Here is a 137,201-nt window from a genome sequence, read left to right as displayed (position 1 = left end):
ATGACAGTTTATATACTTTTTTCTACATGTAAAAATGCTATAAAATATTGGGTTGTAATATGTGTATTAATATAATGTAATATTATTTTAACATAATTCTAAAAATTTTTAATGGTCTCATGTTAAATTACATTGAATTCAATGTAAATATACAAAAACTACTATCCTATTGCTGAATGTAAAATGAAGGCATGTTTCAGTCATTTTATAGCAAAACATTACATTTAATGTAAAAAAAAAAAAATTTAAAAACTCGCAGCAAACGTTTCCCAACAGTTATTGTTAAATGAGGATAAAAACCTTTTAGTTATTCTTCCAAGGATAGATTATAGATTATAAATACAGATACAGATATTTACTGTAGTTTTACAGTTAAAATGTTGTAGAATAAAAAAAAACCTGTCATTATAAATCACCTCTAGAATGTTAAAAAATTTATGAACTTGCACAAAAAAATGAAAAATATAGCAAAAATACATTAAAATTACCTAATTTAAATAAAGACTTGTTCTTATTCAGTATTATTTGTAAATTCATAGGATTATCAAATAATTCATGAGAACACCCCATCAAAGTACAGATTTGTGAATGTAAAATCCCCAAAAATTATGTAACATTACATTCAAACTACCCTCTTTTAACACCAATAATGTATTTTGAGAGGTTTGGGCTTTTATTTTATGGGATTATCCATTATTTACAGTAACTTCCTGGTAAATATTGTTTTTTAATTCTATAGTCAAAAATAAGATCATACAATGATTATCTTACAAAAACACTTATCTGATATAAACATTTGACAGCAATTGCAGACTTTTCCCTTGAATGTACTGAATGTGCTGTAGATGATTGTTGAGTTCATCCAACTTTGTGGATCTGTCTGAAGCAGAGAGACTACAGAACGACAGTTTCTCTGGATAAAGTAACACAAGTCGTTTTCCAAGCCTGTGGAGACGAGGGCGACGAATTCCCCTTCCATGTTCTTTATCTGCCACCATTAGACTCGCCTTCACTTGTCTTAGGTTCATCGGCGAGTATTTCTACCATTGATGGGCTGAGTAATGGTGTGTGTAAGAGTGGATGTCACACACACACACACACACACACACACAAGTGACAGCAGCTGCCGTTTAATGCCATACTTTTTTATGAGCTACCATAGTAGCATTTTTTTCACAATCAAATCTTTAGGAAATCCTCTAAACTGAAAAAAAAGAAAATCAATTTCACATTTCATAATAGATCATCGTAATAAAACTCAGGACACAGATTTTAGTTTCAGGATTGGGGATCCCCTTCCTCTGTTTGCAGCTCGAAGCTCTTCATCTTCGCCATCATGAGGCCCCAGCAGAGCGGGGGAGGGGGGGAGCAGTGTTGCCAGATTCAGCGGGTTTCCGACCAATTGGCCTTCTTTTAATTAGTTTAAGGAAAAAGCAATCGGCAGGGGACATGAAAATTGGGTTTTTGAAAATTCAATATTGAAATTTCATTCACACGAGTTCTACCCAGCATTGCTAGTGATAAGAGGGGGCTTGACATGATGGGTTTCTGAGGGCCTGCCTCTGCACATGATGCTATTGTTATGTTTAATTTCAGCACTCTGCTGAAAACTGAAGCATAGCCTTTGCTTTCAAGCTATAGGATAATCCTGATGTAATCCTTATGAATGGGCTTAGTTAGTGTATTTTTCTATGGCTCTTGTGGCTGCCCTGCAGATTTTGTTGTCTGACTGTACTCTTTGTTATTGATGCAGTTAAATGTTAAAACTGCAGTTTTGTAGGCCATTGGCGCATTTCCTGTTACATATGTTATGGTTTTACCCACTTTACAGCCAGGTTAAAAAGTGGGCAGGTTTTTATGGAATTGAGCGGGTTTTAACTTGTGATTGGGCTGGAAGCTATCACGCTTATCTGGCAACACTGAGTGAGAGGAGCTCTGCACATTAGGACTCATAGAGAAGCTGCACTCTCACTCACCGTGGGTGGACATTTGAGTAATTTTCCTCCAAGTCTGACCATAACTGTGAAACTGAAGCATGTCATGCAGTTGGCTGTTTAACAGTGACACACCAACAACCTACTCAGATTCTCATCTCTCCTAAGTCTCAGTCCCTCTGCTGAATGCAGACATGTGGGTGTTTCTGCTTTGCGCTTGGACATTCTGGATTTTAAGTCTTCACAATGCTGCTCAGCATCCTATTCTGCTTGAAGGAGAAGGCGCTCGGGCTGGGGTCATGAGTCCATCAGCCCCCGACACCCACCAGACAGCCATGGTGAGGGAACCTGAGGGAAGATCGGCAGGACGCCATCCAGGTGGCCGCAGGGGAGCAGCCCAGACTGGGTGAGCACCATTATTTGGCTTTGACTCTGCAGCTGTTGCAGTTTTTTGTAACGCTGCACCAGATTTTATGCATATCTCCTCTGATTGAAGTCAAAGAGTGTGTGTTGGTGTGTGTGTTAATTAACCCATTTGAAACTGTTAAGAGAGCTCTGGATCTAAGGCATTCACACCATCATATTTTTCTCATCACCTGTTAAAACAATCTTGTATTTATATAACACACAACTTATTCTTGAGCTACAGTTTGCCTGCTCTTACAGCAAGGTCAAACAACACATTAGCATTGGATGATTCAAAAAGTGCATCAGATTGATAGTCAATGAATTCTTTGTCAAGCATTCTTTAAATATCTTGGTTTGTTTGACCAAAAGTCCAAATGCACAATTAATTTTGGCTCACACAAATAAAAGCAGACCATTTTAGTTTTTTTTTTTTTTTATTCTAGTCTTGATAACAACAACATATGCTGGGAGTTTCTGTTCACAGATTAATCAAACAATCAGTCAGGTTTCAGCCATACATGGAGACTCAGGAACCAGGTTTATTAGCCTAGTCTACAATACTGAAACCATGTGTTCTTAAAGACACCGTTGACAAGTTGATGCTTGGCAGGTCCACAGTCCACATTAAGTGTGTATTCAAATTATGGAAATATCACACAACAGTCTGCAAAGTTACTGAGTAGAGGAACTAAAAGTGGCCATTATAGGCAAATTATTTTCACTTTGATTTTGACAAATCTTTCTTTGTGTGTGTGTGTGTGTGTGTGTGTGTGTGTCAATGTGGTGGATGGATCTAAACCAGCAGTGTCAAGATCAAATTCACAATCAGCCAAAATTAAAAACTGGAATGAAGTCACGGGGCAAACTCAGTATTTATTGAAAGATGGACTGCAACTGTGCATCTTCTCCCTTCTCTGCAGATATGTAATGTTGAACCTTTTCATATGGAAACAATTTTAGTTTTGCGTAAACATAGACTTTAACAGTCCATCCATCAGTGAGACGACTCCTTCATCTTCATCAAAGAGAACAGTTGCTCACATAGACGTGCTGCCGAACACAGAGAGCCTTTGAGCAGCCTGGGCAGAGTTGGGCAGTGTGTCGGGGAGGAGACATGGAAACTGTGCAGCACCTACAGACAGCATGTCACTACAGTAGAGTACAATCAGCTCCATTTGGAGTTTAGCTGGTACACTTTCCATGTCCACCACAAAAGGATTACTGAGCAGTCCAAATCTGTCAGCAAATCGCTGAGGATGCTGATTTTTTTCAGCAAACTGAGCACACAGGCGGGTGAGATAAGTTTGTCCGAGGTGCCTGGTAGAATGGATGCTAACAATTGTCAACAGAAAGGATTAGCAGTCTCAGCTGGCGCGCCAACGCAAAGCATTCTGGGACTTGTAGTATTAGCGGGATGTGCGCTCTATACTGTCGGGCCAGCTCCAATACATATTTGGTATGATTTCGCGGGCCAAATATAATTACATCGAGGGCCCAATTTGGCCCGCGGGCCTGAGTTTGACACCCGTGATCTAAACAGATGCTTATGAAGGTGAATTTGGTGTTTTGATTGGTAGTATCAAATCCCAGCTGACATTGGGTAGAGCTGGGTTTCCCCCCTGGACAGGTCACCAGTCACAGAGGCAACACAAAGACACAGCCAGAAACGAACATACTTACAAGCAATTTAGAGTCACCAACCTAAACATGCATGTCTTTGGACGGCGGGAAGAAACCAACAGTCTCAATTTATTCCTAGATGCTGTGTAGTCAATTATTGTAAACTTATTAAAAAGTCAGAATATTGAAATCATCCACTATAATGATTTTATAATAATAATAATAATAATAATGATAATACTGCATTTTAAACCCATTTTACAAAGCGTTTTTCAAGTTAATACAATCAGAGACTCATCAAAACCACTGGAATACAGACATTAAAATACAGAATAAAACAATACCAAGGAACTCCAGAAACTGTAGGTAGATGAGAACAGAAAATACTAAGTGTTGAAAGCAAAGCGGAACAGGTGAGTTGTAAATAGTGATGTGAATGATATGAGGTCAGTACTGTCTCGGATGTGTTTAGGAGACGGAGAAGGCTCTGTCCCCCCAGGTTCTGTGATTGGTCTTTGGGAAGAGTGGAGGGTATTTTATCTCTGAGAACTAACTCTGATCTAAGATGGCCGACAGAAAAGTTCCAGACAGTCGTTACTTGGCGTGAGTACACTAGGGCAAAGATGATGTTCACAAGTAGTTAATATAATTTGGATTTATTTTGGAAAACATTTTGATCTGTATCCAATTTAGAGCCACGTATTAAAGTGGCCAAAATCCAATTTGGAAAAGATCAGATTCCATTTGATTTGTGCCATTCACGCAGATGTGGGTCACCTAGGGAGGAAAAAAAAGCATTTGGCCACGAGGGCCTGTGAACATAGCCAAATTCATTGTATGCACAAATGGACAAGCTGCGTTGTACACAATGTCTGAGGCACACGCAGATGTGGGGATTTGGTGCTGCTTGACATTTGGTCAAGTCAGCTACATTACATTGCAAGCCACCTGAACACAACACACAAGCTTTGTCACTCCAACACTTTGCTTCACATTCATGCTCCTCTCAGGGATGAACGGTAGTCCTTTGGTTAACATACAGACAGAACTGATTCCCATGAGCTTCAGCTGCACACTGTGTTCACTGGTAATACAGATGAAGCCCTATGTGCTTTTTCATTGAGTGAATTAAATGTAGAAATGGCAGAAATATGGTAGAGAGTCATACAGTATAATAAATAAAGACACAACCAGTGTAACAAGTGAGACCTACCCAGACAGTCTGTGTGTATAAGTTCAATACTGAGTTTGTGTGGAGAAGAATGTCTGAACAGAACCATTTACAAACACTCATATACATACATACATGCATACCAGGAAAGAGAGTTAGTGGGGCCTCCACTGCAGCTACAATACACCCAGTCGACTGTGAATAATGAGTAAATCTTCTCCAGAGTAGCTGGGCCCGCACTGAGCTAGCAGCATCTTGTTCTCTCCACTATTCTGTTTCCAAAACATGACACCAGGGTCTAGCCTTTTGGATCAGTCTGTTCAAATATGTTATGTTAGCTGTGTTGATTTTAAGAAAATGTCTCTCTCCTAAAATTGATTCGTAGGCAACTGGACTTGTATTTGTCTATGAAGACGTTTCGCCTCTTATCCAAGGGGCTTCATCAGTTCATGCTTGTTGGTCTGACCAAGACAGTGGAGAAACCTCTGTGGGTGTGTTCACTAAAGTACCTGTGAAAGTGCTGGTTTCACTTGACCATTGTTGTGGTCTGGTGAAAAAAAAAAAAAGGAAACGCAGAAACTCAGAAGTCAGAATTTAGCCGCTAAACTACAAGTTTTGACTTAAAGCCAGGCTGCTTGCGACCAGAACAAGTTTGGCTGCAAGGCACTCGAGTTACCGTGGTAACCAGGGTCGTTTGTGCTGCACGCGGCCTCAGCCTGTTTTCATCAGAAAAGAAAATAATAATTCGGCTTAATAATAAAGCCAGTCGCACGAAAGACAACAGCTGGTGAAAAGGGACGAGACAAGGCCACAACGAGAATCTCGCGGCTGTCTCTCGTAGGACATCTCCTGCCCTTTTCGTTGCCAGTTGAATCGCCAATACAAAGGAAGGTTGCGTTTATCTGCTCTCCCTATTAGACAATACTGACCCAAATTTTTGTTTTAAGAGCTCTCCTTCTTCAGATAAATCCGTCCTGTATTTGATAAACAACCTTCCGTTCATTAGCCCTTCCCAAGTTAGTCACCAGTCGCCATCTTGGCCATTGCAGACGTCACTCACGTGACTCTCTGACCATCTTTACTGCTCTCACTCACACACACACGTCATTACGATCACTATTTATTAGTGTTGCTGCATATGATATTACTACTGTTACCGCTATAGCTATCACCATCGCTCAGGCTATCCATATTGCTAACCCATTCTTATTAAATATATGTTACCCGTTGTGGTTTAGTAGCTGAGCGATAAAATGATAATTATTGCCATGAATAAATTCTATTATATTTTAAACCATCGTTGTTTGTGATTATTGTGGCTATAATTGTGATAATTGTGACAGTCTGTGCTCAGATTTACTCCTTCTGTTGATATCAATAATCAGTTTCATAATCATTGATATTACAACATTATCATATTGTGTTAGTCCATTTACATGTCCGAGCTAACCTGTTTCACCTAGTTTATGCTTTGATCTGCATCTTTACATAATGAGCACATGTTTTCATTTATCACTTATTAGTTCATAGAAACCTAAAATTCAGCCAATTGCATACTCCTTCCTTCAGTTAATTCTTTAAAGTCAATCCACAGTAAAGAACATCCCTTCCACATTGAGATTTGGTAAGAGGTAATAAATTGCACAATCCTAGGCACAACAAATTTGTGCCCCGTGTGAGGCTATTGTGAGAAACTTTGATTAATTACTGTAAATTGATGGAGTGATGTCTCATGAATGTGCTGCGGTCGCCGCAGCTGAGAGTTGATGTTTTATCCGTAGATATGCACTTCGGTCAGATTTGCTAAATCTGAGTGGAGCATTGATAAGGTAATGTCCAAGCTGTGAAATTAATAATTAATTTGAGTTGCTAGATTCGGGTTCAGACATGAACCGCAATTGTCAGGAATTGTCAGAGTGAACAGTTTATGATGAGTTGAATTAACTTACAATAAGAAAGTATTTTATAATCGTGTGATTAAAAACTGTCTGCTCCGTACCAGGGTTCGATATCTGTGGGATAGGACCAGTTGCGAAGTTCCAATGGCTTCTGGCAGGAACTTTGCTGCTCCCTGTTACCATTCGGGAGGCGGAGCTGAACTGTCCCTTTTTGAGACATCGTGCTACCCCATGTTAGAGGGCGGAGAAATCGCCTCTGCTTTCTATAGCACACCCTGTTGGTTAATTTGGTCAACTTCCTTTGGCCTGTTTGACTATTGCATTTTCTTATCAATGAACTGTGACTAAGGGAATGTTTTAGCTGCATAGCTCTGAATTAAGTGTGTAAATGGGTTAGGGTTAGGCTTAGAGAGGCAAAAAAGGGACCAGCTGGGTGTAGGCTGTCGTTGTCAACGTCACCCTCCTTTTCGTCGTCACTCTCCAACATTTGGAGCACCTACATTGTTGTAAACACCCTCTTCGCCATGTTGGTGGAAAAAAAATGGCAAACCTCCCCACAACAGTAACAAAAACAACTGTAAAATAATTGATTAAAAAACGAGTAAAAGAGAAATCCAGGCTGGCAATGTTGACTGTTTGCATCACTGTGTGTGTACGTGTCTATGTTGTGCGCCTCAACTCAGCTTGACACAAAATAAACTAGTTTACGCTTATTTGGGGTTAAAAGTTTGCCCAATCAGAGATTATTATACATCAGACAATACCTTAGGGCAGTGCTTCTCAAAGTGTGGAGCGTGACCCACGGGTGGGGAACGGAGACATGACAGGTGGGGCATGACAAACGGGAGGAAATTTTCAATGTCATGCCTATCTTACTGTAAACACTTTTCTTTATTGACAATAATAATAATAATAATAATAATTCACTCTAAACAAAAAAACAACATGCAAATAAAGAAATAATTAATTATTAAAATGATTAATGAGCATTAGAAGACCGGGAGAAAAATTTAACCTGGAACTAAAGTGGAAAAACAATGATTGACGATGGGATGATAATTGCAGCAGGCCAATATTTGCAGTGGGACAACAAGTTCCTGAAGCTATGTGTGTATCATTCAAATGATCAGCTCATCAAGCTCAGGATGGCCCCTACCCCCATGTTGGACGCACCAACCTCCATTAGCGGGAGAGATGGGTCAGGGTGGACCAGGACAGGGGCAGAGGTGAACTGGTCCTTGAGCAACTTAAAAGCCCATTCAGCAGCAGGGGTCCAGGCATAAGGCTGGGAACAGGAGGTTAGTGCAGCCAGAGGAGCTGCTATGGTGCTGTAATTACAGATGAACCGGCAGCAGTAATTAGCAAACCCTCAAAAACTGGTTGATGGAACAGGCCACTCCAGGACTGCCTTCACTTTGGCTGGATCCATCTTCACCCTCTTGTCAGAAATGACATAGCCCAGAAATTAAACTTTGGACACATGAAACTCACATTTCTCTGCTTTCACACACAGGTCGTTCTCCAGCAGACTCTGGAAAACCTGGGTGATGTGAGGCACATGCTCCTCCTTTGACTTGTAAACAAACCATAATGTCCTCAAGGTAGACAAACATGAACTGGTTAAGTATGTCCCTCAGCACATCATTCATTAAAGCTTTTAGTTGATAAGGCTAAATGGCATCACCACTGGGAGTGCTAACCACTGGGGTACCTGTTCTTGACAGTGATGTTGTTCAATTTCCAATAGTCGATTGCTGGGGCCTCCTTGGGCACAAAGAAGGATTCGTCCCCCGCAGGAGAGGTGGGCAGCCGGATAGGGCCTACTGCCAGGGACTCTGATATGCATTTCTCCATGTCCAGGCGCTCGGGGTCTGGTGTCTAGTGTGGTCGGTCTGTGTCACTTCCTGTGTTATTTTGAAGTCCTGGTTCTGTCATGTTCCCTGTTACTTTACTTCCTGGTTGTCTCTCCTGTAGATTGCTTTCCCTGCCCTAATGTGGCTCACCTGTGTCTTGTCTAGTCACTGTGTATTTAAGTCCTGTTTTTTGTGTAATCTGGGGGAGATCCTTGTCCCTTTTATTCTTGGTGGTGGTTTGGCCTGCCTTCCCTCCTTCCTGACTTCTGCCTGTTGTTCGTCACTGCCTGTGATCTTCCTGTACCTCTGCCTGCTCACTAGTATTATTTTGTAGTTTTGGTTTTCCTATTAAAAGTATTAAGTTCACCTTCACCCAGTCTGGCTCCTGCATTTGGGTCCTCACTCCAACACCACCACCAGTTAAAAAGTTAGTCTTATACTCTTTAGCTATGCTGCTATAGGCCTAAGCTACTGGAGGAAGGACTGAGGATCCCTCCCCGCATGCGCTGACAATAACCATGCTTCTTAAAAATCCTTGTTTCTCCCAGTTCTAAGCATGTGTACTGCATTTACTAACCATGTTCTGCCAAAGTCTCTGTCTCTCCCAGTTCCTGCTATTGAGGAAAGAAACCTGATGGGTTAGGCTAATACATTTTCAAACCCCAACTAACTGTATTGAATGATCGCATATCAAATGCTATCCTCTTATAATTAAGTCATATCATTATCAAATAATTTTCAATAATTTTTCATGAGCAGGAGTGATTTGTATCACATCGTATTGACAGTAGGTTTCAGTGTATCGCAATTACATCGTATCTGTGGCAGTGTATTGAGATGCACATCGAATCGACCTTAGTGGTGGAGATATACATCCGTAGTCTGTGCCAAGAAATTCTACAGCCTGCAACTACTGGGGGTGCCATCACAGTGACCACAGTGATGGCACAGTGACCCAACCATGCTGTTGAGGTTAGACCTCTGAAACAATGTTGGTAGAACAACTGACCACTGCAGGGCTCCGATTAGAGAGCACACAAGTCTTTAACTTCATTGTTTCGGTTCCAGTCTTATTTCAAATATCTCCTGTGTTTTGAGGATCTGTGCTGGCTCCCCATTCTGTCTCTAATTGGTAGATTCCTCCAGGTGCTGGCTTGTGCTGATTGGGAGTCGTGCAGGGGGCGCTGCCTATAAGACTTCGGAAGCTGTCAAACTCGAGGAGGGTCGTTTGACAGCGGTCACCGTCATCCTTGCTCGCGCCCAACCTACCCGTGCCTTATTGCCTGCGTGTTCTTTTTTGTTTGTTGTTTGATCCTTCTGCCGCCATGTGTTAGTGATAAGCTGCCCCATTCACTCTTGTATATAATCTGCACGATCCATTTTCAATATAGTACTAGCACGAAGCAGTAGGGGTGAGTTGCTTTTGACTGTTTTCTCCTGTTTTTGTTTAGTTTAGGGAGGTAGGTTTATTGATTCCTTGTTGTTTGCTTTTGTTTCACGTAGGGTTTATTTAGTAGGTGCCAGAAAAGATAGTCTTGTGTTTATTATTTTGGCCTGGGTTCACATCTCAGTGCAGAGCCTCAACCCCCCCTTGAGGAAAATACTGGAGCTAAAAGCTAAACCTAGAAACAGTAAAATCTGTAACCTAATAACTCTAAAATCTGAAATTAAGACATCATTGATAACTTATAAAACAAATGTAGGGCCATCTTTCACTTTGCGCTCTTTTCAGGCAAATGGGGAAATTTCACAGTTTTCGTGAATCTATTGTTTTTTTTTTTATTTTATTGTTTATTTGTAAATTAGTTTGTTAGTTGGTTAGTGTCAGTTGTTAGGAACCCATACAATACCACAACAACAGGTTAGAGAGGTCAGTAGAAGTTCAACAGTGCTGTATGTCACCGCTGTTAATGCAGCCATCTTGGAGTTTGAGTCCAGGATTGATGAGAATCTTCTGAATATCTAACATCCACAACTGTGGCCAGTGGACATAATGACTGCAATATTGACTGTTCCAGTTATGTTACTGAAATAATTCTAGCTATCCGTTGGCTATGTGTGCATATGTATGCAATTGTAAATGCAACATAATGGGGACCAAAAGTATTTTCTCAACAAGGGGAGGGCATTGTCTGACTCTCATTCAGGGGACTCGACAAGGGTTACAAGTTGTTTTTAGGGTGTCTGTGATGATGTTCATCACTTATCTCCTTCAAGCTGCGAGAATGAGGAGGAAAAGTCAATAGTGAGTAAAAAGATGAATGAAAGGGTTGACATAGTTCTTGTCATCCAGGTCAAAGTTTTCCAAGAAAGTTGAATCGAAGGCAAACAATGAACAACGTGGGTGCTAATTTCCAGGATGAATATGAATCAACATTTTACTTTGTTGGTGGGACATTTAGTAGTTGGATGATAGTATGACATCATCCAACTGGATTCAGCGCTGGCAATTCAGAGACAGGCTCATGAATCCATTTGAAAAACTTCAACAAGGTCACGTAATGACAAGCTATGCTTTAACTCTTTCTGTCTGTCTCGCTTTCGCTCTGTCTTTGCAGTACTTGTATCTGTGGGGAAGGGTGCTGTGTTGGAGGGACTTTCTCACCTGAGACAAGCAGATGCACCAAACGTGAGTATTGACTGCCAACAGAATTTTTTATAGATAGATGGATTTACTTTATTGATGTCAAACTGTGAAACTGCTATGTTACAGCTGCCAATAATCATTAAAAAATGCAGACTATTCACACAATAGATGCACGCACGTACACACACACACACACACACACTGTAGAATAAAATGTTATACAGGAATACAAGACAAAAAACCTTGAATAAAATCACAGTTCCAGTGCTGGGCAGTCTAAAGGGGCTCACCAGCTGATACACAGCTGCTGGTACATCACTTCAGAGGCTTGCTAGCTGGTTGGCTGGTGTTTTAAAACACTTGCACATTGATAGAAAGGTATCAAATTACAGGTCTGTGCGTCGCCTACCTGGGGAACACATGGCACCAGGGTGCACTATAGGAAGAAAGCAAACCTGCAGAGGCAGTGTGATGTTTGTGGCAGTCTACTGCTAAACCTTGGCTCCTCCATCCATGTGGATGTTACTTTGACATGTTCCACCTAGCGAAGCATTGTTGCAGACCACGTACACCTTTTGATGGAAACAGTATTACCTGAGGGCTGTGGCCTCTTTCAGCAGGGTAATGTGCCACAAAACAAAAATGGTTCAGGAAGGGTTGAGGATCACAACAAATTTGAGCCTTGACTTGGCTTCCAAAATCTCCAGATCTCAGTCCAATTGCACATCTGTGGGATTTGCTGGACAAACAAGTCCGATCCATGGAGGCTCCACCTCAAAACTTCAAGGCTATAAAAAGTTTAAGGTTCAAGGTTATCTTGGTATATCTTGGTACCAGATACCCAAGCGCACCTTCAGGGATCTACTGGATGTCAGGGTCCATTGAGTGTCAAGCTCCTCTTTTACTTTGTTGACCTATCGCTGTGTTCATTTTCAGTTTCCTGTTTTGTTTTGATAGTCTCGTCTTGGTGTTTACTTCCTGCCCCTTGTGTGATTACATGTTCCTCCAGTTGGTTCACAATGCTGCTGTGAGGCTGCTGTTAAGGTCCTTTATATACTGCAAAATAGCCCCTGTCCTGGCTTCCAGCTTCCCTCAGGACAAAGTTCACAATTCTGGTCATCACTTAGAGTACCTTGCACGGTCAGACACCCCTTTGTTTACAGATGTCTTCTGATCATGTTTTTGTTCTTGTTTATTTCATTCTGTGATGATTCAGATTCCAGACTTCATAAAATGCGGTGGATCTAATCTAACAAACCAATGCACAATTTCAAAACCAGTTCCACTAGTGAGGAGTGCCACATCTATTCTGATATTTACTGTTTATTTCAATTTTCATGAGTTTTCAACAAGTTGATTAATTAACTATCTGGTCCTTTCTCTGTCTCCACTTCCAGCCAGATGTTTTCCTCGTTGCCATAACAGAGAGCTTTGCCAACAGTCTAATGACTGTGTTTGCCAACGAGGGTACCACGTTTCTTGCTGTGAGTTTTCCACGCTGATGTTTTCTCTTCCAAGTCAGCCACTGACTTCTATCCATGCCACCATCATCCCACACTGGCCTCTACTCCAGTTCAACCCGCCAGGGCCTACTGTTGCCACCAGACCTACCCAGAGCCCCATACGGCCCGCTGCTACCCTACCTCTGTCCGTCTTCACTGTCTTAAATGTTAGACCAGGAGCTCTCGACCGAAATCCTTCTTCTGTTCTACCAGTAATCCACAACAAAGAGAAGGATGCTAGGATCCCTGACTCTGGTCCTGATAAATATGGACTCAAAATGAAAGAGGTTTACAAAAGGTTTCCAGTCCAGGAGGATTCCCAAGCTTTGCTGAGAAGTGAAGAAGTGAAGATGAAGAGCACAACTGAGGAAGTGCCAACTAAAACTGAACCTAGACCCAAGTCCAACCATCTCCAGCACCGGACAGGAGACACGGAAGAGAAAGATAGTGCAGAGATCACAGGAATACCTTCTCGAGAAGCGGAGAAAACTTTGCACTTGACTTCAGAAACAAGTGTTGCCTCATTAAAAACATCAAATATGGATTCACGGTCTGTGGCAGGATCGAAAATTAAAGCAAGCTTTGTGACTGAAGACAAACGTGTCATCCAACAGCCTGACTCAGCAGATATATCAATCCCTAAGCTGGAGCCAAACCTGAGGCCTAAAGCAGAGAAAGGAGGATCTCTGGAGTCCTCGTCTGATTCTAAAGTAGAGAAAAGGAAAAATGTAAAAGCTAGTTTAAGGTCAGAAGAAAGCAAAGGGAGTTTGAAAACCTCACAAGTAGAGTTGGATTCACATTCCAAAGTAGAAAACCTGAGACCGCTGACCTCAAAGATTCCAGGCCTGCATTCAAATCCAGCTCTGAAGAAGGAAACTGTGGATCCTGGTGACACACAAAAAAAGGAGAAGACTGGAGGGGCAAAGAAGCAGTTGCTGAGGTAAGATGACCCCTCTCTCCTCATGTGCAGTGCTGCAGTGCTACAAAAGCGCCAAATTTCACCTCTTCCCCTACACTTTCTGTTTTCTTTCTCTTCCTCTGTGAGAACAGCCTGTAGTTATGATCAAAAAGTCTAAGTCTCCTTTATTAACCCCTTCCCCATTCCTAACCATCTTTCCTCAACCTTTAATGGAAAATGACACAAGGTTAAATAAGCAGGATGCTTCACTTTTTAGATTCAGAAGTCAGGTAGATTTTTATATGGAAATTATATGGTGCATCAATTTAAATCTTGCTGTGGCAAGGACTTGTGGTAATTCAAGCTTCTTTCTTCAGCTCTTATCTTGGTTCAGATACTCCAGCTAATCTCAGTCAGTAAACTCCCCAAGAGAAATACTTTTCCTTGTGTTGGTGAGTTCAAACTGAGTGTGTGCAGTTCTCTGCTCCGACAGCAGGCGAAGGGTCACCTGTCCATCGCAGGGCCAACATACAGAGACAAACACACTCAGACCTACAGACAATTTAGAGTCACCAGTTAACCAAGACATGCATGTCTTTGGACAGTGGGAGGAAACCTTGCAGGCACAGGGAGAACATGCAAATTCTGCACTGAAAGGCACCCATGACCTTCTTATTGTGGGGCAACAGCGCTAACCACTATTCTGCCATGCTTCCCTACTCTTATTACTGTTAATACTAATTGTATAGAGGGGGTTTGTATTTATTGTTCGTGTAAGTGCACAAGCAAATGGAATAAAAGAAAAACTAACAGAAACAGAGCATTTGTCATGAAGTATTTATGAAAGTGATTCAGCTAAAGGAAAAATCAAAACACTCAAAACCTTCACCCCTGAATCCTGTAATAATTTTTTTTATTAATCATAGTAAATTGAGCAGCAGGTATCCACAGCTGTGAATAAGGGAGTTCTATAAAAGACATACAAGTAGTTTTTGGGTTGAAAAGACCTGAGTAGAGCTATCCAGTCTTATGTTAATGGAAGATTGTCCAGATGAAACGTAATCCAGAGTCTTTTTCAAATTCTGAGAACAGACATAAGCCCTAAAGTTTTGGGAGCACAGACCACAAAAGGGAGTATAAGGCTGAAGAAAGCCAGACAGGTGAGAAAGAACAAGCCTAATAACTAGCTTTATTTGTCAACAGGAGACCTTTAAAGTCTGATCTGATGTGGAGAAGAAGGCAGTGAAGGGAACTAAGACGGGTGTCGTGCTCAAATTTTCTGGACTAAAATTCCACCTGCAGCATATTAACAGTTAGAACATTTTGAATGTGAGCACATGGTAGTGCAGAAAAAGGTTACATGAGTCAAGTTTTGCTGGCACAAAGGCATTCATTAGAATTTTGTTGTTCGTCTCAAACAAAAAACAGATGCATATATTATCCAACATATATTACCTAGGTAAAGAAAGACAATCTTGATATTTTTAATGCACTGAGTTTACTGCATCACTTTTCTTGTCTTTAACTCTGGATATAGTGAATTTGTAAAGCTGAGACATGATAATGTAAAACCACATTTGACCTTCAGCTTGACAGTAAGGTCACTGTTTGATCTCTGAGACAATGTCTGAAATGTCAGAGAAGACTCAGAGAAATCTAGTTTCTCAAACAGGTGCAGGGACAACTTGTAGCGGCTGGTGTGTGTGGACCCAGGAGCAGAAGAGGAAGTGAGGTGGAGGTACAAAGCTCAGAATGCTAAATTGGAATCTTTATTTTCATCATACAAAAGTACAACGGAAATTGTGTGCAATCCCCTTCAAGAAACAGTGCAGAGAAAAAGCAATGTACTAACTACTAAAGGTTTCTATGTACCAGTAAGCAAAGGGATGCTGTTGAATAAACAAAATACATAGTTTTTTACTGATATGTGTATGAAAACTCAAACAAGGAATGTACATTTAGCAGCTGTTTCACATGGGTGTATGTTTCACAACATACAAAAACAAAACATAAGGCTGCATGTGTATTGATGCTAAGATAAACACGTGAGGCTCAATGTGTATGTTCCACAAGTGGACATAATGTCATCAGTGTCTGTTAATTATTGCAACAGCCCTGGGATATGTGCTGTTCTTCAATCTGTTTGTATTTGCTTTTGTTGCCCTGTAGCACCTCCTGGAGGGTAGCAGTTCGAACAGGGGGTGTGCTGGGTGGGATGAGTCCTTCAGGATGCTGCAAGCTTTTCTCTGGCAGCGGCTCCTCTAAGGAAAGGAGAACGCAGCTGATAATCTTTTGTGCTGTGTTAATGACCCCCTGGAGTGCTGACTTTTCCTGAACAGTGCAGCTGACAAACCACACCGGGATGCAGTATGTCAGTTCACTTTCAATGGAGCATCTGTAGAAGGACAATAGAAGCTCCTTGGCCAGGGCATTGTTCTTCGTGACCCTCAGGAAGTAGAGTCACTGCTGTGCCTTCTTGATCAACGTTGTGGTTTTGGTTTTCCAGGTTAGGTCATAATTCAGGTGCAGGCCCAGAAATCTGAAATCTGAGACCCTCTCCACACAGTCACTGTTGCTGTAGATGGGCTGAGGGTCAGATATGTTCCTCCAGAAGTCTGCTATTATTTCTTTTGTTTTTTTGGTGTTGAGAACCTCGTTGTTTTCGTTGCACCGTGCACCAACTTATCCCTGTATGCGGTCTCATCTCCTCCTGTGACGAGCCTGACCACTGTTGTGCCATCTGCGAACTTCATGATGGAGTTGCATGGGTGGGTGGGTGGGGGGGGGCTGTCATGTGTGTAGAGAGTATATATATATATATAGAGGCAGGTGTAATTTGGGAGGCCAAGGTTATTTAGTTTTATTATCAGTCTGTTAGGAATGATAGTATTCAATGCCAAGCTGAAGTCAATGAAGAGAAGCCTGGTGTAGCTGTTCCTTTGTTCCAGATGGGTCAGAGTAATGTGGAGGGCTGTGCGATAGCATCCTCTGTTGAACACTTACTCATATAGGCAAACTGGTGGGGGTCGAATGTGGGTTAAAGTCCTTGAATTATGTGACTTCTGACCAGCTTCTCAAAACACTTCATGATAACTGGAGTGAGAGCACCTGGCCAGTAATAATTGAAACTGTTGATGGTGGAGTTTTTTGGGTAAACTGTGATGGTAACTGTGATGTAGTCGCTTGTGTTTTTTGTTCGAAGCGGGCGAAGAAGCAGTTTAGTTCCTTCACTAGTGCAGCGTCACCATTCACAGTGATGGATCTGGGTTTATAGTTGCTGATATTTTGGACCCCTGCCACACCTGCCTTGAGTTGCTGCTGTGGAGGTGGTCCTCAATTTTATTTTTGTAGTCCAGCTAGGCCTGTCTGATGCCCCTTTTCAGGTTTGCCTTGGCTGCACTGTACACTGTTCATGCGACTCAAAGGTGGTGTTCCTTTCTTCAAGGAGGATCCTGACCTCTCTTGTCATCCAGAGTTTTTGGTTGGCATGCACCCAGATGCGTTTGTCAGTGGTGACAGTATCTATACAGTGCTGGATGTAGGAGAGTACGGATGTAATGTACTCCTCTAGGTCTTGAGATTCAAAGATACTCCAGTCTGTGTTGTCAAAACAGTCCTGCAGCTGTGAGGAGGCACCATCAGGCCATACAAAGCACATTTCACATGCTGATGGAGTTTCGGAAACACTTTTTTTAAGTCCACATAATTGAAGTCTCCTGCTATGATGTGTGTTGCCTCTGGATATTTATTTCGCGGTGTGCTAATGGTGCTATGAAGGAGGCTAGCTTTAGCATCCAGATCTATGTACACTGCTGTGATCAGGACAGCTGATGAGATCTCATGATGGAGAAAAAAACGTTTGCATTTAACTGTTAAGTAGTCTGGAAAGCAGTGGCTGTCTACACTTTTGGTGTTATTAGCCCACTTCCCGTTGATATGAATGCAAAGAACCCAACGTTGTTGTTTCTGTGAGTTCAGGTTACGGTCATGGCGGTGTTGGAAGTGGCCTGTTATCTCCGCAGCTGCGTCGGGTATTCCTGGATGGACCCACGACTGCGAGATAATCAGGGTGCAGCAATCCCTGATGAGCCTGTTGTCTTCCATCTGTAGACTCTGTAGACTGGTGTTAATGAGGAAAAGGCTGGGGAGTGGGGATTTGTGTGGTGTTAGCCTCTTCCATGCGCTGGCTCTGTAGCCCCGTTTCTGCCTTCTGTTCTGATGCTGCCTCCCCCTTTTGTTCTCAGGCAGTATGAACCACAGAGAGCCCGGTGGTCTGGCTATGTCTGCTGGTGTGTTGTGTGAGTGAAGAATCTTTAATCTTTTGTCTAGAATCTTTAGTAAATCTTTAATCCAGGTGGAGGAAGGTGGTCATACACAAAATGGCAAGCAGATACAGTCGAACAAACAAGCAAGGAGCATGTGTAACTGCTGTTAAATCTCCTGGAAACTCTGTCTACATTGTGTTGTGTGAATTATGGGCCGACACGCTCTTCAGCTTTAGACTGGACTTTATTGCCTCTGTGTGCAGCATGAAAACACACTCTCTCTTACTGGCAGTGAACATTAATGAATTATAATAAACGCAACATGTAACGTAACGTAACCAAAATATGTACCTGTGTGCAGCATGAAAACGCACTGGTCAGTCACATAGGCACAGCAATGTGGCACAGTAAATGTAAATGTTAGCTGATGAGCTAAGGAAGCTAACTTTAACACTGACAAAATGTAACCAATTTGGCACATTAAAGTGAGGGCAATGCAGTCGCCACTTTCACACATCTAGTCAGACATAGTATTATGATAGCTGTGCCATTGAATTATGTTATTTTGACAGATTTAATGTAACGCTGTGCGTCGTGTAACCGACCGTGGGAACAATCCTCTCTTACTTGGGGAGGGCTTACATACACAGGGAAACAAGACACAGGTGAAACACACAAGTAATCAGCTAAGGCGGGAAACTTGACAGGAAGATGAGGACACCAGACGTAAAATAAAACAGGAAGTGTTCTAGAAACATACAATGTGGATTCTAACACAACTAAGGTCAGAGGTCATGGATATCAGGGAGCAGAGCCAGGTTCAGGAATATATCATGAATGTAACAATTGCTGCTGATGACCCAAACTTCTGGGTCCAAAAAGTTTTGTTATTTCAAACCATTTGCATAGCTGCAGCAGGTCTGGACTCTTTCTTGTCAGTATGTTTGATGCCAGTTTGACCCCAGCCTTTTGACTGAAAGGCAGACTGTAATCCTCTCTCCTTTACAGATGAACAGAATATTCCCACATGCTTCCTGCCAGTCAGATGTCTTGTTGTGAACTTATGCATTTTACTGCATTTTAGCTTGAATTTCCCCAAAACCCAGTTTCTCTTTTTATGTTGATGGGACAATGATCTTTCTACACATTTGTGAACAGTGCTAACTGTTAGAGTAGACATTTAAGATGTCTTTTTTTATGTACTTTAAATCAGGTCATTTGTTTATTTGTGTCCTTGTCATTTAACCTAGTCATGATCTTGTATTATTTGAACACTGTAGTTAAGGCAAACATATTGTGGAGACTAAACCGACCATGTAAAATGAAGCAGTGGCTCTTTGAATTCACTCAAAGTTTTTCCTCAAATGTAATTTTTATTCTTGAAATAGTTTTGGTTTCCTCTGAGCCTTAGGTACCAACAGCAGCTCCACTGCTACCAGTGAGAGTCAGTGTGCTATGTTCTGTGACGATGATGATGATTGTAGTGGAGAGGAACATGGAGTTAGCAACACCATAGTTGAGTGTATCCTTGGGACAAGAGCAGGCAACGGCAAGTCTTATCTGAATCTGCTGGCTAAGGATAAGCGTAAATATGATAAAGTGATTATTCACTTCGGCAGTAACAACACCCGACTATGCCAGTTAGCGCTGGACACCACAGTTTTCTCTGGACCGCTGCCAAATCTGACCTGTGAAGATATGTAGAGACGCATGTCATCATTTCACTGCGTTTTTTTCTCCAAGGGAAAAGTGTGTGGTTAAACCTTTACAGTCTGTAAAAATAAAGCTGCTGTCTAAGACCACTGAGTTCACTGCTTTCACTGCTTGGTGAATGGGAGTTATGGCCCTGGAGGAGATCTCCCCTGTGCTTGCTGACTATGGTTGGAGAGCCAAGCAGGAATGGTAAACACTAGCGGCCATGAAGAGACTGCAACATTCCAAAAAACAGCAGTACATGTACTTCATGCAGCAACATGTTCCTGCCTACACCCCCCCCCATGCCTATCTCTCTCTCTCTCTCTCTCTCTCTGCCTCTTAAAGGAAGTTTTTCCTTGCCATTGTCACCAAGTGCTTGCTCATCAGAGGATCTGTTGGGTCTCTTTAAATACATTTATAAAAGGTTTGGTCTAGACCTGCTCTATATGTAAAGTGCCTTGATGTAACTTTGTTATGATTTGGCGCTATAAAAAAGATAAAAGAAAAAAAAAAAGTGAAGCTCATTTGGCGGAAGAGTCGGTGAGAACATGGCCCACCATAAGAGACTATAAAATTAAAGGGCTCTTCCACCAAATGTGTCCTGCCCAAGTCATGTGCAAGACAGCCTTCCAGCGCATAGTACCAGCCTTCATCTAAGAGTGAGGATGACTATGATTACAGACAGTTCCCACCTTATGTCCTGGTCCGGACAATGGAACTACTCCATGGAATTCTTGCACAAGTTTGTCAGCTCTGCAAATTTTGGTCCAGCTGATATTTTGCCTGGTGGAAGCTGCAGGCGCCATCATTCACAGGAATCATCTGTCTTCATGGTGGGAATATCGCCACTTGGTGGAGGAGATGGAAACTGCACCTTCTTCAGTATATGCAGCTGCAGTGGCTATTCAACTGAGACAGTGTGACCGCCAAGTGGGCAAGGCCCTTCATGTTTTGAGAGATGACATATATGGTGAAGTGTCCATAGCTTACAGGAACAGAACAGACACTGAGCAAGATGCTATAGGCATTGAAGTTTTTACGAATGCTGTGTGTGCAGCCGCGCACACTAGCCCAAGCCTATGACATTGCCCACCACCATGAGACCACTAAGCGGGCAGAATCATATGCGACCAGCCACATGCACATATGGGCACACAACATGACTGAAAGGAGGCCCCGAGCAGAGAAGGAGTCGAGGCGGAGGAACCAGTGTCTGCCACTGCATCCCCAGTAGCCAGATGGAAGCCTCAGTCTCAGTCACACACCCCTAATCCCACCACATGCAGTGGGATGAGGTATGTTGCCATAACTGCTCGGGCCTGGGCCACATGAAGAGGAACTACCCCTCACCAAAGAAAAGCATCAAAGCCCTGGCTCATCCAGCCAGCCCCAGCCTGAAAGCCCAGAGCCCGCTGTACTGGAAATGAGCATTTATATTCTGTAAATTTACATTTACATGCTTACAGGAGCTGTTTGGGACAGTGGGGCAAGGAGAAGTGTGCTGTCTTTAGCCACGACAATGCAATTCACTCAGATGTCTGCCCTTCTCTTCAACCATCCGTGGCAAAGACTTTGCTTGGTGTTGGTCCTGGTGACATACCTTTTCTTGGTGGAGCTTACATCGGAAAAGCAGAAAAGATCATTGACGCCCCTCTGTCCTCTCTCCAAGTTCTCTACTCTGAGAAGACCAGGAAGAGAGCAGAGAACATCATCAAAGACCCCACTCATCCTGCACACACCCTCTTCAACCTCTTTCCATCTGGCAAGCGCTACAGATCTCTGTGCACCAAGACATCCAGGCACAAGAACAGCTTCTTTCCCACTGCCATCACCCTCTGTTACTGTGATGTAACATAAGCTATGGGATGTCTGATCAGACTGTATACCCATCATTCCTGCATACATCATGTTCCCTTTACTATGTCACTACACTGCACTATTACTTGCACCTTACAGCCATCATCCACCACTGGCCTTATTACTAATGTCTAACTTATGTCTTTAATCTAGGTCTTATTTGTCCATTGTATTATTTGTATATTATGTTGATATGTGCCTTTATGTATATTGGAGCCTTTATTGCACAGTATGTGTATATTATATGTGTACTATTTGTACATAATACTACTGCATGTCTCAAATTCTTTGTATATGTAAATATACTTGGCCAATAAATCTGAAATCTGAATCTGATAACCCCCCCATGGACCCATAATCTGCAGGGAAGACTGGTGGGGACGGGTGACCACCTGAGGAGCTTGGTCATCTGAGAGGAACTCAGAGTAGAGCTGCTGCTCCTCTGCATTGAGAGGAGCTAGTTGAGGTGGGTCGGGCATCTGGTGAGGATGCAATCTGAGTGCCTCCATTGGGAGGTGTTCCAGGCACGTACAGCTGGGAGGAGGACCCCAGGCAGACTGAGGACCAGGTGGAGAGATTACATCTCCACTCTGGCCTGGGAACACTTGGGATCCCCCCAGTCAGAGCTGGTTAGTATAGCCAGGGAAAGGGAAGTCTGGGGCTCCCTGCTGAAGTTGCTACCCCTGCTACACAAACTTGGATAAGCGGGTGAAGATAGATGGATTGATGGACTCTGAAGACCCGTTCCCTCCTAATTCTGGCGTAGTCCTCCAGCAGTGCCATGGTGCAACATTATGCACAGGGCTCACCGCTGTATTTATAGGTTTACAATAATCAGCACGAACTGTATTCAAGATGTTATCAATCAGTCTAACCCCCACCATGAAAAATATTCTGACTGAAGTGTGTGAACATTAAACCTTTCTTTATGCCTGGTTTGTTATGAAAAGCATCAAGTAGAGCTGACGAACTGAAAACAGGAAAGTATAACGACTGTTTAATGGCTTTGTTTTCCACACTTGGGATTTAACTGGCATTTGATGATGTGTTCACAGTATCACAGGAATATATTATGTTATTTACATGTCCTGTCCTCCTCCTGTTCCTGCTGAGTGGACAATATGACGGAGAGACAGTGATTAAATATCGAGAAGGGATTTTGATTTTGAATTTTGAATAAGGAGATGTTTCCGAAACAACTACTCAGTCCAATGCAAAATAAGGCCATTTTTAGAATTCAATAATTCTGATGATATGGCTCCAATACATGACACGGGTTGAAATTAAAACGTGAGAAGGGCAATAATAAAAACACAATCTTTCTTCCCACTCTTCATTTCTTCAATCTGACAATCTGGCACCGTCTGTGTCGCCAATTCCCCTTTTCCTCCAACCTGTGCATGTGCGTGGGTCAAAATTTGTGTAGGGGTGCATACAGTCTGTTCTTTACAGCTCACAGCCTTTGTGTAGAAGTGACGTACGCAGGTTTTAGGCCCTGTATGCAACGTATATAAGTCAGGCCCCTGACCTCTTCTGGAGCTGATGTTCAGTCTGCTCAGTGTGAGCAGTATCATAACTTCTAATTAATATCGTCATCCATGTTGCTTTGACATACAGTGGCACACCCCTTATTATAGGAGGTAAAATTTGGAGGACGCTGGGAAGGTGTAGAGAAGAAAAAGCTTAGTTGGAAAGAGCTGTGGAGTATGGAGGAAAGTAGGATTAGATTTTTGATAGGGGCAACATATGATGTATTGCCAACTCCCCAGAACCTAAAACTCTGGGTAAATGGAGACCCACTATGTTCGTTGTCTTCAGGTACTGCAACTCTAAAGCACATCTTGTCAGGTTGTAAGGTTAGTCTGTCACAAGGCGACATAACCAGGTTTTAAAAAGCTTAGCTGCAGGCATTGAAGATATACAGAGGCAGGTAAATTTAGGAGGGTCTAAGGCAAAGAGAGTGGCAATTCAGTTTGTTCAGGAAGGAGGGAAAGTTAATAAGATAACAAGGAGGCAAGGCAGCTTAGAGGATGCCAGTGACTGGGAGATGCAGGTAGATTTAGGAGGAAAGCTTGTTGTTCCCCAGGAAATAGCCTGTACAAAGCTAAGGCCTGATATAATTTTGTGGTCTACGAGTAGAATGAGAGTATATTTCATATACAGCTGACTGTTCCGTGGGAGGTATGCAGATCTAGGTAAAGATGCTGAGCAGCGAGGATGGAAGGTTAGGATTTGTCCAGTGGAAGTAGGATGTAGAGGGTTTGTAGCCAGATCTGCTGTTGCTTTGTTGAGAGAGTTAGGAGGAAGGAGACAGAGGGTGAGGAAAATAGTGAAGGAAATGTCAGATGAGGCAGTAAGATCCAGTCTGTGGATTTGGGTTAGAAGAAGTAATCGTAGCTGGGGGCCCAGCAGGGGGAGCTCTTAAGATAGACAGACTCTAGGGAGAAGCAGAGGAAGAAATCCAGGAAGAGGAAGTGTATTTCAGTGGAGAGTGCACCTGTTTGAGCCTCTTTGAGTCCACGTCGTTAGTCCGGGTGAGTTGGCCTGTATTGGTTTGATTCGGTTTGAATATAGGACTGTTCAGGTGAGCTTAGTTGTTAAATCTGCTAGTGTAGCTTGTCCTCCACCTTCTGCACCCTCTATACTTTCATGCCCCCTAACCAAACCAAGGTCTGTATCCCCACCCCGCTTTCACTGGTGCAGTTGGTGAGAGGTCAGAGTAGTTGATAGTCGTGCTGTTTGAGATAGTTGTCTTTGTGTGAGGAGCGGTGATGGCTGGCATTAGAGGGTGACTCTGGGACTCATTGTCTACCCTCCTGGAGGTGTTCTAACTAGACGAAAACACACCCACCTGATGACCCCAAAGACATGTTAGCTATCTCTGCTCACTGGCCTAGTTAGATATTATCTGTAGGACAAATAGGGCAGGTGAAAGTTTGTTGGTGGGGAGAAGTAATAGTTTGAAGTTTGTTGTTAGTTTTAGCAAGTTAATCACTGAGTCTGGTCCATTTTTTGTCAATGAGCAAAGCGCCAAAATGGAGTCCATCAGAGAATTTATGTCCCCTACTGCCACTTCCTCTGACAACCATAAACCACACCAAAAGACTTTTAAGCAGTTTTATCCCATTACTTGCTATAGACCAATATCCAAACTATCTTTTATAGCAAAAATCTTGGTGTTAGGCCTCCAACATGAGGTAAGACAAAGAAAGGCCAAACCCTGAGGCCTGACCATGAGGTCGCCTCTGTTCCTTTGTTTCCTGGTAGGAGTCTCGAGTGACGTGTCTTTAGGAGCCAAGATGGTGGTGGAGTGGTGTAGACTAAGCTCTTGCCGGAGCCAAAATGGCGACTCGTTACGAGATGTGGTTGGCGTGAAAAAAGGGAAAGGGGGGAAGGCCCTTGAGCTTTATGTGTCACCAAGGCAACCTCTGGTAACCCAAGATAAAGCAACCACACCTGACGGCAACTTTAATGTCTGTGGGAGGTGTGTAGAGATGTGTGTGTGATTGGTAAGAGAGAGAAAGAAGGAGTCCACAAAAGAACATCAACACAACTGATAATTACAATATCACTATGCAATAGAGGAGCTGGGTATTGGTCCTTTAGTGATGATTGGCTTATCAGCTGATCGACTGACAACAAAGAAAAACAAATCGCAGCATTTACAAATCTGTTCAATTACTGTTACAACGCTGTTCCAGAGGCCCAGCTGAGCACTAAAGGGGAGAGGGCGTTCGCAGTCAGGGCCCCAAGGCCCAAGGTGTCACAGTCTGCCCCTATCTCTCACACTGGACTCAGTACCTTTCCACTACTCACACCACACCTGCTCTCACTCAGCCATCAGCACACCTGCAGCCCATCACCTGCAACCAACCCAGGTATATATTCACCAGCTCCACACTCAGATTGTTCTTTGCCATGCGAGACGTTCCAGCGTTTACCTGTCAGATCTCTGACTGTTCCCCACCTGCTCTCCACGTCTGCTTCCCGGTGAACTGCCTGCCTTTCATCCCCATCCACGAGTTCTGCCTTCTCTCCTGGCTCTGACCTATCTGCCTGCTCCCTGTTGGTACTTCTACCTCCTTGGACTGCTCTCCCGGCTTCGAACACCCCGCCTGTCTCCAACCGCTCCTCTGCTATCTCCTCGTTCAGCATCGGTGATCGGCTCTGCAGATCCTGATCTTTACCTCTCCCTGGCAATAAAAGTCATTACCGACTGTCTACCTCTCTCTTGTGGTCTGCTTTTGGGTCCTAATCACCTACTCAGGTTGGCTGAGTCAGTAAAGTCTTTCTTTAAAATCCCTTCTTAAACCTTTAACTTACATATTTTTGTTTGAGAGCCTTTCCTGATTTTATTTGAGTGGTGTAGCTTTTTATTTTACTTATTAGCGGTTTCTTATTAATGCCTCAGGGCCTGCACCGAGTCACTATTGTTATTTTTAGCGTTTCTTATTCTTATTTTTCTTATTTAGTGCCACGGGCCTGAAACAAGCGAAATTCTGGGGGAATTTTGACTTCTGAACAAACTTCATATTCTCATATCACCCTGGCAACCGCTGGTCCTGAGATGACCTGAGCTCAAACCCACCCCTCTTTGGAGCCACACTACTTTGAACCACGTTTCTGTGACAAAGTATGACAGTTTAATGATAAGTTTAAACGGATCGCACAACAGGCTTTTTGATAGCTACTACAGTTATTACTACAATCGCAGTTCATGTTTTATGAAAATGTCAGCCCTTCTTAGATTTTTGAATAGTATCACAGGGTGTGTGTGTGTGCTTTGTGGGCCTGCCCCTCCCTCCTGTGGTTGGAGTGTACCTGTTGATTGCCTTGTTTAGCTGCACTGTAGTAGCAGCAGTGATTGGCGCTGGTGAGAGTGGGGCTTAGAAACAGCCTTTTTTACTCAGGGCAGCGCCCTGAGTCACTATTGTTATTGCTCGCATTTCTTATTCTTACTTATTACTATTATTCCTCTATTTCTAAAAAGAGGAAAGAGGGCTTTGAATAAACCCACATGGATCTAACCCTAACACAAAACCAATGTACTTTTGAATAGCTGCATCTGAGAAATGTGAAAGTACTGATGAGATATAGGTAACATGGAAAGACACTGAGCCATTTGCCGCCCCCCCGAGCCTGGTTCTGCTAGAGGATTCTGCCTCTTAAAGGAGGTTTTTCCTTGCCACTGTCACCACGTGCTTGCTCATCAAGGGATCTGTTGGGTCTCTTTAAATAATTAGACCAAAAAAGAGTTTGGTCTAGACCTGCTCTATATGTAAAGTGCCTTGATGTAATTTTGTTATGATTTGGCACTATACAAATAAGTCTTATTTGATTTGATATTAAGGTCTTTGGTTTGGCCAATTACACAGTGAAACACAATACTGACTAATTCTCACACTCTCTACTGGTCTTTGCTATCATCACTAAATTGAGACACAGCGATTGTGTATATTTCCTTGTACATTAACTATTTGTGGATGTATTTTTTATTTCTATCTATATGACAGTCTTAGAGAGGCACAAGCAGTGCTGCTGGGGAAGACTCTGTCTCAGGGAGGAAGAGGCAACAAGATGGCTGCCCTGCTAATGAAGCACATTGAGAAGGAAAGGAAGAAACTTCAAATTGTCACCTCCTATTTCAACGCATCATCATCATCATCCACAGAAAAAAACTGTGTGAAGAGTTTTCACACTCAAAAAGGCCAATCCACCATCCGTGTCACTAAAGCCAGAGGTCAGTCACTGTGGATTTCAAATGTTCCCTCTTTTTACAAAAGTCTGTCAACCACTTATCATTTATATTAGGCTTATAAGCTCAATTATTGGTTAATAAAGCAGTTACTAATAGGTAAAGGTCAATGTAACTGCGACATCACAAAATATGTTTGATTATAACTAAAGAAAATGTATGCACATTACTACGACATTTTAGAGAAATGTCTGAGCCAGATATCCACAACGTCAAAGGATGTCATAATGATCTGTGGTACTGTCACCATCATACAGTGCTGTAACTCAGGAAAGGAGACTGTATGGAGGTTAATGGTGTCATACAATCATGAAGTGATCATTTGAGTTTTGCTTATTTATGTTGTAGAAAATTACTTTTGCAGAATTATCTACTCACAGTTTACAGTTTACCCATGAATGTACGTGAGTGATTATATTTTTTTGTCATGTCAACATTTTCATGGTTTTATTATTTGATTTGAATTCCCCCAAGAGTTAGTCTCATTGTGTATCTCAATTTCCTGGTTGACATGTTTTTAAGATAGAAAGTGAACATTTAATCAAACCCCATGATTCAGATTTGTTGACACAAGCTGACCATCTATTTACATAAATATGATAACACATGGGTTATCATTATTCTAAATAATAATCTGTGTGCAGCTGACATGGTGTTGCTGAGAGATAAACTGAACACACAATTCAAGTCGGTCAGATATACAGTACATTTTTAGACTGGGTTTATTTTTTCCAAGCTTAGTTTGATTTAATGGAGCAGGAATGCCTTGTTTTGTATGGGTGTGTGCACACGCTTGTATGTGTGACAGATAAGGCAACTGATAATACAGTCTCACGGTTCAGCCCTTATCACCACAATTAGACTATTAAAACAGTTCCTGTTATTATTCTACTTTGCAGAGAAGTGACTGGAGAACAGAGAACAATCAACATCAGGGAAAATTTATATAAGAATGAATAATAAATGACAATACATGATTAATAGACAACTTACAACTCGGTTATTGTTATGATCACTGCAGTTATTGACATCGTGACTAGTCATCTTCATCATCATGAAATCAAATCAAATTTATTTATATAGTGCCAAATCATAGCAAAGTTACATCAATGCATTTTGCACATGGAGTAGATCTAGACCAAACTCTTTATGCAGTTGTCAAAAAAAACCCGGACATATCCCTCTAAGAGCAAGCACTTTAAGAGGCAGAAATCTTGGGCAGAGCCAGGTTCAGGGAGGGCAACCAGAGGGAGAGATGGGGGGTGGGAACAGAGGCAGTGAGAGAGACGTGGGGGACTCGTTAGAGGGCTGGAGAGAGAATAATAGGAGAATAGAAGATGTCATGGAAAATACAAACAAAACATACAGAGAACATACTTCAACCTGGTAGTTCTAAATGTGCACTAGTAAATCTTTGTAGTAGGGACAAAGAAGAGCTTACAATGGGAAGTTTGTAGGAGTGTGTAGTGATAACTAAAGGTAACTCTTGCAGCAGTAGGAACTGAGTGAGTGATGATTCAGCACCTGGAGGATGAGGACAGGAAGAGAGAGAACAGGAGGGACAAAACAAAGACTACAGGAGGAAACAAAGTTGGAGTCATGTAAGGTTGTAATGTACATGCATGGGGGAAGAGAGAGAGAGCCACAGATTTTTAAAACAACAAATAATGCACTGTAATTGAACGAAAGTACATATGATAACATTACATACTGATGATGCTTCGTATGGCATGCGATGTAGGCAGATGTCTGCCGATAGAAACAGACAGCTGATTACTGCTATGTGCTTCTACTTCCAGCAAAACAAATAATGAAATGAATTCGACATAAACCAACTAATGAAACTACAATAACATAACACTCCCTGCCTGCTGGGATTAAACTGCCACTCACAACAGTCCGTAGAAATTAGAATGGCTTCTTCTCAGCTAGGAGCAAGACTGTCTCAGAAACAGGCTGCAGAAATACTTGAGTCTCTCTTTCCTGGAAATTTTGATCTCCACCTTGCATACTCTGCTATCTTTGTTCAGGAACATTTGAACAATCAGTTCCAAAGACCATTCGTTCCTTTTTATTTAGTCATCCTTAAGAGGCACAATGCCTCCAGGCTGCAGGTCAAGCTGGGGAACCTGCCACATCCTACGTCGCTAAGGTGAAGAAAGACATTGCTTTTCCCATCTGTCCCAGAAGGTTGGAGCTAGATGCTGGACATGGCACCAATGGTGTTTGTGGAGGTTTTTGAGGTTTTTGGAGCAGAAGATAGACTCACTTTCTGAGTAAGAAGGGTTGCTGTTTCAGAATGAATGGTTTGTTTGAATCAGTCGACACTGGTTTGAGAGGTCTGGCATTAACGATAGCGGCTACCTCTGCCATCAGTGTGGAGAGTGCCTCGTGAGTCAGCTTTGATGTCCGGAGCTGCAGGAACATTGAGTCCAAGATTTTCCTTGCTATGCCGATCATCCTCTCCCATAAACCACCCATGTGAGAGGCATGGGGAGCATCAAACATCCACTTGCAGCCTTGGTCCAGCAAAAACTTGACGGAAGTATTGTCAATATTGGAAGGAATCTTGAGCTTCTTACATGCACTGGCAAAGTTGGTTCCTCTATTAGAGCGGAAGAGTTTTACTGGGCCCGTGATGGTGAGGAAATGCCTGAGGGATTTAATAAAGCTGGATGTTTCTAGAGACTCGTTGAGTTCTATGTGGATGGCTCTTACACTCATTCAGGTGAATAACACCGCCCACCGTTTGCTCTGAAATTCTCTGCTGCTGGTGAAGAATGATATAAAGACAATTCCTCCCTTTTGATCAATTAATTAATCACCAAGAAGTACAAAAAAGAAACAACAAACAACAAAGAAATCACAACCTATTTATCTGATAGATTAATTCACACAGATTTTAAAATACATCATTATGGCAGCTGTTTTTGAAGAAAAAAAAAAGGATAAAAGAAAAATAAAAGAATAAAACAGAAACAAAAAAAAAACATTATTTACAACATTTCATCATCACAGTCAGAATCTGAGTTGTGGTAATGATTGGTGTACATTAGGTGACACACGGTGTAGTCTGGTGGGAAAAAGGTTTTGTGTTGTCAGTCCTGCACTTCTAGCTGGTGTCTGTTGAATTCACTGAGTTTTGTTTGCTTTTGTTGTTCTTGCGTTGGTACCTTCCTGCAGTGGTTGACATGAATCCACGTTGCTCTCTCAGCGATCCTCACAGCAATATGCATTGTCAGGAGCACCTGGAATGGACCTTGTTCGGACCTTGTTCGGAGTGCCAGTGCTTCCTTCTTAGGTCCTTTACCACCACCCAGTCACGGAGCAGTGTGGAAGCTGGTGGTGGCAGGGCTGAATTTATCTGCTGAGAGATGAGAGAAAGAGTGAAAGATACGTTTTTGCAGTATTGTAGCATGTCATCTTCACATTGGTCAGTGGCCTGGTTACAGGTTTCACTCAGAGGGATGGAGGTCTTTTAAAAATAATTTCAAAGGGAGTCATATTCATTCTGAACCTTTTTCTCATTCGCATTAGAACAATGGGCAGCGCTTTTGTCCAAGGAAGTCCTCCTCACAACATTTTGCCCATTTTGATTTGACAGTGCCATTTTCTCATTCAACAGCACCTCCACTGGCAGGGTAGTATGCACAATGTTGTTTGAGGTCAATGGCAATAAATTCACTGCTTTGGGTTATTGCAGAATTTACAAAGTGATTGTGTGTGATTGTTTTGGTTTTACCTGTGTTATGTGTTGCACAAACCATACTTGATCAACAAAAATTCTGCACATGGACTGAAAAACCTTTGGTTAACCATGTTGAGTTATGGCGTCCCACATCCCCCCTTTTAACACATGGACCATTGGACCATGTGTTAATTTTGCAAAGTGAGGAAAGAAAAGTTTAGGCAGGCAAGCTTTGTTATCAGGTCCCCGCCACACTGCATCTTTATGGGTGGCACCACAGGGTCTAGTGGTGTAGCAAAGGACTGTACTGCTGTAAGAGACCTGGGAATAGAGACTTGAGTTGAAACAAACAACAATTCACTTTGGAAACAAAATGGCATCTAGAAGAGCTGTGACCTTGTCATGATGGAGAATAAATTTTAAGAATTGCCTGTGTTTCCACTGAGTGCCGAAATCATGCACAACACCAAAGTTTAGAGTCAGTATAGATAGTTACAGTCTTGCTGCTCACCAGTTTGCATGCCTCTACCAATGCTGTCAGTTCTGCCACTTGTGCAGAATAGAGGGGAGTGAACCAGAGACAAGAGTTTCATTATTAGTGACAACAGCAAATCCAACTCTGTTGCGAACAGTTTGTGGGTCACTTGAGCAGATCCACCTACAAAAACAACAAAATCAGGGTGAGTCAATGGTGTTTCTTGTAGATCCAGTCTTGGGGAGCAAACCTGTTGGACAGCAGCACAGCCATCGTGCTGTGGAGAGATGAGACGTTTTTTGTACAAGTAAAATCATGGACACAGCACGTGGAACCAGTAGGGTTACATAAGAGTAGCCTACTATGTCTCTGGAGGCCACAACTACCTTTTCAGCAACAGACACAGCTTGGGAGACCTGCAGCCACGGGATCCAGTTGAAGAGAAATAAGCTACAGGGCGTAGTTTATTTCCATGATCCTGCAACAAAACAGAAGTCATACAACAATTTTTCTCATCTACAGTTTGAGTGAATGGCCTTGTATGATCAGGTAGTGTCAGGGTCAGTCAAGTTAGTTAGTTTCTGTCGACTTAATTTTAGTTTGTTCATCACTTCCTGTTTTATTTTGAAAGTCTTGTCTTCCCTCAGGTTACTTCCCTTCTGTGTTCTGCTTTCCACCTCAGCTGGTTGATTGCCTTCCCTGTGTTCCACCTGCGTCTTGTGAAGTTCAGTTTGTATTTAAGTCTTGGTTTCTGTCTAATCCGTGTCGGATCCCATTGTCCTCTGTCTTGTTAGCCTCCGTTCCCTGAGAATCTTGCCTTTTTTTTTTTTTTGAACTAGCTCCAGTTTAGTCATCCTTTTTTCAGTAGGAGTATGTGAGTATGTTTATGTCTGTTCCAAGTCTTGGTTTTCGTTTATTAAATATATATATTACCACCACCTGCTTCCGCTTGCTCCTGCACTTGGGTCCTCACCCCAGCACACTCAACCGTGACAGGTAGACCCAAAGTTGGAGCAGTCTGTAAGGCAAGTTTTTGTTCATTGAAAGATTGTTCAGCGTCAAGAGTCCATGTGATCTTGTCTTTTGATTGTAGACCTTTGCCATGAATGAGGGAGGTGAGTGGAGCTTGAAGAATGGCATAGCTTGAAATGAATTGTCTACAGTAAGAGCACATGCCATGAAACAACATCATTTGTATTTTTGTGATGGAAGATTCTGAATTGCATCCTCTCTTTTTGGTGAAAGAGTTTGTCCACCTAAGAAAATAACTTTTTCAAGGACAAATTGAAGTTCGGACAAGCTGGCTTTGTTACCACAATCACTCAGATGCTTCAAGAGTTTCACTGTGTTGGCTTCATACTGCAGATCATAAGGTCATCAACATACTGTAACAAAATAGTGTCTGGAGAGAAAACAAGAGACTTTGTCTGAGAGGAACATGTGGGGCTCTGGGTTGGACTGCTGCATTTACTGATTGCAGATCCTGAACAAAATGCCAAATGAGTATCTCTTATTTTGTTAAGAGGGAACAAAGGTTTACTCCTGCTGTTTTAAGAGACTCAAAAACTGGTGTTATGAAAAAAAAACGGTGCTTCTTGTTTGACTGGAGTCTTGCAAGGTCTAAAGGTCTTTTTCTTCTGACGAAAAAGAAAAGTTTGGAAGTGCTTTTTGGAGTGTGCACATCAGATGTTAGACTCTTAGAGTAGCACTGCAGTGTTGGCGAAAATAGATCGATCAGATATTTGCATCTTTAACAAGCTCAGAAGAGACTCAATGGCTACAATTTCCCTTGATATGCATACTGCAGGTTTGGGGTGTGAGAAATTTGGTTCGAGGTCAGATAATCTGTAAACTTTGACACCTTCTGGGGTTGAGATCAGACAAAGGCCTGATTTGCACATCAAGTCTCTGTCCATCAGGTTAATGGGGCAGACTTTAGAAAGCAATAATGCATGTTTGTGGCATGTTGCAGAGTACGTACAATCTCTGCTTAGTTTTGGTTTGGTAGTTGACTCTTTTATTACAGAATCTGTGACCCTGAGTCAACTAAGAATACATCATTTTGTTCTCTAATGTTCAATGTATGTTCTGGAAACATCTTGAAATTATTAGATGTGTACTGCACAAATGTTAGAGCAATTGCATATCTATTATCTGATCACTCAATATGTGAGTGTGGTGCAGTACCTTTTTCTGAATTCACAAGTTGGTTTAGCTCAGTGGTTCTCAAACTTTTTTGGTCATTCCCCACTTTGAACAAGTAGGGATTATAAGAGCTCCACTTGACCCCATCACCCCAGCAAAAATTTTGACCAATTACATTACATTTTATTGAACTTACTAACACCAAGTATATCATCATCCTCTCAAAATGGGGTTGCAGGCATGACTTGCAATTTTGTATTTAGTATTTTTTGTATTTTTGTATTTTGTTTTCAGAGAAATAACAGTCTGCCGAGATGGTGTGATGGTGCTTCTTTTGTGGTCTGCATCACAAATTTATCCATGTTGCTCACGGCTACCTGCTACCTTGTTGTCCCACTGCAAATATTGGCCCGCTGCAATTATCATCCCGTCGTCAATCATTGTTTTTCCACTTTAGTTCCAGGTTACATTTTTCTCCTGGTCTTCTAATGCTCATTAATCATTTTAGCCATTAATTATTTCTTTGTTTGCATATGGGTGTTTTGCTTAGAGTGAATTATTATTATTGTCAATAAAGAAAAGCATGTCTCCGTTCCCCACCTGTCGCTCCCCACACTTTGAGAAGCACTGCTTTAGCTTGTTAGCAGGAGTCCATCCCTCTCTGAGGGTTAGTGCTTTTGCTTCCCCTTTCCACCTTTGTAAACATTCTTTCTGACCTTCTATAATTTCACATTTTTATAGAACATGTCTTTTTCTTTCTCATTTCTTCTTTTTCTTTAAGTTTTACTTCAACCATCCAAACTCAACTGTCCAGAGATTTAAATATTCCAGACTTTTATCCCCATATTTCCTTCCCATGATATCCACAATTTCACCCTCTGGAGGTTCAATCAACAGAGCCTTTACGTGGACGTCATACACAACAATTACAATACAGACGTTCTTGTAAGGACTGCTTCATTCTATGCTACAAGCCATACACTTTCCACTTGACTCAGACACAATTGTGGATAAAATGAAAATATTTAGCCAAATTAAAATCCCAGATTTAAAGAAAAAGAATTGAAATTCCAGTGGTAACGATCTACGGACAGTTCTCCCTTCTCTGAAGATATTTTCTTCCAGGATGGCCTGTCACTGTCCTTGTCCTAGATGATCACTCAAGGGATCCCACTTCAGACACCAAGTTGTTGTGGAAATTCTCTGCTGCTGGTGAAGAATGAAATGGAGACTTCTGGCGGAAGATCCGTGCTCCTTCAAGCAGGGATGTTGCTCTGCTCATGACTGTGCCACCACCGATCTCTGGGCATCATTTGGATAAGCTGTGCAGGAAAACATGGCCTCCGCCAGGTACTCCAGGATGTCTGATTTGACACAGGGTGATGTCGCTGTGGTGCCATCTGTTAAATAAATCTAATTTCCTTGTTTCAAAGCCTGTTCAGTGTTGTGTGAGAAAATTGGAATAGGAAACACAGCAGCTATGGGCTCTGCCTTACAGAGGGAGAGGGACCAAGAATCACAGCATCTAGTGAGTCCCCCGAGAGACTCACAGATTGACATAAAGAGCTGACATCAGAAGCATCGGGGTGCTTTCCTGGGGAACAAGTGTCAGCGTTAACTGTAGGGGTACATACGGATCTTTCAGTTCATTTGCAGATATCAAGATGATTTCATCAAATTCTTCATTTTGTACTGAAGACTCTGTGATGAGCTGCCACCAACTCATCCACAGCTGAAGGTATTCAACTACTGAGAGTGAGTTTCTTGACTTCATGATCAATGAGGACCCAGAATCTCACAGTTTGCTCCATTTCTAGGAAGACAGAAGACAGACAAGTTTCATACGATACCCAACACTGGAGATAGATGTGGTTCTTCAATGTCACCATTGGCTTAGGCTTTGCTGCACAACAACAGTTATCTGGGTTGTCTTCTCCAGACAATATCCACAATAGTGCTCATCATACCAGGCTTTCTAAATGTACTCTTCCCCCAACAAATGCAATTCGAAGAATCTCTGAAAAATCAGGAAGGCATGCAGAAGAACCATAGGCCACAATCATGCCTTTTGAGTACCTCATTCCCTGACAGGTGACTGTGTCAGCCACCTGAACTTGAGACTGAGAAGGAGATAAATGCCTATTTGACTTCTGAATATCTACATGCAGGACATCCACTGGAACACTGAAAGCAGACAAAACTGTTGTGGCAGTGGTGGCTCATCATAAGCTGATGCTTCATAGCCAGGGACATGAGTATGTTCTTAAAGTTGCCAGTGTGCCTCACATTCCTTTTGCACTCGCTATGTTTTGCTTCATACTGCATCGTCCAGGAAGCATTTACAGGTCCAAAAGCTTTTATCAATTCAGGATAGTGTTCTAAAGGTGGTGCTTCAGGATTAACTCTTCATTAGGTGATACTTCCTGGAATGTGTTCAGGAATTTTTGAGTTAAGATATGCAATCCTTTTCCTCATTATGGACTGGAGCACCAACTAGCTCAGTAAGGTCTTTTACAGATATGAGCAGAAGCCAGGCTGGATCATTCAAAGGTATTGTGTCCAATAATGAATGGTAACAGTTGTATGAGGGCCCAATTTTCATGCTTGTTACCTCTGATCCTTTTTCGTGAGCAGAGGGTTGCAGGCACTGGCTGAGGACATTTAGATTTGTCAGCCCATTGATATGGAAACTGTGAGATAGCACTTTTAAGTTCACTAAATGAGAAATATTTCTTAGAAATGAAAACACTGAAGCACAGACTCAGTTCCAAGGAAACCATCCCTTCAAAAATTTTGTCAAAAATGCCAGGTGGGTAGCCAGTGACACAGAGGAAATAGCTCAGATTTTCAGTCAATGGACAAGCCTTTTTTTAAACCAAAACAGTGGGTCAAAGCAGGGTTTTATTTTGACAATCAATACATAAGCGGGATGTGCTTCCTGGGTGCGAGCAGGAAATGTACCAGACTCATCTCCTTTCTTTGAAATTCTGATCATTGTCCAAAATCTGCAAAAGAATGGTCCAGAAAAATTTTCCACCGGTCCACAAATTGAGTGTGCCCCAAGATTGTCCGCAGCTACACCAAACAAACTTCTTTTGACATTTTGCCCAGCAGGGGAAATGTAGATGCCATCATGCTCCAAGACAGCAATGACTTTTAACAAAGGAGCAAGCCTTTCATCATAGCCAAATCTTTTGATCAACTGCTTTACATAAAGAATACAGAGAGTGGATCAAGATGAGTGTGGAATGGTGCCAAACACCTAATATAAAGCGGTAATCTTGTGCTTCTTTCTTGATGTTCTGAGCGGATTGCAAATTTTGAAATCAATGTACAGTACAAGTATAATTCTTAGTTCATCAGAATAAAAAGAATTATCTTTATAGATTGTACCATCTCAATATGATTCATATTTAGAAGATGACTTGTTCTGTTTTTTACTGAGAACTTTTCTCCATCCAAAATCTGAATCAAAGACTGAAGAATTGGGATACATTGGAAGTTTCTCTTCTCCTGACTCAACATGGGGTTAGGGTTAGGGTCAACAACTTCAAAGTTTTCTTTATAATACTTCCGTCTGCCGTTGAATGATGAGGACAGACAGAGGACCAACACTATTCAGTACTGCACTTAGGGGACTGGATTTGCCCAATTCTTCCACCAAAGATGTAACAAAATTGTCATCAGTGGTTCAGTTATTTTTCTTAAAATGTTGCTATAAAACTTGCTATAAAGTGAAGATTGACCAATTCATCAAAGCACCAAACTGAAACATTATAAACACTTTCTAATTTGAACAAGAGGGATGCTATATACTCAAACACAGAGCTTATTTTCTAAGTCAATATCCAAAACAACATGTAAAAACCCAAATTTTGACACTCTGTCAAAAGGAACCTGGGTGATACTACAAATATTATCATACAGCCCTAACCCAGCCTGTACAGGCAGACTAATATAAAATATGTGACACAGAGCGATGGACAGATACTGTTGAATATCCATAGCAAAGCTTCTTGTTACAACAAAAACATGTGAAGCTTGCTGGGTGAGCTCTAGTTTCTAAGCTGTGACAGACCAGGTAAGACTGTGTCTGCACCTGGAGCACCGCCGCTGAGGCGTTACTGCAGGCGGTGTGTCTACTGGTCTGGCTCTAAAGGCCTCTGCCTCACGTTTGGGAATGTTGTTCTTGAGCATTTAATTTGCATGCAACAATGTAAGTAACTGTTTGTAAAAACTGGGGTTGAGGCGGATACTCGGCTGTATCCGATACAGCAATTTTGATGAATATGGGTACTATACGAGTAGGCTGAAGGAAAATCCTCATTGTAGCGTCATACTCCGAAAGCCACGCCCACTGGAGGGGAAATAATCTGCGGCACAATTTAAAAAACACTGTCCAGTTGTTCACATAAAACATTATTTCAACATGTCCGATGAGTATTGTAACACGCTAGCTGTACCGGAGAAAAACACACACATGTGGGTCTTTCTCATTGTCCCTTCTGTTTGCCTTCATTGCATGGAGAAATGATCCCACTGAACAGCCGGAGGTGGCATACATCGATATTTACAACTGTCCCCCAGTAAGATCATCATTTAACCTAATAGAGATAAAAAGTTAGGCTACATCCACATTACTACATCATAATTTTAAAAAAGCTTTTTATACCCCAACCGTTTCAAATCTGCCCCACTTTATTGGGTTATGGGGTAAAAACGTAATTCATAACAGAAGTGGTGCTGCCTGCTGCTCATTCTCACTGTTTCTTCTTCCGGTCGGCTCACTCTTCTTACCTTGGTGTGATACAAATTAAGCTGTAAGTAAAAATATATTGAAGTCACAGTTGTGTGCAGGGATGAGGACCCAAGTGCAAGAGCAGGGGGAAGCGGGTTGAATGTGGTAGCAAAAACATTTAATGAAAAAAAACAATGACGTGGAACAGACACGAACAGGACTCAAAACAGGAAGGACTACACTGGAACAAATACAAAAAGACATGGCAAAGCTCTCAAAAATGAAGAACAGGACAACAGGGAAGACAAGAGCCCAAAGAGAACAAAGGGTACAAGGATAACAAAGGATCCAACGAGAACTGGGCAGAAACCAAGACTTAAATACAAACTGAACTTGACGAGACAACCAGGGGCAGGCAGGGAGCGGATAGGTGCAGCAGACAAAAGACGAGGGAGACAAAACACAGGTGAAACACATTAGAGTAGGGCAGGAAATCCACCGGTGGGAACTTGACAGGACAAAATAGAGCTTTGTACGTAAGGAGGAGGATTTTAAATCCTATTCAGAATTTTACTGGAGGTGAATGAAGAGAAGCTAGCACAGGAGAAATGTGATCTCTTTTTCTAGTTTCTGTTAATATTCATGCAGCTGCATTCTGAATCAACTGAAGGCTTTTCAGAGAACTGTTGGGACATCTTGATAGTAATGAGTTACAGTAGTCTGTAGAGTTCATCACAGCACAGATGTAAAATGTGGCTGACGTTTTCACCGATATCCAGTCTGGTTTTTTTTTTAGGTTTTCTTTATTTCAAAATGTTTTTTTCTTTTCCCTTTTCCTTCCTCTTTTGCTTTTTAACACCACCTTTACAAGTAGAATGAGTCAGAAGTGGTCACTGCCACCTGCTTCAGTGTTTGACCAACATTAAAACTGAAGACTTCAGAAAGCAGCAAGATTTTCTCCCCTCATTTAGACAATGAAAGAAAGAGAGTAAGTGAAAGCACCCATGTTTTACCTTTACTTGATATTTGATTAATTTATTGACATTGCATTATTATTTTTTACATGGGGTTCTTGTTGTGACTCCATCCACCTTCATTTTCACAAAAACATGCAGTTGTGAAAATCCATCCATCTATTATCTATTCTGTTCATCCTTTTAGTGTGCAAGGGCTGGAGCAATCCCACCTGACACAGGACAGGGTCCACTCTGAACCGAAACATGCATGTCTTTTGATTGTGGGAGGAAACTGGGGTACCTATAGGGAACCAACACAGACAGGGAGGACATACACTATGCCACCCAGTGAAAATGAAAATGGTTTTAGAAAATTATGATTTGATTGTGATTTGGTGGTCACTCCCTTGTCTTTGTATTTTCCAATCCTCTTCACAGATGAACACATTGACTGAATTAACTAGTCTCTTGCCTGTTACATCAGCAGGATTAATGTATGGATTAAGTGGTCTGAAGTTTTGAAGATGGTGCAGGTGGATGTCAAATTCCCACTTGGAATTTTGGTTCATTCAGCCCCTGCAGGTATCCTTGATTTGCTAGTTGTTTCTCTGGATACTAGCCACCAATTTCTCAGTAAACAAATGTATGCTCATGCAGTAACTGAGCATGGCTGCACCCATTGGTATGTGAGCTGGTTTGAAGCCTCGAGTTTGTAATTTGCCTATCAGCTGACTTGGTTTTTAGAAACCATATTTGGAAGGAGCTGAGGAGGAGTGAGGGGTGGAGCTGACCTGCTCTGTATTCTATCATTATTGGGTGCCAGTCACACAATAGCCACACCTCCTAATCCATCCCCTGCTTTATGGGCTATTTTTCTCTAGATGGGATCATCATTTAAAAAATGATACAATTGGTACAAACTTTTACTTGGACTAATGAATGACCTGATTAGACTTTTTAAACTTTTTAAAATAGAAAAACAAAGAAACAGACCTTTCTCAGCTTTTAACTAAAACCCAGACCAGGGTTGCATCATCAGTCTGACACCCTATAATGTCCTGGAGCCTCAGAAGAAACTGTGAGCAATCATCTCTGTTCATACCAGAAAATGGCTGTTAAAAGAATAGTGGAGGAGTGAAAGATTTACACATTAATACTGCCTCTCTCTTTTTCTCTCCCCTCGTTGACTGGTGGACCAGGTCCCTGCTAAACATTTAGCTTGGAACTGAGCCCATTTGTGCACACTGCTTTCAATTATCTCTCTCTCTCTCTCAGGCACAGTGGCTTGCTCACTTGCTCACATTCAGGACTGTTTAAGGCAAAACAGAGAATACATAGAAAGGGGAAGCGCCTGGCTGTTTTTTCTTCCTTCCCCCCTTTTTTCCTACAACACTCGTTCTCATTCGACCACAGAGAAAGAGGGAGAGAGAGTGACGTAGAGTTAAAGGGGAGAGGTTTAGGAGTTTGGACAATGCAACACACTCAGAAACTCTGACTACACCACTCAACATGCTGCTGCGTAGACTCTACTCTTTTCTCTTTTTTACCTTCTTTATCGCTCCTTTGCCAGCTGATGGAGCAACTGCCACAGGGGGAGGAGAGCAAAGAGGAGGTGGTGGGAGGTTGGAGAGGATCCAGGTGATGTTCACACCAACTATCTGCAAGGTGCGCTGCAGCCAGGACCGATGTGTCAACTACTGTGAGAGAGGCAACATGACCACGCTTTACAGCAGCAACAGTGAAGGGGGAGGACGAGGAGGAGGAGGAAGAGACAGCTCTCAAGGACCAGGCTTCAGAGTCTGTAAGTGCAAATTTTACCTTTTACTTTGTCCTGTCTACTTTTTGTGTGTCACATACACATGGGACTAACCCTAACCTGACTTAAACCTACTTGTAGGCAGGTCGAGCTGATACAGCACAGCCGCATAATGTTAGGGGTTCCTTTGATTAATTTCATGTTCAAGTCTCTGTAATAGAAAATTATGGTCAGTTATATCAAATGTGGCACTAATATAACAGGACAAGAATGTAGGTCAATCTCTCATCTGAAGCCATTAGAATGCCATTGGTGACTTTTACTAGCACTGTTTCTGTCCTGTGATGTAAATCCTTAGTGAAGCTATTCACGAACAAGCCATTCCTATGTAGATGTTCACAAAATTGGTTTGCAACTGCTTTTTCAAGAATTTTAGAAATTCAGGGTTAAATATGGGCCTATTAGCATCTGGGTCCAGATTAGGGCTTTTGAGTTGTGGTTTATTCACTGCAATCTTTGAAAGTATATAACATACAGATAATTTCATATTGATAGAGTCAGATCCACGACTGGGGGGCTTAAGATCGGCTCGGACTCTTCAAAAAGAGAGTATGAGGCTCTGTTCATACTAATGCAGTTTTGTTTTCAAACATTATTTTAAAATGATAAACCAATGAATAGGTTCAGACAAGAGTTTATATATCTGAAATCATCGCTATCCATACCTGGCTGAAAATATTTATCACATGACAGATCCTTCACACTGGCCATGTCCAGATCGGTGAAAACAGCAGGCGGATTTTCTTCTCTGCAGAAGAACTATGAATTCTATGAATTCATGGCAGTTAAGTACAGTGAAGAACAGTCATTGTCTTCTGGGAAAGTGCCAACTAATTAGAGCAAGACTAATTATCCTGAATGGAGGGCAAAGTTAATTGGAAAAGCACCACCATTAAAATAATCAATAAAGTGAAATGACTTACTACTTTAGCCAGAGAAACACTTTGAACCACAAACCTGCAATTTTCACCATAAACACCTTATCCTTTCCTCAAGTTCAGCTAAAATTCTGACTAGGGTACTAAATGTTCACAACAATGCTGTGACAGTTTGTGACTTAACTCAATGAGAACCAGTTCTTGGGTTGTGTAGTGCAAATGACTTTCAATTATATTCTGATCAATTGTGCAGCCTCAATCTCCATTGCAGGTAGACTATGATCATGATCAATATAATATGGAGAAACAAAGCTAAGATTGTTGCACCACAGTGCAACTCACTAAGTTCATGGCAACATTAGTGTATACTTTACACACCCCTGAGCATAATGGGCAGCATAGCTCCATTGCTTCCAGGATCATGAGAAAAAAAAAACCTGTTGATTAAACACTACACTGTTATACACTACACCTCATGTGAAAGCTAGTAATCTCGCTGTAGTCCAGCCTAGCATCTGCAGCATGTCTGAATAATACATGAAAGCACTCAAAGGCATGTAAATTAAACACAGAAAGAAAAAAATATGTCATCCCTTGCGCTCTCTTCATCTTTAATGATTTAATGGACCCAATTTAGAATATTCACATTACAGTAGTAGATATAAGCAAAGGAAACACTGCATTCATGTCCAGTCTCTGAATATTTGTGCCATTCTTTGTATTGAGAGAAAGAGTGAGAGAGGAACAAGAGGGGGCCAGAGGGGGGAGAAACACCAATGACATATGGCTTTCATTTATTATTGACTTAACACACACACACACACTCCCACAGACAAGGCAGATGAGGAGGGAGGAGGTGATTGCATCATGGTGTCAAAAGGTCAATCCCCTTGTCTAAACAGCTGCTTCACTTTGTTTTTGCTTTTCTTTCTCAGAATTAACTTTATCTGCACAAATGTCCGATGTAACTTTCAACTGCTGCATCTGTGTGCCTGTGTGTTAGAAACACAGAAAAGCTCTGGAATGTTTGAACTGCTGTAACTGAACCCAGAAGCAGGTAGAGGCTAGATGACCATTACCTCAGTCTAACAGGACCTATGGACCTCTTGTCTTGTTCTTTTCTGCTCTACCTTCTTTCATCACGGCCAGTATCTCCCACTTTGCTTGTTATTAATGACTTTCTTTCTGTTTTCATTCTCTATGCTTTTCATTTTCCAACAATGACAAGAAAAATTTAGTATTTACTGATGGCCAACTATGTGGCCCAAAGACGTGAACAATGCAGCTGTGTGTGATGGCTCATAGTTGGACACATTAAGTTCCAACCAAATCCTGGGCTTTATCCATAGAAATGTCTCAACAATTATTGAATTCACTGAGATGAAACCTGGTCCAGAGAGCTCTCTCTCCCTTAGGATGATTTGTAATAACTTTGCTGACCCTCCTCGTTGTCAATATTACAATGCAGGTGGGTGGACTCAAGAACACAGAGCCAGGGAGGGATAAGGCAACGAGGAATCGCTTTCAGAAAATAACGCTGGAACACTGATGAATGGGCCTGTATCACAAAGATGGATTAACATGCCTGGGATCTTTTTTCATTATCTGGCTGCACTTACCCAAATATCCGCAATCTGAATAAGCGGTGTCACGAAGCTAAGGTTATCAACTCACTTATTGAACCCAGTGCTTTACCGTGTAGATCAATTCGTGTTCACATAAAAGGGCGGGGTTTGCTCTATCTGACCAATCAGACCCTGGAGATGACGTAAAGAGCAGCGTATTTTCACGATGGAGGAGCAAACTGTAATATTCCAAAAAAATAAGGAGTGCAAATGTATTATTCAAGCAAAGAGTAACACAGTTGCAGCAGCAAGAATAAGCCAAGAATGCAGGGAAAAAAATCACCCACTCTGTCAATTCATAAATTACAGGCATGGATATTGTTGCAACCCTGGTGGAGAAAAAAGGACTTGGGAGCAAATGAAAAACACATAGTTTAAAATGGTCAGTAGGTCTATTTTATAGACTGTATGTGTCCCTGCTGTGGGATATAACCATCATGTATAAAGCTGTGCTGTTTTTATAGTGTCTCTTTGGTAATCAAATCAAATCAATCAAAGGAGAGAGAGAGAGAGACATGGGGAGGGGAGTTGGGTAGAGTAGGCAGAGAATGAGAGCAGGAGGAGGGGATTCAAAACAGGTGTAGGCAGGATGCTGCATGAAGTTCATGGAGTTGAGCTGTAGTACAGAATTCATGAAATATGGGAGCAGCAGGTGTTGCAGGAACATGGGATGGCGATGTGTCACCACCTGCAGGATGAGGACAGGGAGAGAGAGGAGAGGAACTGGGAGAGGCAGAGACTTTGGCAGAACATGGTTAGTGAATTGTTACACATAGAAAGAGAGGTGCTCAGTCCTTCCCCCAGCAGCCTAGGCCTATAGCAGCATAGCTAAAGAGTAGAGGACTTTCACTTTTTAACTATAAACTCTGTCATACAGAAAAGTTTTAAGCCTGGTCTTGAAAATTGCTAAAGAGTCCACCCCCCGGACCGATGCTGGAAGTTGGTTCCATAGAAGAGGAGCCTGATAACTGAACGATCTGCCTCCAGATTTACTCTTGGAGACTCTAGGAACCACAAGTAAACCTCCATCTAGAGAGCGGAGTGGCCTGCTAGGACAGTAAGGAACTATGAGCTCTCTGAGATACGATGGAGCTTGGCCATTAAGAGCTTTATATGTTAAAAGAAGGATTTTGAATTCTACTCTATATTTTACTGGCAGCCAATGAAGAGCAGCTAACACAGGAGAGATGTGATCTCTTTTCCTAGTTCCTGTTAATATTCATGCAGCAGCGTTCTGAATCAACTGAAGGCCTTACAAACTGAAGTTACAAATGCATGGAGCAGTTTTTCTGCATCCTCTTGAGGAGAGAGGATAACACAAAATGTGAGGGATTTTGGTAAAATTTATAATAATAATAATAATGATAATAATAATAATAATAATAATAATAGGGAAAACAGCAAAGTAATCAATCTGTTACACACAGTAACTACTTTTCACAATTTAAATAGGCAGAATTTTCACTCCTCTTACTCCAGTCCAACATTTTCAAAAAACCCACACAGTCCTGTTTTTAAAGTTGGTGGTTTCCTTCCTGCTTCCTGCTTGTTGAAATGGTGGTGACAATACCCCAACTTCCTGCCAAACTAGTTTGTGCAGGAAGAAGGAAGTGGCTGGCTGATTGTATTGGCCCCTGTTCACTTTCAACTCCATCCCATCAGAGCAGCAGCTTTGTTTTATATCCACATATCATTTGACCTTACACAAGACAAAGTGTTATTGTACAGTTTCTACAATGGCCATTAACATGATGGACATGTATAGGGGGGCTGTGGAAAATTTGCTCTTACTTTATCATATGATCTAGTTTCAAGAAATTTCTGTTAAATGTGAGCAAGTCAAATGTTATTTTCAAGTCTGAATTGTTTCCAAACGCTAATTCAGTCCCATGAAGTTAATAAACCAGGCACTAATGACATGAAACAAATTATTTTTGCTTGAATCATTACAACAACAGATGAAACACAGTTGTATAAAGAACATGGTTCTTTAATGCTTCTATTTAATGACTTTAATTTCATGACTCTCAAAACAGGATGAAGTTCATAATCACTTAACAGAAAGAGGCAACTTTGTGAAGGGATAGTTCAGGTTGTTTGACATGAGGTTATGATCAGTAATCTGTTTGACTTAAATGGGACCAGTAGGAGCACTGGCACTGCTGGTGTTGACAGTGCATATCCTTGCTATAGAAGTGCTAAAAAATTATGGAGATAAATGTGATTTTATTTCATTTCATTTAGTTCACTTGTGAATTTCCTAATGACTTTTATTGAAAAGTGCTCTAAAAATAAATGATTATTATGGTATTTACTATAAGTAGTTCACAGCTTTTGATTATAGTGATGTCAAAACAAAAAAATGGCTTAAGTCCCATTGGTATTTTGAGGTCTTCTGTTCCCCTGGTCATTGGATCCAATGTTTGTTGTTTCTCCTGCAGTCCTCTGCCCTTTGCTCTGTAAGAACGGGGGAATCTGTCTGCAGAAGGATCGATGTCTCTGTCCACCAGCCTTCACTGGAAAGTTCTGCCAGATTCCTTTTGCCCCCACCTCTGCTTCAGTTGCTCATGCCGCATCTTCACCATCCTCTAGTAATGAGATTGTCAAACCAGCACTCTTCCCCATTGCAGCCAGTCAGGAGCTGACCCAGTCAGAGTTCCTCCTACCACTGGGACAGAACCAGGAAGCATTGAGATATGGAGGTGAGTCTCCATGTGAGCCTCTTTTAATGCATCATTTTGCTTTTTGTGAAGAAGGTCTGCTGGCAAATGATTTGTCGCACCTCAGTTTCTGTTCAAAATCCAGTGCAGCTGCGCACCATTTGCGCAATACCTACAAAAATAAAGATTCAACAGTTCAGACTTTTGTCATATCTTCTGCTACAGCGACTGTCACAACACAGCATTACACAGATGACAAAATAGATAACACACAAAGAGCAAAACATACACAATATACAGTACTGCGCCGAAGTTTTATGCAAGTGTGTAGAACTGTCCTGTCTTCACTTACCCACCCTCTTGAGATGCCACGTATTAGAATTACATAGATAATGTACTAGGGTAACAGATTTATCCATGGACAGACAGGTTGACTGTTGTAATACTGTGCATTTATTTATGTGTGTGTTGCATGTATTTGTGCATGTTTGCAGTTCCGGGTTCATCCATGGTGAAGGTCAGAGTTCAGCACCCTCCTGAGGCCAGCGTGAAGATCCACCAGGTGGTGAAGGTGAGACCATTAAAGCATGTTGTTGGTGTTGAGCTGATCACCCCAGCTGAGACTATGAATTTCTTGTGTCCATATAAAGCACCAAAAGGTTTGTAGAGATTTCTCTACTCTCCAACTGAGAGGACCTGCAGCAGAGGCTGTCACATGCAGTTCATGAAGGAGATCAAAGAACGTCCACTCAGTTTTTGAAAACCTTTTGTATCAAAAGTTGCAGTCTTAATGCCATAATAGTTCAGAAATCTGCAACCTAGAAGAAAATGCAGGTGTCAGGAATAAATCAAAGGCATTGTTGTGGCTCAAAGGAGATGTGAAGATTTAGCTTAGGGAGCTTAAGTTTGGGTTTGTGAATTGCAGAAAAGAGAAAGCTGAGGAGCAGGGAGCCTTAGAGGCTCAGATCAAATGATGCAAACAGAGGGGTGTCTTGACATAGATGTAGATGCTAGGTGTACCTGAGGCACAGCTAGAGAGCAGCACCAGCCTCATCAAGTGACAAATTCAGCCATTTTCCCATATACACTACCAGTCAAAAGTTTGGACACACTCTCCTATTCATTTGAATGAGAAATTGTGTCCAAACTTTTGGCTCGTAGTGTAATTCAATACGATTTGAATTCTTTTTCAGTGGAGTCGCCTCCTGATGGTTGTTGGATGCTTCACAAGTTTAACCTCCTATATTGTGCCATAATAACTTCATTGCAGGTGACTGGATTCAGCCCCACCCTGCGGACACTCACCTCCCCCTCCCTGTCCTCTGGGTCGGCAGGAGCTCCGGCTCCAGCAGGCAGCTCAGTCCAGGCCCAAACAGTGAGAAGAGATAGCACCTACAACCAGCACTCAGTGTTCAAGTACTGCTTCAGAAAGGTCAAGGATGGACAGGTGAGGAACTGGTTTTAGTCTGGAGGAACTAGTTTGAAGAAACCAGGCAACCCAGAGTAAACCCACAGGGAACGGCCCCTCGGCATGGGAAAAGAATTGACAACCTTCTTTCTATGACACAACAGCACTAACTGCTGTACTCCACTTATACAAACCTTATGTTGACAAATATAGAAATTTAGTTTGTGTGTCTGAATATTAATAACAGGAAATGTGTGTGTGTGTGTGTTTGTGTGCACGCACAGTGCAGCTTTCCTCTGCCTGGACTGAGGAGCAAGGAAATGTGCTGCAGAGGCTTTGGGAAGGGCTGGGGAATCACAGACTGTGTCCTCTGTCCAGATCATGCAGGTACACACATGTGCACTGACACACACATACACAGGATTGGACTCGCTTGAGGAAGCTATGACTGACTTTTACATAAATTACAGTGCTGTGAAAAAGTATTTGCGCCCTTCCTGATTTCTTACATTTTGCACGTGTGTCACACTCAACTGTTTCAGATCATCAAACTAATTTAAATATTAAATGAAGATAACCCAAGTAAACATAAAATGCTCTGTTTCACAGAATGTTTTTCTGTGATAATTTTATTTCTTAAGAGAAAAATACTGTCCAAACCCACATGATCATGTGTGAAAAAGTAATTGCCCCCCTTATTAAATGATGAGGTAATTGTGATTTAATCATATTATTGTGGAAAGCTGAGTTTAATTTTATAGCCACACCCAGACATGATTGCTGCCAGACCTTTCAAATCAAGAGATCACTTAAATAGAATCTGTCTGACAAGGTGAAGTAAGCCATATTGAACCCAAGACATCATGCTGTGATCCAAAGAAATTCAGGAGCAGATAAGAAGAAAAGTAATTGACATGTCTCAGTCTGGAAAAGGTTACAAAGCAATTTCTAAATCTTTGGGACACCAGTGACCCATGCTGAGAGCCATTATCCACAAATGGAGAAAGCATGGTACAGTGGTGAACCTTCCCAGGAGTGGTCGGCCTACAAAAATGACCCCAAGAGCACAGCAACGACTGATCCAAGAGGTCACAAAGGAACCCAGAACAACATCTAAACAACTGCAGGCCTCACTTGCCTCAGTAAAGGTCAGTGTTCATGAGTCAACCACAAGAAAGGCAAGGCAAAAATGGCATGCATGGCAGAGTTCCAAGGGGAAATGGCCAAGAGTGACAAAGGTGCAAAAAAATTAAGAAATCGGGAAGGGGTGTACTTGTTCACAGCACTGTATTCATTTAAGTAATAATCAACAGATCAGTTCATGGAACTAATTGTTATCAGCACTGTTGTGTTTTGTGACAGTGGTATCTTGCCATTTTTGCATTCTCCACAGAGTTCCTTCATTACTTATTTGTATTGCGGGTGAGAATGGGATTGGTAGTCACATGTTTTACTGTCATTTGAATCCCTCGAAAACTGACTTCTTCATAAATTCCCTTTCAATTATTGCTGGGCAATGTGGCTCAAAATTGCTCTAGATAGATTTTTTTTCTGTCTTGAAAACAAACTGCAAATGACAAAGAAATTATGAAGAACAAGCTTTGTTTTTATTTTGTTTTAATATTCTCCCCTGAAATTTTAATACAATTTCCCTGTGGGGTGAAGTGTCAAAAGTTATTCTTACTTAATTCTTATTTTGCATTTTCTTGCAAATTGCAATCAAGTTGCAAGATAGCAATCCCGACTGTGTATGTGTGACTCATATTGGGTAATCACAAACCCAGCTGAATTTGGACTACATGGGAGTGCCAAGGAGGAGATTAAAGAAATAAAACATCATAAAAAACTACAATTTGTAAATCATCTCCTGAATATAATTATATCTTAACCCTACTTTCAATCTTCAATTTTAAAGCCTTAAGTGTCAGCCTTAAACGGAGTGTCCTCAATCTCCTTCTGCTCACCCTGCTGAAAAGAAGTGGCTATGAAATGTAACACTGACCTCATACAGATAACACAAACAAAATAACTGAAAAAAATCTATATATTCAAATCCCAAGAACAATAGTTTGTCACGATGTGACAACAATCAGCCCCAAAGAGAATGGGTTATTTTGCTAACTATAATACTGAACATCAACATGGTATAGCGTAGAAAAAAAATAAACCAACTCTGTCATTTCAAACTTTCTTAACTTAACAACTGTTTTGTTGTTAGTAAAAAAATATATGTGAAATGAGTGTTTAATATTTAAAAGTCCTGTTTATCCCAACATTTTTTGTAGCACCCTGTAGTGAGTGAGTGCTGCCGCCTATGTTCCCCCCACAGCATAAACCAAAGCCCATCTGAACTGAAGCATCAGGACCATTGACAATTGATGCTTTTGTTGCAAATTATCCCAGTCCAAATGAGGCTTTACTAGCAGTGATTACTAATTTTCACTGTGCCCAGTGGACAGATATTGTATTCTTCATCCAGAAACTCTTAAAGGAGCCAGGAGCTCGCTGAGTACCTGCAATGTTTGTTACTGAGGCGTTTATAGATGACCTTTATCTCAGCTCATTTAGGAACATGATAGTGTTCCTAAATGAGCTAATAAGATTACTAATAAGATAGTAAGATCTTTTAAGCCCCTACTCCACAACTATATCCTATATACTTTAAGCCTGACCGTTGTAACCGACTGTTTCCAAAATACTCCTGTCATACTGATGTGAACAGATTTGACCTAACATGTTTCTTCTCCTAACTCCTAACTTTCCACAAACACACACAGACACATAGAAATGACTTTCTGTCTCAGTTTTTTGTGAAACTCTGATACTTAATGACATGAGTGAAATATTTTGGAAATATTTTATCACAGGATGTTTATATAACAATCCCACAATATGTCACACACACACATGCAAACACACAAACAGTAATGACGCTTCAATGTTTGTGTAGTGAACTGACTAACATTAAAGGAATGCAGCTCTGTGGGACTCAAGGCCTTCAATACACTCACACATGCATGCACGCACACACAGATCCATGCACATTGAATATCTGCACGAGTGTACAGATATGTGTTAGCAGTGTTAGCACATTCGCTGGTATCCAGCTTCACTTCAGTCTTTCAAATCAGAGAGAATGAAGAAATGCAACTTTAAAAGGCGAATATCCTATTTAACCAGGTGGAAAACTCATTGAAATAAATAAGCTCTTTTCCAGTGAGATGACCTAAATGCCAGTCAATCATGCCTAGTCAATCACACACTGCAGGAAAACAATGGTAAGAATTGCACCAGGCAATCACAGGCACTAAGAGAGCTAATTTCTCTGGCCTTTGACATTGACTCGAATTATAAGTACTGACAGCTTCAAGTCTTGCTGCATATCGTTCCAGGTAGCAGCAGCAGAAAATCTAAAGGCCTCTTTGCCTAATTTAGGTTCTGACTCTCGAGACCTGCATCAGAATGACACCCTGAGAGCACAGGCCATAATGGTTGTGTTTTCTACACGTGTGCACAAGTATCTGTGCATAAGCCCAAGAATTGATTTATAACTAAAAATCAGCCAGTGAAAGAGTCAGGTTTTTCCTGATTTGGTGTGTGTAACTAAAAAAAAGTTAGAAAAAAAAAAAGAAACCTAATTTAAGTTTCAATTTAGAAACAAGATATGATATTGAAAGACAGGTTCTAATCAATCAGAATACCTATATTTGTACAATGTGACTATATTAATTTCAACTCCTTGAAGACAACCTGGGAAGAAGAGGTGGAAGCTGCTTGCCATTTGAAAATAGCATGGTCTTTGATTCATCAGCATTTAATATCAGCTTAAGCTGAGCAACACAAGACCTTACAGTATAAAATACAGATTTCAAGAATTCAAATGTTTGTTGGACTGAGGAAGATTGTAACGACGGGCCGCCGTTAAGATCCAGTGTGGGGAAAGACATAACATATGATGCTAATTGTAACTTATTGATGTATGGTAAAGTAAACACACAGATATTTTTAAATCGTTTGATTTATTTGAGTATTTATGTAAATTGAGGTTACCCGTGATGTTCACCTGTGAACACAGAAAGTCAGTGATCAACAAGTTGCTGTCACAGGGTATGAAAGATTGGGATATTGTTGCGAGCATAAAACTTACCTCTCTCGCTGGGGGTCCACGTACCTATTTATTAGTTCTGACTGATTAGAGGGAGGCGCTAAGTGAGAAGTGGACGGAGGAGGGGTTAATTGCTTATTTTAATAGTGTATATATTTGTAAATTATTTATGGTTATTTATGTGGGTGTTTTGCATAGGTGTATATTTATGTATGTGTTTATTAGATGCATATATTAGACAGGTGTGTAGATAAATGTATGGGCCAGGTATTAGGGACTGCCACAGTATAAATAGAGCTCATTTGGTGGAGGTTGGAGAGGTAGAGGTATGTCATGTGTTGCTGAAAAATGAAATAAAGGAAAAAATCCCTGGCCAAGGATCTCGTCTGGGTTGCCTCAGTTTGGCCGCCTCAGCCACACGGACCAGTTAACAAAAATGAACCATAATTTCCTGTATCATAAGAATAAATACTGAACACAGCATCAGACAAGTTCACATAAATTGTGAACCACAGTGGCCCTAATATGGGACCTCGAGGCACTCCCTTTAAAACAGGGAGGAAGGAGAAAGAAGACCCAGCAGTCTGGCAACACTTTGTTCTACCTGACAGATAATTTGCAAAATTGGCTTATCTGACCAGGCTATAAACTGGTTTTCAATCTTTCCACTAAGATTACATGATCCACAGTATCAAATGCCTTTGACCAGTTGACAAACAGAGGGTTAGAGTTAGTCTACAGTAAGTTGGGCCATCTAGTGCTTCTATAATGTTGTTTAACACTTTTATAGCAGCTGTTATTGCACTGTGCTGTTTACAAAAACCTAACTGATGCTATGAAAGGAGGCCATTTGCATCTAAAAACTCTTTAAGCTGTTTGGCAACCAACTTTTTGAGAACTTTGGAAAGCGCACACACTTCGGCCTGTAGTTGTTTCCTACAGAGAGATCAGCGCCTTTCGGCAGAGGAAGCACATGGGCTCACTTCCATATAATTGGAATCTCAGAAAGAGTAAGGTTGAAACTATGATAGAGGTTTTGCTATGAAATCAGCAGCTGACCTTAAAAAGAAGGGTTTGAGTTTGTTACAGTAAAGCCCTATGGACCTCAGCTACATCAAAAGGGTGCAAATTTGCAAATACCATTGCATCAAGAGAGGATTTCTCTGGAAATTTAAGATTTGGGCATGTTGCCTCATGAATTAATTGTGTTAAATTGAAAGTATCAAATACATATTTAAAACTATCAGAGACACAGGATAACCAATCCTAGTTCAAATCTCCTGTGAGAAGAATCTCATTGAAGTCAAAAGTTGAAAGTTGATTGTTTAATGCTGATAAACTCTCACTATTAGCTGAGGGTGGCCTGTAACAACTCACTGTAGTGGCAATTTTCTATTTCCAAGGTGAAAGAATGAACATGTTCATCACAGCCAAGCTTGAAGGATTTAAAATGAACAAACATTAAACAAAATGCAACACAGATTACAACATAAAACAGTTCCAGGCATGCAACAAGTCAGAGTTGTAGCTAACTAGTCAGCTGAGTAAGGACAGAGTTCTTTCTCCCAGGAGGTTTAGAGAAGTGTGACTTGAGTTCAGTTTTATACATGTAACATCTGGGGAGATCAAAGCGAGTCTTTCGTCCATTGTATTCCTGCAGGGGGCGCAGATGAGCCTTCCTGTCCTGTGGTCATGTTCATGAGCTCAGGTGACAAATGCCACTTCCTTGCTGTCTCCACAGAATCTTCACAAATGAGGCCTTCAAAGACCAGGCTAGTCAGTTGGAGGAATAAGTCAGGAGCCACATATAGCTTAAGAAAGCAGGGCATTTAGGTTCTCACATTTCAGATTTCCCCCACATTTTCCCCTTATTGTCAGTTAGACAAACATACACACACGATCTACTGAGGAAGTCAGAACTGTTCAAAGCAGAGCATCAGTGACACAGATTCAAATGATCACATCATAAATTTCTGAAATTATAGAAACTACGCCTAAATCACATGCAGATTCATCATAAGTTTCGAAGTCATTAAGTTCCAACATTTCTTCATCAAAATCTCGATCCTTCCATCTTTGGACAATGGCTCATCTCCAATGTCAAGGCAAACTATCACGCCTGTGGATGACGGTTTTCAATGCTCAGAGTGCAGGCGGAGCCCAATTCGCACTTCCTCCCCTCTCACTGAGATGTTAGTTGCCTAGGTGATGGGATTGATTACTCACTGCTGATGGTGACACAGGCCTACTGCACAGCTGTCACTTGCTGGAGCTTGGCATGCTACCATTTCATCCTTCTGTCTTACCTGGGGACAACATCTGTATTCTCCCTGGTCTCTGGAGTCAGGATCTGATTGCTATGACTCACATGGATCCAAGTTGACCTCCATTCCACTTTCATCACAGTTTCCGTGGTGAGCAAAACCTGGAAAGGGCCTGTGTAGCGTTGCTGTTTCCAGTGTTTCCTCCTGTGATCCTTGATGAGCACCCAGTCTCCTGGCTTTGGGTGATGCTGGACTGAAAGGGCTGGTAATGGTAGTGCAGCTTTCACCTGTGTACGGAGAGCTGAGAGTGCAGATGTTAGGTTAGCACAGTGCTTCTCAATTATTTTCTGTTACGCCCCTCCCCCCAGGAAGAAGAAAATATTTGGTGGTCCCCAGCCCCACACGCTCTGCATGCTCGGTGCATAAAAACCCTACTGATACTCCCTCCTACACTCTGACAATGAGAGTGCCACAGCCATCTACTGTAGGGGTTAATTACACTTTATTCTAGTACGGCAAAAAAAGCATGTTCCACGGGGTCACACACGCCCCCCCAGGGGGGCTGTGAAATACAGTCATTTCACAGTTGTTATTTGTTGTCATTGTTGGTTCCTTTGAGTATGCATTTTCATGGTATGTTTATATATCTAATACAATTTTGACAATTGTAATCATTCTTAGTTGTAATATGTTACACTTGTTAGTTATATGCTGATTATTAATATGCATAAACAGGTCAAACTGAAGAAATTGTGTACATTTCGACTATGCTGTTTCTCACTGGCAACAATTGTTGCGGAGTATATAACCTACATTTTCACTAGCATAACCAACATAAAATAAAAAAAATCATACAAATTATGTACTCGGGAGGTCTAAGGACTGAAATGCATGCACTTATGTAAAGCGCCTTGATGTAACTTTGTTATGATTTGGCGCTATACAAATAAATCTGATTTGATTTGATTTTGATTTGATAAATATCTACTGAAAATATTATTCTTTATTCTTTTTTTTACAAGGATAGCCCCTTGAGATGGTTCATCTCAAATTTCGAGGGGGTCCTTACAAATAATTCAACCAACATCATACAAGAATATTAAATAATAACTCAATTATTCTAACAATTAGACACAAAGACAACATTCATCTACACACACACTACAACAATGCTACCCTAAACCTAGTCATTAAAACAATCAATGAACAACTGCGATTATTCAGAAGCAAGGTAAATACATATAATAATATAATATAATATATATCCACATACGCATACTTAAATCCATACCAATACATGAATGTACAGTAACTGCATCAGGGGGGAAAAATCATCAACCAGAAAGACATAGACATAGAGGTAATGGACCTTAATGAGCAGGGCAGCTCGTTTATATTTCTGGTGGCCTGCAAGAAGTCCATTACCAAGAAACAGCTGAAGAGGGAAACACCTCGTGTAGATGAATGGATTGATATTGTGCACAGCATCTTTGTGATTGTTCGATTGTTTGTTTGTATATATACAAAATCAAAAACCAACGAAAAACAAAACTGCAATGCAGGTCTCACTATTGGGGTGATGCTGATCCAAAATCAGGCCAAAAGTGGTCAAAAAGTACTTTCAGAGAAAAGCAGAATAAATGCTAGTTAGATGCCAACAAATGCGAAAACACAGGAATTGGCATGGTCTGGCTAATCCCCTCATGTTCATTTCATTCCAATGTATCCTGATGAATTGTCCATGCAATCCTTATAGACAAACATGTAACCTGAAACTATGCTTACATGAGATGTCACACTTTATTAATCAGATCGTTCTTTTTCCCCTCCCCCTCTTTTTTGTCTTATATTCCACTGTTAATCAACAGCAGGTGAGAGCAACAGTAGCTGTCCTGCTGGTTTTGAGAGAACCAATGGAACGAAGTGTGTCGGTGAGTTTAATACACACACAGAAAGCACGATGGCTCAGAAATCACAGATGGTTTGGGGTGCAGTAGCTCAGAGGAAAGAGCAGGTAGTAATCATCCAGTTGGTGTTTTGATGTTCGGAGTGCCACACCTTCTGGAATACAGCAGTCTATAAATTCATGTGTACCAATTGCCTCTGGTGTGCTTCCTTTTACCCTGTCCCATCTTAGCAAAAAAAAATTATTTTTCCTACATGCAGATGAAGATATTACTTCATATAACATTATGCTAGTGGTCCCCAACAGTCATGATCTATGACGTAGAGTTATTTAAATATTCATTCAAATAGTTTGAGGGCCAACTTGGTAAGCTTAACTAAAACACTGAGAAAAGCAAAGTAATTTGTGAATCCGATTATCTAGTGACTCTCTTGGTAGGATTTACCCTTTGGCTCGCAACCAATGGACTAAGATACCCTTATGATGTTGTTAAAGAAGTGCCACCAGAAGTACCGTTGACTCAGGGTTAGTGATCTGATCTGAAATGGAGCCAGCTACACAAAGTACGAGTTTTTATACGGGATCATACGGAATCACACTTTGTTGGGTTGTTGCACAGAAACTCTTAAAAAGTTTCCTTGTTAAGGAAAACATGAATGAAAAAAGAGTTTACAAGCAGTAAAATATTTTACATGGAGCAGCCTTGTCAGAACATAGATTTTGGGTTGGCCAACTGATCAAGTCCATATTGCAAAATCACTATGTTGTGGTGGACAGTAAGGGCTGTGCCTCTCACCCAGCAGGGCTGTGAGCGGGGGGGGGGGGGCTGGTTAACGTTCCCGGGCTGTCTGGTGCAAGGTTGTTCCTTATTCTGTTTGGTTTTGGATTCACGTTTGTCTCCTGCATTTTTTCTCATCCTCCCACAACCTCATCATTGTGGTCAGCAATCAGGTTATTCTGGTCACAGAAAAATCATCCTTCTTTTGGTTGGGCTAGTTCTTTTTTTTTTTAATCGCACCTTCGCTGGTTTTAGGTGAAGCTATAGATCCCTTCATTTAATGCAAACATTCCGAGCCTAGTGAGAATGTGCGCACAACTTGAGGCCAGAAAAGCCAGAGCAGGGCATAGAAGAGAGCATGGATGTCGACGATCCTCCACCAAATTATCAGGATTATTTGGAATATGTTGTCCATTACCTGAAATGAAGTGAGCACTACAAACACGAGCCTCTTTGACTGCAGTATCGCACATCAAAATTCAGATTGGATGGAACGTTGATTGAAGACAAGCTTTTCATCAAATATTAGCCCTAGCAACCCGATGTATAAAAATCTCTGACTGGCAAATTTTTCACCCCAAATAACTGCATAACCTAGTTTATTCAGTGTCAAGTGGAGTTTAGGTGCATGAGACACACACGCGCGCATGCAGTGATGCACACAGTGACGCACTAAGTCAATTCTGTCGGCCTGGATGTCCCTTTTACTCAGTTTTTAATCGATTGTTACTGTTGTTTTTGTTATTGTGTTGGGAAGTTTGCCACTTTTTACACCAACATGGCGAATTTGGTGTAAAAAGTGGCAAATGTTGTAAAGTGAGGACGAAAAGTTTTACCTTTCAACCTAAAATTTGGTACACTTGTGGACAGGGAGTGTGTGAACCATAACTTTCATAACAAAGATTTTGAAATATCACTGTTTTCACACAAAGTTTCAAACTTTAATTTTTATTTTTCCCAAAAATGTAGTTTTTTCAATGTCCCTATTTTTTAGGGAATGACTCAATTCAATATTTTATAATAGATGTTTTCTTTCATTCAAGCCATCAGCCATAGTTCTGGGATTAGTACTTCTGTAGTTATAAAGCTTTAATTGCAGTGATTCCAAAAACAGGTGGAAGTTGCCAAAAATTGCCTCTGCATGAACAGGTTAAAAGAAACTTGACAGAAAAGCAACCAAAACAACACAGATCTTTATTATTTATTGTGTGTTTAGTTCAACTAGACCAACGGATGGCCCTGAGGCATTTAGCAGTGTCCCATACACTTTGGGAGAACATCAGTGGTTTTCTGGCCCCAAGCTTCGTGAGCATATTTCTGTGACATTGCACTTGAAGGGGTCTATAGTGGTCAGGCGGAGATTGTTGTGCAGTCAGTTGATATAACGTCCTGTAAAGACAGGTGCGCCCACTTTGTTAAAGACACAATAAAGTGCACCACCTTCCACCCATGATCTTTCCTGCTGCCGCCAAGGAACGCATCACATTGCCCCATCAGAAAAGCGAGGCATGGACTGCTCGACCCCCAGCCATGGAACACGCTGTGGACACCCGAAGCAGATCTCTTTCCATTCTCCCTCAAACTCTGAAGGATCAGGACAACAAGAAGTAGGAGGTTTTTGCCTGGGCAGAGAAAATTTATATAATGTGCAGTAGAATTTGTCATTGAAAGTCGACTTGTAAATGCTGTGATTTGTTTTACTTTGTTGTCAGTTGTCCACCGTGATCAGCTGCAATACCGGCTCTGCTATTGTAATTGTAATTGACCTTTTAGCAAAGCCCACCCCCAAAATGGTCAATGTCCAATCATACATCCTTGCAACTGTTACTATGCAAACAATGTCTGCCAAGCTGTGGACCTGCAGATCTCTGACAAGAAAAATGGTGAAACGATGTGTCTATGGCATATGTAAGTCTGACAGTAGGTATTCCGAGAGTTTGGCTGGTGGAGTCGTGTCCTTTGCCTTCCCAAATCCGAAAACATTACAGGAGTGGTGCCTACAACGGATCAAGCAGCGTGGAAGGCCCCACTCCCAGCTAAATGTCACGAAAATCAACAAGCATATATACATATAAGACTATTAATTACCCAATGAGCCTGTATTTATGCTTTTTAAATACATAAAAAGAACTTTTTTGATTTTGTCCAGTTTAAGGAGTAGACTTGCACTATGGTATACTGTCACTGAGTCCTCTGATTTCTTTGTTAGTCATAATGTCAAAAAATATATGTGACAACCTAGTTTTTTCTAGTAGAGGTCATGAGGTTTCTCTGATTTCCCCATTTACCTGTATGCTTTTGCCTCGACAGTAGTAGAGTCCCCTTCTTTGTGTAGTTTAATATAATATAATGCGAACTACATGTTCGATACCATTGAGGAAGTACACAAGTTATTCTGCAGGATATGCAGCGCATCCTAATTCCCTGGCAGGACCCTAACCTCTCTAGGTAAAGTGGGAAGGGTATGGGGGGAATGGTAGAGTTTAAACGGTGTTTATGTAAGCCATAGAAGGTGTTATATTTGGTTATCATTATCTAATCATACAACTCAACAATTAATTCTCTTTTCGGTTCTCTGATCCACTAAAGGACAGATTACAGATGTTTTCTTTATTAAAGATTTTTCTTGATTAAACAGGTTGCAATACAAGATTGCTGCTTTGGTTTATTTCTCCTTGTTGTCTTGGTTACTCTTAAGGAACGCCCATTTCCTTTCACATATAAAATGAGCTTAGACATAACCCTGACCAAACAGGCTTTGTGAAGGGTTCGATAGATGCAGCTTCAGAGAAACATCCATCAGCAATTTTGTCCTCAGATGCAGAGAAGGCGTGTGGAGTGGAGTTTTTTATTGGCAGAGTTGAAATGCTTTGATTTCGCTCCCTCTTATATTTATATGCATGAGTTCAAACTGGTCACCTGGTGCATGTGACTTCGTTTTAATAAGAGGGACCAGACAGGGCTGTCCACTGTCCCCTGCTTCATTTGTTCTTTCGCTGGAACCATTAGTTCTAGCACTGAGGCAAAACAATGTCACATCAACTTTCAGAATTATGAATACATCCCACTATATTTCTCTGTATGCAGATGACACCCTTCTGCATCTCTTCTCTGGCTACAAAAGCAATTGATCAAAATCCATTTTAATGCCACGCCACCTCACACTTGCAAATGTAAATCTATTAAATTTTCCAGTTTCTATACAACCCCAAGGCTTTACATACTTAGGTATTGCCATAAAGCCAACAATCTCTCAAATAATAAGACAATTTTAACTTTGCTTGAGAAAAAGTAAAGAGAGACTTCAATACTTGGTCTGCCTTGCACTGTGGTCTCTTTGGCTGGAACCCCACCATAAAAATGAATATTTTACCTGGCATTTATTTCTTATTCTCCATGCTTCCTCTTGCTCTACCAACCACTTTTTAAAAGATTTTTTAAAGCGTCCTTACGTAGAAATTTTATTTGGAAGAGGAAACGAGCGAGAATAAGTCTTTCTAATCTTTCTCGTCCCAAGTTACTTGGGTCTTGCCTTACCAAATTTTACATATTATTCCTGAACTTTCCAATTAAAAAAGGCCAGAAAAACTGTGGCCAAAATAATCATGCAAATCACGGAACTGACGTGTTATGGTGACCCCAAATAAGGTAAAAGCTGAAAGAGAGAGAGGAAAAAAAGTACCGTGTTTCTTAATGTGCCTTGCTATTTATTTTTTTTTATGATTGTGAAGTAATTAGAGTATTTGTGAAAGCTCTACACAAGTAAAATATATGATTATGTTCACTAATTCTTTAAATATATGACAATGATAAGGAGAACACAATTTAACAAAGAAAACTTAAGGGTGTTCTGTGCAACAGTTTTTATTCTAAATAAATCCTAATTTGAGGGGTTTTGTGCAACTGACCCCAGGAGCCTGAGGATGATTGATTAAACATCAAACATCAAACCAAATAAATAAATAAACCTTGTCTGTTCAGTGTTAGTCATCAGACTTCAGTGTTAGGAACAGCTACTCGGTTGACATTCTTTATTGCTGGTAGAGATTGATTGATGGATTAATAGTATTTTGATCGCTAGTGTCATCTGGCTGATACAGATAAGCAATGGAGGAAATACACTTTGAGATGTAGCACACCATTGACAATTACATTTGTTGTTTCATGACTGCATAATCTGTTTCCTGCTTTCTGTCAGAGTACTGGGACCACAGTGTGATGCTACAATCAGAATCAGGACACTTGTGCAAGCAAAACCAAATAACTGTGTCCCAGTACAGGGGCCATATCCTTGAGAGCCTACATTTTCAAAATGGCAGCAACTTAACTGTCCACTTTCAAAGGTTTCTTGAAATGTGGCTGTCCTATCCTAGGATTCATTGCAAACTCGCAGCGAAAAAAATATGATAGCAAACGACACCAACAAAGAGCCATTCAACCTTTCAGCTAATGGTTAAAACAAAGGGCTTTAAAACATAAAGTTTTTGTGGGAAGAAAAAAGTTGTCACTGTTGCTCGGCAGCAGGAACCATGCTTGGGGATGAAGTGCAGGAACAGCATGTGGTGCACAGACCACTGAATTTTGCTTTGGCCTTCTTGGTCTACAATGGCCATGACAGACCTGACCTGCCTAGACAACATCCTCTGAAGCATGCGGCCCATGAGTTGGGACACAGCTTCTGTTACAAATTCTGAACTTGATAGAAACCGTAGATGCTTAAGGTGTCTTAATGTTACACTGATGTTGTCAGCGTCTGAGTGTATCTTATTTTCACATATACATCAATGAGCAATTGAATGTCCTCATTTGTTCCCAAATAAGTGATTGAAAAGATTTTCTTACAGAGCAGACACACATAGCAATGTCTCAGTACGTTACACCTCCTGATGTGAAAACACAAAGGACCACACACAAAAAGGTGAATCTTACTTTCTGCTTTTTTGAAATCAGAGGACAGATGGAGTCAATCCCCCTCTACAGATGCTACATGATGGGCACATGCATATATATATATATATATATATATTTATATATAAATATATATATATATATTTTTTTTTTTTAATTCTCCTGTCATTTTCAGAAACTAAACTGCAGTCCTATTTCATTCCTCTTGACCACCAGAGATGGTATGAAAAATGTGGATAAGCATCACACGCATGTACACATCGAGACATAATGCCAACAAAGTCACTTGTCCTGGGTGACACAAGTAACCTAATAAAGGGGGCTGGCACCCAGCGTTCATCTCCTTTTCATCTTCTTGCCTTTGTGCACAGGTTGGTTTTGAGGCTACTGGCGTAGGCCGCAAGCAATGTAAGGACAACCTGTAAAATCACACAACTTTTTTCAGTTGTGGTTAGAGCTATGAATTTCGTCCTCCAGGGCTTGCGCTCATCCCTGCCATGCATACCCGACCAGCTCAGACTGCAACAGGTATGTAGCTTGTTAGTTCTTCGCTGGCTGGCATGCTTCATCCCAAGCCTACGCTCAGCTTGGGTTCATTACTGTTTGACTGCATTTGCTGACTGGCCTTGTGGAGGTGTTTTCACCTCTTACAGCTGTAACAGTAATTAGCTACAAAACACTAACTCACTAGCTTGATTTAATTTGTAACCAAGTGTTTCTCACTCTGTTGCTGCATCTGTAATGTGGTGCACATGCTGGTCTGATGCTCTGTTTCCCGCTCTGTTCCTACATCAAGCTTTACGGTGCTACAGGTGCCTGTTCGATATGATCCGTAGCTGAGGGTTTCCTCGCACTACTGCTACACTGCTGGTGTTTTACTGTAATTGTAGCTGGGGGTTTCTCACCCGCTGCTACATTGCTGGCCTTACATTGCCACTGTTGCTGATTTAATTGGATTCGTTGTCAAGTGTTTTCTCGCTCTCCTGCTACGTAACCTTTCCAGCTGGAGGTAAGTTTCTCTTTCAAATTGTATTGTAACAGACTGTGACTGTCGTCTAAGACCCCCAAAGGTCTTTGGCTCTAAAGTGGGAGATTTCAGTGCTTCTGAAGAAGGGCACCATTGAATGTGTAAAAAGTTCAGACCAATCAAGAGGGTACTATTTGACTTATTTTCTTGTCCCGAAGCTTATCTCTCCAGCAGCGTTCCCTTGGGCTCCCTTCCCTACCACCGGGAGGTGGTGGCGACAGACTCCTCCCTCTTGGGCTGGGGAGCTGTGTGGAACCACAGGACAGTCAGGAGTCTAGAACCTGGAGTCATCAGCAGAAGTCTGAGCACATAAATGCATTAGAGCTGCGTGCAGTGCACTAAGCCCTCAGGCACTTTGTCCCTTTCTTGGAAGGAAGACATGTCCTTGTTCGATCAGACAACACTTTGACAGTTTATCATGTGAAGCATCAAGGAGGGACAAGATTCAGTCACTCCCTATGGGAGGGTCAGCGGCTCCTTCTATGGGCCTCACCTCGCCTCGCAAGTCTCAGGGAAATGCATTTGCCAGGTGCAGAACATGGCTGCACACATGCTTTCTCGTGAAAAGCTCCATCTGGGGGAGTGGAGACTGAACACAGCGGTGGTTCAGATGATTTGGGAGAGGTACGGCAGATGTCGACCTGTTTGCTTCTGAGACGCCTACACGTACCAGCTGTGGTTTTGCCTCTCGGGACCAACTGGGCCGTTGGGGCAGGATGCTCTGGCAAACTCCTGGACAGAGAGGCTTCAGCCTGCCTTTCCTCCATGAAAATCATGTTGACACTTCGCAGGATAGACAGATGCACACACACACAGTCTTGCTGGTGGCTCCCTACTGGCCCAGGAGGATATGGTTTCCCCTAATCCGTCAGCTCCTGAATGGAGTGCCTTGGCCTCTCCCACTGAGACAGGATCTCTTGTCACAGTAGGGGGGAGCATTTGGCCGTTTCAGTTGCATATTTGGCCCCTGAAGGGCCAGGCTCTTGTGATTCTTGTGATCAGGCTGTTGTCCAGGACATAATCAATGCTTGTGCATCCTTGACTAGGATGCTGTACGCTAACAGGTGGAACCTCTGGTTGGTGTGGGGCTCAGAATGTGGACCCAGTGCTTCACTCTGTACCTGTACTGCTCAAATATCTGCAGATGTTATTTGACAAAGGGCTGTCTGTCTCCACCATAAAGGTGTATGTTGCTGCTATCTCAGCTCGACATGCTTTTGTGGACGGTCAAGCTACAGGGTCACATGCTCTGGCGAGCAGTTTTTGAAGGGTGCTCGCCGATTGTGGCCTCTACATGCTGTTCGGGTGCCATCATGGGATTTGCCTGTCATCCAAGAAGCCTTGTGTTCTCCTCCATTTGAGCCCCTGGAATAGGCTGACCTCAGATGGCTGTCTGGTAAGACTGCCTTTCTTCTGGCTGTTGCATCTGCTAAGCAGGTTGGTGAGCTTCAATCCCTATCCATTACCAAAGACCTTTGAAAATCTGACTGCAGTTGAAATCTGATAGGGGGTTACCATGTGGCCCAACCCCTCTTTCCTCCCTAAGAGGATTTCTGCCAGACCGTCTCTGGCGGTCAGGAGGAATAAAATAGACCAAGAGTCATGAATGTAACTAAGGTTCTATGAATTCTGGATGACAGCCAGAGTTCATTGTCATTCCAAATCTTGACAAGAAGATTCTGTAGGAGATCGCTGGGTGCCAGCCCCCTTTATTAGGTTGCTTGCGTCACCCAGGTCAAGTGACTTTGTCGGTGTTATGTATCGATTTGTGCATGCATGTGATGCTTATCCAGGTATTTCATACTGTCTAATTCTAGTTAGTTAGTTAGTTACATTCGTAACTTTAATTTTATTCATGAAGCAGTGCTGTTTGTGAACAAAACATTGAATCAAATAAAAAGTGTGCCTTCATGAAGATTTTTCTTTCATACAGTTGGCGATTGTGTGTGTGTGTAAATGTGTGTAGATGTAAATGAGTGCCTCCAGCTGGAGCTGTGTGAGAATGGGATCTGTGTGAACACCAGGGGGAGCTATAGCTGTGTGTGTAGGGCGGGGTTCATCCTTGACGCATCACATGGGATCTGCATCTGTAAGTAACGTGCACACACACACACAAACACATGCACACACACAAACATGCTTCTGTCTGCTTGGGAATTCAATATGGAATAATGCAGACTCCAGATCAGGACTTGAATCCTTCTGAGCTTATTGTCATTAAGAAAATGAATCCTCTTCACCGACAAAATAGTATTAGTGCAGCATTGTGCACTATACACCTGTACTGTGCAGTCTTATAGTCTTCCTATGTTTTTCCACTGACACCAAGATACCAAGATGTTTGATAGACTTATGTGGAAAAACATGTGGAAGGAAAATAAGGAAACATTCAGTTCTTTCTTTTCAGTTCATGCTCCAACATTTAGAGTGTTTCTAGTGCACAGTCATTAATTCATTCATCAGTCATTAATAATTGTCCATAAAGCAGCTCGACAACACATGGCACCTAAAGTGGATAGGGTGTCAGAGTCAACAGAAGAAGAAATACCCCTCTGCAGAGTTAAATGTAGTGAGTGGGTTCTTTGCTCTGTGAAAAGTCAGTTAAACTCTCTCTGCTCAGATGGTTTCTGCAAAGCCTGACTGCTGATCTGTTTATTCTGACTGGCATTCACTGAGGAGGAGGAGGAGTTGGAGTTGTGGATCTGCTGCAGGATGCTGGTCTGCTTGGTAACCTGAATGAATCAAAGCTTAACACTGGTTTATATAGTCGGATTCACTGCGTTGCTTTCAAAACTAACTGTACTTGCTATGGAGGTGCATGCGCGCCTGTGTGTGTGTGTGTGTGTGTGTGTTTTTCTTACAGACACTATATGAATACTTGCTGCTAGATCTGCCCATTTAGGGTTTTTTTCTAGGTAGTGAAGTGGGATAGTTTTGTGTTGCACAGAAGAACGCAGTGTAAAAATTCTATGTTTTCCAGCTGCTTTTGGTTGCCTGACTTCAACTACCAATAAAACTGTCACACATTTACACTTTGTTTTAAACAAATCAGATGCTAAGTTACGTAAAATTCTTCTTTTCTCAAAGATCAGCTCAGTCAGCAACAGAAGTTAATACGTCAAAGGTCATCTTATGGAATATTATTATTATTAACTGTGATATATTACAGTTTGACTTTTCCTTGGAAACAGATACAGTATTGAGTTGACAACCTTTTTTAAACCTGATGTGACCAGAGTTGTAGATATTGTAGGAACACGCATGATTCTAAATGTGTTTGTTAAACTGCTCCCTCTCTATGTTGTTTAAAGTGTAAGTTATGCAACACTGGGTTTCCATGAAATTGTGTTATGTGTTCCAGGTTAGAAGAATGAAGAGAGGCCTTTTGTGTAAATGAAATAATACCAGATATAAACTAAACAATTGAAACCTGTCTATAAATTGACTTGGGATCAGAAACAGTCCTGGTCACATTCAAATTAAACTTATGTGTCTCCAGTAGTTTTGACTGAGTTTGTCGTCAGCTGTGTTGTCTTTTGTCTCAGTGAATGTGTCTGTCTATCTTGTTTGTTATGTTGAAAAAATTTTTTCAATGTTCGGACTTGAGTGCTTTAACTCCTTGTACTGGAGAGTGTGTGGGTGTACTGTGACATCACTGCTGGGTGTAGTTACACATGAGGACAGTAGGCTGAGATGTCGCTGTTTTTTCTTATGCCCAGTCTCTATTGAAGGTGTTAAGTATTTTTCAGCCTCAGTCACTAACATCACCCTAAGAAAATAGATGAGACCACCACTGAAATGATCAGTTTTTCAAATTTGAATGCAAAATTGTTGCATGTTTAGACACATTACTACAAATTGGATCTGCAGAGTTGATAGGTCCCTGACTCGACTGATTAATGTGGATTTTTCTTTATGTTCATTCCAATCTCTATTTCAATTACAGGATTAATCAAAATTTTCATAGATTTAAAACCAGTCAAAGTATTCAAGCAACTAACTGCAGCAAAACTGCATTTTTAAGTCAGAATGAAGTGAAAGGCATAGCAAGGTGATACACTTTTAGGTTTCTGTAGCTGACCAGTAGCTGATACTCTCGCCCTCTCGCCCTCTTACTTCTACTGTGAATAGATTATGATCTTGGATTAAGAGACGCAAGAGGCCCCCAATCCTATGTGAGAGAAAGGTCCTCAGACTGAATCTTTGTGGGTTGTGTTTGGTCTCTTTGTAGTTGTTTTGAGTCTGCTGATATTGTGTCTTTCTTTCTTTTTTGTATGAGTATGATCATTTTTAGCCTCATTTTGTTGATGTGTTGTTATTTTGTTATGACCTCTTTGTGGTCAGTTTGTGTCTTTCTGGTTGTTTCTTGCCACATTGTGATAATTTTGCATTTCTTTTGGGGTTGTTTTAGTGAAAAAAATTAGGGGCTCCCTGATTTTTCACCAGTATAGTCATTCAGTAATGAGGATCCATGAGTACCACCCCAGATGTTCCTGTTCATCTTGTCAGTTATGGTCATGATGGTTGCAGGTTAGCAAAAGTTCTGTAGTTTCACCAAATCCAATTTTTTTTTTTGTAATGCTTGGTTGAAGATCACATTAAACTCTGAGAAGAGGGTTAAGAGGCACATAACACCTTTAGTGTGTGAAGAGTTAACAAGTCGTATGTGTGTTTTACCCAATTCACTCCACTGGAAATGTCTAAGTTTGCCCGATCTGTGTTGACTGTACTTTGCATCTGTTGTGTTTGTCTCTGATGGTTTCAGCCTGAATGGATCTGAGAACAGCATGTACTTATTTCCATTCCACGCTCTGCTGATCTCTTGGCTCCCAGTTGGTTTGGCTCCCAAGGTTTCTTTTTATCAAGTGTCCTGTCTTCTGTGTGTTCTCCCCAGCCCAGACTGTGATATCAGAGGAGAAGGGTCAGTGTCACCGGGTCCTAGGCTCTGGTCAGGGTCCGTCCTCCTGCTCCTTGCCCATCCTCAGGAACATCACTAAACAGATCTGCTGCTGCAGCCGTGTTGGCAAAGCCTGGGGACCTGATTGCGAGAGGTGTCCTTACTTTGGCTCAGGTTGGTAAACTGGCAATTGACGAATTGTACAACTAATTAATTTATTCTGTAGCAAACTGGTCATTTACTACTGTTTGCAAGAGATAGCAAACCAGGTTGTATCTGTCTCTTTATCTTGGATGATGACTGTATCTGTGTTAAATGAGATGTTTCTTCACTTCTCGTTCTGTTGCCTCCTGCAGTGGCTTTTAAGGAGATCTGTCCAGCTGGTCCTGGCTATCACTACTCCGCCTCAGCCCTGCAGTTCCACCAGAGAGTCAATGACCAGCTGGAGGGGCCGAGGGCCACACTTTTAACTGACAACAGCCAGGCGAACCGGGATAACCAGGGTAGCTACAATAGGCTTGCATGAAACATACAGTTCTTATGACCACATATCTTCGTTTTTTGGTATCACATCTCGCACCAATTTGCACGAAGAACCTTAAGTTATAATTGATAGGTGCTTTCTGTAATTGTTTTGATTTCCTGGAGTTCTTAAGTCTTGTCCTTAAGTTTTCCTTAAAATTTTAACTGAAGTTATTTTCTCATTATTTTAGTCTTGTACGTCACCAGTCACTTAAAGTCAGTGAAGTTGTTGCACAGAAGATGTTGCAACCAAACAAAGGAAAAACTCTAGAGGAACCCCAGATTGTATTTTTACTGTAGTGTGGTGAGTTTATGGTTTTAAATGAGGAGAATGAGCACATAGCACAAGGTGTTTTCTGTGACCTTTAGAGCCCATTGTGGCTCTGGGTTCTAAAACAAAAGCAGGATGAAAGCAGCACATTGGTTTAATGTTTCTACCTACCCACAAGGACATAAGAAGTTCAAAAAAGTATCAAATTTGCAGCTGAAAGCAGGACCTATATTCCAAATGTTAATACCAGCAAACAAATGGTCTTCACAGATTCTGCTGAATTTTACTGCTGTAGATATCTTATCTTTTTTCATAACTCAGGAAACCATAGGATTAAATTCTGGTAGCAACCTTACATGACTCCCTCAGTAGAAACTTTTGATGCTTTCTGCAACTGGCCTCAATGTATATTTGTGTTTTAAAATATACCAGTAACTCAAAAAAGTCAGTGACTATTGAATACAATGCGATCAGTAATGGAGGAATCTGAACCAGATGCTTTATATAAAAGCCCAATGTAGCTGTTGTAAAAAGTGTGTCTTATACACAGGGACCACAAATCAAATCAGATTTATTTGTATCGCGCCAAATCATAACAAAGTTACATCAAGGCACTTTACATATAGAGCAGGTCTAGACCAAACTCTTTATAAATGTATTTAAAGAGACCCAACAGATCCCCCGATGAGCAAGCACTTGGTGACAGTGGCAAGGAAAAGAGGCAGAAACCTCGAGCAGAACCAGGCTCAGGGGGGGTATCTGGGTATCTGTCTGGTGTGACATTTTGATGCCATGACCTTAATCACACATATGTGCACAGATTACCAATCATTGCTTGCACAGGATAGGATCAGGTCTTAATTGGGGTTTTACTGAGAAAATGCTTGACTGTGTTCCTGAGGTCAAATGTAAACTGGTTAGCCAGGATCCCTGCATCAATTCTCTGTCTGTCCAACCCTTCTCAGGTCCTGATTCTGGATGAAGTAGCAGCACAAGTCTTCTTCCTCTGGAAGCAAGTAATTCATATTACTGTATTTCAGGTGTTGGCTCCAGTGCTGGTTCACTTGGTACCAGCAGGTTCCACACCAGACCGATTCCACCTCCGTCCCAGCCACAGAGCCGCCTGGCCTCTGGCTCCCCCTCCACCAGGCCAGTAAAGCCCAACACCGGCAGCACAATCACCCAGAACAAATCCCAGACTACAGGTAGAACTCTGACCCAGCAGAGCCAGCCTGAATCTGCTCCATCCTTCACAACACAACCAAGACCTCAGCCTCCATCCACTGGAAGTGAAGGTAACAGAGGCTCTGAAATCAGCTGTTGTTCTATGTTTCTGTTGTGTGAGTTAAATGTGTGTTTCGTGCTCTCAGCAGGAGGTCGTCCCTCCACTGTGTTTCATCCAGAGCAGCCACCAGTGAAAGGAGACATGCTCCCTGCTCTAGCCCAGCCACAGAATCCTGGGCACACAGACTTACCTCTGCAGAACCGCCTGTCTATGGGCCCAACGAACAAACCCACCAGAGTCCAGAGTGAGTCCTGGCTCTAGTGTGCATGTGTGAGCTGGACCTTGTACGCAGATCTGTTTCATAAAGTGTCTGTGAACTAAAACAACTTCATTTGTGTGTGTGTGTTCATGCAGCAGTTCAAAGTGTGTGTGAAAGCAGAGCAGGTGTGTGTGGTCGTGGCCGCTGTGTGGACCAGCCAGGTGGGAAACACACATGTGTGTGTGAAAAGGGATACCAAGTCAGCTCCCAGCGCACAGAGTGCCAAGGTGATGTACACAAACACACAGTTATAGTTTTCAGACATTTAACTCTTTGGATGTTTCACTGATTTTTTTTATTATTATTATTATATCAATGGATGAACATTTTGGTTCTGGTTCCCAGTTGAATGGCAATTACTTCTGAACACTTCAGGTGTTGAAGTCTAATTTACAAATTCAAAGATGTGAAGGACCAAGATTTTAATTTTCTTTTTTTTTTTTTAAACCTGTTCTGTTCATCAGTAGAACAGTATGAAGTAGTATGAGCAGTATGAATGCTCCAGGTGTCTTGTTGTGCTGAAACAGTTTTACCCTGCAAGGGAGGAGCCTAACTCCCTAACGCTCCCACTGCCGGGTTAACTGCGTTTAATTTTATTGGCAATGGTAATGGTTTATAGGTCGAGCTGAGGTTTAGGAGTGGATAGAAAGAGAGAAAAGAAACAGGATAGGGAAGGGGGGGCGCACAAAAAGAATAACAACAACAGCAACAACAATATCAGAGTAAACAGAAAGAGCTTTGGTGGCAGGGTTTTCCATGCAAATTTCTCATTTTGTTTAATGTTATTTCAATATATATCAGTTGTGCACCTTGTATATGCGAATGTATGTGTGTGTATGCTACGGTTTGTCATTGGATGCTGTGGGTAGCTGACTGTAGCTGATGTGGGGGCCGGATCAACATGCCCACGGCCCGGGATAGCAGGTAGGTAAGGACCAAGCCACCAGGGCACCCAACAACCTCCAGAACAGAGGGAGCCCCAGGCAACATACGGGGAAACACGGGAGCAGCCCACAGAGAGACAGGGGAGACAAAGGACTCCAGGCCTGTTGGCCACACCCCACACAGGCTAAGCCCAGGAGCACGGAGCCCCCCAGCCAATGACCCAGCCAGACCCCCATCACGGGGGCCTGCCACGCACCAGCAAGACTGATGAAACCCACATCCAGACTGGGCAAGGCCCAGCCCACCACTGCGGACCGATCTGCCCCCCAAAATCATCCTGTTCACCACCCCCCCAAAAAAGGGGGTGCCCCCCGCACATCCCAGAGTCCCAGGCCCACCCACAAATGGGGTGAGCCGAAGCCATCTGCGCCCGCCACTCCTAGACCCAGTAAGACCACCAGCCGGGGGCCCACCGCACAATAGCAAGGCTCACAACCAACCCCAGCCCAACCACCATGTCGTGAAGCAGACCAACCTCCTGGATCAAAGCCCCCCCTCGCCAAGCAACAGAGCCCCAGCCCATCCCTGGCACAGTCAGTAACAGGGGCAACAATTCATTCTAAAAACTCCAGCCAGGGTGGATATTTTGGAAAAAAACTGAGAAAAACAATTTTAGGCATCTAAAATTTCATCTAAAATTTCCCATTTTTGGGATTCTGAATGGCTAATGCGGACTTGAGCTTCTCGTTACACTGCCAACTACAGTTTTGGTATGTCTTGATAGAATATATAAACGGCTTAGTGTCAACAAAAAGTTCTCTGAATATGAGCATGTCTGCACAATGATAATTTTGAATGCAGAGACGGTGAAATGTCCATTATGAAATAGCCAGCCAGGGATGTAATTTCGGGGGGGGGGGGGGGGGCAGGAGGAAATATCACACACTTTTGGTCCCCTGTAGTTTTTAGCATCCAAAAACAATGTTAAATGGAGATGGGTCAAGCACTAGAACCAAGCGGAAAATGTACACTGAAGCTGAAGCCTGTTTCTTTTTGAAGCTCATTGATTGGCTGTCCCCACTGTCACTCCATCTGGTTGTAAACAGCACCTGGACTTGCACACGGGTGTTTGTCATGATAGCCAGAAAGAGAAGACTGAAAGAGGGGTAACTCTACCCTGTTTCCCAGAGAGAGGTAACTTAAGCTCTCAGGCAGTTACCGTAGTAACAGACTCTAAGAACCTAACCTGGTCGGGACCAGGTTTTTCTCAGTGAACCTCTAGTTTCTCTCTGTCTCCGCCCTCTTTCCTCTTTTTTTGATTTCCTCATTCATTTAGTCAGCAGGCGAGTTTTGGTGCAGCATAGTTCTGCTGTTTGTTATTAAAAAAATCATTTAAAATAAATCAATCACTAGCCCTATATTAGGAGTCCATTACCCCTTGGTCACACGGGCGACAAAAACACAGGTGTGGCGATGAAGGACAAGTGGAAGTGAGTGGGCCACGCTTCGCAAGGTGGGTGGGGAAAAAAATTGAAAAGCGTTCTATTTTATGCAAATCTTGGGCGACAAAACCAGGTGATTTTTTTAATAATAGCCAATCTGAGTGAAGAAGGCATGGCGATTGCTGTTGTTCATGTAAGAATTCATTGCATGCTGAACATTGGCTTGGACAGTCCTTAAACTCATCTTGCATTTTCGGCCAGTCCAGTGTATCTCTGGCCTGTCTGTAGCATGCTTCACCTCCTACATAACTGGCTTTCCTCCCAGATTGACCAATATTCTCTGATTGCTTCCTCTCTGTGCTGTGGCCACCCCTGTAGCACTACTGTTTTCAGTATCTGGAGGGTCTCGTCACCCTCAGTGTGATTCCTGATATGGGTCACTTGCTGGCTGGTGACATTTAGGTAGTCAGCTTGATTTATCTGGGGTCCGTTTCAAAAAAAGGGTTTAGTAGAAACTCAGTCTGTTAACCCTGAAATGAGGGGAACTCTGAGTTTCCCATTTCACAAAGGGAGGTAACTCAAACCAGAGAAAGAGAGGTAACTCTAGCCCGTTTCCCAGAGAGAGGTAATTTTAGCTTTCGGTTAGTTACCGTAGTAACAGACTCTATGAACCTAACCTGGTCAGATCCAGGTTTTTCTCAATGAACTTTGTAGCATAGTTCTGCTGTCTGTTGTTTAAAAAAAAAAATCAGTCAGTAGGCCTATCAGGTCAGTAGTCTCATAAGCTTGCAGTTACTACACATTGTCAAAATGCAAATCCAATTAATTCTCAGCTTTCTAGTGCATTGGCAGCATCACAGCAAAAGGCAAGGTCATGCCTGATGAAGATCACGAGCTGTGTGTAATTCCTAAGCAGACAAGGCAGAGGAAAAGAAATCTTTCACAGTTATTCAGCTTGAGCTCAGATGATGATCCCATACTGTTTGAGTGGCTTAATTCATGTGCTCATGATTACACAAGCCCCAAAATGACATGTTGAGCATCATGGCAAACTCCATCGTCAGAGATATAGTCACTGTAATCAGATCACAATCAGTGCAATACATCATTATTGATGGAACACAGGACATTACTGTGTCTTAATGTGTCTTCGCTACATTTACCACAACCTCATTCCTTGTGAAGAATTTGTTGGTTTATATGACGTGTCACTCACAACAGGACAAAACCTAGCAAATGTAGCCAAAGATGTGCTGCTTCGTCTGAATTTGTCTCTCAATGGGCTCCAGTGACAGACATATGAGGGAGCAGCAAATATGTCCAGAAAATCAATGGTGCACAGGCCTTCTTACACAAGCACAACCACTGGCAGTGTACGGACACTGTGGTCCTCACTGTATTCATTTGCTAACACAGGCAACTTGTGCAGCCTCACCTGTCGTCTGTGATGCACTGCAGTGGGTCCATGAATTGGGGCATCTGTTTGGACTTTCAGCAAAAGTTCAAGACCATCTTCTGCAACATTGCCAAATCTGAACATGACCACGGTGGACTGTGTGATTTGCAGCAGTCCATTCAGTCCTCAAACAGTATGAGGCAGTGTTATTCAGTTTGGAGGAGATGGCTTCAACTGGTTACGAAGGCATATGGTTTCCTTGACAGATTCCAGAAAGGGAACACAGTGCTGGGACTCCATCTTGCTTTGGAAGTTCTTGAGGAAATGGAATGCAACTAATCTTTGCAAAAGCAAACCATCACAATTGCAGGCATGCAGGCTGCAGTAGATTATGTCAAGACAGAACAGAACAGAAGGGCAGATTCTGACAGATCTTTGACAGTGCCACAGAGCTAGTCACCTTACTAAACATCAACCCAACTGAAATGCCTGATATCCGCTGGCCACCAAAACACCTAGCTGGTGAAGCTGCAGCACATGCCTCAGCAGCTTCTGTTGATTACTTCAGATACTTCACACAGCAGATGTGCAATTCAGAGAGTGGTTTCATCAAACAAGCCTTGAAGTTCTTCAAAAGTTGGAGAATGTGCTTGTAACTGGAAAAAGCGATGCCATTGTGGACCAGTATCCAGAGATTAACAAGAGGATGTTGGATGTGCAGTTAGCCATGTTCAAGTCAAAGAACAACTACATATCAAACACAGAAACTGTAAACATCCTGAGAGGCATGCTGCCTGAAGTCAGAGGTCTTTTCGATCAGGTGGAGGTCCTTGTGAGGCTGTTGTTGGTTGTTCAAACATTGTCTGCTGAAGCTGAGAGCTGAGATGTTAATAGTTCACCCCTCTGTGGTCTTTGTTTCAAATTGACCCTTGTTCACTTTTCTTTTACGTCAAAATATGATTTTCTTCCATATAACTGCCTAAAAATGACATATGGTCCTCTGTTACACTAATTTAAAATAAAAGTAATGATCACTACTTACATAGAATGATGGATATTTTATTCAATTTCTCTCCTCGTGTGATATTCCCAGGTCAATTTGACCCACCTACCACTGGGTGGTGGTCCAAACATTTGGAATGATTTCATTTCATTTTCACATATACCTGTCTGTGATAATCCATCCATTTATATGCCTCTGAGTTTTACTATTGTCAAAATAATTCAGAATATTTACTCAAAAATTAGGTATAATTTTATGTAAAGGAGGTCTATTGACCATACATTCCAAAAATGAAGTGTAAAATTGGTGGTAATGCGTTGGAGTAAAGTTGACTAACAAGGCGAAACACAGAATTGGGTGATAATTTTACAACAACAATTTTATGCTACATGCTTTACAACCAGTCAAAGCATTAAGGAAACACTGAACTTAAAAGTAAGAATAGGAAACTACAAGAACAGTGAACTGACAAAGTTTGAGTTTTATTAAAAGTTTATTTTTTGCATACTTGTTTCTGTTTATGACAACTTTGTATTTAAAGCCTCTAGGCTGTAGTTTTATACATATTTTGAACTTCATATTGCTTTGAGGTTAGGGTAGATATCAGGGCACTGTTCAGCCAGTCCAAGCCCCGCCTCACCTCTGATATCAAAATGTCGTCCCTGTGTACAGATGTGAATGAGTGTGTGCAGTCGCCAGGTGTGTGTTCAGTGGGGAAGTGTGAGAACACCATAGGAAGCTACAGATGTGTGTGTCCACCTGGATACAGGAGCAGCAGCCAGCAGACGGATTGTCAAGGTGATGTTGGTTTCCTTTTGGTTAGTCATGTGGCCACATTTGTTGTTTGATGTGGTAAATACATATCATCTCTTTCTCTCTCTCTTCCTCAGACATTGATGAATGTCAGCTGAAACCCTGCAGGTATGGTCATTGTGAAAACACGCCGGGCAGCTACGCATGTGTTTGTCACCTTGGTTACAAACTCACAGGCAACAAATGCACAGGTAATTGTGCATTGGTGGCACTCAAGTCAGCACAGAATGAGGAGAGAAGGAATTGCACATCAACGTTTTATTACATTAATTTATATTTCTATTTGATAAAAGTAGCATTGCCACGCTGCAGAAATACATGGTGCATGATGAAATATGTTGTAATACATCATTTTATGAAAACATTTTGTGTAATGTAAAGTAATATAACAATATGTCATGTGTAATCCAATTATAATTTATTTAGTGTAATGTATTTGAATATTTAAAATAATGTAAAATAATTTAATTATTAATAAATAATTTAATGTAATCTGTAAGAAATTTAAAAAACTAAATTGAGCACTGAAAGCACCAAAAATGATACATACGTTTTCCCCACAATAAGAAGGTTGAGTTTGCACGTTCTCCCCGTGTCTGCATGGGTTTCCTTGGGTACTCCCATCTTCCAAAAAACATGGTGGTTCTAAATTTCCTGTAGTTATTAGTGAGTGTGAATGGTAGTTCGTCTCAGTTTGTGTCTTTGTGTTGGCCCTGCGATGCATTGGCGACTGTCCAGGATGTGCCAAATTTGAGTTTGGTGTTGTGGTTCCCAAATGCCCAGTGGAGATCTGGCAGTGGTGCCCAACGTAGCCTTCCAATCCCCAAAATCAAATGCAGTGTACTTCCAACATTTCAGGAGAAAAAACATCTCAGAGTCTTCAGAGTCTTATGAGGTTGCACTTTAATCAAAATACAGCAAGTATTTGAACAAACAGCTGAGTGGTTCGGACCCTGGGGTCTGAAAAAGCACACTGAATAGTATCTCGTCAGTAATTTACTTATATACCCCTTGGATCCCTCCTTCTCAATTATCTCAACACAGGCCACAACCCATTCTCTTAAAAAATGCCATCTCAATGAGAGTTGCCTTCTTGTTGGTCCGTTTGTCTCCTGATTTAATCTGCCACCAATAGAGCCAGTCTCCTGCAACTCTTTTTTACCCATGGCAAATTTCTGTTGGCTATGATTTTTTTAAAAAGGGTTCCTGTTCCCCCGTTTACATAAACTGACGTTTCAACGACGTCCCCTGGTCACTGGTGGGTCAAATTAGCCGTTCTTAGGTTTCTTATTTTGCTTGGCTTTGACGCCTCACCCCCTTTTAATGGTCATTGATAGGGCAAGCCCCTGTGCTGGCTCCCCACACCTTCTTCTGTTTTTGCTGATTGGGTTACATGGTAGTGGCCTCCTTTATTTGCCTCTTATCCTCGGTGCATGTTACATGTTTTGAGTATGCTTTTGGGTATTATATGTTTTCAGTTGTTTGTTTCTATGACGTGCTACAGCTCACATGTTTTCCAGTGACATAATGATGAAACCTGTTACATAATGCTTTAGGTTCACATTTTAAATGTTTGTGTGTTTTACGTAATGCTCAAGAATTTCCTTCAACTTTGGATTGGCTCCAGCACCATCCACGACCCGTAAATGAATGAATGTATGTTAAACCTTTTCCTGCAGATGCAGCCAGACCTAAGTCTGGCTCACAGGGGAGCCTTTGGGTCTGCTCCAGGGGCCAAAGTTACTCTTCCTCTGGGGTTTAACTCCCTCAACTTTAAGCAGCAGGCGGTGACCCACACACTGACACATCCTTAGAGCTTACTGTATTTATTTCCAACAACCGTGATAACAACAGCACCATAACTGGATAAACGCTAAGCTCTCTCTCCTGGCCGCATCTGTGTACACCTTCTACCACCCCGCTCTCTCTCTTTCTCACTCCCATGCCAGCCCTCACACTCCAGCCACACCCCCACTCTACCCCACACACATGCACACACCACGTACTTTTGCAACACTACCCCAAGTCTGGATGGCAATCGCAAATGTAATTCCAATCCAGCACAATGACATACATCACACTTTTTTTCATAAAAGTCCATTTTGAAAGGACCCAATGTACCCAGCATATTCACAGTCCATAATGAGTGCATAATGGACAAACTTGTGTTTCTCTGTGCAAGAACGAACATGTAGCAGTCCTTCCTTTTGGGTGTACACATGAATGCAGAGCATTACAAACATGAAAAAAAAACATTAATAATAATAACAAACAGTAACTAAGCAACCAGGAGCATACTGTAACTAACGGCTCTATGTTAAAGGTCTGTCTCAAAATTGATTCGTAGGCATCATTTTACACATCCATGTAAAAGTGGAAAAACCATCCCTTTACAGGGGAGGGTGTCTGCGACACCACCTATCCCCCATTTATAATATTGCGCTTTCATCTGTACCCAGGAGAATTTTACAACTTAACCTCAGATGACTCTCAACGGTCGTCATTCACCAGGGTACACCTGACCCCAACAACTGTCATTCACATGTGACCACAACAATGGCCAATTGAATACTTTCACAGGTACTTTTTGGCACACACCCACTGAGGCTAAATATCTGGGTCCTTTTCTACTGCCTTGGTCAGACTAGTGCGGATAGTAGACCAACCAACATGAACTGATGAAGCCCCTTGGATAAGAGACGAAGCGTCTTAATGTCTTCTTAGACAAATACGTGTCCAGTTGGCTACGAGTCAATTTTGAGACAGAGATCTATGACTTGGATGAATGAGAATCTTCATAGACATTAAAAGTCTGTTTTTTTTTTTGTTTTTTTGACGACACTAATGCATTCACAAAGCATAAAATACTCTTTTTTTTAAATAAACAATATTAACAATGTGCTGAATAGCAGCAAATACTACCAAACAACTTTCTTCTTGGAACACTACAAATCTGTCCTTTAAGCTGGAAACAGTCAATGAATTTGGAGTTTTGGAGCCACCCAACCATCATACTTGGCTGGAGGCCTCCGCCGGCGGTGGCCTCTCCTTTAAGTGCGACGACCATGACGAAGTGGCTGCACCACACCACCCCTGACTTCCCTGAATGTTCAGTTGGTGTCCAGCCTTGAGCCTGCCCCACAGCCCAGGTGTTGTCCAGTGGCTCGCGGCTGCAATATGGCTTCAGCCGATCATGGCAAACTATTTTCACTTTGGTCCTAGGGCCTTTCTGGATGTGAAACACAAGATCATCCAAAGAATGGACACCCATGTGATGGAAGGAATTTCCTGACGTTTCCTTGACGTTCCGAGTGCCTTTAATGAGGTACCACACAGCATATCTGACTTTATACTGTGTACGGCAGCAGTTCTTGTCATATTTTGTCTTTGCATTTTCACAGAATCAGAAAGCGCTTCTCTGGCGGTCTGATGTGCCAGCTCACGGAGGTCTTGGACATACTCCAGAGCAGAAAGAGCTGTATCGGGGTGAAGGGGCAAACTGGTTACCAAGTCACTCACTTTTTGGCTGAACATCATGAAGTTGGGAGTGAAACCAGTGACACTATGTTTCGCTGCCCTGTATGCCATGACAGCGTAGGGGATCATGGTGTCCCTCTCCCAGTGACATCTTTAGCTGTTGTAGCCAGAATATTTTGTAGGGTGGCGTTGAAACTCTCTACTTGGCCATCAGACTGTGGCCTAAAGGGTGTGGTGCGTGTTTTGTGGGTACCAAACAGTGTGTACATTTCTACAACACTTCAGATTCAAAGTTCCAGCCTTGGTCACTGTGCAATGTCTGTGGTGCACCATAATGGCACACCCACTCTGAGGGCAGCACTTCAGCCACAGTCACTGCCTTGTCATCTGGTCATCTAGGGAAAAAGCTTCCACCCACTTTGTGAAGTAGTCCTGTATTACAAGCGCTTAACAGTTTTTGTGCTCTGTCTCATTCAGTGGCCCGATAATATCCAAGGCAACACACTCCAGGGGGGCTCCGACTCTGACAGTTCCCATTGGGGCCTGCGCAATGTCTGGCTCAGCATCCTGAGCCTGTTTCAGCTCCTCCGGAGACCAGCGAGAAAACAGTATCACTTTGCTGGATCTAGTCAAGAAGAGCGTCTGTGTCTATATTCAGGTCTCCACTTACCCCCACTGGACTCTGTGTTGCCTAGTTGACAATTGAGTCCAGCTCACACTGTATAGTTTGATGGTTAGTGTTACCTGGTTGAGAGACTGGATTTGGTAGCTTAAATGGGCAGGACTGGGGACAAGGCTTCCTGGAGAGCCTGTCTGCATTGATGTGCAGCTGTCTAGGGCAGTGGACGATCTCAAAGTCATATTCCCTCAGTCTCTCAAGACATGTGACAAGCTGTCCTTCAGGCTCCTTTATCTTTGTTAGCCACCAGAGGCTACTGTGGTCAGTGCACACTGTGAAAGGATGCCCCAGGAGGTACTGCTGGAAATGTGACGTGGTGCAGTCGTTCTGTTCTGTTTTGGACAGCTTGCAGCCTTGCTGAACCTGCAACAGCACTCCACCAATACCAGCATCACTTGCATTAGTGCCCAGTATCATGTTTCCCTGGTCTAGTGGGTAGCCCAGGACTGGTGCGGTGGTCAGCAGTTGCTTGAGGTTGTTGAATGCCATCTGGTAGTCTGTAGTCCACTGGAAACGGGCATATTTTCTTGGTCAGTGCATGGAGGGGCTTAGCTACAGAAGCAAAGTCTTTTATGAACATTCGACAATAAGAGGCTAGGCCAATGAACTGGCGGACCACTTAGACTGATGTAGTTGTTGACCATTCCTGCACCTTTTGCACTTTAATGAGGTCTTTGATCACACTATCCTATGAAACAACGTGGCCCAGATAGCCTACCTGGCAGCGGTACAGGCAACACTTGGTTGGCCTGAACTTCAGGTTAGCTTGGCACAGCCTGTTGAAAACCTGGTCAAGTCACTGCAACATTTCAGACACATTTCTGCCCAGCACGATGATGTCATCCAAGTAGACAAGGCAGGTCTCCCATTGCAAGCCAGCTAAGATCAGCAGGCGTTGGAACATTGGAGCGTTGCACAACCCAACTGGCATGACATTCCATTCAAACAGTCAAATCAAATCAGATTTATTTGTATAGGCCAAATCATACCAAAGTTACATCAAGGCACTTTGCATATAGAGCAGGTCTAGACCAAACTCTTTATAAAATGATTTAAAGAGACCCAACAGATCCCCTGATGAGAAAGCACTTGGCGACAATGGCAAGGAAAAACTTCATTTAAGAGGCAGAAACCTCGGGCAGAACCAGGCTCGGGGGGGCGGCCATCCGCCTCGACTGGTTGGGGTGAAAGTGGTAGGAGAGAAAGAGAGAGAGAGGGAGAGAGGCAACAGGGGGGGTGTAGTGTAGGGTGAGAATGAGAGCAGGAGAGGGTGATATTCAGAACAGGTGTAGGCAGGAACATGATGCTGCATGAAGTTAATGGAGATGAGCTGTAGTACGGAATTCATGAAGATATGGGAGCAGCAGGTGTTGCAGGAACATGGGATGGTGATGAGTCACCTGCAGGATGAGGACAGGGAGAGAGAGGAGACGAACTGGGAGACGCAGACTTCAGGAACACATGGTTGGTAAATGCAGTACACATGCGAATAATCACATAGATGATTAAGTGATCGAAAGTTTGTAATAGATAAAGAAGAAATTCCATTAATTAGGGAAAAACCAGTAAGGAGCCTAAGAAGGTGGTACAAGGCAGATTTGCATGACAGAGAACAGGGAACAGTGCAGTTCCGGAAGGATGTTGCTGATGGACTGGATAGAATAGATAAGTCAGGACAGAAATCAGGAAAGTTGAAGTTGTGGTGTTTGCAGTTTGGATTATTTCCCAGGTTGATGTGGCCACTATCATATATGAGATTCCAATATCTGCTGCAGAGAAAATGGAAAGACTAGTAAGCTTTTACATTAGGAAGTGGCTCGGTGCTCCGAGATGTTTAAGCACTGTGGCACTGTATGGGAATGGCATACTTCAGCTCCCAGTATCTAGTCTAGTGGAGGAGTTTAAATGTACTAAGGTTAGGACAGAGCTCCTGTTATCTGGGAGTAAAGATGTGGTAGTTAGTAAGGTGGTTCCAAACCCAACCAAGGGGAGAAAATGGAATCCAAGAATGGCAGGGCAGGAAGCAAAAGCAGCTCTTAGGCATACAGAGATTGTGGGTAATGTACAGATAGGCCGGGGAGGCTTGGGGCTTGGCCCAGGCAAACCGGTGTGGAGTAGAGCAGGTCCCAAAGAGAAGAGGAAGCTAGTTGTGGAGCAGGCTCGTCGACAGGAGGAAATATTAAGAGGTGCGAGGGCAGTGGCTCAGGCTAAGCAGGGAAAGTGGTTGAACTGGGAAGGTGTAGAGAAGAAAAAGCTTAGTTGGAAAGAGCTGTGGAGTATGGAGGAAAGTAGTATTAGATTTTTGATAGGGGCAACATATGATGTATTGCCAACTCCCCAGAACCTAAAACTCTGGGTAGATGGAGACCCACTATGTTCGTTGTGTTCAGGTACTGCAACTCTAAAGCACATCTTGTCAGGTTGTAAGGTTAGTCTGTCACAAGGCCAATATACGTGGCGACATAACCAGGTTTTAAAAAGCTTAGCTGCAGGCATTGAAGATATACAGAGGCAGGGAAATTTAGGAGGTCTAAGGCAAAGAGAGTGGCAATTCAGTTTGTTCAAGAAGGAGGGAAAGTTAATAAGATAGCAAGGAGGCAAGGCAGCTTAGTGGATGCCAGTGACTGGGAGATGCAGGTAGATTTAGGAGGAAAGCTTGTTGTTCCCCAGGAAATAGCCTGCACAAAGCTAAGGCCTGATATAATTTTGTGGTCTAGAAGTAGAATGAGAGTATATTTCATAGAGCTGACTGTGCCGTGGGAGGATTCAGTTGAAGAAGCATATGAATGAAAAAGCTCAGGTATCTAGGTAAGGATGCTGAGCAGCGAGGATGGAACGTTAGGATTTGTCCAGTGGAAGTAGGATGTAGAGGGTTTGTAGCAAGATCTGCTGTTGCTTTGTTGAAGGAGTTAGGAGGAAGGAGACAGAGGGTGAAGAAAATAGTGAAGGAAATGTCAGATGAGGCAGTCAGATCCAGTCAGTGGATTTGGATTAGAAGAAGTAATAGTAGCTGGGGGCCCAGCAGGGGGAGCTCTTAAGATAGACAGACTCTAGGGAGAAGCAGAGGAAGAAATCCAGTTGGTGAGAGTCAGAGTAGTTGACAGTAGTGCTGTGTGAGACAGTTGTCTTTTTGTGAGAAGCAGTAATGGCTGGTTTTAGGGGGTGACTCTGGGATGTCAGTGATCACTATTTAGCCTCCTGGAGGTGTTGTGGTTCTAACTAGATGAAACACCGGTGAAAGGAGGTTCCCACCTGATGACCCCAAAGACATGTCAGCTATCACTACTCACTGGGCTAGTTAGATATTATCTGTAGGGACATAGGGCAAGGTGAAAGTTTGTTGTTAGGAAGTTAGTCAATGAGTCTGGTCCATTTTTTGTCGCACAAGTTTCTTTTGTTTACTCTAGATACATGTATATTAAAGTCTCCCATCATCATTATTTTATCTGTGCTGAGTACTAACTCTGATATAAACTCAGAAAACTCTGATAGGAATTCTGAGTACGGACCAGGTGGACGGTATACTGTAACTAACAGAACTGGTTTTTCACCTTTCCAGTCTGAGTGGGAAAGACTAAGAGTGAGGCTTTCAAAAGAACTGCAGCCAGATTTTGGTATGGGGTTGATTAATAGGCCTGACTGAAATATTGCAGCCACCCCCCCTCCTCAACCTGTGGTAGGAGGTATATGAAAGTTAACATGAGTTGGGGGTGGAGCTTCATTAATGCTAACATACTCATCCTGCTGCAGCCACGTTTCAGTTATACAAAATAAATCAATATGATGATCAGCTATGAGATCATTGACTAGTAGAGATTTTGATGATAATGATCGAATATTCAACAGTCCACATTTAAGTCCATTTCTGGTGCAGAAGGCAGTCGCTCTGTGGTCTCTAGGGGTCAGCGTGGTCCCTTGTGGTTGCAAGTTTGAAACCTTTTGACGCATCCAGACCACGGTCTGGATCACAGGGGAGCCTATGGATCTGCTCCAGGGGCCGAAGTTGCTCTTCCTCAGGGTTTAACTCCCTCAGCTTGAAGCAGCAGACAGTGAGTCATACGCTGACACATCCTCAGAGCTTACTGTATTTATTTCCAACAACCATGATAACGACAGCACCGTAACTGGCTCTCTCTCTCTGTCTCATTTATGTACGAGTGATGGGCAGATCGATCCCACGGTATCAGTATATCAATACCTGCAGGTCGCCCATTTTGGTATCAACTACTCCATTAAAGTATTGACTACTAATTAACAAATGTGAAATAAAAGTGCATGTATTTTTTAGGTAACTTACTCCACTGTTTTGTGTTGAATGACCCCCCCAGCACACAGCATATTGAACTGATCCATCCAAGTTACATGACCAGAAGAGTTGTGTGAGTTGTGCATTTATATCCCGGTAGCATGTGCGTTTCTGAGAGTTTCTGACAGAGCGGAAAAAATTGAGGAGTGGCCAACAGAAAGAGAAGCTAATTCTGTTTTTGAGAAATATTCTTTCTGTACAAAAGTTTATTTACATCTCTGTCAGGACAAAACTATGCTGGTCACCAGAGGTATGTTTAGTTTCACAAAGCAAAAGTTCAAATGTGAACTTTTTTGTGTATTACAATTTTATTTAATTAATATTTTTGTTATTTATTATTTTTTGTATTGTTTGATCGTAAATGTATTGATTTACATTTTTGTAAGGATTATTTCATTGTTTTGAAAACAATGCTGAGCAAAAGTTCAAAGAAAGTGTTTTGTGTTCTTTAATAATTACATTAATTATTTCGTTAGTTATTTAGTTTATTATTTTAGACAGCGCACATTTAAGTTGTTGCGTGGCTAGTATTTGACGTGATTTGTTTTAGAGGTACGAATATTATGATTGAGGAAAACATTCACCAACAAGAAATGACAAGTAACCAACCCGCTCTCTCTTTCTCACTCTCATGCCGGCCCTCACACCATGTCACTCACTCTCCGGCCACACCCCCAGCTCTGCAACACACAAATGCACACACTATGCACTTCGGCAACATGTATTATATCAATAGATAGATGTGCTTTATTGATCCAAAACTGCTAAATTCTTCTGTTACAGCAAATATCACACAAACATAAAATACCTTCAACATAAAAAATATTTACAAGCAAAATATTCAAATGTGCAAGTCAACAAAAAATATATCAAATATATATTTGAGCCAGCAATGCTAGTAATAAAAAAACTAATTAAGCAGAATAAAAAAATAAGAGTAAAGTGGAATGTATGTCAACAAAATCAGCATTGGAAATAAATTAATAATGAAATAAATAAACAGAAAAACAGCAAGTGACCGGACTGAACAGCAGAGAGTTCAGCGTTCTCTCTGAACTCGAGCTGAATTCCATCCAGGATACATAAAGTCCAAAAATAAACATTCATTCATCTTCTACCAGTTACCCCGTTTCCGGGTTGCAGGGGATGCTGGAGTCAATCTTGACTCAAACTGGGACGGGTTACACCCTGGACAGGTCGCCTGTCCATTTCAGTACCAACATACAGAGACAAAGACAAACAACACTCACGTTCTGCTAAGTAATATGCTGATTTTCAGTGTAATTCATTTGAAACTTGAATAGAATTCAAAATATCAAATGTGATGCAGTGAAAAGTGAATTCCTCACCCCTGACATATGGTGGAGGTGAAATATGTAGGCTCAGGTGTTTGGTACTCCTTAAAAGCTGTACTTAGGTACTGTGAATTTGGATACATGTGTGTTGAGGTGTGAGCAGGTATAGCTGATATTCTGTTAGTCTGGAAGAGATGTATCTAACCGCATCGGAGTTGTTGTGTATGTGTTTGTGTGTGACAGATGTGGATGAATGTCAGGACCCTCTGCAGTGTCCAGGTCAGGAGTGTATCAACAGCCAGGGTTCGTACCTTTGTGCGTCCTGCCAGCCTGGGTATGAACTGGTCAACAGGTTCTGTACAGGTAACACACCTAAGTCAAGTGCTACCTTGAAGTTTTTTTTTTATTATCATCAATCATCGATTATATCGATAGATAACAAGTACTTTATTATTTATAATTTATTTGGTTACAGTGGGTTCATGAAATTTCTCCTTTTGTGTGACCAACATGTGAAAATGTGAAGGAAAAAAAAATATATGTAGAACAGGGAGAAGTGGAAAATTATAGTAGATTCGATGTTTTCAGTTGTGTTTCATGTTAATAAGAATGATGTATTTATTCTTTAGCCACGCCCATTGTCACTCATCGTTACTTCCACTCATGTAGAAATAATTTAAACACTATGATACTTTGTAGCAGCAGCTTCTCACTGTAGCTACAGAACTTTAGTGTGCTTCAGGATGCTGTCATTTAGTATAATGTTAGTTAGCCTTAATGACTTGACAAATGAAAAATTTGAAACCCAATGGCAATCGAAGAGTAAGATTTTTGAAAAACATATTAAATTCAGAACTAGACTTCAAAAACAACAATCAGCCCTTTCAACAAAGCACTTCACTCATAATCCTGTTGATTGAGTTTTAGGATCCCGATGTCAGAAACAAACTATTGTATCCCAGTTTTAATAAACACAAAAACATACTGCCACATTGTCACTCCTCTTCAGCTCAACCTTCTCCTCCTGATCTGGTTTCTATAGGTATAAAATCCCAAAATGGCAACAACCAAATTGCAAACTTGAGGCTTTCACAGACCAGGTCGCTAACCAAGGCATTACTTCACAGTGGGCGTCCTTGTGTCTTGAATAAAACAAGTTTTATAAAACAAATAAAACAAGAAAACAGGCTTTTTAGTTACAATTTGATAGAATATGACAGGTTTTCTTTAAATAATGTCAGTAATGGGTTGACAGTCTGTACGGTGTTGAATCTACCTTCAGGATACATTACTTTATCCCAATCAGTAACTGTTCAGTTTGTAATGGCTGCACTGCTGCAGATCACATGCTAAACTCAGTCCTCGGCATGACAGTCTGAGAGCAAATCAGAAGTTTATTTTGACTGACAGTGTCAGACACACCACACAGCTGTTTCTTGCTGATGATGAATAATCCCATCCATTCCTGGAGGTTGCCTGTGTCATTCTGCTCTTGTAATTGTCTGCAGACATCGATGAGTGCCGACAGGCTCCCTGCTCCAACGGTCTGTGTGAAAACATACCTGGAAGCTACCGCTGTGTCTGTCACCATGGTTACAAGCTTCAGAACAGAACCTGTACAGGTAAAGAGGAAATGCAAAGTGGCACCAAACACAACAGATTCTAAACTCTAACTAAACCACAGACCGGGAACGTGCAGTGTGGTGTATAACATGTGTATGTTCAGTGTGGTCAGGGCTCTGTCTGTCTGTCTGAGTCCACCAACCAGCTCTAACTCTCGTCTTTGTGTGTGATGTGTCGTGTGTGGTCAGATGTAGATGAATGTGCAGAGCCATCTCAGTGTCCTGGTCAGATGTGTGTGAACTCAGTGGGATCATACCGCTGTGTGTCCTGTTCGCCTGGATTCTTGCTGATCAACAGACAGTGCACAGGTACATACAGACACACATAGTACACACACTTTTTTCTCTCACGGTTTCTCACCCCTCTCTCTGTCAGTAGATATAAATGAGTGTGAGATTAGTGAGACTTGTCCTGGTCAACAATGTGTGAACACTGAAGGATCCTATAGATGTGTGGCCTGTCAGCAGGGTTACCACAGTGTGAAGGGAGTGTGCACAGGTACGCACACACAAACACACAAAACACACACACCATGACCTTCTGTCTACGTGCATCTACAAGATACACATATAAAATCTGAATACTGAATACTGTTTTTGTTTAGGCTGCATCAAATTAGTTTTTTTTTATTATTATTCAATATGCAGATTATTTCAGAGAAAACACGTGTTACTAATTTTACAGCAATTGCTTTCAGTCACACTTTTTTCTTTTGACCTTGACTGTAAAAAAGTGCCTGCAGGTCTGTCTGCCCATGGCTTCAACAACCTCTTTTTCATGTGTATCCTTCCTGTAATGGTATAATTTGTCTCTAGCTACACAATGAAGGCTCTGATACTAATCACATACATGTAAATCTGAAACACCAAAGATATCAGTGGGTCATGACAATGTAACTCAGGAAGTTATCTTTGTGAGATCAAATATATAGGTATAGGAATTACCATCTCTGCTGCAGATGTTGATGAGTGACACATGATGGGGCACGTTAGGCCAAGCTAGTTTGCATGAACACCATCAGCTCGTTCAGGTGCAGCTCTCCTCCTGGTTATCGAAACTCAGATCATGCAGAAGTGTGTCTGGTTCACTGTTTGAACATTAAAATGGATGGACTAACACAAACTACTGCAGCTCAAATACGATAAGGTTGCACTAATCACTGTTTATTTGCCCTCAGACATTAATGAGTGTTTGGAGGGTGACTTCTGTTTCTCTGAAGGAGAGTGTGTGAACACACCTGGATCCTACACGTGTGTGTGTTCTCGGGGATTCACGCTGAGTGACAACAGGACATCCTGCCTCGGTGAGCCACCGCCCAACATTAGGGATTCTTATGACCATCTGTTGCTCTCCTAACTGTTTTGTACTGTGGGCTGTTGTGTGTGAAAATCCAGATTAGCAACTTCAGCATTTCAAAAACTTTTTTACAAATAGCTTCAGGTTCCGACTTTAAATCATAGTAACATGTACAGTGTCATATACACTCACCGGCCACTTTATTAGGTACACCTGTCCAACTGCTTGTTAACACTTAATTTCTAATCAGCCAATCAAATGGCGGCAACTCAGTGCATTTAGGCAAGACAATCTCCTGCAGTTCAAACCGAGCATCAGTATGGGGAAGAAAGGTGATTTGAGTGACTTTGAACGTGGCATGGTTGTTGGTGCCAGAAGGGCTGGTCTGAGTATTTCAGAAACTGCTGATCTACTGGGATTTTCACACACAACCATCTCTAGGGTTTACAGAGAATGGTCCGAAAAAGAAAAAATATCCAGTGAGCGGCAGTTCTGTGGGCGGAAATGCCTTGTTGATGCCAGAGGTCAGAGGAGAATGGCCAGACTGGTTCGAGCTGATAGAAAGGCAACAGTGACTCAAATAACCACCCGTTACAACCAAGGTAGGCAGAAGAGCATCTCTGAACGCACAGTACGTCGAACTTTGAGGCAGATGGGCTACAGCAGCAGAAGACCACACCGGGTGCCACTCCTTTCAGCTAAGAACAGGAAACTGAGGCTACAATTTGCACAAACTCATGGAAATTGGACAAGAGAAGATTGGAAAAACGTTGCCTGGTCTGATGAGTCTCGATTTCTGCTGCGACATTCGGATGGTAGGGTCAGAATTTGGCGTCAACAACATGAAAGCATGGATCCATCCTGCCTTGTAGCAATGGTTCAGGCTGGTGGTGGTGGTGTAATGGTGTGGGGAATATTTTCTTGGCACCAATTGAGCATCGTTGCAACGCCACAGCCTACCTGAGTATTTTTGCTAACCATGTCCATCCCTTTATGACCACAATGTACCCAACTTCTGATGGCTACTTTCAGCAGGATAATGCGCCATGTCATAAAGCTGGAATCATCTCAGACTGGTTTCTTGAACATGACAATGAGTTCACTGTACTCAAATGGCCTCCACAGTCACCAGATCTCAATCCAATAGAGCATCTTTGGGATGTGGTGGAACGGGAGATTCGCATCATGGATGTGCAGCCGACAACTGCAGCAACTGTGTGATGCCATCATGTCAATATGGACCAAACTCTCTGAGGAATGCTTCCTGCACCTTGTTGAATCTATGCCATGAAGAATTGAGGCAGTTCTGAAGGCAAAAGGGGGTCCAACCCGTTACTAGCATGGTGTACCTAATAAAGTGGCCGGTGAGTGTATAGGGCAGTGCTAACAGCTCAGCTCTTCTGTTTCTGCGTTTTCAGCTGATGTAATGCTGTAGCCATCTGGCCTGTCCTCATGGTGAACATGTTTCTTTTTATACTGTGCGTATGTGTGTGTGTTACATGACAGCGCTCTTTTGCTCTCTCTGTAGATGTGGATGAGTGTGAGAAGCCAGGTGTGTGTTTGGATGGTCGCTGTGTAAACACTGCAGGCTCCTTCCAGTGCCAATGTCAAACCGGCTTCACCCCCAACCCAGAGAAGACCACCTGTCTGGGTGTGTGTACACACGCTCACACACACACTTTGTCCTTTAAAATGAATGTGACCACAAACAACCACCCTCACTCCTAGGGCATGAAAATAACATATACTTGACTCAAGTATTGTATTTACAAGGTACTATTTTTTGATTTGTCTTCTCATTTCACACAACTTAATACTCCAATACCACTGTTCTTTCAGCTCATGAGACACCAGTGTATCTAGTCTATTGTTTTTATACTTAAAAGAGCGAAGACAACCTGTGTCTAGATAAGGTCACAGTGCTACCAGAGCCAAACACTTCACAGACAAAAGTTCATTGTCAAGAGATTCAGATTCAGAATATTTATTGTACCCTTGGGTAAATTCGGTTTACAGTAAGTGAGTTCTCTCATATTGTAAACACACAGAACAACACAAGACAAGACAGAGTGACGAGATTGCTTTGGCTAAAAGAACAAAGAGGACGGCCCCAAGATAAAAAGCAAGATAAATTAAAACACCAGTAGACAAAAAAGGCCAAAAAACGTCAAACTTCAAAAAAAGTTCAGTTTGTTGTCGATGATAGTTCCAAGATATTTGTATGTGTTGACACACATCACTATCTGACCTTCTAAAACTGTAGCCTCTTGATTGGAAGCCCTGTATTTACAAAAGCCAGTGATGTCTTTTGTTTTGGAAATGTTCATCTCAAGGAAAGTTTTACTGCACCAGTGCAGAAAATTATTAATAACTGGGCTCATGGCTCGTGCAATTGTTTTTATGCTGGCTGACAATAGCTGTGTTGTCTGCGTACTTTAAAATGGTTCTATCCTCTCTGCTGCTACGACACGATTGTATAGAGGATGAACAGGACAGGAGACAACACACATCCTTGTGGGGATCTAGTAGAGGATGTAACCTGATCTGAGACCGTTCTATTCACTCTCACTTTCTGTGTCCTGTCAGTTAAAAAGTTGAAAACCCAACCCACAAGATTGTTGCTTATGTTAAAATGCTCTAAAAGCCTTGAGGCTAAAACATGGGGTTGGATTGTATTAAAAGCAGATGAAAAAACAAAAATAAAAGTCTTGCATGTGTTCCTTTCCCCTCCAGATGTTTAAAAAGCAAATTTAATAAAGTACCTGTAGCATCTTCTACCCCTCTGCTGGGTCTATAAGCAAATTGCATGGGATCAAGGTCCTGCTAAGTGTTCTTCAGAATTTCAGATCTAACAATTCTAAAACATTTCATTACAAACCTATGTCAGTGCGATTGGTCTAAAATCATTGAGGGTTTTGGGAGAACTGATTTTTGGGGCAGGGATAACAACAGCATCCTTCCAAACTTTTGGCACATGCTGCCTCTTTAGAGACTGATTGAAAATGTGCTGAAAAATAGAGCTCAGCTCCTTTGCACAAGATGTCAGCAAGCAGCCAGAAATGTTATCAGGACCATAGCTTTTATTTGGTTTGAGGGAACAGAAGGATTTTTCTACATCCTTGTCACTCAGTTTATGACTCACTTCCTGTATTTCCTGACTAAAATCTAAATAATCAAAACATGTATAAAAACAGTTGTGCATTTGCAAATTCAATGTCTGACTCAAAGCCATCAAAGGAGATGATACTGCTAGTTTTAGAGTGTTGGAGGCCTGCAATAGCTTTCCTGCTTGACCAAGCAGATCTGGAGACTGGAGACTATTTCTCTTTTTGCTATCAAAGCTTTGATTAACAAGGAAATGTTTCTCTCTCAGATGTGGATGAGTGTGTTTCATCCAGTGGAGCAGTCTGCGGGTCACAGCGTTGTGAAAACACCATCGGCTCATACCGCTGCCTCACTTCCTGTGAGCCAGGCTACCAGGTCACGCTGACTGGCAAGTGTGTAGGTGAGCTTGTCAGTACATCACAGACCTTTACATGTTCACACTCAGACCCTGGTGTGAAGTTCACAGCAGCAACACAGACAGACTAAAACTGAGATCACTCCTGTTCTGTTAAGCTGAGCATTTCCTGCAGCTGTTTCATAATTAAAGCCCGAAATACCTGTAACGATGATGAACATGAAATAGATGGAGGATCGAGTAAGTAAATACAGGGCCAGCATTGCTGATACTGAAACTAATGCTTTTTACTTGAAATTTTATGATGGTTGAATGATTTTGTAATTAGATCATCATGAATATGATCATAATAAAACACAGGACAAAGGTTTGTAGAAAATATTTAAATTTTTTTAAATATTTTAAAAACATTTTTTTACTAACTAACAAATATTTGAAATTTTATCAACAAATTGAATTTGCAAACATGAAAAAAGTTTAATCAGCCTGCTAAAATTACATCTCTATCCACCAATTAGAGTTTGAAAAATAATTCAAATTAATGCTGGAGGTTACCAAATTTTACTTCTACTCCTAAAAATCAGCTACGTGGATATTGTTGAGTGTGTTGCTGAAAGGCCTCTGCCAGTGATCGTTCTCTGTGCCAGGGTTCTGGTTCAGGTTTGGGGATCCCCCTCCTCTTCCCTCCTTCTCTTTTGGGTGTTCTGCTTACAGGTAGCAGTATCTTTGTCTGCAGCGGTAAGTTATCTCCAAACAGCACTTCCCTTCCTCTCAGCCATCATGATGACGCCATCCAGCTAGTGATGTGCGATTCCTAGACAATTCATTCAAAACTCGAGAGTCACCTTAGTGACTCATGAATCATAATTCATCATCTCTGTTAACTTGTTCACTGACTCATCTCCGCTACTGTCAGCTAACTTCAAACAGGAGACCAGACAACATGTCACTATCGTGCGACTGTGACTGCAGGGACTGAAGTTACTCACTATATTAGCCCTGTCTACAGACATTACGTGGTGTAGGTCTTTGCAAGTGGAAGAATGACGCAGTTTAATTGACCAAGTTTTTCCACTTCAGGCTGGCTACTAAACTGAATACAGACAAAGGAGAGATTCAAGTGAGCTTTCAAAGCAAAATTATTGTGGCAGGATGCCTCACGTCACCATGCGAAACATCACGTGACTTCCCGAATGAAGCTTCATTACATCAGACACAGCGTTGCATAAATGGACACAATCCTTGTAAACTTCATGGGTTTTTGAGAGGAGGACAGTTGCTGTAGTTTTATTGATTGACAACTGGGGATAGTGAAGTATAAGTAAGATTAGCACATGATTAGATTAATAGCATAATACATACCGATTTCACTCCCACGGGAAAGAGTCTTCTCCAAAGCTGGAGACGTAATGACAAAGAAAAGAAACAGACTAAAGCCAAACACAACTGAAATGATCTTGTTTTTTAAAAAGAAGTCCGTGAATCCCCCAAAACCCACTTTCCACTATCACCAGCATTTTGTACTATCAATACACAAGCAGGGCAGCACGACAATGTAGTGGTCAGCGCTGTCACCCCACAATTAGAAGGTCGCGGGTTCGGTCTGGGGCCTTTCTGTGTAGAGTTTGCATGTTCTCCCCGTGTCTGCATGGGTTTTCACAGAGTATTCCGGTTTCCTCCCACCACCCAAAGACATGCATGTCTAGGTAACTGGTGACTCTGAATTGTCTGTAGGTCTGAATGTGAGTGTGAGTGGGTGTTCGTCTCAGTCTGTCTCTGTATTTTGGCCCTGCAATGGACTGGCGACCTGTCCAGGGTGTCCACCCTTCGCCCAGAGTGAGCTGGGAGTGGCTCCAGCAGCCCCACAACCTGGAAACGGAAAAGCAGTAGAAGATGGAAGATAGATGGATACACAAGCATTCGCCAATGCAATCACATTAGTCAAAGACGTAAAGGTACACACGAAAGTTAAATTGTTAAAGATACACAACAGTGCTTCACTGCTTCATGAGACTTTATTGTTCCATGAAAATGCTATGTTGAATGTTGGCCAGAAAATGTTGCCATATTTAACTGTATCAAGTGCTTCAAAACACTGAACCGTTTAAACACTATTGCTTGGCATTGATTCAGTGGTTCAGAAGCCTGTTTCTCCATGGCAATATATAAATCTTGATGGCTCCCACGCCAAACGAAGACCCAGTTGCACGTCATGCTGCAGGCCCTGCAAGAGAAGATTGGAAATGAGGGAGTGAGACCTGGCGCACCTGGATGTAAATGCACAACGCCCGTCCAATAATTTGTGCAGCTGGAGAGTTGGCACGTTGCAATACAGTGGCCAAGAGGGAGAGGACCTTGTGCTACATATGCTATTGGAGGCGAGGTTGAAAAGATATTTATTTCTTTTATCTTCACATCACAGTAGCAAGAAAAGGATTATTGTTGTGATTATACTGTTGTGGCGGAAAGAGGTGGAAAAGAGGAAATCAGGTTGTCTGGACACAGGTGTCAGATGGGGAATCTCTTTATTCACATCAGCCCTACTAACAACGTAGTCAGAGACAGAACCAACCAGAAAAACACGTGACATGCTTCTTATACCTAAGACAGGTTACGTGTGTGTGCTGTGTGGATAGCCTTCATCTTTACCTTGAACTTCAACCATAGTGATTTTGCAGCTCTGTGTGCATATGTGTAGTGTAGTTCCTTCCCTGTGCCCTTCCCTGGCACCCAGATGTCTTCTACTTGTTTTGACTTGTTTGGCACCAGAGAAGGTCCTGATGACCAGACTCTCATATTGAGGCATGAACAGTGACAAGGCCTCTGGATGCTGTCTCCCACATATCCCCCCTGAAATCACTATCATGATTTAAACTAAATTTCGGGGCACCTCCCTGTTACCAGGGACCAATGTCCAAATCAGCAAACTCAATATTCAGTCTCAGAAGGTTAACAGAAGGAGTGAAATCAAGCACAGACTGTTATAAATCCAGCAATTGTCACAATTATAGCCACAATAATCACAAACAACAATGGTTTAAAATATAACAGAATTTATTCATAGCAATAATTATTCAAAATAACATCACTCTGGATAAATGGCTGTTATAGTTTGATTATTCAATGACACACATCAGCTACTAATCTACAACAGGTGACACACATGTAATAAGAATGGCCAAGATGGCAATGGAGTGATGTCGGCTACGCACTCGTCAGAGCCAAGATAAGATATTTCTTTGTTCGTCCCACAGTGGGGAAGTTTACAGAATATGTACAATCCAGTAAGTTTAAAGAGTCTTGTGTGTGGTCTGCTGGTTGTGAAGTCTGACAGCTGCAGGAAGGAAGGACCTGCGATATTGTTCCTTCACACACTTTGGGTGAAGCAGTCTGTCACTGAAGGAGCTCCCCAGTGTTGTTAAGAAGTCCTGCAGGGGGTGGGAGTTGTTCTCCAACATGGATGATAGCTCAGCTTTCACCCTCCTCTCTCCCACCACCCCCACTGAGTTAAGGGGGCCTTCTTGCGATGCAGTGACATTGACTACGCACCCGTCGGAGCCAAGATGGCGGCTGGTTGCCGTGTGTGAATGTGTGTGAAGGGAAGAAAAGAGAAGGAGAAAGAGATCACAGACGACGTCACCACAGTTGATTATTACAATATCACTATTCAATAGCCGAGCTGGCAAGCAGAGTTCCCAGGTTGGGTATTGGTCCTTTAACTAGTGATACTGCTCAATCACTGATCACGGTGACGGCTGACACGAGATCTGTAGCACCAATCAATTTTACGATTCATGGGAACCGATGGAAATAAAAGAAAGCAAAGAAAACAAATGAAACTGAATCCCAAATAAGCAAAAGACATGGTAAAACAAAATGCAACGCATGCTATTCTAACTGTCTCTGCCCAGACACAAGCCTCTTTTGTTGCTCTGCTCCTCCGGAGTGAGGGAGTAAAAGGGAGAGAGAGATCAGCTCCTCCAGCGTGAGGGAGTAAAAGGGAGAGAGAGATCAGCTCCGACTGTCCGCAACTCGTTCTTCGGCTCGGTTGACCGGTCCGTGTTGCTCCTCAGACAACAGTGACGAGATAAGCTCTTCGGCGGCAGCGGGGAAGGTCATGGAAGACAATGCTCTTCATTAGCTTCAGGTAACAAAGTTGGCATGCTGGTCTTCGCAGCACATGAACTCAGCTGATTGCGCGGCAGTCTGTGCTGGGTTTGAGGAGAATGTTTGATGTTGCTCCCTTCAGTGATCCGGTCGACACGAAAGCTGGTACAGCTCTCTCCTGCAACTAGAGCCTGGGAAAAGCAAAGGCGGAGGGCTGCCGTGGGTGAAGTCACCGGGGACCCCTGCTGAGGGCGTCTGAGTCCAGCCAATGTCTGCATTCAGTTCCTGTTCAAACTTGAATCCACACAAACAGGCAGACAACTCTAGCTCAGGCTTCTTGAGGGACATGCAGGCCTCTCTACTGTTGTTTTTAGAGCATGTGTGAGGGGATTCCAACACTAGTGTATAAAGGAGGAAGGAAACTGCCTGCTGAGCTGCCCTGATGCCAGGGAGATGGGTCTAGTCAGTTGAGTGGACAAGGTCAGCAGTGTTTTCAGCTGGAAACAGCCCGTAAGGAGACCTTTAAAGGAGGATGCCCAGCCATATGCAGTGCAGATTTTTTTTTCACTCTTTGTTACATTGCAGCCATTTTCTAAAGTCATTTGTTCATTTTTTTTCCTCATTAATGTACACACGGCACCCCATTTTGATAGAAAAAATACATTTTTGCAAATTTATTTCCAACAAAAACCGAAATATCACCTGGCCATCAGTATTCAGACCTTTTGCTGTGACCCCAGTATATTTAACTCAAGTGCTGTCCATTTCTTCTGATCATCCTTGAGATGGTTCTACAGCTCCACTGGAGGATTGGGAAAGGAACACACCTGTCTATGTAAGACCTGCCCACAGCGCATCTCAGAGCCAATGAGAATCATGAGGTCAAAGGAACTGCCCGAGTTCAGAGACAGAAATGTGATGAGGCACAGATCTGGCCAAGGTTACAAGAGAATTTCTGCTGTTCCTAAGAGCACAGTGGCCTCTATAATCTTTGATTGGAAGATATTTGGGACAACCAGAACTCTTCCTAGAGCTGGCCGTCCAGAGACAGAGATAGAGAGGTAAAGGAGAACCAAAGATCACTGTGGCTGAGCTCCAGAGATGCAGTGGGGAGATGGGAGAACGTTTGGCAACAGGAGAGGAAGAGAGGAACAGATCACTGGAAAGTCTTGCATAGCGCTAAAGAACAATCTGGCAAAGATAGAAGAGTTAGTGAGGGGTTAGGGGAAATGAGCTGCAGCTGACTGACAGGGAAACAATGATTGTGACATACAATCCCAACAGTGAAGCATGGTGGTGGCAGCATCATGCTGTGGGGTGTGCTCCAGCTGCAGGGACAGGATGACTTGCTGCAACTGAAGGAAAGACGAATGCAGCCAAGTACAGTGATATCCTGGAGGAAAACCTTTTCAAAAGTGCTCAGGACCTCAGACTGGGCTGAAGGTTCACCTTCCAACAAGTCAGTGACCTTAAGCCCACAGCTAAAATAATGAAGGAGTGGCTTCAGAACAGTTCTGACTGTTCTTGAATGGCCCAGCCAGAGCCCTGACTTAGACCTAACTGAGCATCTCTGGGGAGACCTGAAAATGGCTGTTCACCAACATTCACCATCCAACCTGAAAGAGCTGGAGAGGATCCCCAAATCCAGGTGTGAAAAACTTGTTGCATCATTCCCAAGAAGACTCTTGGTTGTATTAGCTCAAAAGGGTGCTTCTACTCAATACTGAGCACAGGGTCTGAATACAGTTTTTGTTCTTTAATAAATTAGCAAAAATGTTTACATTTCTGCATTTTTCTGTCAAAATGGGATACTGTGTGTACATTAATAAGGAGAAAAATGAACTTAAATGATTTAATAATATTGCGTGGGTTTAGTCTGTGCAACGGTCTTTAATGCCCAGCATATGCAGGACAGAACAGCAACTGAACGTACTTCCTTCTACATCTTCAAACACGAGTGCACTCTTGCACTGCGATAACACATTCACAGCAGCACCTTTCACTCGTCATATCTCCCTCTCTAAAATGTCTATCACAAAGGTTTCCTTGAACATTTCCTATCAATACTTTGACTGTAGCATTATAGTAACCCAATTGTCTTCACACACTACCTTTGTCAGTATTTTCACTGAACATTTACCTGAAAATTTCCTTCATATAACATAATAGGTAACAAAATGGCAAAGATAACAAACACTGCTATACCTTTTTTAGTGATCTGTTCTGACATGTTGGGCCACCATACAGATTGGCTAGCTCTTTATCAGCACTTAGCTAGTTCTTGATGCCCATCATGGATTCCCTCTAAAATTACCTCTCTCGTGGTAGCAGGAATGATGATGAGACATCCTCTCACGACTCAGCCCTCTAACTTAGGTAAAAGTCTCTAACTGACTGAGGCATCCTCTCTACATCCTCCAGCCATCCTCGTCTAATGAGGCCCAAGACTGTCTGGAGCAGTAGATCCTGTGCTGTGTTTTTTGTTTTTTTTTTTATCTTATCTTATTCTTATCTCATCTTAGTCTGGGTAGTCCGGTAAAACTCCAGTAGAAGGAAATTATTCACTCTATCAGTAAATCAATCAATCAACCAATCTATCTATCTATTTACCAGCCAATCAAACTTTATCTATTTACCACTTTTCAAACAAAGAACAATGTTGCACTGAGTAAATGACATACTGAAAAATAAAAATAGACAATATTCCCCACCCAGGCCACATCGCCATCCATGCACACACAGATGCACATACATGCACAAACACAAATATCTACTCACACATAGACACTCGGATTAAAACAGGATGTTGTGTTTGTCTTGCAAATATGTCCCTGAAGTTGATGGAGTGTAGCTTGAGTGACGGTTCAATGACTCAAATGACCAATTCAATGCGGTGGGTGATTCATATAAAGTCAGTCAAAGGAAGTGTGTTTCCCATCATTACAGCCAGCAGTGAGCTGCTGTGTCTGCTCTAGGCAGAGCAGGGTAGGAGGTGTGGTTATGATAAGTGTGAACAAAGGAGTTACCCATAGGTGGCAATATAACCTTAGTAGACGACTTGCAGAGTGACTGTTGTTCAGCAGGAGTTTGTTATAAACAGCTAGCAGAAGTTAGCATTAAATTCCGCTCTCGATGTTTTATCCATAGAAGAATACGAACATTACAAAGGGGAGGGGCGCAGTGAGCTTGACCTCTCAGGTGAGACTTTGCACATTAGGATCCGCAGAGAGCTGTGCTCACACAAACGTTGGGAGGAAATTCAAATTGTTTTCTAAATGTATAGAAGAGAAACATCAACAAAAATATAGTATCAATCTGATACTGATACCAACCTTGGTATCTGCATTCTCAATATTGCGATTGAGGGAAAACAAAAGGGCTGGAACGCTCACAACAATGCAATAAGACACTGGAGGAATGGGGAACACAGCATATATACCACACACTAGAGAGACAATGAGACACAGGTGAAACACATTGGGGTAGGGGGTAGGAAGACAGGGGCAGGACACAGACTTCAAATTAAAACAGGAAATGAGGCAAAGAAAGAAAACTCAACTAAAACCCTAACAATAGACAATTGACAGTTGTGGTCCTGACAGTCTGACACTGACACTGACACTGAAGATGGAGGCTGATCCAGGTCTGAGAAAGGTCTTATTGAATCATGATCAACTAAGATTCAGATAATTTGTCTTGTCCCTTAAACAAAAGAAAAATCACCCAAGCTATACAAATGAAGACGGATTTACATGGTTTCAGTTGCTCTGGGTGGTGCTTCCAACACAAGTGCTGAAGCTGGTCCTTACTGCGACTGCTGCTTTCTCCTGCTTTAAGTGATTTCATTTCAATTTTTAAATGGGAGAAAATCAAATCTACCAAGAGAGGATTAAATAATGTTTCCTGTGTTTGTTTTTCTTCTCAGACATTAATGAGTGTGCCAATAAGATGGTGTGTGGGGAGCATGCCTTCTGTCAGAACCTGATTGGAACCTACTTGTGTGTGTGTGACCAGGGATTCACCTCCACTGCTGATGGAAAAGCCTGTGTGGGTATGTGTTTCTCCTCCGGAACAGACATCTCACATTATTGACATTACCGTGTGTGATGTACAAGTTGCTTCATCTTGAAATAAACCTAAATCCATATTAAAACTAAACCCCAAAGCTGCCTTTAATCTTAGACTGTACATCTTGTGTGGTTCTACTGAGATCACAACCCGGACTGCAAGTTAACAGTCATCATCTATGACGTTCTCAGGATTGAAAAGATATTTCAAGACTATTTATGGTGCAAATAAAGAAAAAAAATAATACAGTTTTGGTACTGACAACATGCTCAGTTATGTTTCAACTTGTCTCAGTGCAATATACAATTTGATACCATTGGAAAATACAAAGAACACCTCCAGGAAGTGGAGGAGCTCTGGTGACCTATTTCAGCAAATAACCATAGGACACTGGGAAAAACTAGCCTGGTTAGGCACAACTGACCTGACAAGATGTAGTGAGATTTACCTATTTTATAATGAATGATTTCCATTGAACAGTTGCTTTTTTATATGTGCTAGTGGCATCTTAGTCATGGATGGGGCCACCACTTACCTCGATTTGAATGAAAGAGAGGAGTCTTGCAACACATTTTACGTATGTCAAGTGCAAAGTATAGTATGCCATTAACAATATACCTTCCCAAAAGCCTTATTTTTGGAAAGGAATGAGTCTCATTTCCAAGCAGCTTTGTTGGTTGAGTGGGTGAGGGGAAAAGCGATGGGAGTGCAGGGAAGTGGCACTTAGTGGAACGGTTTGAAGATCAAATCAAATCAAATTAAATCAAATCAGATGTATTGATATAGCTCCAAATCATCCCAATGAGCAGAAATCTGAAGCAGAAACAGGATGGGGGGGGGGGGGTCATATGCCAATTGGGTTGAGTGTCCTGTCCTGTCAAATTGATCAAATAGGGTAAGAGAGAAGTCATGGAATTTTTTTTATTTCATACTTTTACACTAACATCAGAGTAGAGAAATCATCATTGATTTTTGGATAACTATATTCTTATCCATATTATCCTTATTTACTTATCCGTTTCTGTGTCATGGGGGATGCTGGAGCCAATCCCAGCTCACATCGGATGAGAGTGGGGTACACCCTGAACAGGTCGCCAGTCCATCACAGGGCCAACATACGGTGACAGAGAGACAAACAACCACTCACACTCACACTCAGACCTACAGGCAATTTAGAGTACATGTCTTTCGATGGGGTTTCCTCCTGGTACTCCGGTTTCTTCCCACTTTCCAAAGGCATATTTGGGTCAACTGGTGACTCTAAATCGTCCATAGGTCTGAGTGTGAGTGGTTGCTTGTCTCTGTATTTTGTGGAACCTTACCTCTCCACATTAGACAAGCCCCATCACTGTCGATTTTTAAAACCTGTCTAAAAACCCACTTTTATTCCTTGGCTTTTGGCCCAGCATGAGACCGTATTTGTTCTACTGATTTTATTGTTTTACTGTTTGTTTTATGTCTTTATGTTATGTACTGCTCTTTGTGTCAGCTGTGGTTGTATTTAAAGTGCTGCACATCATCCAGTCACCTAGCCAGAGACTGTGGAAAAAATGTTTTAGTGCAGAGAATGCAAATGTGACAGCCATCTCACTGCAATACATTCAGGTCTGGCTCCGTGGGTAACTGAGACTTCTGTAACCACAAAAGATCAAGGCAGGGAGCAAGAGGAAGGAGCCTCTCAAGCTGTCACATGACATCTGACATCTGTGGGACTACAGTCAGGTCCCAGGTCAAGATTGTGCTCCAAAATCTGTTTCATTAGTTTATCCAGCAGGCCAGAGAGAGAGATATCATCATGGAGTCATTAGATGGTAAAACTCACATTCCACTCCCCACTCAAATTGAATGTGACATGCTCTCAGATGATGATCTGGAAATCCCCACACCTGAGATCGCCAGACACTATCCACACCTCAAGTGGGTCGTGGACAGAATCCCAGCTCTAGATCCCTCGGCAGCCATGCTTATCCTGCTCAGCGAGATATATTATGCGTACATAAGGTTCAAGAACAATGCAGTGGACCCCACAACACCACCTACATGCGTCTCGACTTCAGCTGCATCACCATCAAGCTCCAAGGGCTGACGAGACGAAAGACCTGTTTGATGAAAAAGACTTGTTTTGGTGAAGGAGTCTTCCAACAAATGCCACATGACGACAAGCCTGCCATGTCTATGGAAGACAAAGCCTTTCTTGAAATAATGGACAGAGAGGTCTTCATTGATGACTCAAACAATCGGGTGGCACCCCTACCCTTTAGGGAGCCAAAGCGCAAATGTCATGGTTCGGTTTCTGCTTTCATTTTGGTAGTGTATGTCGCTCTGCTTCCAGTGTTGTTTTTTGCTTTACTTCAATACAGGGCTGGACACAGTGCGGGGTTGCTGAGCTCTTTGCCCGCAGCTGTTCCTGATTCCTTCCTTGCTACCTACGCCCCGATCCTTACGACTTACTTGTTCCATTTTTTTTTGTGTCCTATCCTCCTAATTCAGCTCTTATGATTTTTCTTTGATCCCGTGTTTCCTAGAGATTTTATGTTCAACACTTTTCTCAGCCCTCCTAGCTAGTCTAGTGGGTTTCTGTCAGCAGAATATTTGACCTGCTTGGGTTTGTGGCTCCAATAACAGTATAAGACAAGGCACTAGTCAAAGAACTATGTACTGAGCATTGTGAATGGGATGCCCAAATACCTGCTGAAAAAGAGACACATTGGAAGTCTTGGAAGGACTCACTCAGAGTCAAAGTATTTCTTTGCTCTCCACACAGTATAGGGAACTATGTGTCTTCTCCGACAAATCCACCATGGCCATCTCTGCGGTGGCCTACCTCAAAGCAGTCAACAATGTCATGTAGGATTCTGCATGGTGAAATCCAAGTTAGCACCATGTGACTCTAATACTGTGCCTCGTATGGACTGGATGTTCTATGTGTATGTTGCTAACACACACATTTGTCAGCACAGACCACAATCCCATGGACCATAGTACATGATCAGTACCAGCTACACTTTTGAGAGAGACAAATTGGTTCTCCTTTCTTAAATAAAGAAGATGGAGCTATACTTACCCAGCCAAAGTACTTTGAGCTTGTTGCAGACGTGCTATAGATGAGACTTGCTCTTGCACTAGATCCCCTCCTTTCCTAAGTGTGTCTGTTCTGAAAAGCTAAATACTAAGTATGGAATCCTCATTCAAATTTAAATTTTTCAATAATTTTAAAATTAAACCAGCCGAATTTATCAAAAGAGTCCGCTCCAGTCCAAGGACACAGTCATGTAGGAATGTGCATGGTGAAATCCAAGTTAGCACCATGTGACTCTAATACTGTGCCTCGTATGGACTGGATGTTCTATGTGTATGTTGCTAACACACACATTTGTCAGCACAGACCACAATCCCATGGACCATAGTACATGATCAGTACCAGCTACACTTTTGAGAGAGACAAATTGGTTCTCCTTTCTTAAATAAAGAAGATGGAGCTATACTTACCCAGCCAAAGTACTTTGGGCTTGTTGCAGACGTGCATCCACTGGTTGCGACCTTTGCTACAAAAGCTTCTGAGACACTGTTTAGTTCTTACATTTTTGAATGCTTTTCCAGCTAGAAGCTACTCACACAAGCAATAAGCAAGCTCATTCAGAAAGTCAGATCCTATTACCAAAAGCAGATGGGCTTCATTTGCAGTCACTCGGGGGTCAAGTATGACTGTCCTCCATCTTGGTCCTTGTGGGTCTGCAGGTGGCGGAAGAGGCCCATCCTGGAGCTGCATGTTTTTGTGCAGTGTGGCCAAGGGTAAGTGGTGGTGGTGGCTTTGGGTTGGGCCTTCTTGGCAGAGGCTCTTGCCTTGCCGAGTCTGCGCCTGTCTTCTGCAGCATGGCGGGGGTCGCTGTTGTACTGTGACACCCTGGGTCGTACTTTCTCAGTGATGGACAGAAGGGAGATGCCACGGTAGTTCCCACAATCTGCCATGTCTCCTTTCTTGAAAATGGAGACAATAAGGGCATCCCTAAATTGACCAGGGATTTTCTCCTCTTTCCACATTTTGAGGAGCACGGTATGGATGTGGTTAAGGAGATGTGGCCCACCTTCCTTCAGGACCTCTGCTGAGATGCTATCAGGTCCAGCTTACTGTTTCTCATCATTATTATGTCATCTTGTACCTCTTTCAGGCTGGTGGTGTGCTCCCATGCTCTCAATTATGGGTTTTTGAGGGAGTTGGTCAAGGACCTCCATATCGGGGGTAGTATCCCTGTTAAGTAGCTCCTCATATTGTTCTTTCTGTTGGTTTTTCATGGATTCATTGTCTTTTAGCAACATCAGCCCATCTTTTGAGTGGAGAGGGGCAAGGCAGCAGTAGGTGGGGTCATATACCGCTCTTGTAGCCTCAAAGAAACCCCTAGTATCTCCAGAGTCTGCGAACTGCTGTATCTCAAGGGCCTTTATGGTCCACCACTGATTTTTCAAATTCCTGACTTATATCTCTGTATTGCAGTTTCACAGTGTTCCTGAAAGTAAACATCTAAACTTACCTGCTGTTGCTATCTGCCAAGCTAGAAATCAGCTATAACCTAGGAAGGGCAGAATAATGTTTTCTTTTGGTGGATAATCATATCATGTCATTGTCAAAAACTTTAAATTCTTGTCAAATAATATGCAGTGTAGCTATAGATGAGACTTGCTCTTGCACTAGATCCCCTCCTTTCCTAAGTGTGTCTGTTCTGAAAAGCTAAATACTAAGTATGGAATCCTCATTCAAATTTACATTTTTCAATAATTTTAAAATTATTGAAAAGGGGAAGTGTGGGTCATCGAGTGTTTAGCTCACAGCATCCCAGATCCTGATGCCATTTCCCTCTTTTCCACTGGACACAAACAGTGAGAATGAAGCCTTGACCATGATTCCAGAAGAAGCAGAGGCGTTTGAGTGCTAATGTGAAGGCCTTAAACCAGCCGAATTTATCAAAAGAGTCCGCTCCAGTCCAAGGAGACCAGTCATGAATGCAACTGTTAACTTGCCACTGTACTGTAAACAGAGCCCCACTAACAGTCAGCCTAGGTCTCTGCTGGAGAGGTGCCACCTCCTGGCTTCCGATGAATACAATCTGTGCTGTGTCCTCTGATGTTTCATAATGGTGCACATTAAACCCAGTACAAACAGCTCACCTCTACTAGTCAGAGCCAAATGTGGCAGTGGTTCTTTTTAAAATCTAATTCAAACGCTGTCAGTTTAAGTGTATGTAACCACATAATTTAAGAATATAAATAAATATTAAACAACAATAATAATAATAAGAGGAATAGAAAAATAAATCAGAAATAAAAAAGACACTTAAAAACACTTAAAACTTTGTTGTCTCCTTTCAATAATTATTTAATAAATTTAAGAATTCATAAACTATATACTGAATTCTTCAAATAAGGTTTGAATGAATAAATAGAAGTGCAGCTGTGTCCACAGTGAGTTTATCTCATTCTCTCTTGCTCTATCTCTATCTCTCTTTCTCTTTCAGATGAGGATGAGTGTATAACTCTGCAGGGTATGTGCGGTTCTGCGCGTTGTGAGAACGTGGAGGGTTCCTTCATGTGTGAGTGTGAAGGCCTGGATGAGTTTGACACTATGACCAGGAAGTGTGTCAGCCCTGCAAACCCAGGTAAATGCACATATACACTTCTATGAGATATGAACAGAAAGAAATATACAGTAGCTTGTGTCCTCAGGTATTAAATGTTTTAAAGGCCACAAATAGTCTCACTAATAGACCATACTTAATAGACATTGTCAAAGTTTTTGTATTATTTTTGAATCTTTGAAAGTCAGAATCGAAACCTATCTGCTCAGAATCAACAAGAGTTGATTTCAACAACTAATTTCTGTTTTAAACTGATTCATGACTCATCTTGAATCAGAGACCAGGACTAAAATGTTGCCAAACTGGAATCAATGAATGTGTAAAGACCTGTAACACCTGCTTTGTATTTGGAATTATTTTACCTTTCAATCTCTCTGAACTAGTTTCTGTAGTCGCGTAAACGTCAACATGTCTTTTAGACCTGATTCCTATCAGGTTATTTAAAGATGTTTTCATTGAATGTTTCCTTAAAAGACCTAATCTTGATCCAGATATTTTGCCTAATTATAGACCCATATCTAACTCAGACTTGAGAGTCCATCATAGCACAGAAACAGCGCTGGTAAAAGTTACCAACCATATTTCAATCGCTTCAGACAACGGATTGACCTCCATACATGTATTTTTAGATTTTATTCTATTACAAACAGTCTTGGGTGTAGCACATTACAAAGTAAAGTAACATAACTACTTTTTTTGGGTAAGAAATAGTGTAACATGCTACTACAGAAAATTTGATAACATAGTTTCTTTTTCAATTCAGCGCAACATTACTTCAGTGACACTGCCTCCTCAGTCACATATGCGCAATCGTCACAAGCAGAGCAACCATAGCAAGCAGCCAGCGCTAACTTTTGAGGGATGGAGGTGTTCACATTACTTATGACTTGTTTAAAATAAGGGGAAGAATGTGAATGTAAGGTGTATCGAGGCTATGCTATTTGATATTGTCTGATATTGTTGTTTAGTGGTGGTATTGAAGTGCAATGCTTTCTCACTTAAGTGTTCTGTGGCATTTTTTATAATAAAGAGCACAAAAGTGCACAAAAATGTCTTGGGCCATCCTCTCCAGCTGTTTCCACGTCAGTCCCTTCTTTTTAACATCTATCTCTGTGCTCCTTCTCCAGGTGTTTTGGGGTCTCCCTCTGCTCCATTTGCCTTGTGGGTCCCATGCGCCTGTTTGGTTATTGCCGTTTTGCTTTTTCTTAGTGTGTGACCAATCCAGCTCCACTTTCTCCTTTTGGCCCTTGTTGGGTACGTTCCCACAACTTGGTGTTGCTGATATGGCTTGGCCAGAAGATCCTGAGGATGCAGCTTAGGCTGTAGTTGATGAAAGTCTGCAGTTGTCCAAATCTTATTTAATATGTAGAATTTTGTTGCTTCCAGTGTGTGGTACCTGATGTTTATGGGAATCATGCTTTTGTTGTTTAGCTGCATTATTTTGGTTTTTGCTCCATTTATTTTCAGCCCCAGTCCTCTTGTTGTCTCTAGCAGTTGGGATTTCTCTTGCATCTGCTGGTGGCAATGTGAGAGAAGGACAATGTCAATCAAAAGTCGAGGTCCTCTAGATGGTCCAGTCAGGGCATAAGAGGAAAAGCAAAGGGGAAAGCAGGCAGCCCTGTTTGACCCCAATGAGCACCAGTAATGTTTCTTCTGCCTGTCACTGGTGGAGCACTTGGCGTTGCATGTCCTGATATGTGTTTCTTCATGACGTTCATGTATTTGGGGGGGATTCCATCATGTGCCATTAAATTCCATAACATCATCTGGTCCACACTGTCAAATGCCTTTTCAAAGTCAATGAAATCAATATGAACAGGTGTGTTCCATTCTATGGATTGCTCAATGATGATCCTAAGGGTAACAATTTGGTCACTCCATGATCTTCTGGTTCTGAAACCAGCTTGTTTCTCTCAGCTCATCCTCAACCCCCTTTCGCAGTCTCTCTAAGATGATGTGATTGAGCACTTTGGTGTTGACAGCAACATGATCCTTCAGTAGTTGTTGCTGTCCCCAAGGTCTCCTTTCTTAAGGATAATAGCAATAAGCCTGCCCTTCCAGTCTGCTGGTATATTTTCCTCTTCCTCCCATATTTTCTTGATCAGCTGGTATAGCATGGTGGTACAGGTTTCGACAACAGCCTGTAGGGCCTCCACTGGGATGCCGTCCGGCCCTGGTGCTTTGCCACGTCGTAGTGCCTTAATGGCCATCTTTACTTCAGATCTTGTTGGGAGGGGCACAGTTGATGTCAAGCATGTGTGCTGCTGGTGGAATCTCTATCTTTTGGACAGGGAGTGGTCTGTTTCAGTGTTTTTCAACCTTTTTTGTGCCAAGGCACATTTTTTTCATTGAAAAAAATCATGAGGCACACCACCAGCAGAAAATGTTAAAAAATTAAACTCTGTAGGCTATATTTACAATATGAAGTCGTTCTCATCAAATTGTCTTGAATAAGAATCAAATAAACACAAAGAAAAAGTATTTTATAATAAAATAAAATATTTCTCATACTTGGGCTTTCATTTGGGTCCGAATTTTGTCCAGGGTCCAGTTCAAAGTTAGCATCTTTCCATTTCAAAATCTTTTCCATCACTGTCACCGTATAGTCTTGTTAGCCACAATGCCACTGTCACCACCACCTGACGCATCCATGCATCACTAATTCTCTTGTCTCAAAGTACAAAGCAATTAACTACCTGCTGCCACCTACTGATATGGAAGAGTTTTACATAGTTACTTTGTCGATCACTAGACAGCACAGACACTCGACAACGGTACATTATTTGCGGATAATAATTCATTTGTTTTAAAAAAATATTTTTTAGACCAATTAGGTGAAATTGGATAATGTCCCACGGCACACTAGCGTGCCACTGCACAGTGGTTGAAAAACACTGGTCTATTGAGCAGCTCCCTGAAATGCTCTGTTCAGGAGTCTTTCGTGTTTATCACGGATTTGTGTGTTTGTCTGCCTGAACTTTCTGGCTAGTTTCTTGGTGGTCAAGTAGATTTCCTTCAGGTTATTTTTTGCAGCTGCTTCCTCTGCTTCTTGTGCCAAGGCCTCGATGTAATTCTGTCACATTTGGTGCTTTTCTTCACCTCCTTATTTGCTAACTTGTGGGCTGATGCCTTTCTTGCTCGGGTTTTGCATTTGTTTAGTGTGTCCTTTTTTGCCCTCCTCTCCTCTATTCAGTGTTTCTGTTGACCACCAGGGTTTGTGATTCGTTGTCTTTTTCCCCACTACTTCTCGGCTAGTCTCCTTCCATATGTTTTTCAGCTGCTCCAGTACTCTTCCAATGGTTGTTGGAGCTCTTGCAGGGCTTGGAACCTGATCTGCAGGGCAGTTTGATACAGTTCAGTTGTTCCTATGTCCTGGAAGAGCTGGATGTTGAATTTTGTTCTGCTGTCAGAGGGGTTGTTGCAGCACTTTAGCTCTCTGCATATCCAGAGTAGAGTATGCACTCACCACTGACCAATTTGACTACTTCAGTCTGCAGCCATCTCCACATGGATTTCAGTATGTGTCTTCATGGTCATTTCAGCTTGGATGCTTGAAGAGTCTTCATCTCTTCTTTTATTTTTTCTTTCTTTTTCTTCATTCTTCTGTAATCATTGAAATCAGTGCTTCTCAATTATTTTCTGTCACACCCCACTAGGACGAAGAAAATATTTCACGCCCCCATCCCCACTCTCTGCTGTGCCTATAAACAGTATAATTTGTCTATAAAATTGTTATAAGTACACCTCTGCATAACATTGTACTCTTATTATCATTATCTCTGTCTCGCTTTGCCTTTCTTTTCATCCCTCTTGTCTCTTGAGGGTTTGTTCACTGCACATCATATCTCCTGCTCTGTGCTGTGTGTGCACATGCTCGGCGCATAAAAACCCTACTGATACTCCCTGCAATGAGACAATGAGAGCACCACTGTCAACTACAGTAGTGGAGGTGCAATTACACTTTATTCTAGTCCGGCAAAAAAAAGCATGTCATACATGCCCGCCCTGGCATCGCACTGCGCTTCCCTGGGGGCCACTATTTGAGAAGCACTGATTTAAATCCACTTAATGGGTGATTAGCCGATGAGTTTTACCATTGCCTGATTGGCCAACTTGACCTCTCACTTCTCACGATGAGGAAGGACATTGGGGTTGGATTTTGAGAGGCAACGTAAAAGTAACGAGTAACATAAAAAGTTGCTTTCCGTGGAAGTGAACTAATTAAAATCAAATCAAATCAGATTTATTTGTATAGCGCCAAATCATAACAAAGTTACATCAAGGCACTTTACATATAGAGCAGGTGTAGACCAAATTATTTATAAAATTATTTAAAGAGACCCAACAGATCCCCCCATGAACAAGCACTTGGCGACTGTGGCAAAGAAAAACTTCCTTTAAGAGGCAGAAACCTCAGGCAGACACAGGCTGGGGGGGGGGGGGCGGCCATCTGCCTCAACAGGTTGGGTTGAGAGAGAGAGAGAGAGAGAGAGAGATGAACAGGTGTAGGCAGAAACATGTTGCAACGTGAAGTAAAGTAATGATAACGAGCAAACACCACTTTTTAAAAGTAACTTCCCCAACACTGATTACAAAGTCTGAATAAGGCTGAACAAATTGGGACCAAAAGAGCCGCACTAAGCTGATTCAAATAATTCTATTCTATTCTATTCTCTTAGGGGGGATGCCCTCAGGGCAGCGCGGATCTAGTCAGGGCGGCTGGGTGACTGTCCGAGACAAGAGGCATAGTCGTAGGCAGCAGCCCCCGGTTCACCACCGACCAGTTCACGTTTCCAACAGGTTCTCTCCACTCAACGACACACCTGCTGAAAAGCCGACTCTCGTGATTGGTGATTCTATTCTGAGGAACGTGAAGTTAGCGACACCGCGGCCATAGTGAAGTATATCCTGGGGGCCAGAGCAGGCTACATCCAGTCTTATCTGAAACTGCTGGCTAAGGGTAAACAGAAATATGCTAATATTGTTATTCACGTCGGCAGTAACGACACCCGACTTCGCCAGTCGGAAGTCACAAAAATTAATGTGGTATCGGTGTGTATTTTTGCTAAAATGATGTCGGACACTGTAGTTTTCTCCGGCCCCCTCCCCAATCGGACTAGTGATGACATGTACAGCCGCATTTAACCGCTGGCTGTCAGGGTGGTGTCCCGAAAACAACTTGGGCTACATAGATAACTAGAAGTCTTTCTGGGAGAGACCTGGTCTGATTAGGAGAGATGGTGTCCATCCCACCGTGGACGGGGCTGCTCTCATTTCTAGGAGTATGGCCGATTTTATTAGAAATTCAAAACCCTGACAACCCCGGGTCGAGACCAGGAGACAGAGCCGCAGTTTAACACGCTCCTCTCCGCCTCAATCAGAGCAGTCACCTGCCGAGAATAGAATAGAGTCTCTGTCTATGTTTAGGTTTATAGAAACTGTGTCTGTCCCCCGACCACCTAAATTTAGAAAAGTTAATAAACCCAAATTAAACAGAAGAGGAGCTAAAAACAAAAACCTAACTGAAATTAAAACAGCCACAAAGTCAGTCTCAAATAACACTGTGATCAAATGATGACTGTTGAACATTCGATAATTATCATTAAAATCTCTACGAGTCAATGATCTCATAGCTAATCATCATATTGATTTATTTTGTATAACTGAAACGTGGCTGCAGCAGGGTGAGTATGTTAGCATTAATGAAGCTACACCCCCAACTCATGTTAACTTTCATATCCCTCGTACCACAGGTCGAGGAGGGGGGGTGGCTGCAACATTTCAGTCAAGCCTATGAATCAACCCTAGACCAAAATCTGGCTGCAGGTCTTTTGAAAGCCTCACTCTTAGTCTTTCCCACTCAGACTGGAAAGGTGAAAAATCAGTTCTGTTAGTTACAGTATACCGTCCACCTGGTCCGTACTCAGAATTCCTATCAGAGTTTTCTGAGTTTATATCACAGTTGTACTCAGTACAGATAAAATCATTATATGTCATTATTCCTCGATGCTGTGCAGCCAGTTAAAGTAAACTCAAATGTAATGAGGTAATGGTCAGTCAGAAGAGAGTTTTGAGGGAAGTTTGTTAACTTGTCAATTTCAATGCCATTTGTTAGAACAAGATCAAGGATATGATTGTAGCAGTGAGTGGGTTCATTCACATGCTGGGAAAAGCCAATTGCTAGTGGGGAAAGAAACCCAGAACTAAGGCTGTCGCTTTCTACATCAACATGTAGATTGAAATCTCCCAGTATAATGATTGTATCTGTACTGAGTACTAACTGATATAAACTCAGAGAACTCTGATAGGAATTCTGTGTGGACCAGGTGGACGGTATACTGTAACTGTATGTCTTGAAGACATAAAAGTCTGTATGACCCGTAACTTTTTACTCCTAAATTCTGACAAAACTGAAGTTATTGTACTTGGCTCTAAGCAACTCAGAGAAATCTAATCATCTCATCAGTCTGGACAGCATCACTTTGGCTTCCAGCTCCACTGTAATAAACCATGGAGTAATTTTTGACCAGGACATGTCCTTTGTCCCTCACATAAAACAAGTTAGTCGGGCAGCTTTCTTCCACCTGAGAAACATTAGAAAAATCAGAAACAGCCTTTCTCAGGATGATGCAGAAAGACTAGTCCATGCATTTGTAACTTCTATGCTGACCTACTGTAAAACTTTTCAGTCTAAATTTACAGTATTTTACTGGCAGCAGCTTCGCCAGCAAAATACTGTATTTTTACAGTTTATTGCTGTATTTTGGATTACAGTATATACCCTGTATTTAATGACAATTAAAGGAAGTTGCTGTAATGCCGCCACCACTACTATTATCCTACCACTACTAAAATAAACAACAAATAGACAGTAAGACTTGGATCTTCTTCAATTTATTTATCAGTGCAGATCTAGATCCCAACTCTGAGGTTGACTGTAGGATCTGAGTCAGAACATGAAGATGATAATCATTCAGTTTTGTTAATTTTTGGCACTCAACCAATGACATTCTCCTTTTTTTTCCCCTCCCACAGCCGTCATTCCCAACTACTCCTCATCTTCCTCTTCCTCCTCCTCGTCTTCCTCTTCATCATCCTCCTCCTTATCGTCCACCTCGTCTTCCTTCCATGTCAGTGTGGTGGAGGTTGATCCACAGCTGCCCCCCCTCCCTGTAGCTCAACCTGGCGAGCTGAGGGAGTGTTACTACAACCTGGCTGAGCGTGGAACCTGCAGTCTGCTGGCCACCAATACCAGTCAGCAAGAGTGTTGTTGCACAGCGGGGGAGGGCTGGGGGCTGGGCTGCCAGTACCATGCCTGCCCTGTTGTGGAGACAGGTGAGATGTCAGGCATACAGGACACCCTAGGGTGTGAGTTGTGCTGGAAAGGGAATAGTTCATACAACATGCAAAGCAGAAGTCCTGCAGACACCAACTTCAGACAGTCTGCTCTGTAGGATGATTAGTGTGTTTGCACAGTGCATTGTTACAGATGTGATTTACAATGTGTTTTATCAGATGTAGCAGGTTTTGTAGGGACTGGTAAGTAGTCAGTTTGTGTGTCAGCTCAGCCTCTTTTGAACACACACATTTTTTAACACATTAGATACAGAGGCTGGATATGCTGCCTGCTCAGTGTGTCTCGGTTTTATGTCTGATCTGATTGCTGACTAAGTTTACCAGTTGTAGTGTTGTTCTTCATTGTCTAGCAGATTAAGTTTCTATGTTTTGGTGTTTCTGTACAGCCGAGTTTCTGTCTCTGTGTCCCAGCGGGAGAGGATATGTGACCACTGGACCAGGAGCTTTCAGTTACAGAGGTACACACACACACAAATGCAAGCACACAAACACAATTTAATATTGAACTTTTTACCAAATTTTGCCAAAACAAGTAGAGAAAATACAAGAGGAGAAATAATTAAATAAAAACAGGACTGAAATTGTTCTATTTGGGGAAAAAAGTTTATAATTTAGTGCCTGTAGTCTGGAGTGTTAGGGACTTCAACACAGACTGCGAAACCTGGTGTGACCATGGATGGGTCTTCAATAAGACCAGGATAACCAGGCCATACATTATTCATTCCTCTCCACTACCTCCATTCAGCTCCTCGTCCAGGCCTTGGATAACTCTCACAACTAGTTAAGAGAACTGCTCTGGTCTGGTCTACAGTAAGCGCAAAATGCTGTGTCACTCTTATTTTCGTTGAATTTTATTTTATCAACATTTATAGAAAGCATAAAACTCTTGACTGGTGTCCACCAAGCAGAAAATCAGCACAACAACAACATCGACCACGTGGTTGCGTTAGGAATCAGTGGCTTCTGCATCATCTTAAATGTTGCTAATCATTTCTCAGAGTGGAAGAAGACATGGACATGTTGTAACCTTTGCTCTCCCTCTGTTCCCAGATGTGGATGAGTGTAAGCGTTTCCACCTGGAAGTGTGTAAGAACGGAGTGTGTGTCAACAACATCCCTGGATACAGCTGCTACTGCCCCAGTGGATATGTGTACAACAGCACATTGTTGGAGTGTGTTGGTATGAATGACACAGACAAGAATTAAAAGAATTTTTCTTTGATTGAAGCTGGGGTGGGGGCAACATTTTGAAGTGCTATGTCTTCGGTAGCTGTGTGTGTATGTGTGTGTGTTTCAGATCATGATGAGTGTGAGGAGGAGAGTTGTGTAGGAGGAGTGTGTGTGAACACAGTGGGTTCGTATTACTGCAGTTGTCAGCCTCCTCTGGTGCTTGACGACACTCAGCGGAACTGTGTCAACTCTTCACATCTAACTGTAGGTAAGAAGTCTGCCTTTCTCCTCCTCCATCTCTCTGCTCATCAGCTTTTCCCACTTCTATTCCACATATCAGTCAATCAATCGATCTTTAGTATTCTTATTTGTCTCAACCTTTTCAGCATTTGTCAGAATGGCCAAGCAGTCTAAGGCAATGCATTCAGATCGCACTTTCCTCTGGAGGTGTGGATTTTAATCCCACTTCTGACAAACATGATTTAAAGACCCAGCCACAAGGCTCCTGCAAATCAGTGGTATTCTTGTGCCAGTCCCATGCCCAAATGGTGAGGGTTACGGCAGGAAGGGCATGCGGCGTGGAAACTGTTTCTGATACTGACGTGTATCAACATTTTCATAATGCAAAGCACATAACAAATGCTTTAAAGAATGAAAGTTATAAAAAGCATGAATTTGAAATTCAACTTGAAAGCACAAAGATGGAAAAAAATTGAATTACTCAATCAATTACAACAACAACAAATAATAATGATAATAATAGTAATATAATTTAAAAAATCATGATCATCCCTGCTCAGGTTGGCCTGGATGCAGGAACCTATAATTTACTTCAGACTCTCAAAGATCCTTGTTCAGGTCAGGGAAAGCTCCTTCTCTGGTTTATTATTGAAACAGTTTCCAACCTGGGCTGAACCAAAGAGTTGCTGTTGTTTAAACCACTGTATCGTCTCAGTTTGAAACTGGTGTCCTCTGAGACACTCCTGTACTAACCCAATGTTACCTCAGACCTCGACACACTGTATGGTGGCTCTGATCATCTTCCTGTTGAGTTTTATTTCATCTATTTGGTGCTTAATAATATCCAGACACTGCTGATGAAGTTTAATTGCACAAAAACATTTCAAAGGTCAGCCATCTTCTTTCCTGGTAATCTTCTTCCTCTCTCCCCTCCTCCAGATGAGAACCTGTCTGTGTGCTGGCAGCACGTCTCAGCAGACTTGATGTGTCAGAGTCCTCTGCTGGGAGCTCAGTTCCCCTTCACAGACTGCTGCTGTCTGTATGGGGAGGGCTGGGGGATGGAGTGTGCCCTCTGTCCATTGCCTGACTCCGGTAAAAAAAAAAAAAAAAACTCACATATCAGCTGGTGGTCAATTCGTCCTCCTGCTGTCAGACTTCACATTTAGCTCTGCTCCCAGGAGTACATTTCCACTGAAATGGACCAACTTGCATACAACCAGGTGGATTTCATGTTCAATTTGATGTTGCCCGAGGGACATGAAAACTTCTCTTCTGTGTCTCCTCAGAGGACTATGCCTTCCTGTGCAGTTCCTTTCCTCCTCCCTTGTTGCCCAGCTTTCCTGACTCAAGCAGATCAGAAATAGGAGTGAGACCAGAACCAGGACGAGGGACAGCCAGGGGTACAAAAGACATTATTAAATTGAATTGTTGAGAACTAAAGAGAACTTTATATTTTTCTTTTATTCTAATAGTTTTTGTCCCTTATTGCTCCACTTTTGTCCTCACCGCTCCTTGTGTCCTCTTATCACTTCATCTTTTTCTCTCCTTGTTTCTGCTTGCTCACTTCATCTTGTGTTCATCTTTTCTCTCCTCTCTTCTCCTCTTTCTTCCTTGTTCGCTCTTTGCGCCATTTCTGCTCCTTATCGCCAATCATCTCCTAATTGTGTTTACATTTGTCTTTGTTTGTACTCCCTTCCTCTCTCGCTTCCTTGCCTCCTCTCCTCTCCTTGTTTTGTCCATACTCAATCCTCAGCTCCTTCATATTTCCCTCCCTATAGTCAGGAGTCCTTCCCTCCAGCCGGGGTTCCCAGCAGAGACTTCAGTAGTCCTGACTATGATGATTACTCTCCAGCAGGAGGCAGCAGGTCAGGCCTCAGAGGAAGGAGCCCAGCACCCTTTCGTCTGCCTGATGCTTATCCCAGGCCTGAGTATGGGTGAGGTCAAACATCAAGGATGCCAAAAAAAGTCCCAGTCACCGTAGTCCTCCTGCTGAAAGCACAGTGTGAAGGATCAGTCTTGTTATTCTTGGATTTGCCAACTGGCACTAAACCTAAACATTACCAACTTCAGCAGTTAAAAGTTGTTTCACTTCTTCGGGTCTCATTGACTGTTGGAAACCCAGGTGCCTAACCTGTGCGGGGGTGCGATGATGTGACTTGGTACCTTAGTGCTCCTTTTTGTTGTCACAACAGAGTTTGGAGTTTTTAGGAGTCGCCAAGGGCCTGTACTACAAAGATGGATTTGGAGCTTTTGAGATAAGTTCAGTTGAAATCCTGAATTTTTGTAGTTTTCTGGGTTTTCAGTCCTATGAAGGTGGATCTGTTGGGTCTCTTTAAATAATTTTATAAAGAGTTTGGTCTAGACCTGCTCTATATGTAAAGTGCCTTTGTTATGATTTGGGGCTATATAAATAAATCAGATTTGATTTGATTTGGATCACTGCAGTAATTTATGCTGAACGGCTAAACTGATCCAGAGCAGTTATGTTGGACATTGAGATCACTGAGTATAAAAGCCCCGCCCTGTGCTTGGAGCAAATTATTAGAGCATTTTAGTCCCTCAGGGGAGTTGCTATATGACAGATCTAGAGTGATCAGATAGACTGAGATTTCTCTCTCAGCTTTTACAGCTGAGTACCTCTGGACTCCTGTGGGTCATTATACTACTTCATCTAAGGAGAGAACATTTATTCTGTGGCTGATGCAGAGAGCTAAACAAGAACCCTGCAGTTCATCCACACAATGACAGATGATGGAGGGATTTATTGTTTTCCAGGACATTTGACATCTGCGGTTATAACAGAGAGTTTTCTGTTACAGAAGGAATTTAGATATCAGAATCAGAAATACTTTATTAATTGCCAGGGGAAATTTGATTCTTTACACTGGTATAACAGGACAGAACACAATTGAAATATTACAAACGTATGTACACCTAGCTTGAGCTAATCCCAGCCAATGTTACAGGGGAGTGTAGGGTACACTCTGGACAGGTCGCCAGCATAGAGACACATAGAGACAGACAGATATGAACTCATATTCAGACCTACACTGATCCACCTAGACATGCATGTCTTTGGACTGTGGGAGGAAACAGGGGTACACCCACACAGGCACGAAAAAAACATGCAAACTCCTAATGCGGGAATCGAACTCAGGATCTTCTTGCTATGAGACAACAGCGCTAAACACTGTTCCACCATGCTGCCCATATGTACACACATAAGTTATAATATAGATAAAAATTAAAATAATAATAACAATGATACACAGTACAAAGTGAGAGATCATTAAGGTGAGTGCGCCATGAAGTAAATAAGAGAAAATAAATAAACAAACAGTGCAGTATATACTGAAAAGTATCAGGTAAATGAAAGTACAACAGTGAAGCATCATGTTGCACAGTAGTTCACAATCACCGCGGTGGTGATCAGCGAGCAGATTATTGCTAGCCCATCTACTGGAGACTTGTTCATGTTCCCTATTGTTTGGATCTTTTATGTCCACACACTGACAACCAACAGGACAAATCTGGTTGATTTACCAAGTTGATAACTACCATCGTCGGACTGAAAATTGAATGAGGATGTTGGTTAAGTGAAGCAGGACCACTGGAACATTTCCTGCGTTTGTTACTTCTGCTTCATGGTACAGATCCCTGGCATCCTATCAAATCACCATGTTTAGGTGTGATGCTCCCAAGATGCACTGAGGACAAATGTCATTACTCAGACCACAATTCGAGGGCTATATTGTTATAACAGAGTAAACATTGATGTCTCCTAGTCCATGTTCAAGGATCTCCTTTATATCTTTTGTCACTGTCTATTTTTGCCAAACACAGCTTGACCAACCAACTCAAATATTTCATAGAAAAAGTAATAAAACTTTCAGCAATGATTCGTGCAACAATTCACAAGTGGTCAGGTGACCTTAGACAGATGCTAATAGTAGACCCATTGATGGCCTCTTGTCTATGTTAACATCAGAGTTTTGTTTTGTCTCAGCACTGGTTATTACTCTGAAGGAGACTATGGCCCCACTGATGGCTCTCAACCCAGGCCTCCATCCTTCCACATTCCACCAGACCCGCGGTCTGAGACGGTTTTTAGGGTTCGGCCTCCACCATCCCAGCCTAATGGTCCTCTGCTGAGCCTCGCCCCACTGCCAGGAGCTCCATACGAAGAGGACGAGGAAGAGGAGGAGACATGGAGTCCAGGCCCACCATTCCCCCCCTTCACTGAGAGGAGGAGAGGAGGAGGCGCACCAAGGAGGGTATATGAGAGTAAGTCCATGTGGTAGGGAGTGAGACATTTCTACTTATTTACATTTGCTTTCCAGTAAAGACTCACAAATGAAAATATAAAACAAAGTCATCCTCTTGAATTTGGAGTTGTTCTTGTTCAAAACATTTAATAAATATTCAGGGGACCTATTAACGCTTGCTCCTCTTGTCTTCCAGGACGTTACGAGTCCTACGCCAGTCTGAGCACAGCAGAGGATTGTGGGATACTGCATGGTTGTGAGAATGGCAGATGCATCCGTGTCGCAGAAGGTTATACCTGTGACTGTTACCAGGGATATGAACTAGACACGGCTTCCATGACCTGTATAGGTATGACGATCATCACTACACCACCACACCTTTAAGATGGATCAGCTATACTCTGTCCTAACTGACTAAAAGCTCCCACTAGGACAATATGTACAAGGCTTTTGTGATCTCAGAAACTTTTGAGAAAACTTTTTTTTTTCTATTAGATTAGATTAGATTAGGTTCAACTTTATTGTCATTGCACAAGTAAGAACAACCAGTACAAGGAGTTTAACATCGAACCAGTACTGCAATCATTAAAAAATGCTTTTCTTTATAGCAATGCATAAAACACAGAATACAGTATGATTATGTTAGACCATTATTAAAGTGCATCAACAAATAAAGTAGGGACAGAATGCAGTATGATCATATAAAGTGCACTGCTGAAGTGCGTTGATAAAGTGCATAGTAGTCAGAGTTCTACTTCAGCCCCATTGATGTGATGTGTGTGGCTTGCCGTCTTTGCTTTTCTGAAGTCAACAATGAGTTCTTTGCTTTTGGTGGTGTTGAGTGCAAGGGTGTTATTTGTGCATCATGCTGCCAAGTGCTGAACTTCCTCCCTGTAGCCTGATTCATCATTGTTCCTGATCAAGCCGAGCACTTTTGTGTAAGCTGCAAATTTGATGATAGAGTTAGTGTTGTGAATAGGGGAGCAGTCATGGGTAAAGACGGTGTACAGTGTTAGGCTGAGCACACACTCTTGTGGCACGCCAGTGTTTAGAGGAAGTCTTGTGGAGGAGAGGTTATTTAACCTCACCAATTGCAGATGGATATGCTGATGCAAAGCCGGTGTAATTTCATGATCAGATGAGATGGTGTGACTGTATTAAAAGCTGCATCCTATCATAGGAATTGCTATTATCCAGATGGGCGAGGGCAGAGTGAAGGGCTGTGGATATGGCATCCTCGGTTGATCTGTTGGCACAGTATGCATACTGGTGGGGGTCTAGTGCAGGAGGAAGCCTGGTCTTGAGATAGACTAAGATTGGTGATGATGGGAGTCAGTGCTACCAGTCGTTCAGGCACTCTGGGTTCAATTTCTTGGGCACAGGGACAGTGGTGGTGGTCTTGAGACACAGAAACAACAACCTGGGCCAGTAACAGGTTGAATGTTGGTGAAGACTTCAGACAGTTGCCCAGCGCATGTTCTCCACACACACCCAGGGCTGATAATAAGGTGGCTTGAGGTTGCTCTTCTGTAGTCTGTGATGGCCTGAATCCCTTGCCTGCCGGGGGTCGGAGTTATTGAAGTGCTCCTCAATCCGAAGTTTGTGGCTTTGTTGGGCTCTCCGTATTTGTACACTGCCAGATCAGAAAGTAATGTTGTTTCTTTAACAGTGGACTGACATCCTCATTAACCTAAAGCTTCTGACTGAGGTATATCTTGATCCGCTTTTGAGTTGTGATATATATTGACTCTTGTGTTGATGTAATCCAGAACAGCGGAGGTGCATGTCTCAATGTACAGCTGGGAATCAGAGGTGGCACTGGTGGTGAACAGACTGCAGTCCATGCGGTGAAACCCAAGTTGTAGTGCGGCCTCTGCACCCTTGAACCAGATCTTTACAGTCTTCACTATACTGTAGGCTTCAGCCAGCTGATGAGGCGTGTGTAACTGGGCAGCAGCAGCAGGGAAAGATGGTCCAATTTACAAGACCTACATGCTACAGGTCTCTGGGATGTTTGTGTCCCTCCTTCCTGGGAGAGCTGATATTGGAAGTTTAAGGTTTTGAAAAACATTGCTCGTGCAGGGTGCGTGGATTTCCAAAAGTTCTTGTCTACTGTATAATATATTCCCATGGTTGTATCAAGGGAAAAACGCTGCCAATAATAAACAAACATTCGCAAAAACTCTGCAGATGCAGAACCTCGTGCTGAACCTGTGATGCCAGTACATGATTTAAGTTATTTTACTGTATGATACCGAAGCCTCCTTGATTCTACCTAATGACCATCGGGGTTGTCCAAAAAATTTTTATTGAAGTCTATGGGAAAATATCCCAATAGTTTTCTGATTGAGTTTTTGGTCATTCATTTCATTTTTGATCCCTGATTTAGAGGAAAATTGAGCAGAAAGCAGGGGTTGGCTGTGGCTATTCTCTGAGGGATCCACCCTCTTCTCATATTATGATTCCCTGTGGTAAAAAAAAAACAAATCGTTCATTCATTCATCTTCTACCGCTTATAAGTTTGCGGGTCGCAGGGGGTGATGAACAACCACTCATACAATTTAGAGTCACTGATACACCTAAACATGCATGTCTTTGGACGTTGGGAGGAAACTCACGCAGGCACAGGGAAAACATGCAAACTCCAGGTACAGGAATCAAACTCAGGATATTCTTGCTTTGATGCAACAGCGCTAACCACTATGCCGCAGTGCTGCCCAAAATAGATGTCTGATGTCCAAATTAATAACTGGGTGCTTCAATAATAGCAACTCACAAATGTTGAATAATGTCATAAAGGGATTAGTCCTGACAGGACACAGAACTGATGGTTGGGAAATATGATATTCAGGAAAGGAGCCACATTTTATATTATAACCCATACACAAGTTTGTAAGTGTCTATTTGTGTATAAGTACACACTTATGTGTCTTCTGTCTTTCCTGATGCATGTGCATGTGTGTTTTTGTGTGTGTTTGCAGATATAAATGAGTGTGAGGATGGCCTCAGTGTGGACTTCCCGTGTGTCAATGCTCGCTGCGTGAACACAGAGGGCTCTTTCCGTTGCGTCTGTAGGAGAGGATACATCATGTCCAACAGACCGAACCAGTGTGTTGCTGCATAGACCGCATCAACTGCTGAAGGGAATCTAAAACTGGACTCCAATATCGCACACTGGGCTAGACTAGATTCGACTAAACTGGTTAGGGCCTATAGCACCACATTTGGCCAGATTGGGCTACTCCAATTTTAGCTCCTCCTCTGTTTCTCTGAAAAAAAGAAAAATAACATACATTTTTTGGAATCAGGTGTTTTGGCTGAGCCACCATGAGCTGAGCATCTCAATAATCCCCAATAACTGACTCACTGAATGATAGATACAATTGAGAGATTGGGTTCATTGCTTGAGTCCAAGCACTTGAGCGCTTTTATCAGAAATGTTCTCTCAGGAAATCCCACAGGTTCAGCGAATGATGAATACCTGCTCAGTGGAATAGTCACACACAGAGCAGAGACACACATTAACAGTAATGAAGACAACTCATTTGATTAAAGATAGATTACACTACCCAGTAGGGCTAATTTAACAGTCTGTGACTTAAAAACAACATCCAAAGAAAAATTTGTTGCTCATTCTAAACTAGTCCAGCCCAGTTTAGTTAGGAAAGACCCTGAAATCAGGCTAATCCATATATAGACACCAGGCTGGCTTTAATTAGGCTTGTTGTACAAACCTGACCAGCCCCGATTGGCACCGGCTGGCCCTGTATCAGGAGAACTAGGACCAAGTTGTGTCCAAGGTTCATATGCATGTTTCTGACTTTGTGAAGACCCTTATCTCCAACAGCCTCTGGATGTTTATCATAGGAAATGGTCGTCTACATCTGGTGTGTGGAGGCGTATGATGTGTAGTAGAAGAAAAGAAAATTGTGTGTTTATTTTTTTCTTTAGGACTTCACTGGAAGATGGCAGAGTAACACTAAAGTCAGATCAAGTCTCATTTTCACTTCACTGATGACTTAAACGTCACTCCTTTATCAATTTATGTTATTGATTGATAGATAGTTGTTTTAAATGTGTCTAAAATATGTGGAAACAAATCAAGTTAGACATCTTCAAATATCTTGTTTTGTCCAAGCAAGTCATAAATCTACATATTGACTGTTTTAAAAGCCCTTCACTGCTTTTATGGCTTTATGGTTTGAGGCAATGAGCCCAAATGTTCCCAGATGATAAATTCTCATTCCTCTGATTATGTTTTGATTACATGTAATTTGGATTAATCAAGATGCTTAATCTGAAGAAAATCAGAACTCCACTGAGGTCTTACTTTATAATGGAATTTTCATTTCAAACATCTACTTAATGTAACTGAATAGGACTCTGCTGATCCTGGATGGTGTAATGACCTACAGGTTTATGTTCTGACCCCTTGTTTTCTCTCGGGAATGTACTGGAAGTGGCATCCAGTCATCATGTGTACGTAGTAACTGTCATTCTTCCACAGTCATTCTTATTGCTGACAATTGAATTAAGCTGTTACAGCCTGTAAGAGTGTGTATTTTGTGTTTTTGATAACTTTCTATTGTACTTAACATGCTGAATCCCATTGGATGACCTTTCCTCCTCAGCACCTGGTGTTTGTTGTATAACGTGCACTGTATCTGACAGAGACAAAACTTATCTTTTCAGAGATATTCTAAATTGTTGAAACTGTCGCCTCTGGTATTTTAACTTTTAGCTTTTATGGTTAATCATTCACTTTTTATTAATGTTATTTCTGTGGCAAGATATGTAAATATATTTGCACACATTTTAGTGAAACCTGTAAGTGTTGCCTTTTGTTGGATGAGAAGGAAGCAAGGAATAGAGAGGGAGAGTTGATGATTCGAATCATAATTCCAGCAAGTCCAAAGTCTGGTGAGGAGGGTCCATTCAAAGGAATGCATGCTTTTCCAATGATAGCATGCCACAAAGAAACAGAAAACCACCACACAAGTAAAACTAGCTACATAGAGACAAAACAACCACAAAGAATTGCAAAACCATAACGGGACACAAAGCAACCACTCACAGTAACCCAATCGGCAACATGACTCTGACAGGACGCACTGATGCAGTACATTTTAAAGATAATACTAGTGCACTTTTACATCTGTTATAGTTTAAATGCAAAATGCATTTTAATCAAACTGTTTTTGTACAGCATCTTTTTTTCATGAAAAGATGCTTTGAAATGTTTTTTTATTACAATTAATAAAGGTTTGAATTAGTCTTCCATTATCTTACTATCAAGCAGGTTGAACTACACTGACCTGTGTGAAAGGTAGAAGAAGATGACATGGTTTTCTCAGAGGCATGTGTTTGAATCTGTCTGTGAGTTTTATTTTGAATCGTCAGCACTGTCTCTTTTACTCTTACCCCATTATGATGTTGCTCACACAAATATGTTCTTGAGTCACCTCTGGTGATGTTCGTGTGCTGACCCGCTCTAATCTTCCACCTGGCTCCATAACCTTAATGCCTGCTCTGTTTGTATGGATCTAGGCCTGTAAGCCACTTTGTATTATAGGCCAATCCATCCACATACTGATTCATAACACACATACACACACTTTGACCCTCAGGTAGTGTTAATGGGATTACACAGCTTCACCCAGTACAGAGGTTGAAACTGAGCAAGCGGAATATCAGCTTTCATTTTCACAGTATTACCAGCACCATTTAAAGACTTGTCTCACTCCAGGCATTCTCATCAAATAAAATACAGTATGAAAGAGTATCTGTTGGATCTGTAGTTTTTCGAATGTTACATTCTTTTTCAGACACTGGTGCTAAACCCCTAATTTAAAGTGATAGATACTTTGATAGTCACAAAGTGTTTAATTATTTCTGCAATGAGGGGAGTAGGAGTTCCTGTGACGTGCCCTGCTGTCTTTACTAGACTGAAAAAATAACCTTAATAATGACAACAGCAACCTTTATCTATGAAACAAAATTGAGACAAGAATGCTAAATTATGTAATTCAGAAAACTTGGATCCATGAAGTATATAAGACAGTAACAGATAAATGTCACCTAACGCTATATAAGGGATTCATCATTTCAACTGAAAATCATTAAACTGGGTTTATCCTAAAAAGGCATGCAAAAACAGAAAAAAAGAACAAGCAGAGAAAAGTGTCATCATTTTGACTCCAAATTGTGTGGAACAACCTTGGACAAGACAGTTACTGCCTGCTCTAAGTTTTGAAGTAATGAAGCTAGTTTGTCAGTTTTTGGTTTATTTTAACATCATGAACAAAGTTTACTATTTGGCTTAGTTGTGAATATTTCTGATGCCAATCTTTGCAGTGTGTTGGGATCCTCAGCCAGCACATAATGACAGACATCATAAACAGAATGACACAAATGACTTTCCAACAGTGATTAGGAGGTGGCCTGAGGTCCAGGAGGAGCTGGGTTGGAGTAAGGTGAGGGCAGCGCTGACTCAAAGCAGTACTGACCTAGATCTGAAGGAGATGAGTGGGTCAGTTGTGTGAGCACCGTCAGGCTCTCAGAAGGATTTTACTCAGGATCAAGATGTACTTTTTTACTAAGGTCATGTCATCACTCTCATTGATCATCTCACAGCTTTATCAATAAATGATGTAATAACCTAAAACAAATAGGGTCAAACAAGGTCTCTAAGTAATACATGTGCAGAGACATATCCATGTGTATTCATGAAAATCAACCGGTTGGATTGAGAGTGGAAAAAAGAGAGAGAGACAGAAAGAGAGCAAATTTTCTTTTGTTGTGGTGTTTAGGTTTGTCTAAGTTTATCGTTAGTTTTTCAAATGGGAGCCATCTTGGTTTCATCCAAGTTGAGTTTACCTGTTTTGGCCATTGAAAACTATTAAAATGTATATGAACTCAATGCCACAGTTCGCTGAAGTGAAGCACTGTTTTCTCTTAACCAGTCTAACCCTAACCCTCTTAACAGTGGAATATCCCACCTCTGAAAGTGTCAGCTGCTCCACTGTCTCCTGGATGCAGCCCTCTCCCACAAGATTTGTAATTCTATTTAAGCACTTTTTTATTCTGTCTTAATATCCGTCCATCCATCCATCTTCTACCTCTTTTCCGGTTCCAGGTCACAGGGGCTGCTGGAGCCCCTCCCAGCTCACTCTGGGCGAGGGTGGAGTTCACCCTGAACAGGTCGCCAGTTCATCACAGAGCCAGACAGAGACGGACAATTTAGAGTCACCAGTCCACCTAGACATGCATGTCTTTGGACGGTGTGAGGAAACCTGCACAGGCACAGGCCAGGAACCGAAACCCCGGCCTTCTTATTGTAGGGTGGCAGCGCTAACCACTACGCTGCTGTGCTGCCCTGTCTTAATATTTTAATTCTATTATAATTCCTAATCTAACCCTGGTGTCTGAGGGTGAGATTAGGAAACATCATGGTTTAATTAGCTGATAACAGGCCTGTCGATATCACTTATCCGGGTCTTGGATTTCTGGGTAACTTAAACCGAGATCCGGGCAATGTTAACCCAGCTTTGTGATACAGGCCCCTGGGCAATACGGAGGCCAAGTCAACAGCTCAAACTTTGTTTTGCTTTCCAAACTACTCCTGAACCATTTTTGCTTTGTGGTATTATCCTTCTGAAAGGTGTAGCCATGGAGGAACACCATTTCCATGAAAGGATGTACATGGTATAAAGCAATTCCTAGGTAGGTGGTACATGTCAAGTAAGACGCACATGGATGGTAGGACCCAAGGTTTCCCAGCAGAACATTGCCCAAACAATCACACTGTCACTGTGGACTTGCTTTAATTGGTTATATGATTAGTGCATCCTGGTGCCAAATGTTTGGCAGGTAAGTCATGCACGTGCACCTGTGATGTAAAAGAAAACATGAATCATCAGCAGGGACCCTTCAGTATCCTTCTTCCATTGCTCTGTGGTCTAGTTCTGACTCTCATATGTCCATTGTTGAGGGTTTTGGTGGTGGACGGGGGTCAGTGTGGGCACCCTGATTACTCTGCAGATATGAAGACACCTTTCCACCAAAACCAGCATTAACTTGTTCAGCAACTTCACCAACAGTAGCTAGTCTGCCGGATTGATTCCACACAGGCCAGCTTCCATTCCCCAGGTGCATCATGCCATAAGCCTGACAGTTGGAAACCCCATTCATTAACTTCTCTTTGCTCATTTCACACTTTAGCCTGAAACTACAGTTTAGCCGTTTTATTTCAACTACACACACACACACACACTCACATAAACATATATATACAGTACATATAGTGGGTACAGAAAGTATTCAGACCCTCTTCAATTTTTTACTTTGTTACATTGCAGCCATTTGATAAAATCAAGTTCATTAATTTTATAAAGAATTTGGTCTAGACCTGCTCTACATGTAAGTTACGATTTGCCGCTATACAAATACATCTGATTTGATTTTTTTCCTCATTAATGTATATACAGCACCCCATTTTGACAGAAAAACACAGAAATATAAGAACAAAAACTTAAATATCACATGGCCAAAAGTTTTCAGACCCTTTTTCTCAGTATTGAGTAGAAGACCCATTTTGAGCTAATACAATCATGAGTCTTCTTGGGAATGATGCAACAAGTTTTTCACACTTGGGTTTGGGGATTTCTCCTTGCAGACCTCTCCAGTTCTGTCAGGTTGGATGGTGAATGTTGGTGAACAGCCATTTTCAGGTCTCTCCAGAGATGCTCTATTGGTTCTAAGCCAGGGCTCTGGCTGGGCCATTCAAGAACGGTCACAACGACGTTCTGAAGCCACTCATTCGTTATTTTACCGGCATTCTTAGGGTCATTGTCTTGTTGGAAGGTGAACCTTCAGCCCAGTCTGAGGTCCTGAGCACTAAGATGTTTTTTGTCCAGGATATCTCTGTACTTGGCTGCGTTCATCTTTCCTTCAGTTGCAACCAGTAGTCCTGTCCCTGCAGCCATGGTTCGAATTACTGGGGAGCTATGAGGAGCTTGGCTCCCCCGAGAGGGATACGAGCTCCCCTGAACGCCTGCCCTGAGGCATTCAGGGGAAGCTCTAAAAAACTGTCCACTTTAAGCTCTATTTTATTTTCCCTATGTTTAGGTTCCTGAAATGAAAAGAATAAACATGTCATGGCTGTGTGTTTATTTTCTCATTAATGTTCAATATTTCTAAACTTTTGTCATAACCAATGAACACAATTCCATATATTCCTGCACTCCTCATTAGTGAATGGATGGACCGGGGAAATTTTTGGTGTCCGAATGAAAACAGCCATGTCTCTGACAGTTTGGATTTTTTGAAGCAAGTGAAGATATAAGATTACAACAGCCATGGTCAGCAATGACCATGGCTGTTGTAAAGCTCAGTACTACAGCTAGTCAGCTTGCGCCGGGTCTTGCTAGCAGTGACAGCGTAGAGGAGGCTGCTTTGGCAACAGCTATAACCGCCACCAGCAGCAAACCTGGGCCTGACCCTTTCAATTGGATGAGCAATCAATGGAGTGAGAGGCAAAACTGAAATAAATGGTTCTTCACCAAAAATAAAAAGCTTGGATGTACTGTCTGCATGAACACAAAAACTCTGCTGCTTGCTGAAAGGGCATCTGGAGTGCATCTGTCCAATGAATGGATGGATGGAAACATCAGCAGCGAGACACAGAATAAGCTGCACCAAGACAGTTTGGCCCACAAAAGAGCAGTTGAAATTTCGGAGATGAGGGGAAAGGATTTTCTCCAAAACAAGGTCTTGGAGGTAAATGCACATTTAATGCAGGAAACAACATCTTTCAGGTCTGCCTATATGGTGGCAAAAGGAAAAATGCCCTATAGAAAGCTCTCAGCTATAATGTCCCTACATAAACTTAAGGGTACAAACGTGCACAAATCTGACAATGCTTGTGTTGAAATAATTGGGCACATAGCCAGTGAAATGGCTAAGTTCGTCAGAGATGTTCCAGAACTGCAGTCTTGAATCAGTGTCACTATTGATGAGAACACTTTTAATAAGCATGGGGTTTCTGGCTGATTTGGCTTGAATGCAGTATGTGTTTGGAGAGTTACAAATCCTGTCGTTAAAAATGCAACAAAGAGAAACTTCTTCAGTGGATGCAAGCTCTCATATTCATGTCAGGTCATACTCACTGATCTGGTTGGATATTATCTGTAGGGCACATAGAGCAGGACAAAAGTTTGTTGTAAGGAAGGTAATCACTGAGTCTGGTCCATTTCTTTGTAACACAAGTTTCTTTTGTTTTCTCTAAATTCAAAACTGGCATAGCTATTGACTGCTGTGAATAGGGCAGCTGACAACAAGGGAAAGACCATGTGACAGTTTGGATAGACAGCTGATAGGAGGCAAAGACCCGACAGGTGCTGCTGTGGGCTAGCAATCCAAGGTAGCAGTGGCAAGGCGTAATCAGCACGAGCAACAAGTCAGCTAAGGAAGACACCCCAAGGGTCAGCGAGAGCAAGGGTGAAAGATGACTCCCAGGCAGACTACATGGTAACAGACACTGGAACGGACGAGACTACGAGTTGGATTGTGACTCGGTGAAGGATAGGGGGACGGACCTATTCTCTAGGACTAGAAGTGGCCAGAATAGTTTGAAGGGCAAAGTGAGCGTGGCTGGAAAAAAAAGGTAGATTAGAGGGAAAGAAGCTCCAGGTTTGTCCTTGTGGTTGGAAGAAAGTAACATCAGTTAGAGGCCTTAGAGGGCATCAGGGAAGAAAGAGATGTGTGGGAAAGGAAGGGCAGTGTGGCCACATCGATCAGAACTTTGTAAGAAGTCAATTGAGAAAGTCGGATGAAAAATACCACAGTTCGAAGGATATCAACAACACAGCCACAGAGGTGGAGGGTGGAGGAGGAGATAATAAGAAGGGATGCAGCTGATACTGAGGTGAACAGCCCAGTCAGAGAGAGAAATATGGAGCAGAAAGCTAGAGTTAAATGTCCTAAGGGCAAATAGTAGCAAAGAATAGGAGACAATCAACAGGGTGGGACTTGTCAATAATTCTGAGTAGACTAGGAGGAGACGCAAGTGATAGATTAGAGAAAATGGGAGACATAATTTACTCCTATGGTGTCGAAAGATTCGGGGTGCAAGATAGAAAGATGGTTGAAAAAGTACAGGTAGCTAAGTCTAGACGGCAAAGAGAAATTAGTTAAGGAAAGAAGACAATTAAGAAAGCAGTGGAAAAGAGCTACAGAGGAAGAGAGAGAGGGAATTAATGTGTTTCAAGAGGGGTTGAGAAGTAGGCTAGCTGTACTCAGAAGGGCCGAACATCTTAGGAAAAAGAGGAAAAAGAAAGAATATCTAAGAACAGCATTTTACAGGGACCCATTCAAGTTTGTTAAAGGATTGTTTAACCAGGGAAAGGGAGGACAGCTTGAAGCAACAAAGACAGAAGTAGAAGAGTACCTGAGAAATAAATATTCAGATTCTGAGCAGGATAGAGTAGTAGGACTTCCACCTGACATGCCACCATTAGGGGAGATAGATCAAGAAATGGATGTTAGACCACCTAGGTGGAAGGAGGTAGAGGAGATAGTCAGGCATGCGAAGGCTTCTTTGGCCCCAGGGCCAAATGGAGTCCCCTACCGGCCCTATAAAAGCGCACCTGATAGCCTAGAGTTTTTGTGGAGGCAATTAAGAATAGTTTGGAAGAAACAGTCTATTCCCAGAGCATGGCGTAGGGCAGGAGGTGTTCTTATTCCTAAGGAGAAGGAGTGTTCAGAGCTGAGTCAGTTCCATATGATCTCTCTCCTGAATGTAGAGGGGAAGGTTTTCTTTAGTGTAGCTGCACGAGATTAGCTAGTTATTTAGAAAGGAATAGCTTAATAGATACTTCAGTACAGAAGGTAGGAATACCAGGTTTCCCAGGGTGTTTAAAGCACACTAGCATGATTTGGCACCAGATTCAGGCAGCCAAGAGTGAGAAAAGAGATTTGCATGTCATATACTTGGACTTAGAAAATGCATTTGGGTCAGTGCCACGTAGCGTTATTTGGGAGGCGTTTGATTATTTTAGAGTGCCTGGAGTAGTTGTCAATTTAGTCAGAACATATTTCCAGGATATCAGACTGTGTTTAAGTACAGCAGGTTTTACAACAGGTTGGCAGAGGCTAGAAATAGGTAATATGGCAGGGTGTGCGATTTCTCCATTAGCATTCACAATGGCAATGGAGGTAATTATTAGAGCTTCTAGGTGGGTTGCAGGCATGACAGAGAACAGGTAGTGCAGTTCTGGAAGGATGTTGCTGAGGGACTGGATAGAATAGATAAATCAGGACTTCCAGGAAAGTTGAAGCTGTGGTGTTTACAGTTTGGATTATTTCCCAGGTTGATGTGGCCACTGTCAGTATATGAGATTCCGAGAAAATGGAAAGACTAGTAAATTTTTACATAGGAAGTGGCTCGGTGTTCCGAGATGTTTAAGCACTGTGGCACTGTATGGGAAAGGCATACTAGGTACTCCCAGTACCTAGTCTAGTGGAGGAGTTTCAATGTACTAAGGTTAGGACAGTGAAGAAGGAGGGAAAGTTAATAAGATAACAAGGAGGCAAGGCAGCTTAGAGGATGCTAGTGACTGGGAGATACAGGTAGATTTAGGAGGAAAGCTTGTTGTTCCCCAGGAAATAGCCTGCACAAAGCTAAGGCCTGATATAATTTTGTGGTCTAGAAGTAGAAAGAAAGTATATTTCATAGAGCTGACTGTGCCGTGGGAGGATTCAGTTGAAGAAGCATATGAAGGAAAAAGCTCAGGTATACAGATCTAGGTAAGGATGCTGAGCAGTGAGGATGGAAGGTTAGGATTTGTCCAGTGCAAGGAGGATGTAGAGGGTTTGTAGCCAGATCTGTTGCTTTGTTGAGTGAGTTAGGAGGAAGGGGACAGAGGGTGAGGAAAATAGTGAAGGAAATGTTGGACGAGGCAGTAAGATCCAGTCTGTGGATTTGGGTTAGAAGAAGTAATAGTAGCTGGGGGCCCAGCAGGGGGAGCTCTTAAGATAGACAGACTCTAGGGAGAAGCAGAGGAAGAAATCCAGGAAGAGGAAGTGTATTTAAGTGGAGGGTGTTACCTGTTTGAGCCTCTTTGACACCATGCGGTTAGTCGTCCTGTGTTGGTGTGTTGATTTTATTTAAATATTGGATTGTTCAGGTGAGTTTAGTTGCTGAATCTGCTAGTGTAGCTTGTATTGCCTCCACCTCCTGCACCCTCTATACTTTCATGCCCCTACCCGAACCAGGGTCTTTATCCCATCCCTACTTTTATCTCCACCTCTTCTATTTCTCCCCCCTACCTGAACCAGGGTCTGTATCCCCACCCCACTTTCACTGGTGCAGTTGGTGAGAGGTCAGAGTAGTTGACAGTCGTGCTGTTTGAGATAGTTGTCTTTGTGTGAGGAGTGGTGATGGCTGGCATTAGGGGGTGACTCTGGGACGCCAGTGTTCACGGTCTAGCCTTCTGGAGGTGTTGTGGGCCTAACTAGACGAAACACAGATGAAAGGAGGTTCCCACCTGAAGACCCCAAAGACATGATAGCTATCACCGCTCACTGACCTGGTTGGATATTATCTGTTGGGCACATAGAGCAGGGCAAAAGTTTGTTGCAAGGAAGGTAATCACTGAGTCTGGTCCATTTTTTTTGTCGCACAAGTTTCTTGTGTTTTCTCTAAAAACATATTGTTTAAAAATGTTGAACTGTCAGAGAGCAGGCCAAAGATAAACCACCTCCAATTCAGTCAGTCTATCACTGACAGTTTAAAGAAGCATCTTCCTGAACCTGCCCTTGTATAGATATTAAGGCCACTAGAAAGACTTTTGGAATACAGTGGAGGGGAGGCTGAGGTGCATGCATTGGCAAAAACCCTGGGAGAACCAGCCCAAGAGGCAGAACCGTAAACTACACTAAAAAAAATGATTTAGTGCTGTAGTAATATTTATTAGGTTAACTGTCACAATATTTACTTTCTAATTGTAAGTATCAGTGAGAACTCGAATTATTCAAGTAAAACTATTTATATTCATGTAATAAATGAGCTGTGTGGGAAGAGTAAGTTTTACTATGTATTTTCACATAATATTCAAAAGTTTCATAGTCATTCCACATGAATGTAGAAACATCAGGTAAGTTTTAATAGTTGTGTGTTTTGAATCCACGCATGCACTTTGTTGTCCACCAAAACCCAAGAAGATGATGATGCCAGTCAGGTGTAATGGAGGCAGGAGAGGCTAAATCATCTTGATGGTAAGTCATTCAGGGTTTTTCCAACATAGAAGCAGAGAAGGCAGTCCACTTCTTTCACTTCCTTCATGATGCTGCGGGTGGGCAGGTTTTTGAAAAACAATCCCACAGCATGATGCTGCCACCACCATGCTTCACTGTTGGGATTGTATTGGGCAGATGATGAGCAGTGACTGGTATCTCCACACATACCACTCAGAATTACGGCCAAAAAGTTCAATCTTACTGCCGCGACCCGACCGTGGCTAAGCGGATGAAGCTGGATGGATGGAAGTTAAATCTTGGTCTCATCAGATTAGAGAATTTTATTTCTCATAGTCTGGCAGTCCTTTGTATTTTTTGGCAAAGTCTGTGCAGGCTTTCATGTGTCTTGCACTGAGGAGAGGCTTCTTTTGGGCCACTCTGCCATAAAGCCCCAATTGGTGGAGGGCTGCAGTGATGGTTGACCTCAAGAACTTTCTCCCATCTCCCCACTGCATCTCTGGAGCTCAGCCACAATGATCTTTGGTTCTTCTTTACCTCTCTATCTCTGTCTCTGGACGACAGGAAGAGTTGTGGTCGTCACAAACATTTTCCATTTAAAGATTATAGAGGCCACTGTGCTCTTAGGAACCTTAATTGCAGCAGAAATTCTCTTGTAACCATCTTTGGGCAGTTCCTTCTTTGTATGGCCATGTGATATTTCATTTTTTGCCATTAATACATTTGAAAAAATTTCTGTGTTTTTGTCAAAATGGAGAGAGAGGGGGAGAGAGGGGGTGGGAGAGGGGGAGAGATAGAGAGAGAGGGGAAAAAGCTTAAAGTGTTAAGCTCTGATTGAACACACACAGCATTCTGTATTTGTCTGTGCTTTAGTTTAAAAGTCCAAAAAAAGAGACTGTAGGTTCTCATATGCAGAGCACCTCCAGGCTGCTGTTGCCTACAAACCTTATGGTCCAAATCAATCGGGACGATAAAAGAATAAGTCAGTCTTCCGTGTAGACTTGTGATGCTGCTTGGTAATTGGCTCATCCTGCAGATCCTGCCCCTCCCCTCTCCTGCCATGACAAGAGGAACGGATACATGACAACAGGCGCCTCAGTGCTCAGATATCTCTTTAGGCTTGTACATCAGCATTAACATCATCAAGCCTCTCTCTGCAGCAGGTCAGGGAAACTATTCACCAACACAGCTTTTCTATTTCTCCCTTTTTCATTAGATTACCATTAAAGTAAAGATTAGAAGTACCATTAAAAACACACGAAAAATTTTGTGTGAGAAAGCTGTGCAAACTTGGATTTGGAACTGATACTGCTGCAGATCTAAAATTTCTTAGGCTGATCTGGGATCTGGTTCAGGATGGAGCAGGACTTTTCTCTGACCAGTAGCTCCACCCTCTTCAGCCCACAGTGGTAAGAAACAACTGACCTTTTTCTGTATTTATTTTAATATAATGTTTTTGAATATATTAATGGGGAATGTTGCTCAACAGGCATTTAGGAAGACACATCTCACTCCCTGCGATAGTAGGTAACAAAACAGGACATTGATTTATCATTAGATGGAAACTAGTTTGATTGCATACGCTAAATACACAAATGAAAACTACTCAGATAAGGTCACAGCAAAAAAATGAAAACAGCATTTTATATATATATATATATATATATATATATATATATATATATATATATATATATATATATATATATATATATATATGTGTGTGTGTATATGTATATGTATGTATATTTTTTTATTTTTTTAGCTTTGAGTATTAAAATGCTCTCTTTTTTTCTGTGGGGTCAGCACTAATTAGGATAAGTTGTATCTGTGACTTGCAACAATGTTGTAATTTATATCAAAATTGAAGGTCAGGTAATCATGAAATGGCACCTTAAGAATGAATCATGTAAAAAAATGAAAGAAAGCTGTCAGGAAGAAGAGCCGTGTCTTGTCATTTAAAATTTACTGAAACTGCTTTCAGGACCAAAATCCTCACTTCGACTTCCAATGTAGATTTTTCAGTGTGGTCAGTAAAGAGTCTGTATTAAATCAACAGAATCAGCTGGACGTGGCCTTCACAGTCAACGTAACACTTACATTTTTCAGTAATGGACAGTTGAAGTAGTTCCCTTTTACGTTGTTAAAATAGTGTTGCCATTACCAACAATTACATGTGACATGTTATTGTGCACAAACCACAAAGACACACATGCAAATGACTGAAAATCATGGAGCAATGGCAAATCAAGATAATTCAAAAGTAGCATTTACAAACTAGAAGTACAGACATTCCAATGTTTCCTGTTCATAATTTATTTTGTCCATTTAATTCATTAAAAATATGATTCAGTTTTATTACAAATAATTTAATATTGAATAAACCATTATTTAAAATTATATTCAAGAGAAAAACATACTTACATACATAGAACTAGAAATCAAATCAGATTTATTTGTATAGCGCCAAATCATAGTTACATCAAGACACTTTACATATAGAGCAGGTCTAGACCAAACTCTTAATAAAAAATGTAATAAAAAATTATTTAATTAATAATTATTATTAAAAACATGGTTAGTGAGTAGACGTATACTAAATTGTTAGTACGCTTCTGTTACACGCATAAGAATGAAGTCCCTTCACTCTTTAATTTACTGATGCAGTGTCTTTGAATATCCTTTAATATTTGTGAACAAAGTAATAACACATCAGCTTTCTGCATCATGCTGTTTACAGACTAACTCAAGACACTTCTGGTTTCCCATAAGAGCCTACCTGATACTTCATAACAATACATTACAACGTGACGGTGTTCTGGAAGACGTTAAATGTCTAACAGTTTTTAAATGGGGGGGTAGAACCTTATAGTGTTTTTGACTGTAATGTACTTTATAGTCTTTTACCCTCCTATCTGGAAAAAAATCAGGCCACGGGGGTTGTACCTGATATGGCTAAAGGAGATCTTACTCCCTGGTAAGGAACCCCAACATTTAGAATGGTACAAACCACAGGCAGGTATTGTGGCAGGTTCCAGGATTGCACCACCCAAAAGGATTCAAAGAGTAAGTAAGGAGTATGACCTGTGCTCAACCCAAAAAAGCACGGTGGCATAACAGCATAACAGTTACACTGTTGCCTCGTTTTTGTGGGTTCGATTCCTGGGCCCGTTTGCTGTGTACTCCGGTACACAGTCCAAAGACATGCATGTGTAGGTAAACCTCTTTGTCTGTAGGTCCGATTATGAGTGAGTGCTTGTTCGTCTCTGTATAGCTCTGTGTGTTGGCCCTGTGATAGACTGGCAACCTGTCCATGGTATGCCCTGCCCTGACCAGGAATTTGGCTGGATTAGATCCACACATCATAAATATAAATAGATTCATGTTCTGACTCAAATTGACCCCAAGGATCAAATGTGTTATTATATTTGAGGATAATAGGAGGGTTAAATAATCCCTTAGGGATGTTATGCCCAGTCTAGGGACACCTGAGACACAACATGAAAAGCCCCCATCTTCCCCATCTCCCAAATAGCCACCATTCAAAAAAAAAAAAAAAAAAAGGGAATTTATTTTATAAGATAAAATACAAGATAAAATAAAATGGCTTACAAGATAAGCCATTTTAATATAACCACGTAGCGTGTAGCATCAGGATGGACCAAGGCCAAAAAAAAAAAAAAAACAAAAGTCCTATGTAAAAAAAATAAATAAATAAAGAACAAATCTAATCGCATACAGCAAAATAGACAGAACAAAGACTTTCCTCCCTTCCTAAATAAACAGGAGAGACTAGGATTAACAAAACTGGCAGTCCATCCTTACCACTCAACTAAAACTAACACAAAAGTCTGCAGCCCCTTTAGCAGCGGCCATCTTGGCCCTTTAAGTAGCAGATAGCCCCTCAGCTGCAGCCAATCCCAGCTAGGACCAAGACAGCCCACCAATCACCGCTGGGCTGTGGCACACCTATTTACATAAGCAAAACACAGGGAGAAATGCACAACACTCAAACTGCAGAAATTACGCCACACTTCTGTTCAAGAAAGCCTTAGTTTAACATGTCACTATGGTCAACTTATTTTGTCTTTTCTAGGGGTATCATCATTTTTGTCCAGTTTCATTAGTTTGTTTTTAAAATGATTCTGCTGAACCACAATTCAAAAGCAGTGTCTGATTTTCATTAATTCATTTTCAGTAAGTGCTTGGACCTTTTGATGAGGTGTAATCCTTCGTACAGAGGTGGAAAGTATTTCACACAACAAGGAATCTTCATTTGACGTTGCTGAACTAACCGCGCTTTAAAACGCCACGGTTAATTTAATCTCAAAGGCTCTGCTACACCAAGTTTTTCTGTTCTCACTCCCAAAAAAGTGATACTATG

At 42.0% G+C, this 137,201-nt stretch overlaps 1 protein-coding gene across 1 annotated transcript; it reads left to right on the top strand.

The window, feature by feature from the left end:
- The first annotated feature begins 40,928 nt into the window (after positions 1-40,928).
- On the top strand, positions 40,929-123,383 carry ltbp4 (latent transforming growth factor beta binding protein 4). The gene is made up of 33 exons (XM_029516793.1): positions 40,929-41,246; positions 46,206-46,466; positions 46,919-46,995; positions 47,695-47,871; positions 48,117-48,219; positions 56,070-56,132; positions 64,787-64,909; positions 67,715-67,891; positions 68,074-68,220; positions 69,551-69,805; positions 69,884-70,039; positions 70,150-70,281; positions 75,453-75,578; positions 75,671-75,784; positions 85,594-85,713; positions 86,859-86,972; positions 87,162-87,281; positions 87,352-87,471; positions 88,151-88,276; positions 89,798-89,920; positions 91,643-91,774; positions 99,762-99,887; positions 105,415-105,555; positions 112,570-112,869; positions 113,277-113,348; positions 113,941-114,069; positions 114,187-114,327; positions 115,239-115,391; positions 115,586-115,699; positions 116,053-116,233; positions 118,306-118,583; positions 118,761-118,913; positions 121,546-123,383. The coding sequence occupies exons 1-33, from the start codon at positions 40,955-40,957 to the stop codon at positions 121,686-121,688; spliced, it is 4,989 nt and encodes a 1,662-aa protein (XP_029372653.1). The 5' UTR covers positions 40,929-40,954; the 3' UTR covers positions 121,689-123,383.
- Positions 123,384-137,201: the final 13,818 nt, after the last annotated feature.

The sequence above is a fragment of the Echeneis naucrates genome, chromosome 13, assembly GCF_900963305.1.
Source record: "Echeneis naucrates chromosome 13, fEcheNa1.1, whole genome shotgun sequence".
Taxonomy (NCBI): Eukaryota; Metazoa; Chordata; class Actinopteri; order Carangiformes; family Echeneidae; genus Echeneis; species Echeneis naucrates.
The sequence above is the reverse complement of the archived record's forward strand: the minus strand, read 5'-3'. Positions and strand labels throughout refer to the sequence as shown.

Coding starts and splice junctions, on each gene's coding strand:
- ltbp4 (XM_029516793.1), top strand. CDS start 40,955: ATGCTGCTGCGTAGACTCTACTCTTTTCTCTTTTTTACCTTCTTTATC. Junction 46,467..46,918: donor GGAAGCATTGAGATATGGAG/GTGAGTCTCCAT, acceptor GCATGTTTGCAG/TTCCGGGTTCATCCATGGTG. Junction 46,996..47,694: donor AGATCCACCAGGTGGTGAAG/GTGAGACCATTA, acceptor ACTTCATTGCAG/GTGACTGGATTCAGCCCCAC.